The sequence below is a fragment of the Maylandia zebra genome, linkage group LG18 (genome assembly GCF_041146795.1).
Source record: "Maylandia zebra isolate NMK-2024a linkage group LG18, Mzebra_GT3a, whole genome shotgun sequence".
Lineage (NCBI taxonomy): Eukaryota > Metazoa > Chordata > Actinopteri > Cichliformes > Cichlidae > Maylandia > Maylandia zebra.
The window spans coordinates 26,543,485-26,687,663 of record NC_135184.1 but is presented as its reverse complement, the minus strand read 5'-3'; the positions used below and the strand labels follow the sequence as shown (position 1 = coordinate 26,687,663).

The 144,179-nt window shown below is 41.5% G+C and overlaps 5 protein-coding genes across 11 annotated transcripts; all 5 read right to left on the bottom strand.

The window, feature by feature from the left end:
- Positions 1-38,193: 38,193 nt before the first annotated feature.
- On the bottom strand, positions 38,194-95,468 carry tnk2b (tyrosine kinase, non-receptor, 2b). Of its 7 annotated transcripts, XM_076877203.1 has the most exons (19): positions 95,224-95,468; positions 83,756-83,996; positions 57,845-58,022; positions 56,522-56,592; positions 53,952-54,221; positions 53,527-53,679; positions 53,148-53,311; positions 52,100-52,219; positions 51,781-51,907; positions 51,524-51,670; positions 51,227-51,321; positions 49,299-49,493; positions 48,944-49,035; positions 48,540-48,584; positions 47,773-48,206; positions 46,424-47,659; positions 44,806-44,901; positions 41,832-41,962; positions 38,194-40,731 (listed from the first exon to the last, which is right to left on the bottom strand). In XM_076877203.1, the coding sequence occupies exons 3-19, from the start codon at positions 58,005-58,007 to the stop codon at positions 40,725-40,727; spliced, it is 3,546 nt and encodes a 1,181-aa protein (XP_076733318.1). In that variant the 5' UTR covers positions 58,008-58,022; positions 83,756-83,996; positions 95,224-95,468; the 3' UTR covers positions 38,194-40,724. The 7 variants fall into 7 exon arrangements, with proteins under 7 accessions (XP_076733318.1, XP_004567247.1, XP_076733316.1 ...); XM_004567190.5 differs by lacking the exons at positions 83,756-83,996; positions 95,224-95,468 and adding an exon at positions 70,854-72,218; XM_076877201.1 differs by lacking the exons at positions 83,756-83,996; positions 95,224-95,468 and adding an exon at positions 70,854-72,218 and having other exon boundaries at positions 53,955-54,221.
- A 1,645-nt stretch (positions 95,469-97,113) lies between these two features.
- Positions 97,114-109,525, bottom strand: LOC106674511 (transferrin receptor protein 1). The gene is made up of 18 exons (XM_014410892.4): positions 109,268-109,525; positions 107,568-107,617; positions 106,670-106,907; positions 106,138-106,309; positions 105,786-106,011; positions 105,584-105,706; positions 104,904-104,999; positions 104,463-104,602; positions 104,213-104,364; positions 104,005-104,124; positions 102,869-102,954; positions 102,505-102,568; positions 102,308-102,375; positions 102,142-102,206; positions 101,935-102,028; positions 101,609-101,830; positions 99,771-99,929; positions 97,114-99,335 (listed from the first exon to the last, which is right to left on the bottom strand). Exons 2-18 carry the CDS (start codon positions 107,598-107,600, stop codon positions 99,093-99,095), a joined length of 2,301 nt encoding a protein of 766 aa, XP_014266378.4. The 5' UTR covers positions 107,601-107,617; positions 109,268-109,525; the 3' UTR covers positions 97,114-99,092.
- Positions 109,526-110,356: 831 nt separating this feature from the next.
- LOC106675711 (transferrin receptor protein 1) lies at positions 110,357-115,714 on the bottom strand. Its single transcript, XM_014410894.3, has 16 exons — positions 115,519-115,714; positions 115,226-115,412; positions 114,910-115,135; positions 114,708-114,830; positions 114,182-114,277; positions 113,715-113,854; positions 113,465-113,616; positions 113,257-113,376; positions 113,030-113,115; positions 112,630-112,693; positions 112,110-112,177; positions 111,944-112,008; positions 111,737-111,830; positions 111,411-111,632; positions 110,996-111,154; positions 110,357-110,713 (listed from the first exon to the last, which is right to left on the bottom strand). Exons 1-16 carry the CDS (start codon positions 115,697-115,699, stop codon positions 110,471-110,473), a joined length of 2,226 nt encoding a protein of 741 aa, XP_014266380.3. The 5' UTR covers positions 115,700-115,714; the 3' UTR covers positions 110,357-110,470.
- Positions 115,715-119,489: 3,775 nt separating this feature from the next.
- LOC101482579 (transferrin receptor protein 1) lies at positions 119,490-131,915 on the bottom strand. Its single transcript, XM_014410893.3, has 18 exons — positions 131,779-131,915; positions 127,711-127,760; positions 126,968-127,205; positions 126,467-126,653; positions 126,151-126,376; positions 125,949-126,071; positions 125,400-125,495; positions 124,988-125,127; positions 124,738-124,889; positions 124,530-124,649; positions 124,303-124,388; positions 123,885-123,948; positions 123,366-123,433; positions 123,200-123,264; positions 122,993-123,086; positions 122,658-122,879; positions 122,241-122,399; positions 119,490-121,959 (listed from the first exon to the last, which is right to left on the bottom strand). The coding sequence occupies exons 2-18, from the start codon at positions 127,741-127,743 to the stop codon at positions 121,717-121,719; spliced, it is 2,316 nt and encodes a 771-aa protein (XP_014266379.3). The 5' UTR covers positions 127,744-127,760; positions 131,779-131,915; the 3' UTR covers positions 119,490-121,716.
- A 5,963-nt stretch (positions 131,916-137,878) lies between these two features.
- On the bottom strand, positions 137,879-142,045 carry ints15 (integrator complex subunit 15). Its single transcript, XM_004567187.2, has 8 exons — positions 141,909-142,045; positions 141,147-141,348; positions 140,817-141,038; positions 140,309-140,474; positions 139,922-140,199; positions 139,575-139,812; positions 138,719-138,758; positions 137,879-138,304 (listed from the first exon to the last, which is right to left on the bottom strand). The coding sequence occupies exons 2-8, from the start codon at positions 141,339-141,341 to the stop codon at positions 138,070-138,072; spliced, it is 1,374 nt and encodes a 457-aa protein (XP_004567244.1). The 5' UTR covers positions 141,342-141,348; positions 141,909-142,045; the 3' UTR covers positions 137,879-138,069.
- Positions 142,046-144,179: the final 2,134 nt, after the last annotated feature.

The window sequence follows — 144,179 nt, the reverse complement described above, 5'->3', positions numbered from 1 at the left end:
CTCCTGAGCCCCTGAGGTGGACGCGGAGCTTCGGGGCTTTGGGGTGGAGAGTCTGAGGGAGGGGAACGCAGCCCCGGTCGGGGGTCCCTCTGAGCAGGGTCACGGACACTCTGTACACGTCCCTCTGGAAAGGAGGGGAGGGACTGCCCTCTGTAGGGGGCCATCCGGTCTCTGTGCAGCGCTACTATCCTCCCCCTAGGAGGCAACTGCACCCTGTAAACAACCTCCCCTACTCGCTCTAGGACGCTGCAAGGCCCCACCCAGCTGCTATCCAGTTTAGGACACCGTCCCTTCTTCCTCTTTGGGCTGTAGACCCACACCAGCTCCCCAGCATGGAAGTGCCTCCCCTTAGTGGTGATGTCGTAATTCCTCTTTTGGCGCAGGCCTGCCTTCGCCAGCTGCTCTCGGGCGTAGGAATGTGCAGAATCCAGCCGGTCCTGCAGCTTCCTTGCGTAGTCCCGGCCCGGTGGTGCCTCTGGCACGTCCGGGGGCTTCCCAAAAGCCAACTCTGCAGGAGTTCTCAGCTCTCTCCCTAACATGAGCAGGACAGGCGTACATTGGGTGGAGTCCTGTACTGCCGACCTGTAGGCCATGAGGGTAAGGGGAAGATGATAATCCCAGTCCCGTTGGTGTTCTGAGGTAAGGATGGCTAGCTGCTGGGCCAGCGTCCTGTTAAACCTTTCCACCAGCCCATCGCTTTGGGGGTGAAGTGGGGTGGTGCGGGTCTTCTTAATCCCAAGGCGTCCACACATGGCAGCAAATACCTTGGACTCAAAGTTACGCCCCTGGTCACTGTGGAGGGTCTCTGCTGTTCCAAAGCGGCTGAACATCCCCTCCACTAATACATCAGCGACAGTCTCAGCCTCCTGATCTGGGATGGCGTATGCTTCCGGCCACTTGGTAAAATAGTCCATTGCCACAAGAACATAGCGGTTTCCTCTGTCTGTGCGAGGAAATGGGCCCATGACGTCCACAGCTACTCGCTCCATTGGGGCTCCTGCTGGTTGCTGTTGAAGCTGAGCCCGGGACTGGTCCTGTGGCCCTTTGTGTGAGGAACATGCATCACAGCTGCGGCAAAAGTCCTCCACGTCCCTCCGCTGTTGACCCCAGTAATAGCCCTGGCGGAGGCGGCGGAGAGTCTTGGAGACCCCAAAGTGGCCGGAGCATGGCAGGCTTCCAGCACAGCTGACCTCAGCGACCTTGGCACCACAACCTGCCACCTCTCCTCCCCCGTGGCAGGATCCTTCCAGGCACGCTCCAACACCCCCTCCTTCAGCCTGAGAGCTGCAAACTTGGCCCATAGCCCCCTGGTACAGATGGAAAACCCAGTGACCTCATCCCAAAGGGGTTGCTCCCCCTTCTCCAGCCACTGCAGGACCGACAGCAGGTCCGTGTCTTGTTCCTGCCGTGCCCTCCACTCCGCTGCATCCACCACCAGAAGAGCCCTGCAGGCGAGCTGTGCTGCTCCGTCTATTGTCGTGAGTTCCCGCTCTATTTCCTCTCGCTTCTCACAGTAACGGCAGCCAGCTGCAGCACATGGGCGGCGAGAGAGGGCGTCTGCGTTAGAATGGTGCGTCCCTGCTCTGTGCTCCACAGTGAAATTGAAGGCTTGGAGCTCCTCCAGCCAGCGAGCCACCTGTCCCTCTGGCTCCCTGAAAGACATCAGCCACTGAAGGGCAGCATGATCAGTTCTGATAACAAATGCTGTGCCGCACAGGTAGTACTTAAAGTGTCTGTAGTCCACACAGAAACGCATCCTAGGACTTTTTTTCTTAGGCACCATCACCACCGCGGAGGCCCACGGGCTATCAGATGGCTCTATGATGCCCGCCTTCATCATTTCACACAACTCTCTGTCCGCAGCCTCCTGATGAGCCAGGGGCAGGCGGCGTGGGCGCACTTTAATAGGCTGGGCATCCCCGGTCTCAATGACGTGCTCTACCAAGTGTGTCAAGCCAACATCACTTTCTTTCAGGGCAAAAATGTCACTAAACTCTTTTAGTACCTGCCATAGACTCTCTTGCTGCTGTGGATTCAGCCCCTCACAGTTCTTTGACCAGATACTCCTCACTGCTAAGAGCCTCTCCTCCTCCTCCGCTTGCTGTTCTGCTGGCGGGTCTGCAGGGGTCTCTGCGGTGGAGGTGGACGCCGCGGCAGATGCTGTGCAGACCGGGGGAGGAATAAGCGGCACCTTCTTCCCATCAGGGATTACGAGGAAGCCTTTGCCTAAGTCCAGTACACCGCCAATGGCTCGTAAAAAATCCAGCCCAAGGATGCAGGCGTCCTGCACGTCAGCCACCCAGGCAGCATAAGACACACCGAGGTCCCCCACCTTGAACTGGAACACTCCCCTCCCTCTCATTGGGGCCAGATCACCGGTCACAGTCTTAAGTTGCACATTAGTCGGTTGCACAGCAGCTCCGGTTGGGACAATATCGGGTCGGACCAGCGTTGCATTGGACCCCGTGTCCAGCAGGGCCGTACAGGACACCCCCGCGATCGTCACTGGAACATGGCAAAAGCCGCCAACCTGGGTCCATCCCACAGCGATGGCCGCACCGGGTGGAGGTGGTGGTGGCGTGGGGATGTCGTTCTTCCAGGCCCGTGTACTCCCGCCTACACGGGCCCGTGGGCGTTTCCCTGAACCGCTGCAAGCTTGGGGCACTGCCTGATGAGGTGTCCGGGTTGTCCACATCCCCAGGAGCTCTGTGGTCGGCGGTGTGGGCCAGCCCGAGGGGAAGGCGACTGCAGCGAAGCCGCCTGCACCAAGCTGCACAAGCCCGCTGGCGTCTCCATCTGTTCCACAGGTGCTGACACAGCCCTCACCACGTGTGCGTCATCAGCGCCCCCAGAGGATCCTGCAAGCATCTCCCTCTCCAACGCTAGCTCCAGGGCTGCACTGAGTGTGGCCGGCCGAGCAAGTTGAGTTTGCATACGGAGCTCTTTAGGGCTCAGGGCCTGCAGGAACTGGTCCCGAGCTAACTCCGCTTGCACTGATGGTGGCATGCTGTCATACGCTCTCTGGCAAAGGCACTCGATTTCATGGGCCAAAATGCGGAGGGGCTTGCCTGGCAATCTGCGTCTGTTGTGGAACTCCGACCTCAGCAGCACTGGTTGGTTATACTGCCCGAAGCGCCTCTGAAGTGCTCCGACCAGAGCATTATAATCTCCCCTCTGCTCCTCGGTCAGCAGCAGCAGGCATGCAGCTGCATCCTCACACAGGCACAAAGCCAATTGGAGAGCTTTATGTTCCTCAGACCAGCCAGCTGCAACAGCTAACAGCTCGAACTGTGCGATAAACACTTCCCATGGCGTCTTGCCGCTGAACTTAGGCGTTTTTATATTCGCTGCAGCTTGTTGGGCGCCGCCATGTTTGTTTACATCACGTGACGGCGCGCCAAGCGAGGTCGACTCCTTCCCGCCGGAATCGCGGCCGCTGTGCGAACAGTTCCCGAGCCTAGTCAAACCTGGAGAAAATCCAGCCTCGGCAGACAGCCGCAGCACCGTTTCCCTCACTCCATGGGCGGGCAAGCGCGGACGAACGTCCCTCTCCTCCGTCTCCTTCTTAATCTTGCCCGGCAACATCCTCGTCTCGTAACGGCAAGCGTCGCCAGCAACAGGGTGTCGGGCGTTCTGGGGTTCTTTTTTCTTTCTTCACTTCTGACACCAATGTAACATTCACAAGAACCAGACGGTTGGGTCTCAGTTTGTCCGTTTATTCGGCACATAAGCAAGCGGGTTTCTAACTCCGGGGAGAGCGCCCTCATACAACTCTTCTCTCCAGCCTGGCACACACACACCCAAAACAACCAGGTCCCCCCTCCCCTTCCTGTACCACAACCAAACATGAATCTTAAAGGAACAACAACAGTGTGCAGAGATCACATCGTTACAATATAAATATTGAAACACTGATCCGACATTATCCTTTATTGAGGGATCGTTTGATCTTACACTTTTACCTGAATGTGGCTCCTTTTTTTGAAAAAAAAAAAACTTCCTTATATCCATTATGAACCTGGCTGTCTCTCTGTACACAAACACACACACACACACAACAGGAGTTATAAGGTTAATGGGCATTCAGTCAGCATTCAGTTAGCTAGTTAGTATCCATTTCAAACAGGACAGTGGTAACAACAACAGACTGCGGACTCCTTTAAGTTTTAGATTTTAGATAGGCTGTATACATTTCAAAGGGAGCAACAGGACGGTCAAATGTCGCTGATTTTACTACAGAGCAGGATGGATTGTAGAGTAGCAAACATCGTTGGAAAACAAGTTTTCAACACTGCAGGTTACTTGGGTGTAATGTTTTTCGGCTAAAAAGAAACATGGTCTGACTCCTACCTAACAATATAAAGAGTAACTGCAGGTTAAATGCAGCTAACATGTCCTGTTTTCAGCCAGGCACTTATACCTCCGCTCTGCTGCGTCTCACAGAAGGGGAGAAGCGAGCTGGAACAAACCATTTTAGGGGGGGGGGGGTTATCTATACTTTTGCTGTTAAAATGTTACGTCTCAACCAAGTACTGTATGCTTTTTATATTTTTAGTAGTGTGTCACAAAAACAGCAAAAATTGTCAAAAAAGTAAGAAATCTTTGGGGGTGCTTTGATTCATTTTTGGGGGTGCTGAAGGGTAGAGAAGCACCCCCAAAAATGGGCTAAAATAGCCCCTGGCGTAAACACAAAGCGCTGACCCGCCGAAACATCAGAGTCAGCGAGCTGTCGGCTTTCAGCCCCGACCGTGTCCGTGCCGTCCGGTGAGAAAGGCGACATCTCACTGATTCTGATCCGGGGGTCCGCGCTTTGTGTTTACGTCTTTGTGCCGAAGCCGTGTACCTGCTCTCATTTACTGTTTTAAATGTTTGGTGGTTGTCAAAACTTTGTGACGTTTCACCTGTGATTCTGTAATTTTGGGCAAAATACATTTATATAAAAAAATCGATTCAGGATTTTAATGAATCGATATCACGTTATCCAAGCCAGATTTTAATCGATGAATCGATTATTAAAACCCAGCCCTAGATATGAGGACACATTCAGTGGCACAAGGAACTATGTGAAGCTTTATGACATGCTGGGCATGTTTTGGACCACTAGTTACATTACATTACATTAAGTTAAAAAATAATAATAACAATTGATAACAAGGTCGGCCTGCATGAAGAAGTAAAGCCGAGGGTAAAGGAGTCTTCGTGTATTGAATACAAAATGCAGTGGAGGAATATTAAACGTCCTTTAGTTGTATGCTTCAAACTTCTATCAAAGGAGTAAAAGGATAACTGTCTCCCTGCACAGCACTGTGGAGCTGCAGCTGTCATCTGACTATTAGAGAAACAATTAACATGCTGTATGTGTCATGTACGTTACGTATTTAAAATACAAAATATGAGTAACTATATTCCGTTACAGGTACCATTTAAAAAGGTGGTATTTAGAATACAGTTACTTTGTTGAAATAAATGGATTACACGGCAGTACTTTCCTGTTTTATATTGTGGCGGGTCAGGACTGTTTCGGTTTTGTTAGACAGCTACGTTCTGTAGTTCCAGGCGGCAGCGTTGCGGTTGCCATGGTTACAGGGTGATGCTCTCGCTCTGCGTGTTTCCTGGGTGAGAGAGGCCTTTTTGTTGTTGTTGTTGTGCTAAGCTAATAGGCAGAATGCAGAATGTAGCATCATGGGCAGTGTAGTCCGTCCTGGAGGGAGAATGGACTGCCATACTCGTTATGTGCCTGTGAGCGCGAGGTGGGAGAAAAAGGAGAGTCGAAAAGTACGAGTTGTCATTGAGCAAAAACGGGAGCTGGAAGCATGTAAATATAATAATAACCACTGCAGCCAAGAAGAGTGCCTGACGAGCCTAGTTGTAAGTAAGCTATTAAGACTCGACTGTACGCTTTGTTCGTGTTTTCCTCCGACACAATAAGTTCTGTTGGAGCAGTCTTTCAACGCCTCTCTCTGTCTCTCGCAAGCAGAGTTGACCCACACAACAAAGTAAAGCTATTTTTCGGCTACGAGCCCGACACGGAACCGTATTAGTCAGAGGTCCCTTTACTACGGTTCGGAGCCGCAGAGCTTCAGTAATAGTAATAAATCACACAGCAATAGTACATTCATGTAGTTGTAAAATGCATGATAATATGTTAAGTAATCCAAAGTATTCAGAATACGTTACTCTCATTGAGTAACGTAACGGAATACGTTACAGAATACATTTTAGGGCATGTAATCTGTATTCTGTAATGGAATACATTTTAAAAGTAACCTTCCCAACACTGGTCATTGCAGTTATCTTGTTTTACTTGAAACAAGGAAGTTCTGAAGAAGTTTGTAAGTTGTAAAGTTGACTTACTGGTTTGCAAAGGGAAGAGAAGCGTGTTACAGATGTGTCCAAATTTTAAAAATTTAGCCGTTCAAGTTTTTTGTCAGTTTTCGGCATTTAAATCATTAAGCTGACCTTGAAGTCCTTGGTGCATGTAAACTGGATTTTAATAGATTATTAGCATGACTCCAGTCTAATCCCCTACCACTTTTTTAATCAATTCATTCAACACTGTAGAGACAAAAACATAACCATACTGGTGGCACTTCTTGCCGTTTCAGATCAATGTTTTCTGTCTCATTTGTATTAAAGACGTCATTTAAAATACATATCGGTGCCAAATGCTATAAATATGTTGCCTTACATTATAACGATCAAAAAACCAAAAGGTTATTTCTTGATGCGTCTTGTTTTTGCCTTAAAAAAGGGGTGGCTGTAGCTCAGGTGGCAGAGCAGGTCAGCCACTAATCAGAAGGTCGGTGGTTCGATCCCTGGCTGCATGCCAAATATCCTTGGGCAAGATATTAACCCCGTGTTTGCCTACTGGTGGTGGTCAGAGGGCCCGGTGGCGCCTGTGTCTGGCAGCCTCGCCTCTGTCAGTGCGCCCCAGGGCAGCTGTGGCTACAATGTAGCTTGCCATCGCCTGTGTGTGAATGACTGAATGTAGTGTAAAGCGCTTTGGGGTCCTATGGACTAGAAAAGCGCTATACAAATGCAGGCCATTTACCATTTAAAAACGTCTGTGTTATGTTTTTAAAACTTAAAAAGGAAAGGTTGTAAAACTGTGATTTTCAGCCTGATATTAAGTTACTTGAGACTCTGTAGTATCTTTGCACAGCTACTGTAACACTTAAGGTTAATGTTTTGAGTCATTTAATGTTTTTGAGTGCTTTGAGTTGCTTATACCACACTCCTGCTGCATTATACTTTAGGAGAAATGGGCTGCAGAGTTCCTTTTTTTAGTAGTTATGATGATGTGAAGGGAAAAGATGTCAGAAACAATACTGGTTTTTAGACGAAAGCACAAATAGCGTTTCAGATGGAGTGAGCGAAAAGAGATAAAGAAGCAGAATAAGGATAAAGAAAAAGTCAAACACACACTGACAAAATTCTCTGACTCTGATCTAATTCCCAATATAAATTCAAAGATGCCAAAGACAGTTGTGTAAGATATAAGAAAGAAGAAAAAATAAAGAGGTCTAGGGTGAAAAAGCTGCAGAGAAAGTACATTCAGACCCCCAACATTTCCCAAAGAACTCCAACTTCTTATCTCCACCTATAGATTCAGTACATACTGTACCACGTGTTCATCCTGATGTGTTTCTCTACCAATGTCCTCATGGCAAGCATGGGCTTCCATCATGATTTTCTCTCTTCTCTATGCTCTCCTCACTCTACTACATTTTTTTTCTTGCCCTCTCCTCACTATCTCCTGTCAGCGCTGCTCACTGTTTTACCCAAGAGCCCTGGGCGTCCCTGGCAGCTGTTCACAGCACTAATGGGGCACTGAGAGAGAGAGGCACATGTAGAGGAAGAGAAAGAGGCCCCATGGGCAAAGCAGCACACTGGTCATACAGCAGGTAATACTATACTTGACCCAGCCATTCAGACCAGCCCATCAGCAGTGAATTCAAACAGTAACTCATTGTAGCATTGTAATGGAGTTTTCTCTCCTAGTGTGTACGACTGAAAAAATCTGCCTGTGACACTGATCCATACTCCGTGCATGCTTTACAGCACCCGCGGGTAGTTATAGAAAGTGAACAATATAAAAAGCCATAAATACAGAAAAGAATCAGACTTGGATTCCACCCATGTGTAGTAAAACGGCGATATCAAATTAAAAGTGGTGACATTGCTGCAGCCACTCAATATTTGTAGCCGGCTGTATGTACGCTGCAGGCAACCAAAAGTGAAATACCGATGCAACAATGTGATGTAAACTGTGATAAATTGTGCCGTACATAAACAAAAGTAACACTGCCGCATCAGTCCCTGAGGTGCTTTCTACACTCTAAACCGCTGTAGAAGTTTCCCAAAGTGTAATTGTTTGAGCAGGTTAAATGAAGATGAGAAAGTGCAGATATGGGCCTTGCAGTGAGTCACGTTGTATCTGTTCTGCTTTGTTTAACTGGGTTGGATAGGGAGTTGGTGAATTGGTGCATGGGATTTCATTTGTTGTTACTAAAAATCTAGTGTGCAATCTGCAGTATCTGACAAAGCAGTGTTCTTAACCACCACCATCTGCCTTACTTTGTAGACTCTCCAATATTCAGAAGAAAATATGTTCAACTTAACAAACACCAGATTTCACATGATAAGTTTTACCAAACAAATCCTGCCTGAAGCTGGTTTCAGCCAGGTATTGGAATTTTTGTTGCTTGGAATTGGAGTTGTTGTATTTCACTGTCATCAAAGTGCCAAGGCTGTGTTATCATTGAACAAGAATGCCTTTCCCTGTCCAGATAAGAGACAGGTAAAGAATTTAACTGGAATATTCATAGAGCACCAACATTGGGATCACCACAGCAAGCCAGAGCATGTGAGCCAGTGCTGAAGAGGGCAGGTCAGCTTCACACTGGGTTGTTACCAACTTCATGAGGCCCACTTAGCAGAACTTTAGGCAAACTAGCCTCACATCCACATCACCTGATAACTCTTTCCTGATGATATTGAGAGATTCACAGGCCAGGCGGGATATGTAATTCCCTTTCTCGAGTCTCTCTCCTATCCTCTGCATTGGACCTATAGGAATCAGGTTGTGATCATCACTGACATGATTTAAAACTGAATCCACAATTTTCTACTGAACACCATCACCCCACACTTAGAGTCAGATCACGAGAGTCGTCACACAGTGGCTGTATGTTAATATTCATTTTTAAAAAGTTACAAGGTGAATACGTCTCAAGGCACAATCTGGCTTGTGCCATATGGCGACAAAAAAAGTTCTTAACTTCCTGCCACAAATATTTATTCAATATTTATTCAGAGCAGTTCATAGAAGGACAAGTGTTACCTGCCCTATCGTCCAGCATTATCTTCCACAACATAGCCCAGGGCTTGTCCAAGTCCACAAAGCATATGTAGAGTGGAAGAGTCCCCCCAAGCTACCTTTAATGATGCTGCTCCTCCTAAGCCTTTAAGGTCAGTAGTTGGTCAAGGAGTCCTTTGCAGTGGTCATGCATAAGCTTTTCTAATAACGCTTAGCAGCGTGGCACCCCTTGTGGGACCTTTGGATGCCACAACCTGTCAAAGCATTTGGAGGTGACAACACGGTTGTTTGGAGATGATGCCACAATTTGCTTCAGCTATTTGTGATTATTTTGTGACCTCCTGAGCTGAGGTGTGGTGCTATAAAATACTGGAGCTCAAAATAACTTGCACCTACACATGCACATGCTTGGTGGAGCTGTGGCAACAGTGGAAGGACATACAACGTGGCAGGTTTATGTACATTAGTCATTTATGACTGAGCACGAAATTATATTTAAGACAAATTTTACCACACTGGCTCCTTCTCTCAGCCTCAGCTTCATCTCTACATCTCTAACAGTCAGTGTCAGACGCAAGTCTCAATCATTTTTCACCACTGAATGGTTATTCTCTCGTTCTTTCTCTCAGAAACACAAAATGATTCTGGATTGGTGGTAGAATAGTGTAAATTCTAACTAATTTACATTGGGGGAGAAATTATAATGTGCTTAATGTTTTATGCAATGCTTGTCATGATCCTGGGCCATGTTGGCCCGCCAGTCTTAGTATTCATGTCTTTTTGTGTATTGTTCCTTATTTGATTTCCCCTTGTGACTTTTATCCCCTGTGTGCCCCTCTATGTATCTGTGAGCCCTCGTCTCCCCTCCTTGTGTTTCATTCCATGTTTCCCCAGCCCACTATGCCCGTGCTCTCTCTCTCTTCCTGTCTGCACCTCTGTGTACTTCCTGTTTTACTTTGACAGTCTCCCGTCAGTGTTGTTTACTCCTGCCATGTCTTGTTATGTTTATCTGTGTCAGCTGTGCTCCCATGTGTGGCCACTTCCCCTGATCATCCCTCTTGTGTATTTAGTCTCTGTGTTTCATGTAGTCTGTGTCGCGTCGTCTGTGTTCCCACCCTCCGTGTTTCCATGCCCAGTCTTTTGTATCACCAGCCATAGCATAGTTTGTTCCCAGTTTAGGTTTGTTTAGTTACTGCTCTTGTGCTGCCCTCATTCTTGTTTGTTTCTTTCCTGATCACCAGCCACAACAAACGGCTCGCTTTTGTTTAAGTGCACCCCTGTATCCTCACTTGTGTTCGCACCTGGGTCCTCAACACACTCTCCACACGGTCTGCCACTGCGACCGTGACAATGCTTGATGTAATTTGCCAAAATCTATTTAAGAAATGAAGAACCTTTAATATGAAATGCAAACAGGAAATGTTCAGTCTGTATACCACAAATAAGGTGCAAGTACCATGTATTTATGTACAATTTGCAGGTAGCAAGTCAGCTTTTTGCAGGAAATAATGACACAATTAAGTACTCTCTGGGGTTATTATAACTTAATCTCGACTGTGACTTACAGGTATTTTTACAGGGAAGGAGACAAAAATTGTACTGTAAGTAATTTTAAGTATTGAATTATTCATTTTAAGTACAGCATAAGTAATTACTAAATAAGTGCTGGTTAAGCAATTTTGTGCATAATGGATGTTTTACTATTCAATTATCTTAATATATTAAATAACAAAATGATACGGTGATAAGTACTTTGTCCAAGCATACACTCATCTGAGCCTGTATTGGAGACAAGGTGAGTCATTTCCATTAAACTTTAAAAGTCATCCCAACTAGTAGAATAGCACACCAAGGCTTTCTCCTTCTCCAGTGATGCCTACCTGTATAGACAAAAATTGAGGTTTTCAATTCAATTCAATTTCATTTTATTTATATAGCGCCAAATCACAACAAAAGTCGCCTCAAGGCGCTTCATAGATACAGAGAAAAACCCAACAATCATATGACCCCCTATGAGCAAGCACTTTGGCGACAGTGGGAAGAAAAAAACTCCCTTTTAACAGGAAGAAACCTCCGGCAGAACCAGGCTCAGGGAGGGGTGGGGCCATCTGGTATGATTGGTTGGGGTGAGAGGTGAGTCAATGCAGAGAGGTCTATTAACACATAGTGAGTGAGAAAGGTGACTGGAAAGGAAAAACTCAATGCATCATGGGAATCCCCGGCAGCCTACGTCTATTGCAGCATAACTAAGGGAGGATTCAGGGTCACCTGGTCCAGCCCTAACTATATGCTTTAGCAAAAAGGAAAGTTTTAAGCCTAATCTTAAAAGTAGAGATGGTGTCTGTCTCCCGAATCCAAACTGGAAGCTGGTTCCACAGAAGAGGGGCCTGAAAACTGAAGGCTCTGCCTCCCATTCTACTTTTAAATACTCTGGGAACAACAAGTAGGGCTGCAGTGTGAGAGCAAAGTGCTCTAATAGGGTGATATGGTACTACAAGGTCATTAACCCTTTACAGCCGATCGGAGCGGGCACGCTCCATTTTGCGTAACTATTTTTAAATCCCGGTAGCACTGCAACCACGTAAGCTAGCGCAATAATTTTTTTTGCATATGAAACCGGAGGAGTTGTACTTACATCTTATGCCATCAGCTTGTCCTAGGTCACAGTTTCCTTCCACATATAGCTTTGCAAAAACTGCATAAAAATCACTTGCAGCAACAAAAACATGGGTCGTGTCCAAATTCATGGGCTGCATCCTCCTCAGGACCCGGCCTTCGCGGTCTACGTGGGCCGGGTCCTCAGAAGGTCGGGTAGGCCGGAAGTAAACAGCCGTGAAATTGGACGGTCTAGCCTTCTGATTAGCGTCACCGCTGTCTCGGTGGAGTTTAATAAACTCGGCCGTCTGCTTCTTGCTATCTAAAATATAACGGGACACTGGCGTAAATTCTCGACTGTCTCATACTTCTGTTTAATCAGTTTTCTGTTTGACGTTTAGTCAGCTGTGTAAAAACCAAGGAGGAACCCACCCGGGGGATTAATAAAGTTTTATTTTATCTAATCTAATCTACTAACTTTAATCTCAGCCAAACCGATTTACTCACGAACAAACAAAACACTGAAAAAAGCCCAACAATAACATTTTTAGGTTGTCTAAGTGACTTATATATTACGTTTAACCCGAGCAGCGAATGTCCGCGGTGATCTGAAAATGATGTGCCGGGAGTTGTGCCGTTCTCGGCCGCATCAGTAACCCTCGAGCTCCCGGCTAGCTATCGAGCTGGTGGGTAGCAGACGCCTCCGAAAACGTCGAAGCACTTTTGCAAATATGCGATATCTTGATAAACTGAGCAGATATTTGATGTTTACATAACTACTTTATCGCCTGAAAATATGTTAAAAGTTTATTTTGTGACCCAGAAAGATTAGTATGAGTAATTTTAAAACTTAGTAGCGGCCGCCATTGTTGGAAACTGGAGTTTGGCTGGGCCGCGCTATGAATTCTGGGATATGGTAGGCCACGAAGGACACACCCAACCCATCCTTCAAATTCGGGGAAAAGGAGGACGCATTTGTCGGCTGCATTCGGAGGAGTCTACGAATTTGGACAGCCTTCTGCGCGTCGCTGTGACGTAATCGGTCTACAAATGCGGCCTCAGGAGGATGCAGCCCATGAATTTGGACACGACAATGATATTCCAGAAACACGCTTCGCCGATCCGATCAGCTGTTTGTAACACTTCCTACGTCCATCAGCGCGAACTATCACATGACCGCATGACCTGCCCGAAACCGGAAGTGACGTCATTTTGCGGAAATGTAGTTTTTTTACGATCGGGGCCTTATGAGCCTATACTTGTGTTTTAAAAAGTTATGTTTGACTTTATGACTTTCTGTGTCATTTCTGGGATGCTTAGGACTCATATTGCACTGCTGGAAATAGTTTATTTTGATGCATATGCTGTTATTTTGCAAATTTGCACTCTAATATTTATTTTCGTTTTTCCTGCAGTATATAAAAATTGGTGTATTTCAAAAATAAAACTATGAAGACACTCAAAATAAATTTCCTGTGGTGGGAAACTAGTTTGTGCAACTTTTTTGCATTTACAGTTTTGAGGGATGAGCCTCTTAAATTTCTCTAACTAGAAATATATGTTAAAAAAACAAAAACGATTTTCAATTTTTTTGTAGTTTATTGCACTTTTTTGCAATTTATGTAATTACTATGCACCTAATGCAGACATATTATTAAAGTTTGGGCTATAATGGTTGTATTGATGTATAGCAACTTGAAATGCTCCCAAAAATGGCTACACAGCATGTAAAAATATAATATAAGCTCTGGCGGACTTGGTTCTATGGTAGGTCTTAAAGGGTTAAGATAAGATGGGGCCTGATTATTTAACACCTTGTATGTGAGGAGCAGGATTTTGAATTCAATTCTGGATTTAACAGGAAGCCAATGAAGGGAAGCCAAAACAGGAGAAATATGCTCTCTCTTTCTAGTCCCTGTCAGGACTCTTGCTGCAGCATTTTGGATTAGCTGAAGGCTTTTCAGCGAGTTTTTAGGACATCCTGATAATAATGAATTACAGTCGTCCAGCCTGGAAGTAATAAATGCATGAACTAGTTTTTCAGCGTCACTCTGAGACAAGATGTTTCTAACTTTAGAGATGAGATGGTACAATAACCTCAGTTTTATCTGAATTAAGAAGCAGAAAGTTAGCGGCCATCCAGGTCTTTATGTCTTTAAGACATTCCTGCAGTTTAACTAATTGGTGTTTGTTATCTGGCTTCATAGATAGAGCTGGGTGTCATCTGCATAGCAGTGAAAATTTATGCTATGTCTTCTAATGATGCTGCCTAAGGGAAGTATGTATAATGTAAACAGAATTGGTCCTAGCACTGAACCCTGTGGAACTCCATAATTAACCTCAGTGTGTGAAGAGGACTCTCCATTTACATGTACAAATTGGAGTCTATTAGATAGATATGATACAAACCACTGCAGCACAGTACCTGTGTGTACCTGTCAGCACTCTTTAATACATTTTTCCACTTTAGCATTAAAATCAAAATAAATTATTTGTCATATGACAGTTGGCATAAGATCCACTCTCCCACAACCATGAATTGGACAAGCAGTTATAAATGCAAAATGAATGTTTTTCATTATCATTTGGAGACCCAAGAAGTACAATGTACAATGTTGAAATCATGTATTGTATTTTTGGCATTTTTTACAACCAAACCATTACTACTACACGTACTGGCCACTTCATTAGGTTCGTCATGCAAGTAACTGGCTGGACCCCTTTTTCCTTTAGAACTGCCTTACTTATTTGTAGTACAGATTCAACAAGGAAACATTCTTCTGAGATTTCTCCACCATATTGACATGACATCCACATCCATGATGCAAATATCATATTTCACTGCATCAAAAAGATGCCGTATTGGATCAAGACTTGATGGGTGTCATTTAAGTACAGTGAACTGACTGTCATGTTCAAAGAACCGGTTTGAGATTATTTAAGATTTTAGATTTGGCAAGGCCTGCTCCTGCTAGAAACATCCACACCAACAAGGTATTTTGACACAGAGAAATAATGCTCACTGGATAGCTTCTCTTTTTTTGGACCATTCTCTGTAAACCTTAGAGGTGGTTGTGATTTCAAAACTCCAGTATTTCAGAGCAACCATGCAATGAGCAGAGTCAATTCAATTACTTTTCTAACAAGGGGCAAATGTGCAGCAATTTTAGAAGCTGTATTACAAAATTAATGTAAAACACCAGACCTAAATATAACACTGTCAGCCTTGTATTGCTTTGTTTCCTTAATGCCATAGCTTTAATCATCTGCGTTTACTTTGTCCCCATTAAAAACGAAAAAGTGTAGACATGTCAATGTTTGCATAATATTTTACAACACAGCAAGATAGTACCATAACTTTGCACATACTATAGCTAAACAGTTGTCTGTGACAGGGTTGTCTTGTTCACACTATCATAATTGGGTGTCTCTGCAGCAGACTCAGGGCTTTCTAGCTTGTACCTGTGGACCACATGGACCACAGGGATAGCCACTAAAAGAAGAAACTAAAAGAAAGAAAGATTCAGCCTATTTACTCATTTTGTTTATTTGAGCACAAATTTGATGCTGAATATACTGAACATAAATAATCATTTTGTCCATCTACAATGGTTCTGTAGATTGCCAATATCTTGATCGAAAAGGCTAGTTTTAGTGCAGCGCATAATATGAACCTAGTAAGCAGTTGTGAACTGGGACTACTTTGTGATGGTACAGCATAGTGCATTGCCCGTTACAGGGTCCTAGCACCTTAGTCGCTCCTTAACACAGCCTGTGCCCTGAAAAGTACAGGGTACTTACAGCGTAATTGTTTCATTGTTTCCTGCAAAAACCTGACTTGTTACCTGCAAAATTGCACATGATTACAGGGTATTTGCGCCTTATTCCAGGATCATATTATAAAGTGTTACTGTTTTATTGTGCTCTTTCATGTTATGGGGCACATTAGTTGATGCTGTAAAGCAGTCAACACACCTTAAATATGATAATAACACCTGACCATGTAATTTTTCTTTATATTATATCATATCAAATTTATTTGTATAGCACATTTAAAGACCAAGGTACACCACAGTGCTTTCCAGTAGAACCATGATACAGATAAAATCACAATATAAAATATAAAGCAATTACATAATATAAATGCAGAGCCAGATAAAAAACACATTAATTAGCCTTAAAAGCCAGGTTAAATAAGTACTTTTTTTAGACATGATTTAAAAGATTGAATAGAATCTGATGCGTGAATGTCAATAATTTATATCCCATATTAAAAAGATTATCGAAGTTTTAAAAACTGATTGAATCTCATTCAACTTGTCTGGCTAAATATAAATAACTGGGTGTCCAACAGGGGTGTCCAACTCCAGGCCTTAAGGGCCGGTGTCCTGCAGATTTTAGATGTGTCCTTGATCCAACACAGATGATTTAAATTGATAAATTTCCTCTTTACAAAAAAAAAAATTAAATCCTCTTTCTCCACTGAGCCACTCTTTCAGCTTCAGGTGACAACAATCTTTGAAAAAATAAAATGTCTTCACATGCTGAGTTAATCTTTGTTTCCTTCTGTCACTTTCTGGGAAGAGACCAGCTTAATAAAAACAGTTATTTGCTTCCTTGTCTACAGCTTCTTCTTTTGGTTTGTAATCATGTTAGTCCACTTCACAGTCAGTGTACTTGTTTGCTGGCTATGCTGCCCTATTGATGTACTTATAGTAGAGAGTCAATAAAATTGCTTTTTCTTTTGTTTTTGTCATGGGTCACAGGGGCAGACCAGCTTAAATGCACATTTACATGAAATACTTCTTTACAATGAACAGTGAAACTGGATACTATCATAATAGCTTTGAATCTCGTAATTCAAAGCTATTACGACAAATCAGCAAAGGCAACATATGCAGGCAATACAGCATATGTTGCTAGGAAACGGACATAATCACATGTCCATCATGAACACAAGGTAAACCCAGCGTAGGTAAGTCCAGGGTTGTTAAGTAAGAACCACTTTCAAGACTAAACTAAAAGTGGAATTTTGTCTTTGTCCTTAAAGACCTCATGGTGAAAATGCTTTATAGATATTGATCTGTGGGCAGTTTCTTGTAAACTTAATGGCATTTCTAACAGAAGTTTAATCATATATGAACAGACTGCAAGTGAGTGTTTGTTCATTTGCATCATTGTTAAACCACAATACTTCAAAGAAGAGATACAATTTAAATTAAAAATGAGGAGAGAATTATGGATAAATTAAGATTAAATCTGGGCTTTTTTGCATGTTAATCCAGAAGTTAATCCAGCCTCTCTAATGTGTAACTGATGCATATGCTCTATAAGCACACCAGTGCATGTAGGATGAATTACTTGTGACCAGTAATGTTAAAGTAATATTTTTAAGACATTTACAGGAAGAGTGTATAAGTAGTTTTAAAGTTGCCCTGATAAACAGTTCATTTGTTTGCTGAATCAATTTATCATTCTGTTTACATTCACACTAACCCTGATAAGTTCAGGTACCCAGACACAAATGTTTTCTTTTTCACTTATGTATTTACAGACTGTCTCCCACCTGTGCAGACAACTTCCCAATCTTTTGTCTTCCTTTCCTGCTGTGAGAGCTAAAAACTGCTTTGTCTGATACCTCTGGAGAAACATTGAGGATCTTAGTGCTTGTACATCAGAAACTAGGCCCAGGTCAGCCTGGGTCTGGCTGCTCTGCTCTGCTTTGTTCTGTACTCCTCTGTTCAAGACAGATATAAATGGACAGATGGCAGAGAAGAAGCAGGCCACAGTGGTGAGGCTAGATGTTTTATTAGCTTTGTTCTTTTTGATGGGGTTTATTCCCTGATAGAAAAGCCTCATTTTGTGTTATGAAGAATTTACATATCACATTAATAAAGCATATTAGGTCTAAAAATTCAACAGTTAAGGTCAGATGCAGAACAAATGAGTCATCTATATAATATTTATCCAAAAATGACACTGTTAAATTGCAATTATGCTAACTGACACTGTGTGAGAGGGGAGTGTGTCTTCTAAAAAGGCTTTCGGTTTGACTTGCTATATTCGAAAAATATTCAAGCCATGCTAAAATCATTAAAACACTTTTTTCTCCACATTTGTAATAAGGATTCTTTTTGCTTAATAAAAAATGACAAACTTCTTTTGCATCTGAAACTTATTTTACATTTAAGCAGTTCAGCCTTACCTTCAGATAACAGCATCAATGATTTGCAAACCACACATGGCCATATTTTATTCACTACAAAACATACGAAACATAACAAATATTTAAACTGAGACATTTTACTATTTCATGAAAAAAAAAACTCATTTTGAATTTAATGCCAGCAACATGGCTCAAATAAGTTGGAACAGGGGCAAGCAAAGGCTGGAAAAGTAAGTGGTTGTGGCGTGGGTGTGGTCTCTGGCCGGCTGCAGAGGAGGGGTGACGCAGTGAGCTCCCGGGGTGGCGCAGGGGCGGGGTGAACAGGTGTACTGGGATCTGAATGTGATTGTGACTCTTTACATAAATAAATAAAAGTATTGCTGTCATCACACTCGTGTCCAGTGTATGTACAACGGGTCAAACATTACAGTGGTTCTAAAAAAGAAACAGCTGGAGGAACATTTTGCAACTAATTAGAATAATTGGCAACAGATCAGTAACATGACCGGGTATAAAATGCACATCTTAGGCAGAGTTTCTCGGAAGTAAAGAGAGGTAGAGGTTCAAAAATGCAATGCAAAATTAAATGTTCTAGAACATATAACACTGTGAGTACTCTGAGTAATGGTAATGCCCGACCTGGTGTCTTTGGATGCTCAGATTAATTATTCAGTCAGAGATGACGCCCACCTTTCTAAACAGTCAGCTTTACCTTTAAGGCCCAGGTGTTGACTGAAACAATCACAGTCCACATATTTGGCCACATCCCTACTACATCTGTATCAAGGGTAGGCAACTCCAGGCCTCAAGGGCCGGCATCCTCAGGTTGTAGATGTGTCCTTGAACCAACAGAGCTGATTCAAATTGCTACGTTACCTCCTCAACATGTCTTCAAGTTCTCCAGAGGCCTGGTAACGAACTAATCATTTAATTCAGGTGTGTTGACCCAGGGTGAGATTTAAAACCTGCAGGACACCAGCACTCAAGGCCTGGAGTTGCCCACCCCTGATCTATATAGTGGTGGCTTATGACACCAGCTATCAACCACCTACAATCCAGTCTTGAGATCCCTTCCCATATGCTTCAACCCCACTCACACCTTTCCTCAGGGGACCCCTACTGATGGAGCGAGGCAAGAATCCTCTGGGCGAGAGCTGAAACATCTTCACGAACTCAAAGAAGTCCGGTCAATTGCCTTTTTTAAAGCTCTTGAGACTGCATCCTGGCCACTGTGCTCACCCAAGTCACGAGATACATTTGATGGTTAACCCAATGTGTGTCCTTGTGTAACAGACCTCTCCTGTATGTGTCTTTGATGTATGTTGTAGACAGTGCAGGCGAGTCTAAGAGTCTGACCATTAAGGAGCATATCTTGTATCACCTCTGTTTACGCTTTACCACTCGAGAAAACCACCATCAAAAAAGTTGCAGTACTCCTGACATGAAGTCAACAACAGACTAAGGACAATCATTTGTTGAAGATGCCAGTATGTGGGTGTTATACAGTATATGGAGGTCCTACTGCCTCCTTTCCATTCAAGAACAGCATTTTTTCTGCTGGCAGATTATGGTGGTGTCACCAGTCTAGTCTACAAGGACAATGCAGACCCACAAAAGGAAGAAGGAATGTCTTGGTACTCCAGGACAGTGTGATGTCTCTTCTGACAGCTTTATTTACTGTGATTTTTGCAGCTCAGGCAAAAACTAGAACTGTGTGTCAGCTTTCAGAAAGGAGAACTTACAAGGACTTTATTTTAACTGACTTTTAACTGAATTCAGCTCAACGTTTGGTCCACTTAGGTTAAACTAAGCAAAAGTTTGTGGACGAGGTGCAGAGATCCTGACTCTTGTTATGTTAGGGGCTTTCAGGAGCCATGACATTGAGCTGCTGACAGAGTTTGTGTATTGTTTCTTTTTCCCAGTGATAATAAGAATGAAAAGATGACAACTGCCAATGGAAAACTATTGCGTAAGGTGCTCGGTGCACATTAAGAAGAGTTTTACCTAGAGAGTGTCTGTGCAGGAGTGTGAACTACTTTGCAGTCTATGAGCTCTTCAGTTTGCTCTGGGGTCCACAGTAGTTTGGCGTGATTGAAATTCTGATGGTACAATCTGAATAACTGCCTGGTCAGAAGTGCTTCAGGCAAGATGTACCCTTAATATAGGAAAATACTGAAAAAAGTTAATATTTTGTCCTTACGGGTTGGAAAGGTAACCAGTTCCAGCTCAAATCAGCGAGAATGGAGATTGCAGACTTGGGATGTCTGGAGTCCAGTTGTGCAATGTGTTCCTCTGATAAGCATCCCATTTCATCATTTCTTGCCTGTGGGTGAGATGTAGATGCCAGCTGAAATTAAGAAGTGAAATTGTCTGACAGAGGAGACCGGTTCCCAGGATTAATGACAAGTAGTCGGGGGAGGGGGGGGGGAATCATAAGTCAGCATCAATTTGAGGCTCACAACAAACACACTGACTAAACCAGAAAAGCAGGAAACGTAAAACTATTTAAACCTGTTCAGTGATTTTTAGAACTACCAAAATTATTTTGTTGAGGATTCATTTTAATTACCAAACTTAAAAGAATCTACTATAAAACTCTTAAGCCCAAAGATGTCTGACTGACAGGTAAGAAAATAATATGAGCTTCAATCAGCAATGGTTTGACATTTTAGGACATACTTTATTGCCCAGAGCTAGATAAGATTGCTAATTCTCTCAGACATAGTATGAAGCTATAGCCAGAATGCAGCTCAGCATAATGATTGGAGGAAAAGTCAGCAAGCCTTACTCTGGTGAGTCACAGAGAAGAGACAGCATAAAACAACCTAGACACAGGACTGACGGCTTAAGGAGTTAAAGGTCCCAGCGACCCTGGACTCTGTTTAAAGTGTCTGTCAGTCAAACGGCCACAAACACGCTGAGAACAGTCAGAGAAACAAAATTAACAGGAAGTAACTGAAAATCAATCGCAAACACACTCAAGAAAAACACAAACAGACACAAAACAGCCCTTAAAAAGATCACGAATGGGCTAAATTAACAATAAAATGAATACAAATTACAAAGTTGTAAATACTGCAAAGATGTATAAGAGATTTGAGGCTTTCATAAGTCTCTCCCTTTAAGGGCCCATCGTCTCATAATGGATTGACGATTAAAGATAATGATTAGTGAGCTTTGGAGGTGCTGCTGCTCAGTCTGACAGCCTTTAGACCAGGGGTGGCTAATTTATTCCCCCACAGGGCCTTGTGAGAAACTGGGACTGTTGTGGAGGGCCTCAGCAATAAGCTGAACACATTCTGTTCAACATTGATTTAATCTCTTAGTAAACCACTACCAGTAAGAGAAGATGTTATAATTAGGCCCTAATTGTGGCCCCTTTGGGAAAATTAATTGCACATCCATACTTTGAAAGCAGGAACGAGATGATGATGATTTCTGTTTCTACATTACTGTGAACCAACCACTGGCTGTAGGTTCATGAGACTAGTACAATTAACGCTTCTAAACACATTTCCAACAACCTTTCCACAGTGTACTGACACTGTGTGTTACTGCATAAATATTAAACTGTGTTTATGACAGTCTAATACAACCACTGTGGGGAGTGAGGCAGACAAACTGATAATATAATGATCATGAAGATGGATTGTTTGCATGTGTATGTGTGTAAAATGGGAAAACTGACTGCAGCCAGCAAACACTGGAATACAAATAATGCTTAAACGCTTTAATGTCAGTGATTCGGCTTAATCGATGGCACAGGTGTCTGAACATTATTCTTTTGCTTTTAGGCTTGAGCTCATTAATAAAGTGGCAGGTGCACGGTGGCGTCAAAGTTCTACAAAAACATACACGATACATGAGCAGATGGGTCATTATAAAAGAGAAAACGTTGCAGTTTGATTGGTCCTTTAGTCAAGAACGACAAATATTTAAAGAACCTGTTTGCAGGGGATTTATATTAAAAAGTTTGTCACTGTCAGCTTTCATTAGAGCTGAGTAATTATTGTTGGTTTGATCGTGATAATCATAAACACGATCACTACCGAGAACTTCACATACTACATTAGAAGAAAACGCCCAGCCTCATGATCAGACCCGGGGAGTATCAGCTAACACTTGCTAGCTACTTAGCTTAGCAAGTTGCTAACAGTAGAAAGCTTTAATAAACAGTAAAGCAGTATATATTTTCCGGAAATAAACAATAGCAATCTTCTTTTTGCGTTCAAATAATCTTTTTTTATTTTAAAAAAAAAGAAAGTCATGTAAGTTTTCTACTTAAATGTTTTCTTTAACTGGGGTTAAACGTCACATTTAGCTGCTGATTAGCTCTGTGGACCACAGGCTTGTCCCATGATGATGTACCTGGATCATCTCACACTGGGAAAAAAGACGGTGGAGGGAGTAGAAGCTTCACACAGAGAGATTTCTAGCCAGAGGGAGAGATGAGAGACGCATCCCCTTCCTCTGGAGAAGCTCACACACAAGAAGCATTGGGTTTTTCTTCTCAGTCTTCCTCAAACCTGAAAGTTATTTTTGTGTTTGTGTCAATGTCGTGATTCACTTTAGGTCCCAACACCTATATGTAGTATTTCAAAATTTCCCTTAATCTTTTAAATGTTTAACATCTTTGTTTGGTGTCCATTTTAATAGTTTGGATTGCTTTTTTCTTATAAACTCATAGGAGCAGATTAATTCTTCCCCAAAAGAAGTTAAAATAAAAAATTAACTTTTTATCAACGTTATGTTTATTTTCCATATATTAGCTTTACAGTCCTTATACTAGCTTTTACAACTTCAGCTTTGTCTGAAGAAACAATACAGGAGGTTATTACTTCCTGCCGTTATCAAACTCTTGAACTCATCTACTTCGGTTTGAACCAGACGATACACAGCTCACTGTTCTCCGTCACGCCACGGTGTGTATTTGCATACCTACCAGCATCTTTTACCTGTTAATGTCTCAGAAGCATTAGTCTTAATACTAGTGTCCATTTACATTTGTATCTCTATTTCTACACTTCTTGCTTTGTTGTCTGTGGTATCTCTGCTGCTATGACAACTCGATTTCTCTTTAGGACTAATAAAGTTTCTCTGACAAGACAAGACTAAAAGTACGCGTCATACTATGATTTACTTATAAAACTAGCTTAATCTTGCATGGATGAATGGAAATCACAGTTGCTTCAGTTATACTTACGGTCTGGCAGAAAGAAAAGAAAAGCAGTAAGATCTCAGCCACCTTGCTAGGATGCACACTGCCTCTCGCTCAGTAACAGTAGAATGAGACTTCTTCTATGTCTTTTTCTTATTGGCGTATCTGACAAAAATCATGGGTGAGAATCTTTTCAAAGTAATGTCACCTTAGAAATGATTTTTCTTTTAAACACACATCAAATGTAACATTTCTGTCCTCTCCCCCACTGCACCTGTGAGGGAGAAATCTCAAATCAAATTTGAGTTTTTGTAGCCCTCTACAAGGTGAACAAGCTATCGACTCTTTTCCATCAAAAAATGTTTTAAGACTCTTCATTTCTGAAAGCAGCAAAACTCTCTCTCTTAATAAAATGTCATTTTCTCCTCTGCACTTGTTACTTCCTGCACCAGCGGTCTATAATGGCTAATTTTTGAAAGGCTTTTCTGTGCTAATGTACTGTAGCTTGGTTTGGACCACATTTCTAAATCACTGAAGGGTCAGTTTCTAAACCAGTGGCCTCGAGGGATCCGTTTCCCTCTTTTACTGAAGCATTTTCCCATTTCTCTCCCCACCATCCGAGTCCTCACATCTCCCCAATCAGCTGCTCCTCCTCATTTCTCCAGTTTTTAAAGGAAAAAAAGCTCCCATTTCTTCCTCTTACCCTTCACCACCTTCTCCTGCAAACAGTATATCCTCCCTCATCACGCTCACTCCTCCTCCATCTCCTCTCCTGTCATTTCTTTTTCTTTACCATGTGATCTTCTGTAAGGCTTTTCCCCCGTGCCTTGACAAAAATTGCAATGCATTTGATAAAGTTTTCTCTTTTTCTCCACTATTAATACACGTCTTAACTAATTACAGTCAAGAATTTGTCATTAAGGAATTCATTTTTCTCCATTTTGTAAATTAGTATGTAGAAATTGCTGTCAAAATGCTTGGCTGACAGAAAGTGTAATGACATATAAAGGAGCTTTGTGAGAGGTTTTTTTGGCACAGGAATGTCATTAAAGCAACTATGCAGGAAGACAGGATACGCATGAATGTCACTGCCTTCTTATATTATGGCACAATTGCTTTTGAAGAACATGGAGCCGCCCTGTTTAATTTACATGAACAGACAGCAGTCGCTGCGGCACAAAAAAAAAAAACTTAGACAGTGTGGTCTTTTTAACCTGCAGCTGTGTGACTGTAATAACATCACACCCCTTCGTCTTCCTTCCTTGAAGCCACCGCTCCTGCACATTTCACACGAGCACCTGCTCCATACAATATGCCTACAGAAATCCAATTACATCCATGACTGGAGGTCGGCAGTGGGAGCGTGCACGTAACGTACAAATGTTAGTCATTCATGCGCCCCATAACGGGTCCCTGAAAATTTCACAGCTGATGTTCCCATGTTTATGTCTCATTATGCCAAATGACAGGACATACCGCTCGACATAATGAACATCATGTGATGTTCAAAGCACTATTGGGATTAATTTCAGTGTGAGTCAATATTATGATTTAAAAGGTGAAGCTTTAAACAGCACATATTCAACTAAGCTAAAAGTTCATTAGTTGTAAAAGGTTAGATAATCATATAATGACCTACAAGGTCACAGAGACGTTGAACACAAGGCTACCTATGGCCATGATTAATTGCTCTTGTGGGCGTCGAGGTTCATTATTGTGTCCACACTCTCAATGGCAAAACACGCTCTGTGTTTTCACTCAGCCACCCAAGTAGACTTGGGAGTCAGTTTCATATACTCTCCCTAAGCTTTACTGATCGGTCCATCTAAGGACAGGACACAGTTTACTGTACTGTTACTGAAAATTCCAGAAAATAAATCTGTTTTTCGTTAAACACTGTCTTCAAGTGAATCCAAATTTTTATATTACCAAAACTCTAAATCTAGTTCTGCACTGCTCCTCATTGCTATTTGGCATTTTAGCCTCTTTCAGTCCAACTTTTTGTGCTGATTTGCCTGTATTCATGCTGTTATTTGTTTGACCTTACTGTTTTTGTATTTTATAGAGTGCCTAAAAAAATCAAAGTATAGCATCAAGTCAGTTAAACTTCTGGGATATTGATCTGGTCATTTGAGGCTGTTGTTAAACAGTTTCAGCTGCTTTGGTGTTAATGAAATTAATAACCGGTGCTCCAGTGGGGCAACAATGAGACAACTCCTCAAACAGAAATGGTTTTAAAGGTGGAGACATTTTCCCTCCTCATCTTTTCTGGGTGTTTTTCAATAGTTTTGCATTTGACTAGTGTAGGGTAATTTCCAATAAACCAAGTTCAAAAAAGGGGAGTCTATGGCTGACGCGTGTTCCTGATTTCCAAAAGAAATGCTTCCAGTTGCATTATGGTTTGAAGACTGTTTTATTTATTACAAACTGAGGGTGTAACAATGAACTCCTTCCAAAAAAAAAGGCATGAAAATTCCAAAAAATAGCAGTTATCCAATACTAGCTGTGTACACGGTCAGAAAACCGTGAGACTCCTAACCTCTCTGTCCATGCTCCTCCCCTTCCCTCTCACACAGGGTTTCATGCTACTACTGCACTTATGTAATGAATCTATGAATAATAAAACAAACATGAACTCAATCGTAAATAAAATATAAAGCAGACGTCTGGCGCTTACATTACCGGCCCCTAATTGTTCTAATAATGTATTGCCTTAGAACAATTACCACATTTTTTAACTTTACAAACTTAATATGAACCACGTTTAGACATATCCAATCTTTAAACACATGACAAAATATTATTTATAGACAAATGAATTGTCCAATACTTTGCCAATCAGCTTTGCAAAGTATATTAAGGCTGGTTTCTGTCCATTTCCAAAAGAACAGGTGAAAAAGAATAAGAAAGAAAAGAAGGAAAGAGAGAAAGAAGGAAAGAGCCAGAGGTTGCTAGCACATGGCTCATCGTAGGGGCTTAGTCTTTACCACTAGCCCATTCAGATTCCACAAGCAGACAAATCTTGGTGATGGGTCTGTCCAAAACATTAGTCTTTGTCTTTATCCGTACTCGGCGAACGAGACCCTTCTTGTCTGGAACTGTTTTGATGATCTTTCCCATAATCCATGAATTTCGTGGTGCACAGTCGTCCACAAGAAGAACAACATCTCCTTCTGCAAAGTTTCTTGATGCTGTGGCCCACCGCTGACGTTCCTGAAGTTGAGGTAGGTATTCTTTAGTCCATCTCTTCCAAAATAGATTGGACATATATTGCACCTGTTTCCATCTACGTCGTGAGTAGAGGTCATTCTGGTCAAACAATCCTGGAGGCAATGAAGATTTTGTTTTCAACAACAAAAGATGATTAGGTGTCAGAGCCTCCAAATCATTTGGGTCGCTTGATGCCCTGGTGATTGGTCGGCTGTTGATGATCGACTCTGCCTCGCATAAGACTGTATGAAGGCATTCTTCTTCCAGAACTTGTTCTCTCACAGTAGAATTCAGCACTTTTCGTATTGATCTTATCAACCTCTCCCATGCTCCGCCATGATGTGAAGCAGTGGGAGGGTTAAATGTCCACTTAATTCCATGCTGTTGAAATAGATGCTGAAACGGTGAAGTGTTCCAGTCAGCGATTGCTTCCTTCAGCTCACGATTGGCAGCAACAAAATTTGTCCCATTATCTGAGCGAATCGCCTTCACTTGTCCTCTCCGTGCTATGAAGCGCCGGATTGCATTTATGCATGAATCTGTGTCTAATGATGAGGCCAGCTCTATGTGTACTGCACGAACCGCTAAACAAGTGAATATAACACCGTATCTTTTTAAGATGGTTCTTCCACGTCTTACTTCGAATGGGCCAAAGTAGTCTACACCAACCCGGGTGAAGGGTGGATCATCTGGCAACACTCGCTCTTGTGGAAGATCAGCCATCAGTTGTTTCCCAACTCTCCCATGCAGGCGACGACATGTCACACACTTTGCGATGATCTTTCTAATGGCTGTGTTGGCACTTGGGATCCAAAACTTCTGTCGCAATTCAGAGAGCATGTGATTGCGCCCTCCATGCCCAGTTTCTTCATGTATCTGTTGGAGGACTAAGTCAGAAATGTGAAAGTCTCTAGACAGGATAATAGGCTGCTTAGCGATTTCCGGCATAGCTGCCCAGCTCAATCTTCCACCAACTCTCAACAGATCTTCCTGTAGTACAGGGTTCAGTTTGTATAAATGGCTGTTGTGCTTCACACTTTGTCCCTTGTGAAGAGCTGAAACCTCTTCCGAGAATTTCTCCTTTTGGCAAAATCTGATTATATCGAGCTCTGCTTGATTCAGGTCTTCCACTGAAATTTGTGTAGGCTTAAAGCTTGTCCTGAAACTGTCAATCTGACTTTGCCTCAGCTGTCGATCATTGTCAAAGCTATTCTCCACGCTGGTTACGCATAGCTCTTTACGTTTTTGACAGAGACTCCAAAGTAAGGCTTTAAGTTTCAGGAACCACGCCACCGCTCTTTTCAACTTTGTCCATGATGAGAAGTAATTTATCAGTCTCTTGAATGGAGCAACATTTTCTTCCACCTCTATTTTGTTTACTGTGGCCTTCTTGATCTCAGGATCACCAGAAGTGATTTCCGGACAATTCAATGGAGTGTTAGGCCAAAACTCTACTGGACTGCGAAGAAAATCTGGCCCAGACACCCACGTTCTGTTCTTCATAAATTCATCTACTCTTTGCCCTCTTGAGGCGCAGTCAGCAGGATTCTTGTCTGTGCTGATGTGTTTCCACTGTTCCACATCAGAGCCTTTCAGAATAGCTGCAACTCTGTTTGCCACAAACGTACGAAAACGCGTGGTCTCATTCCGGAGATACTGGAGCACCACCGTACTGTCTGTCCAAAAAACTGATTCTGCAAGGTTCAGTTGTAGCTCTCTTCTCAGGACACTATCCATCCTAATGGCTACTGTAGCAGCAGTCAATTCCAGACGGGGTATGGTAGGAGGCCTGAGAGGCGCCACTCTGGACTTGCCCATCATAAATGCACATTGTGTCTCATTGCTCGTGTTACGCATGAGTAGGTAGCTGACTGAGCCATATGCATCCTCACTTGCATCTGCAAAGTGATGTAGTTGTGCAAATACATCATTTCCAAAATCTTTGGGCTTGAAACATCTTGCAACTGAGAAGTGTTCCAAAGCAGGAAGGCTGGTTAACCAGTCAGTCCACCGCCTCTTTATGTGCTCAGGTAAGTCGTCATCCCACCCGATCTTCAATCTGCACAATTCCTGCAGGATAATCTTTGCTGGCAAGACTGCTGGCGCCAAAATGCCTAATGGGTCATACACTGATCCAATGACAGAAAGAAGTCCTCTTCTTGTGAATGGGCGATCTTTGATGTTGATCTTAAATCTGAATGTGTCTGACTCAACACACCAATTGAGACCAAGGGCCCTCTCAAGTGGAAGTTTGCCATGATCCAGGTCCAGGCTTTTCATTTCTGCTGCCAGTTCAGACTTTGGGATGGAGTCAAGCACCTTCCTTCGGTTGCTCACCCATTTGTTGAGACGGAAGCCTCCGTTGGCACAGATTTTCATTAGATCTTGACACATTGATATAGCTGCCTCCTCCGTAGCGACAGACTTGAGACAGTCATCAACGTAAAAGTTCTGCAATACTGTTTGAACAACTTCAGCTCTGAACTGCCTACTCTGGTCTTCAGCACACTTCCTCAAAGCGAAATTGGCACAACTGGGTGAGGATGTGGCCCCAAACAAATGCACAGTCATCTTGTGCTCAGTCAAAGCTTGATTGCAGTCGCCACCTGTCCACCAGAGGAACCTAAGTAAGTCAGAGTCACCGTCAGGCACCTTCACCTGGTGAAACATTGCTTCAACGTCTGCCATAATTGCAACAGGTTCCTGTCTAAATCGTATGACAACACCAATGAGACTGCTGGTCAAATCTGGACCCTGAAGAAGTTGATCATTCAGGGATGTGCCCTGATAGGATGCTGCACAGTCGAACACAACTCTTAATTTCTGCTTCACAGGGTGGTACACGGCGTGATGGGGTATATACCACACTTTTCCTTCTTTGTGCGCCAGTTCATCATTTGACAGTTGTACTGCATAGCCCTTTTTAAGAAGGTCTTCCATGAAGTCTGTGTACTCTTGTCGGAAGCAGTCATTCCTGAGAAATTTAAGCCTCAAGTTACGTGCTCGTTGTTCAGCGACTGAGCGATTATTTGGCATGTTGACCAATCTGTTCTTCAGAGGTAGACATATTGTATAGTGGCCATCCATCAGTTTTGCAGATTCCATGGCCATGTCCATAAACTGATGGTCCTCTCTTGACATTTCCACTTCATCATGTTTTCTTCCCTCTGGAAAATCCACCATGAACTGTTGAAGCCACAGGTTCTCTAAACGGCTCACTGATATGCGGTTTGCATTAGCCTTGGCTGGGTTTCTCTTGTCTGCATGACAGCCAGTTTCTCTCAAAGGTCCATTCACAGTCCAACCTAGCTTGGTTCTTACAGCATACGGTCCATTACCTACACTGCTTACAACCTCCCATGGCTCCATTGCTTTAGGTACATTTGCTCCTATAAGCAATCCAATGTCAGTCTCAATTCGAGGCAGTTTTACTTCTTTAAGGTAAGGCCACTTTTCGAGATCTTTCTGTAGGGGTATGTTTTCTTTTCCTACAGGTATTGTCCTTTGTGTGAAGACATCTGGCAGATCAATAAAGTCGTCACCAGATAAACTACTGACCTCCAAGCCTGACACTACATGAGTACAGACAGGTTTCTCTTCATTCATAGTTTTCAGTAGTATGTCAGTTTTCCTTCCAGTGATCTTCAATTTGTCCATTAATGTCTCTGTACAGAATGTGGCAGAGCTTCCTGGGTCCAAGAAGGCGTAAGTCTGCACTACTACACTTCCCTTTTTGGCCTTGACCTGTACAGGAACTATTGCAAGTGTGCAGTCATCTTCCCCGGCCCCAGTTGGCCCACAATCCTCAGACTCTGCACAGACAAAGGCACTTAAGATTGTTTGACTTTCACTGTTCTTAGTTTTCTTCTCTGTGTCAGCGTCTGTGTCCCTTTTCTTGATATGCAACAATGTATGATGAGCAAGAGAACATACCTCACAGCTCACCTTTCTCTTACAAAGTTTGCTCATGTGACCTTGCTTCAAACAGCTAAAACACAGTCCTTTGCCTTTCAAAAATTCCAACTTTTCGTTGTGTGGCTTGCCCTTAAACTTACCACACAGGTCTATGATGTGCCCACCGTTACAGAACAGACATGCCTGTGGAGTGGGTTTCACATAATTTGTGTTTTCCATTGTCTTTGTGTCTTTCTCCTGAATGTCCAATGGTATGGCACTGGTGGTGAATGACTTCTTCATTACAACCCTTTTCTGATCCTTGTTACTGTTTTGTTTAATGGTGAATGGTTTAGCAGTGGTGCTATCCTTTATGTCACCAAAAACAGGGTGAAGTGCAATTTTGGCTTGTTTATTAATAAACTCCACCAAATCATTGAACTTGACTCGTCTGTCGCCTCGCTCTTGCATACCACACACAACAGATCTCCACCTTTCACGTAACTTGTATGGAAGTTTTGCTACAATGGCTTTCAGGCTTGCGACGTTATCAAGTTCCTCCATGTAACTCACTTCAGCCATGGTGTTACAGCAAGCTGTCAGAAAGAGTGAAAACGCATTTAAAGCTTCTGCATCTTCTGGCTTGATAGGTGCCCAGTTTGAGACCTTGTTCATGTAGGCTACAGCAACTTTGTAGTCATTTCCGAAATGCTCTTTGAGGAGCTGTTTAGCCTTGTGATAGCCTACATCTGGCTTCATATGAAGGCAGCTCTTTATTAGCTCTTTCGGCTGTCCATTAGTGAACTGCTCTAAGAAGTAGAGGCGATCCTTAGGACTTTCAGTGCGAGACTCTACTCCGTGCTCAAAGGCGCTTACAAATGTATTGTAATCTAGAGGATCACCACTGAAGGTAGGGATGTCTAAAGGTGGCAATGTCATCATTTTTTGTTGTTTCACCATCAGCTCTGTTATATTATTCTGACGTGTCATAACAGTACAGAGTGTTTCAACTGCTTGTTCATCTGCTGCAAAATCCACTCTAGACTGCTGCGTACCAATAGGGTGATTTTGTAAAGGCATGAATTCCCCATATCCATTTTCTGTGTTGGTGACTGGAGTTTGACTTACAGGTAATGGTATGAATCCAGAATCAATAGTCGTTGGGTATGCAGGACTCACATGTGACGAGCGCTCATTTTCAAAATTCTCTAATACCTTTATTTTAGCATCAGAGGCGGCAATAGCAGTTTGCAGATCTAGCTGCTCTCTTTTTGCTTTCAACTCAGTTTCCTGTCGTTCAAGCTCTTGTTTTTGTTTGAGAGCAGTTGCTTGTGCAAGCAATGTGGCTCTCTCCATTTCAGCTTTGAGGCGTACTGAGGAAGCAGTGGACACTTGGCTCCCAACGGCTGACCTGCGCCTCCTGCTTTTACTGCTTAATGCAGCGGACATCACAGAAACACTGTCGGAAGGCTGGATGTCTGCATCACACTGTCTAGCTTGTTCTGTGCGCTCCTCAGCTGCTTTAACCCACGTTTCCACATGTTGCATAAATCCACGAATACGACTAGCATTAGGTTCATACCAAGAACTTTGGTCCTTTTCAAATTCTTCCTCATGCATTAATACTCTCAAACTATCATTCATCTTACACAGTTCTCCAAATGAATCTTGGTAGTCTAAACGCAATTTCTGCTTAACAGCATTCACGTTAGCATCATCTTCCATTAGCCGTTCGAGCTGATTAGCTTGGCTAGTTAGGTGGCCTAGCTTAGCCTTTCTAGACTGGGTCAACCTGTGCAGCTTTTCCTCGACAGCCTTTTCTGTCATTTTTGGTTCTCTTTTTCCACACACTAGTTCTTCATCACTCTCATGCATTATGACAAATTTCCACAGTAGCAAAGCTTGTTTTCACTGCTTACCGTGATTCTTCCTCCAAGTAGGCTATTGCCTTCAATCCACAGTGCACGGCGTTGCTAAACATGATCCTTTTCAGTATTCCTTTTCCCAAAAAAGGAGCAAGAAGGTTTTCTGACTAAATGTAGGGTAATTTCCAATAAACCAAGTTCAAAAAAGGGGAGTCTATGGCTGACGCGTGTTCCTGATTTCCAAAAGAAATGCTTCCAGTTGCATTATGGTTTGAAGACTGTTTTATTTATTACAAACTGAGGGTGTAACAATGAACTCCTTCCAAAAAAAAAGGCATGAAAATTCCAAAAAATAGCAGTTATCCAATACTAGCTGTGTACACGGTCAGAAAACCGTGAGACTCCTAACCTCTCTGTCCATGCTCCTCCCCTTCCCTCTCACACAGGGTTTCATGCTACTACTGCACTTATGTAATGAATCTATGAATAATAAAACAAACATGAACTCAATCGTAAATAAAATATAAAGCAGACGTCTGGCGCTTACAACTAGAGTCAGTGTCACTGCTGGTAGTTTGAGGCGTTACCTGGACCCTAAAGAGCTTGCACCAGTTGTTCAACATGTGCCTCCAAGATGTCACATTAATACATACCATTGCCAGAAGGTTTGCTGTGTCTCCCTTCACAGCCTCAAGAACATTGAGGAGACTCCAGGAGACAGGCAGTTACTCTAGGAGAGCTGAACAGGGCCGTAGAAGGTCCTTAACCCATCAGCAGGATTAGTAACTGCTTCTTTGTGCGGGGAGGAACAGGAACAGCACTGCCAGAACCACAAAATGATCTCCAGCAGGACAGTGCTGTTAATGTGTCTGACCAAACCAACAGAAACAGACTTCATGGGGGTGGTTTCAGGGTCCAATGTCCTCTGGTGGGGCCTGTGCTCACTGCTCGGGTCCAAGAAGACTGACTGGTATTTGTCATAGAATACCAGAATTGGATGGTCCACCACTGGCACCCTGTGCTTTTCACAGACGAGAGCAGGTGTGTGGTGGGAGTATGTAGGCAGTTCCTAATGAATTGATACTATTGACCGCATCCACGCTCACCTGACCTTAATCCAGCAGAACACCTCTGGGACCTTATGTTACACCACTAGGTTGCACCTCAGACTATCCAGGAGCTCAGTGATGCCTGATGTGTTTTTGCAAAGTGTTCTTTAATTTTTTTGAGAAGTACAATTTCCAGTGAGCAACTTTTTTTAACTGCAGAAGAAGACCTAAAAATATTCACAACTGAAGTGTTAATTACAAACCAGTTTGCATTTGTCCATTGCTGTTTCACACTTCTTGGTCTAGAGCAAGCCAGGAGTCAATTTACAAACTGCAGAAGTGACAACTTATTATTGTCACCATGAGTTTCTCTATCTTCCAATAAGAGTTTAAAAAAGACAGCACTCACATGTCGTAATTATAGGAAAATGACCTCATCATTAAGATATAACGTACTACATGGGGAGAGGAATAAAGAGGCAAGAACTCTTCATAATGTGGCTGAGAAACGTGAGGTTTTTAAAGACATCCTCACCATCAAAGTAATTCAGTAAGTGTCGTCAGTATCATTTGTAGAATTTGTCTCCAGTCAGGACCCATTAGTTTTTCTTAGTATCCTCGTGATAGCAAAACTAGGTATCAGTAAGCAAATGACAAGTCTGTAGCTCAGTCCAACAACAGTTACATACATGGAGAAATTATTTATACATAATATATATTGAAGTGAAGAGCTTTACTTAAAGAAGCAGAAGCAAATGTGTGTTTGTGTGTCAGAGACACAAATAGGAAGGAAAGAAAAGAAATAGAGGAATCCATGTAGGTAGTGCACCTCCATTTCTCCCTCAGTCCAGTCTCCAGTCCCTCCATCTTTTGTGATGTTTTTCTTCCCTGCTCCAGCTTCTCGAGCATCTCTCCTGTGCATCTCTCTTTACCCTGTCATCCTGTCACTACTCTGTCTCTCGCTGCTCCACAGCCAGCCGATCCATCGCGCACTCAAGGTTTGTTCCTGTGTTACAGTGTGTGTGCTCAGCTCCGAGCTAAAGTTTCAACTCCGAACTACAAAGGAGATGGCGAGGAGAGAAAACGACAGGTTTCAAGGAGAAAAATATACCTTTTCTTAAGAAAGAAAAAAGAAAAGGGGGGGAAGAAAGCAAAGGCAGATACCGGAATCATATTCTCTAAAGCAAACGGTACACAAACACACACTGACACATATATAAATGCACATTCCTGAGGATTGTTTTTTCCTTTGGCAAAAGTTACATTCTTTATCTGCTCTTTTGGAGGCTTCCCAGCTGGGTTTACTTTGTCTCTCTTCCCTCTTTATTTACCCTCTTCAATTGAGACAATTTCTCAGGGGACTCCTCTCTGAACCCTCTGCTACTGTGACCAACACAACTGGAACACCAGACATAGAGACTGAGAAACAATAATGTACACGCACACACAAACACACCGCCAAGATGAATAGAGGGCGTACAGGGCCAGCTCTCATTAGCAAGCGGGACTTCTCTGTGTGCAGCAGTAAAGCAGAGCGTCTAAACATGACAGTGAATGATGTAGAAGGAAAAAAGATCAAATATGCTTTTTTTTAAATTTGTGACAGTGTATCCTATAGGCAGCTTTGTTCCATTATATTCTGTAGTCCAGTTTCATTGCCCATGAGACAGCCACAACATCAATAAACAAACGAGCCAGTTATATGCACTTTTAAACCCTAACGCACTGGAAACAGATTGTAAACCCTCAGTCACTAACTGCTCTGCGCTGCAGCTCCTGACACGAATATACAAGATGAAGGTGAATTGATAGGTTTGTGTGATGGATCAATACGGTCAACACATCCAACGCCTGGGATTTCTTTTCTCGCCTGCGTTGCATTGTCAGAACATCTTTAATCAACATGGCCTCATTGACTCGGATCGATCCGCCACATGTAACAGCGCAAGGCTGAGGGAAGAGAATATTAATCCACAGCACAGCTGATTAACTTAGATTTACATTGTCTTTATTGATTGGAACCTATATTTAGTTATTTTAGCCCCCAAAACGTTGATAACTACTAATCCTGGAGATCAATTCAACAATGGCAGCTCGTGTCCACCAACTATTTAACTGTGGTTCAGAAATGTGAAGACTGAAGAGTGGCTCAAACCAGCTCTTTGGCATTGCAATCACACCTCTATTGGCTCAATAACCCCTGACCTTTTCTTTTAGCATGCTGATGTTTTTGTGTAAAGTTTCTCTGCACCTATTGGCCGATTTTTCTTTGGTGATCTCATTTGTTTTCTTCATAGAAATAATTTCATAATTAGAAATAATAAAAAGAAAAGAAATAATTAGGTTCAGGGTTTTTAACACTTATTAAGTAATATACCAAAAAATATTGGGCTTACAACCAAATATAGCTTTTAAAATTTGATGATTCAAAGTAACTAGATACAGTGCATAAAGTACAAAAAAAAGTCATCATAAGACATCTTGTGGAAAATGCTTTGCAGTCTGTGACGCTCTGAGTTCTTTGACTCACGGTTATCAGCGGAGGCTTTGTGTCTTTTCCCTGGTGAGGCTTTCCTGTTCACTTCACACAGCCTTGGCTCTTGTTTGATGTGGCGTCTCTGCCACTGATCTGCAGTCGATCAGTGGCAGAGAAGTGAAGCAATTGACCGTGCTTCACTTCTTCAACATTAAAAGCTCTTTGTTTGCACTGGGTTTACAAGTAAGACAGTAAGGTGGTCGACGAAATGTTGTAAAATAAGTTTTGGGTTTTCGACTTACATACTGTCCTAGTGAAGTTTTTTTCATCCCCTCTCTCTGTCTCCTACACACACACACACACACACACACACACACACGCACACAAAGCTGTTTCCTTCATAGACATTACCTGCTCAAAGGGCGCAATTTTAAGCAATTTAACACCTTTCTCTACTGCCATCAGACCGGATGTTGTGCTTCATTTGAAACACTCCCCTCATCCCTTGAAGTGTTTGCTGGGATGTGGTTTCACCTTGCCTGCTCAGTGTAGTGATTTCTTCCATTTCCACTGGCTTTGTCCAACCTCTCATGGAAAAGATTATCCTTAATCGTGCTGTTTACAATAAACACAACTCAGGTTTCAAACTACTGTTTACACTCAAAACCTCAGAAAAAGGCAGCGTCTGAAATGTCTCTCACATAAACATAGTTTGTCTGTGAAATATGTAATCAGTTTTTATATGTCTGTGTATGTTAGGTGGGGATGACATTTTATTATGTATACCGTACTAGTACTTGGTTAAACCCTGGTTTGCCCTCAGAACTGCCATAATTTCTTGGTGGCAAAGATTCAAAAAGGTGGTGGAAGCTTTCCTCTGAGGTTTTGGTCCATATCGAAATGACAGCATCATGCAGTTGCTGCAGATTTCTTATCTTCAGCTCTGTGATGTGAATTTCCTGTTCCACCACATCCCAGAGGTGCTGTATTGGATTGGTGACAACTTGGTAGATGCCATTTAAATACAGTGGACTGACCGTCACGTTGAGCAAATCGGTTTGATTTTAGTTTGTTTTTTTTTGGTATATGAATTGTAGTCTCAGCTTCCTGTTCTAAGCTGACACGAGTGGCACCCAGCGTGGTGAGCTACTGCTTCATGGCTTGATGTGTTGTGTCTTCAGAGACACTCTTCTGCATACCTTGGTGGCATATGAGTTGTTGGTTATAGGAGTTACTGTTCCTATCAGCTCAAAGTAGTTTGGCCATTCTCCTCTGACATTAACGAGGCATTTGCACTTACAGAACTGCAAGTCAATAGACGCCTTGACCATGTTGGCATGGATTTTCTTAATGAACTGAGTAGGTGCCGTGGGATTCACTTGAATTAGATTAACAAGCAGATGAATAGATGCACCCAATGAAATTGCCAGTGTATATATACCAACAGGGTGCAAGAGGTAACTGAATGGTTTGATGAAAATAAAATGAAAGAATTTATTATGGCTTTGCAGTCTCCAGATCTCAAATGGAACACATATGGGAAATTGTTTTTCCTGGTGTAACATCAAATGTATAAATATCTTTTGGTAGAGCCACAGAAATCCCACCTACAGCAGAAGCATCACTGCAACCTTTCTCCAATCCAGCTCTTCCTTACAGCTGTGTCTGACTTAATGTCATATCTGTTGTCATGAATGCCTGCTCTGTTCTCTTCAAAGACAGTATAAAATATGGGCGTAACCACAAAAAATCCATTGCTGACTTCTTATTATTAAGTCTTGAGCCATCCTGGTGTTTAGATGAAGTGGTGGTCCAACTGCAATATCACATGCTCTTTGGCTACCAACTTGTGATTTATGAGTCATTAGTCAACAAGTACATCCTGGATAATCTTCCGTGAAGAGTGAATGACTAATTCACCAGACTAATTGTTCTGATCAATATACCGAACCCATAAAATAAGTTATGTTCATCTGTTGTACCTTCTGTTGTTCTATGCTTTAAGCTTGCTGTCACTTTAGCTATTACGAGTTCATCATTGTGACGATTTTAGTAAACACATAGTTTATAGTTTGGGCAAGATTAGGTGACCCTGAATCCTGCAATAGGCCAAGGCTGCTGGGGGCTTCCCGCATGTCTTTTTCATTCACCTTTTGTCACTCTCTCTGTTTATATACCACTCTGCATTTCACATTATGCCTTTTGTACCATCTTCCTCGCCTCACCCCCAGACGGTCACAGCAGATGACCGTCCCCTCTCTGACCCTGGTCCTGCCTGAGGTTTCATCTTGTTAAAAAGTCGTTTTTCCCTTCCCACTGTCACCAAATGTTTTCTCATAGTGGGTTCTCTGATTGTTGGGGCTTTCTCTGTATTATTGTAGGGTCTCTACCGTACATTACAATGTGCCTTCAGGTGTGAGCTCACTATATGGATTCCAGTAAAAACAATGAACAAAACAAGTTAAAAAATAGTTAATTCTTTAGTAAAAAATACATTTATAAATTCCGCAGCATGATCTTCATTTCCATCCATGACAACAACAACCAACTGTACAGTAGGCATTTACAATGAAACACATTCTGGGAAGGCAAATACATCAAAATGAGGAAAAAAATATGGCAATTTGAAGCAGAAACAGCAAAACCAATAAAAAATAAAGATTTTTAAATGAACACAGATTCAGGAAAAAAACCAAAACAGATCTGACTGTTTAACAGAAACAGAACATCAGAGTTTCAACACCCCAACAGGAGAACTTTGCTTTGGGTTCACCAAAACACCACAAGGTTAACTTCAGTCCTTCTAATACAACTACAGCAGCTCGGTATGAAGACGAACAACACGTGAACAGACTAAGGAGGCAGCACTCGCATGCAGCTGTCCTTATGCACTGCTTTCACAGTCAGCTTCACCGCGTGACTTTAAAGGGAAAATGGCAAAACTGGCCCCGAATCAGTGCTTAAGGACAACTTTATCTCACTTTGGGTCAGAAAAACAGTCAACAAACATTTTACACTGAAAAAAACAGCTTTTCTTTTGATTTTTCTTATTCAATTAGCAGGATAGATTATAACAGATAAAATCTCTGCTTTTGCTACTGGATGGTACTGATGGACAGGCTGGGAGGTTAGAGGATTGACAGCAGCCCTATTGCACATGGGAGAAAGCTTTTACTGGAAGTTTCTACAATCAGTCCTGTACATCCTTTAAAAAATATATTTCAAAACTTATTTCAAAGCCTCTTAATTTTTCAGGTTGTTATGACTCTATGTTAGCTTTTTTATTCTTTTTTTTTTTCTTTCAGTCGCATCCTTGGAGATTTGTAGACATATTGAGCTCTGGTTTGGACCAAAGCCAGAGCATATGTGCAGTCTCACACATGAACACACATATTATGTGTTTTATATGTAATATAATGTAATTCAGAAAGAAAAATAGATATTTTGGCAAAGACAGTTTAAAGAGGAGCACCACAGAGATCACGGGAGTTAACTAAAAACTATGTAAAGCACTGCTTTCCAGCATTGGTTACTTTTGTAACCAATACTTTTATGTGGCCAACCACACAAAAGTATTCAGTCCACCTTACTGTAGATTTTCCTTCCTTTCACTGGTGTCATCCCCACATACTAAGAATAAATATCAGGAGGAGCCCAACTGTTCCCTGTTAACTGGCTCTGCTGCAGTGACAATACAGTCCAAAAAAAAAAAAAAAAGAGAGTACCATGTCATCGAGCAGTCAGTTCACCCAGAGCAGACGCGTCCTCTCAGTATTAAATTATTACCCCTAAAGCTGCTGACCAAAATATCACAGTTGTGGTCTTAAGTGATGATTATGGGATGGGATCTGTGCCTTGGGGTAAATTTCACTACACCGCTGATATTAGCTGCCGGTGTATTCTGGGTGCACGGAGAAAACCGCACGCTGGCAGGACTTTGCCTACACAGAATCCTGCGCATCAACCGAAAAGTGCTTAGAGGGAAGAAATGAGGAAAGACTAAACCTGCAGTGAAGAAAGTTTCCACTGGATGGGTTTGTTTTTTTTAGCCACATGTGGCAATAGAGACAGAAGAGAATGAAATATTTTTAAAAAGATGGTGTCACAAGTAATAGAAATAACAGTCTTCTCTCATCTCTGAGGACTATGTTCAAGATATATTGAACAATATCATACACACATGCATGCCTCCTCATAAAGAGCATATTGTATATACCCTCGAATGTAGGTGTACAAGTGTACAAACTTCTTCTGCCGTCCATGAATTGTCTTGATTCGATGCTTATCTCCATATTTTCACCTTCCTTTTATGGCAGAATAATCTCCTGTACAATACAGAGTTGTCAGCCAATTAAGTGGCTTATTTTATTGTGCTTGGACGTTTCAGAGGTACTGTGCGAGCTTTCACAAATTATTTTCCAAGTGATGCAATAGCTGCTAATACAGGAGGTTTAGCTTTAAAGAACTGTACGCACACGGTACAGTTCTTAGGTTCAGTGCTGATATTGTACATCGTGTGAGCTCTCCAGTAAACTGTGCATTGCTTTGAGACAACACAAAGACTTTTTTTGTTTTTGAAAGTGCTCCTATGTATATTGCGCTAGCCATCTCATTTTGGCCTCTTTACATTTCCTTTCAAACCATTTCTTATTCTATGCAAGTAGCTCACAAGACGATGTCTGAGTGTGGCAGCACCCAGAATCTGTGAGACGTTTCAGGCTAACCCGCTGGTCCTGAAAATACAAGTACAGTCATTTCTTGCCCTTGGGTGGGCACACCAAAGTAAAAGTATGACCCTACACATCCATGTTAAGTACAAACACAGCCATAATGAAGTTTGGTATTTTGTGCTTAATTTCTGAGTCTCTAATACAGTCTTGATTGGAAGTGTGACTGAACCAACAGACAAAAAAGGTCAGGAGATGATTCATCTCTGATGATGTTTTACTGCGGATGAAGTTCCAATCAGAGCTCAGCAGCTTGAGATTTCTGTCACCGTCTGCAAACAGAAAGAAGCTTTAGAGGTGGGGAAAAATGATGAATCATGAAATGTTAAGTGCTAATCGTCTTGGACAAGACTTCACCTTTTTTGGGGCTTTTAAGTGAGATAAACACTGTGCTGGCATTAAGGAAGAGTTACAAGCAGGCGGGAGATTCATCTAAATAATGCAACACAAAGAGCTATTGCCAGTTGGCTCCCACTTCTTTCACAAACACCCCCCCCCCCCAAATACTACATATTTGAAGCAAATGTAGACAAATATAGAGCACCATTTGAAATCATGTAAACAAATCATTTCAGTTTGTCTCGTCCTATCTATTAGATGTGTTTAAATCAGCATAAAAAAAATTATAAATCAATGTTTGAACAGCGAGCATCAGTATATCAGTCTGATTGATCTCAAAAAGCACTTCAGTGCCTGTTGCACACAGCTCCTTTATCAGGCATGAAATGCTTCCCTGCTGAGGGAAACGGAGCACACATGCTGATAAACCTGCGGGACGTGCAAATGTCCGCCACAATTATCTTTATCAAATCACATTCAAATGGTGAACGGACTGCTACAAAATAGCTCCCTCTGCTGTTTGAAGTCATGTTATTGCAGCTCAACTCGTGCGTTGTTATTTTTTTTAAGGGCTTACACCCCCTCGCCCTCCCCCCTTCCAACACCTCCTAAATCTAGAAGCCACATATGAGCCTCTATCTCATTAACGGCACATCAGCATTGCATCACAATACTGCCTGCTTACATTTTCCATATATATACTAAATAAATGTGCAGTAACAATCTCAGCAGCTCCACTAGGAAGCAGATTTTAATTATATGTTTTACAAAGAGATACGAAAAATAGCATTATGTCAGCATAAAGTTCCTATTAAAATTCTAGTAACAATCTCTAGAAACTATTAAATGAGCATCAATGTCAAATTGAATGAAGGGAACTTTTTTTCCCCCTCCAGTGTAGACTCTTGCTCCTAGATAGGGTCAAGGAAGATGAATAGTAATTGCTGGGCAGTAATATAAGAGTACGGTCCATTCAAAGTAATATATGCATTCTGGGAAGTCACAATCATTGCAAAATCATAGGAAACACTACCTTTGCCTTGTTGTAGATCCATAGTTATCCAGCATGTGAGTGCTGGCCACCTCCAGGTTCCAGTCACACATCTCCAGCAGCTTTAGACACTCTGATCTGCTCCTCAGGCCCAAACAGAACAACTGTTCTACCTGTAGAGAGGCAGGTCACAAGACATTGTTCAAGTGACCAAAGAGTTATCAAGAGGGAAAAAGATGGGACTGTTAAAGAGAGTTCAAGGTGAAGAACTTTCATCTTTTTTACTGAATGGAGTGCCAGTGAGTGTAAAATTATTTCTGTCTTTGTACAAGCTCAGCTTGTTCAAACACATTCCTGTAGCTTAGCAGAATCTGAACCACGTGGATGAGTTTTTTCTGTGTCTCACAGACGTTTCCACCACCATCAAGGAACACTCAAGTGTTCCCTTGTGTCTACTGAAGTCCTAACAAATTGTCCATCCTGCCACGTTGGGCAAAACCACAGCCAGTTAAAACGGTGTTAAAACCCACCCTAAACATATCAGAGTGTCTACATGCTTTTTCATTTGTAGCTGCTCACTGCAACTTTTCCTCAAGGATGAATAAAGTTCTCTTATCACATCTCGATATGAGCCTATAGGGTAAAAGTGTAACTGACTGTGTCCATTTGCAGATACACCCTGTTATTACACAAACGACTGACCTGAGACTTGATGAACCCGATCTGGTAAGCACTGAAGTGTTTACCGCTGAGGTAACGGATTTTCATGCAATCTTTGTTTTGATGGCCTGAGCAATAAAATGTTTTGTTCCTTTTACAGTGGGGCAAAAAAGTATTTAGTCAGCCACCGATTGTGCAAGTTCCCCCACTTAAAATGATGACAGAGGTCAGTAATTTGCACCAGAGGTACACTTCAACTGTGAGAGACAGAATGTGAAAAAAAAATCCATGAATTCACATGGTAGGATTTGTAAAGAATTTATTCGTAAATTAGGGTGGAAAATAAGTATTTGGTCACCTCAAACAAGGAAAATCTCTGGCTCTCACAGACCTGTAACGTCTTCTGTAAGAAGCTTTTCTGTCCCCCACTCGTTACCTGTATGAATGGCACCTGTTTGAACTCATCATCTGTATAAAAGACACCTGTCCACAGCCTCAAACAGTCAGACTCCAAACTCCGCCATGGCCAAGACCAAAGAGCTTTCGAAGGACACCAGGAAAAGTATTGTAGACCTGCACCAGACTGGGAAGAGTGAATCTACAATAGGCAAGCAGCTTGGTGTGAAAAAATCAACTGTGGGAGCAATCATCAGAAAATGGAAGACATACAAGACCACTGATAATCTCCCTCGATCTGGGGCTCCACGCAAGATCTCATCCCGTGGGGTCAAAATGATCATGAGAACGGTGAGCAAAGATCCCAGAACCACACGGGGGGACCTGGTGAATGACCTGCAGAGAGCTGGGACCAAAGTAACAAAGGTCACCATCAGTAACACACTACAACGGCAGGGAATCAAATCCCGCAGTGCCAGACGTGTTCCGCTGCTGAAGCCAGTGCATGTCCAGGCCCGTCTGAAGTTTGCCAGAGAGCACATGGATGATACAGCAGAGGATTGGGAGAATGTCATGTGGTCAGATGAAACCAAAGTAGAACTTTTTGGTATAAACTCAACTCGTCGTGTTTGGAGGAAGAAGAATACTGAGTTGCATCCCAAGAACACCATACCTACTGTGAAGCATGGGGGTGGAAACATCATGCTATGGGGCTGTTTTTCTGCCAAGGGGACAGGACGACTGATCCGTGTTAAGGACAGAATGAATGGGGCCATGTATCGTGAGATTTTGAGCCAAAACCTCCTTCCATCAGTGAGAACTTTGAAGATGAAACGAGGCTGGGTCTTCCAACATGACAATGATCCAAAACACACCGCCCGGGCAACAAAGGAGTGGCTCCGTAAGAAGCATTTGAAAGTCCTGGAGTGGCCTAGCCAGTCTCCAGACCTCAACCCCATAGAAAATCTGTGGCGGGAGTTGAAAGTCCGTGTTGCTCGGCGACAGCCCCAAAACATCACTGCTCTCGAGAAGATCTGCATGGAGGAATGGGCCAAAATACCAGCTACTGTGTGTGCAAACCTGGTAAAGACCTATAGTAAACGTTTGACCTCTGTTATTGCCAACAAAGGTTATGTTACAAAGTATTGAGTTGTATTTTTGTTATTGACCAAATACTTATTTTCCACCCTGATTTACGAATAAATTCTTTACAAATCCTACCATGTGGATTCATGGATTTTTTTTCACATTCTGTCTCTCACAGTTGAAGTTTACCTCTGGTGCAAATTACTGACCTCTGTCATCATTTTAGGTGGGGGAACTTGCACAATCGGTGGCTGACTAAATACTTTTTTGCCCCACTGTATTTGTACAGTTTTATTTTATAAAGGTGTTTCTGCCAGTTGTGTGTATGCAGTACTTTAAGACTATGGAACCTGACCTTAAAAACAAACTACATCCCTTTTGCTATTGAGCTTTTTTACTTTTGTTATTTAAAATGAATTAGTTTGAAACTTTACACGGACTTTTTTTCATCTTATGACAAAGTAAAGATTTAAATAAACACCATTAAAAATAAACACCGAACAGAATTTTCCATTTAGGGTTTGTAGCCATACTTATTACTAATGATCCATATATGCAGTTATTACACTTTACATGCATATAGTCATGTGCAAATTGGAAATAACGCCTTTCAAAAATAACATTTCAATATGCAACAACACTAGAAAAGGGGAATAAACAAAAATTAATAAAAAGTCAGTAAAAGTATCTCAAAAAACTAAAAAAATGACTGAAGCTTAAAGGAACATTTTTCCTTCTCACTTTTTACCATTTTCAGGCCTCCATACAACACTACTATGAGTTAACCAGTAACATATAATTTCTGAAACAACTCAACAGTCATAGTGTGCCAACTATGGCAGGAAATGCATTAGCTTTCAGTAAATGCACAAACCTTTAGATAATGCACAGCTTGCTGGACATTCCAGTTGTGGTTCTGGAGGGCGGCCTGGCACTCCTCCATCGTCACACCGTGAACCGCCTCCTGCACCTGAGACACACAACAACACTGAAGTTTAAACCCCCGATTCCTCACTTCTTGTTTTTTTGGGGTCTCAGTAATCTTTTGGTATCTTTTTCTGATGAAGAAATCATCTAAGATTAAAGCTCCATGTACATCCTTTAGGTGAACAGTGGATTTACTGCTAAACATGATAAGAATCTCAGCTGGATTTAAGCATCGCTGCACAGATCAAGTTTTAAACGTTCACATCTCTTTTCAAAAACCACCTTAAGCCTGCTCAAATTTCAAGAAGATAAGTCTGACACAGTGTTCCTGTGTGTACCGAGACTGTGGCAGCATAATCACCAGTTTTTTTTTGTCAGTACTTCTCTTCGCATGAACTTGATTGAAACCCATGTTAACAATTTCATGTTACCAATCACTGCAGTTTTACGCAGATATTACTAGTAAACTCATAAGGCGCTATATACATTATATTCTTATAATACTCTGTCTTGCACTGAACTCCCCTGCAATGCAGCTGAGATAGCTCACATTCTTGCTGCACTACTTTTTGCAGCTGTATCAACTACAAAATGCCAAGTGCCTGAAAGCCTTCAGAGTTCACAGCGCTTCTGACTCCAGCCAAACTCGAACAGCGCGAGAATCAATTGACCAACCTAAAGAAACAAATGAAACTTTGAAGTTTCTTCTTTGAAATCTGATTCTCACCAAATATTTATATGGCCTTTGTCTCATAACGAATGCTAGTGTATTTTTAACAAGTTATGAGAAAATATTTGAGAATGCAAAAGAAAAAGCTTAAACATGTATGCTAACAATTTTTCTACTAAAAGGCATATAAAACATTCAATTTCCAATTTAATTAGTTACATTTGATGCATAACACATTAATAAAGATTGCCTCCAGTTGTAAAATTACACCGTTTCTTAATTTGGTTGTCACGATGATTTGAAGGCGAAATAGAAAGTTGATCTTTTCAGAATCCTGCCATTAAAAGCTGCTGTATCACCTTTAATTCCTCACTCTTGCTGTCAGTGCAACAGGAAAGGAAACACACCGCCGTACACCCACCATGCTCTTCCTTACAGAAAGCATTTAAACAATGAATATGGAGCTCCAGAAAACAGCATTACAACTGAGAGGAATCAAGCAAGCCAGTCATGAAATATGCACTGCAGACTATTTAAAGCCTGCTTCTTAGACCGATGCTAATGAATTACACCGAACAATGGGCTCATATTTTAGTTCTTTGATGTGTGATAAGGGATTTAGGATAAGGATTGCCTTAACAACAGTGATACTGAACTACAAACAGATGACTATCTGCTTAATATTTCTTACCAAATGACAAAAAGTAGCATTAAGAAGAACAAGGACAAGTATATGTAGCAAGCAGCACATCTTCCTGCAGGGGTTTCATATCCATCATGGCCAACCTCTGCACTTTCAATACAGATGTAAATCATTAATAACTTTCAGTGTTTTAAGTACTTTGCAGTTCAAATAACATTTTCTTAGAGGCACTTCATCCATCTTAGACCTTACCATCTTGACCCTATCAGCTGAGTTCCCTCCTCCGTCTGTCCTGGTACAGAAAGCAGTGACTGCTGGTGCTGTCAGCCCGTCTGAAGAGACGCGAGGAAGACTAACTGAACTCTTCATCCCTGACCGTGGCCAACCCAGATTGCTGTTATTATTGGAGGAGAAATTGGCTTTCAGGTCCCCACCCGGCTGGACCAGCCCCTGCACCTGGGTGTGCCCCTGCAGTGTGTGACTGCTGACCACCATTGGTCTGACCGTGGCTGTGTTGGCTTGCCGTACATGCTTTTCTTCCACATCGTTGGCAGGAAGGCTTTCAGCCTCCCTGAAGAAGCGATCGAATCGATCGAGATACGGTGGCCTCTCTGGCAGAAGGTAATAGTGGGTGTTACTGACTTTACGCCCGTCACGGACAATAGGCAGGATACAGGGGCCCTTGCTAGCAGCGTCCTTCCCCTGCACCTGGGCCTGGATCACTTTGGGTGCAGCATATTTGGGGTCCGAAGCAAAGCTGTGTGTAGTAGGCATGAGTTTACCCGGAGAGGTAGAGAGGTAGGAGCTGTAGGTGTGTGTGGGTGGGCAGGTTGTAATGGCAGCCTGCATTGTGTTGGGGCTGACAGAGTAAAGCCTCTGCTGGGGGGAACCCACTACCAGACCCATTGGGCTTGGAGTTCTTGATCCAGGCTGAGACAAAGGGTCTCTGGGAGGGATTTGAGGTGGTCGTTCCTGTCCTGCACCTGAAACGTTTTCCGTGGTTTCAGTCGGCACTGGAGAAAGGGAGAGGTCCCTTGACCAGCGGCCAGAGGTGTAGTCACCCTTCTTTATGGGGCGAGGGGGGATGGGAACTCGTGGGGGGATCTGGGGTCGGTCCTCGTTACAGGAAAGGACACTCTGCTGTTGTCCCTCATGGGTTTGGAGACTTTGAGGAGTCTGGGGACACGAGACTGAGCTCTGCAATGGCGAGCACGAACGAGGAGCACTTGCTGCCGGTACATTGAGCCTCCTCATGCACTCTTGTTGAAGTTCTTGAAAGATCTCTGCAGACTGTGAAAAAGAGGTGGACAGGCTCTGGCTGTGCTTGCTGGGGAGAAACAGGTTGTCTTCCAGACCTTGTCTGTCTGAACCTCTGGAGACTAGAGCCTCATCATTGACCTTCTGCCCAGAGGACAGAGTTTCTTCTGGATTGCGGCCATCACTATGCTCTGCCTCATTCTGCTGCTCCGAGCTGTTGATGGAGCTCACCTTTCGGAGAAAGAAACAAGCTCACTGTAATATTACTTCAGGCAACACAAAGACAAAATAATTCCACTTTTATAAAATTTTGACACAGTGTTAAATGTATTGTGTAGCCCTACCTCCATATCATCCTCATCTTGTGCTACATCGTCATAAGCTGGGGGTGGGGGTAATGGCCGTGCATCCCAGTCCACTACTGGCGTAGGGTGAAGGGGGCGGGGCAATGATTTGGATGGGCTTTGAGGTGGAGTCCTGTCCAGGAGATTTTCTGCTTCCAAAGCCAACTTGGCCAATAGAGGAATCGGAATTTCAACCACGGGAGAGGGGGACGGTGTGGATATTGGGTACTCTTCCCCAAAGTCAATGAGGGACACTTCACTGTTAGTGTTCTGGCCTGAGCCTAAAGTCCTGCAACCTCCCTGTTTGGAAGCAGAGACCCACACGGCCGGTTTAAGTTTGAGGCCTTTCACAGAACCCGTTTTGCGAAGTGATAATCTCTTTAGTCCCGCAGAGGTCAGATCCTCCTCCTCATTTACTGGGTCATAGGAAGGTTCTGGAGATGAAAACACAACATATTCTTGATGCAGTTTAGAGATCATTGACACCAAGGTTGTTTAAGATCACTTAATACCACTAAATGCAAGACACACAGCTCCAAAAAAACTCGCCAGGTGTGACTGGAGAATACAATGCACAGCAAGGACACTGCACACCTTTTAGAGGGACAAAGGTGTAGAAAAGACCGGGGGTGGGGGGGGGGTACACTGCAAAGACAGGCAAAGAAAAGATGAAAAACTCTGAGATGTACCTTTGAGGAGTGGAACTAGGAGGGAACAGAGGGGGCAGGAGCAATGGGTGAAGAGCTGCTGAGAGAAACCAGACTTACTCTTGATTAACACTGCTGGTTGAGGAGGGCGGGGAGGAGGCTCCTCTGGGGAAAATAATAACAGATGCCACCAGCGCAAAGGAGAAACAAAGAGGGGAAGAAATGACAGCAGTAAAAGATATTAAGATAAGAATAAAAACAGCAAGCGCCATTACATCTGAAAGCTTTATTAGGATAAAAGCAAAGCGAGCTCTTCAGTGTCTTTTTGCAGCAGCAGCAGATCTTGAAATTTCAACCAGCAATGCATAATGGAAATAAGAAGAAGAAAGAAGCACTCTTTAAAAATTAGGAATATGATCATCTGCTCAGTCTGTCACTGAACTGAAGAGGTATTGAGGCAAGCTTTTTGGTAACAGTTATACATCATACAGGTATACATTTCTATAAAGAGCTCTTTCACTCACTTTTAGCTCGTCCTGCTAGCTGTGTGGGCTGTGCAGCACTGAGGTCCAAGCCCAGAACGTCAGGAGGATCCATGGGATTCCCGAGGTACAAACTGTCGGCAAGAATGAGACATGTTAATGCAGGAAACATCAGTGGACTGCATATAACTAACCCACAGCAGGTGCTGTACAATCACGTTGCAAAAGCAGCTTAAGCAGCCCGCTAGTGCCATCTATTGGTGAGTGCTTACTATCACTGCAGCCCAACCGAAAGACCATTTAAAACATTTCTAGATGCATGATATGAATGCCATTTCACGTTCATTAAATAATCAAACTCAGCTTGAAAAATTAATAAACAAAAGCTGTCTCTTACTCATCGATCCTATCAGGGAAGCCCCAGCAGCGATGGGGATTGGTGTCTCCATGTCCTGTGTGGATGAAGCTGTTCTTGAGTGGACGACTGATGTCGTGTGCAGACAACCCTGCTACAGAAGTCACCACATTCCTGGGGAACTGCCTGACCTTAAGGGTGCGTTTATTTTGACCTCGCCACCAATAATTCTCTGCCCTGAAACGTATTAGGACAGATAATTATATTGGGTATGAAAGCAGACTGCCACTTTTTGACATTGAGAGTCAAGGATGTGTTTTTTTCCAGCCCATACTCCATCCTTGCATTAGCTACAGGCCCATCTGTTGGAGGTGAATGTGGGGGTTGCAGCTGGTACCAGCTGACACTGAGTGGCAGATGGGGGAAAACCTTGAATTCACGCTCACATTCACACCCGCGAGCAATGTAGACTTGCTGATAAACAAACACATCTTTGGACTGTGGGAGGACTCTGAAGTGCAGCCTTGCACACTTCTCTGCACTGCACTGTGTTTGCATTCAAGACAATATTTATCAGTAGTGGGGTTGGTATGTTGCAGAGGAGAGTTTAGACCCATTTGGGGGGTGCTCACTCATACCCGAATGTAATCAGAGCACCCCTAAAAATATTAATAGTACTAATAATAGGGTGTTTTAGTATTGTTTTCTGGAAATATCTTCAAATGTCTATCTGTCTATTTATAACACTACAGGATAAAATAAAAACAGTAGTCTGCTGGTATATCAGGAGCTGCCAACCAAGGGGCTGCTGTACTTTATTATTTGACTTTGATAAATATTTATTTTCCTATTCTAGTCAAATTGGGCTCCAGTGTTTGTTTACAGTACAGCATCAGATCCAGGTGACAGCAAGTCAAAAGGTGAATGCCTGTCTATGTCCAGCAGCAGCCTGTATTCACTTTGAATATTGCTATAAACTGATATGGATCATGTAGATCAGTTTGTCTTTTATTCACAGTAACGTTTAACTTTTGGGTGACGGCACAAAGACTGAGAGAGGATAGAGAGGGAGAGACGAAGACAGCAAAGAGAGCAAAAAGAAACAGGTAAGAGTGGACATGTAGTCAAATTCACCAGAAATGATAACGCTGTAGCTTCTCTTTTACCCACATTCATTAATGATGAGTTCACATAACTAAGCAGTGTGTTTTCCTGTTTTCTGTGCCTGATGTAATAATTATTATTATAAGATTATATTTTTGTTATTTTCTAGTTTCTAGTCGAGTGAGGAGGCTGGAGAGAGAAAAGACAGAGCTTGTAGAAGAACCGCAAGAATGAGGGAGCAATATCAAATGCCATTATTCACAAAGTCTAACTTAAAAAATGCCAGTGGACATTCTAAAGAGAGCATATTGATATATGATGCTGAGTCTGCTTAATAAATGAGGGTTTGTATTAATATAAAATAGCTATTAGCAGTTTGCTTCGTTTGCAGGTCTATGGACTAGCAGTGTGATTTTCCAGTGTCTGTACTGAGTGAGTGCTTGATGAGCTGGTGGACTGCCTCTATGTTGTTAAGAGGCTGAAATTTTTTTTTTTGCACGTTTTTCATCTTTTCTGCTTTGCCACAAATGGTTCTTTAACGACTGAGCCTTTGTATCGAGTTTGATAACTAAAGGCTCCACCCTAAAACGTGTGGAAAAGATTGAAAACTCTGATTGTTGACACTGAATTATCGTCACACATAACAACTAATTAGGTTGCCTTTGAAGATCCCATTGTAATGTTTATCCAATTGAAGGTCTGCACATGCGAAAAGGGTTGATTAAATTTGCAAACAGCATATTGCGTCATTATTAATTACAAAGCAATCCATTAGGATTGGGAGCTGAGCCCCCCCACAAGTCTGAACCTAGAATCGCCCCTGATGTGTCGGTTTAATTACTATTTTAAGACCTTTTATCACCCACCTCCCCTCTATGATGGTGATAATGTCATCGACCTGGATCTGGAGTTTGTCAGGCTCATCAAAGTCCTGGAGAGCACACATGTCTGTAGGCATAGACTGAAAAAAGAGACAAAGACAGAAAAAATATAACAGATTTAATAAGCAGCCTGTTCACTTTTTTCTTTGAAATGGCACCACTAGGTGGAGCTAATGGTAAATTTATATAATAACAACATGATGTCAACAGAGAAGTTAAATGAATGTAGAAAACATGCATGTTTAAATCCTAGAGCGATGGTTAAATGACTGCTAACGCCACCTCGAGCAGGAACTCGCGTAGAGCAACAAAAGTTGGTCTGTCATCAGGTTTCTGAGCCCAGCACTGCAGCATGACGTTATAGATATCCTGTGGACAATCCTCTGGCTTAGGGAGGCGCTCACCCTCTTTATCAATTTTATGGAGAATCTAAAGACAAAAGAGTACAGCTACGGTATATGAATCACTGTCTATATGAGCAAATTTATGTATTTTGGCTTCAGAAGTTTGGTTTTTGTTGATCCTTTTTGTGCGTTTACCTGACTACCATTAAGACCCAGCCAAGGCTCCTGACCGTGTGTGAACATCTCCCAGAGGGTGACTCCAAACATCCAAGTGTCTGTTGCATGGGAGAAGGTTCTGGTCTTTAAACTCTCTGGAGCACACCTGTAACATGAAAAACAATACACTACAGTCTATAAACCAGCTGTGCACAGTCTGAGCATAAGTGTGGAGCAGGGATTTAAATGGGGTGTTTCCCTGGTGTAAGGATTTGTTTTGAAAAAACGATTTCTAAATTTTGCCTTGGCTGATAGTTTTAACAACAAAGCAACAATGAAATGAGTTCATTCCACCCACCACGCAAAGGGGACCTTGCGATGCTCCTGCATGACATAGTGCTCGTGGTTGTTAGGCAGCGCCCTCATCAGGCCAAAGTCACCAATCTTCACTCTGTGAGCCGAGGCCAGCAGGATGTTCCTGCAGACAGGGTGGTGATGTTAACAATTAGCTGGAAATCCTAAAATGAACCTTCAAGCTGGAAAACATTAAATGAACGAACTCTTCTACATGTAGAACTAATGTTCTTAATAATAACTATTTCAATAATAATTGTAGAGGAGACTTGGTCCGTATGCATTTTACTGATAGGCCAAGCACAAGACTGCAGATGTAGGATCTATTGAAACTGAGCATGACTAAAAAGATTAAACTCATTTACAAGTAAATAAATATTTTAGTTCGATCTACTAATATGTAAAGAGAACTATTATTTCTAGTAGTTTGGGTCTGTTCAGTTCCCTGTCTTTCCATGTGCAGACATGAAAGCCAGAGGCAGGAAGAGAAACAGCAAGACGTTAGTGACAGATATGACAAGTCACTGATTAGGTCTTGTGGACATGCTAAAGCAGCTTAAATGGTGTGCCATAACAGATAAAGAGATTTATCTGTTATGAACTTTTTGGTGTGTTAGAAAGTCAGCAGATCTTTATCTCAGAACGCTTCCAGCCTACAGGATACAGTGCGTGCCCAGAGAGCTCAGCAAACCTTAACGCAGCAGCTGTGTGTAGTCATTACCCTTTTATTACAGCTTTAACTGGTAAAGTGACTCATTTGTACCGGCCATTAAGGTTTTTCCCCAGACCTCTACATAGTGTCAGCACTTAAGTGAAAGTGTCTAATTTTGGCAAGACCAAGAACTTGGACCACCCAGTGCTTCCAGCCAGTGACTCATTGTGCTTATGGGCCAAGTCTCCTGTTAATGGCCTGTAAATTTCTGGGTGGAGGAATAGGAGAGGCAATATAAATAATTCACCACAGCAGAAAAATTATTCCTGAATGTGAGCAATGTATGTTTTTCAGTAGTTTTTTACCTTTTTTTTGCCTCTACCAAAGCTCTGCACCCTACCTCGCTGCCAGGTCCCTGTGGATGAACCTCCTCTGCTCCAGATAAGCCATGCCACAAGCCACCTGCACAGCATACTGACACAGAGTGTGGATCAACACTGGGCCTTGAGGACGAACGCAGCGCAAACGCTCCAGCAGAGAACCGAGAGGTGCCAGTTCAGTCACCTACAGCATGCAGGTGAAAAAGAGAAATAGAGCATGGGTGAAAAGAACGGACAAACTCAAAGCATCTTTTGTCCTTTTGCATTTGCATATGTGGCAAGTATACACAGAGAATATCGGCCCCGAGTTAAAGCAGCTACTGTAAACGGTTATGTGCACTCGCATTTATCTGTCTGTATATTTTTCCCTGTGCGTGTGCATTTCTGTGTGTCCACTACCATCTTCATTGGGTGTGTGAGCACCACACCGTAGAGGCGGATCAGGTTTTGATGGTCCAGCGAGTGCATGACGTTGACCTCACAGATGAAATCCTCCAGAGCGTCGGGCTGACTGAGCACATCTGTCTTCAGACACTTCACAGCCACGTTCAGCTAAAAAAAATGATGAGTTCAAACATCAGATTCTGCTTCTCCTCATACTCAAAGTGTCTAAAAATTTCCCATGAAAATCCCATTAAAAAACAAAAGAAAAAAAACAAACATTCATGCGCCTGCTTTTATCTGTTCCTAGACAAGATGCAAACAAGCAACATGTTTCATGCAAAAGAACTGTGTGAGCACACTCCAGTTATTTCATATTTCCAACATGTTTTTGTTTTGTTTTTTAAATTGTGGATAAATGGTATAACAATATGCCTCCTCACCACCTTCCCCGCAGGTGTCAACCACTCTCCCCTCTTCACGACGCCAAATGAGCCGTCGCCCAGCTTCTCAAACAGCGTCAAGTCCTTCTCTGGGATGAGGCAGGTCAGACCCTGCTGCTGCCCGTCGAGGAGAGTGCCACCACTGGGCTGCGTGGCTAGGACTCCCTCCCCGACGCCCAGAGGTGGTGTGGGAGACAGCTTACGAAACGAGGAAGCCGGTTGACCCTGCTGGGGTATGTCTCCTCCATCTGGACGTTTACCACTAAAAACCTGGAGAGAAACAGACAAAAATGAAGACGTGTGAAAGCAGAGAGAGGGGCACTAGAACATAAAAATATGAGCATAATTTAACATTTTGCATAAACAGCAACATTCTACATCCTGGTTCCCCCTTTTTCAATTTATGTATAATAGCAGGTGGTTGAAAAGCACACTCGTGCCATGGTGAGAGTCTGACAAGCAGTCTCAAAACCATTACTGCAAGTTCTTGTGTGTGCAGCGAGGTCTTTTAATGGCTTAAATTTTTAAAATGAAGCTTACACATAAAGAAAACATCATGAAGTTTGTGGAAAAAGTAAATAAAATTCCATGCACATGTACTAACATGAGCACACATGTTTTTGCACACACACAAAATACTTAGAAATTTCCTGCCTCTTGGCTTAAGTACTAACAACACAGCAGGAATAACTTAGCTGTTAGGAAGTACTCATTAAGAAGCCCTATTAGATTAAGTGACCTGAATGGCTCTGTGTGCTTATGTTTGTATGCCTGCATTTGTGTGTGTGTGTCCATGTGTGTTAATGATTCATTGCCAGTCTCCTAAATCCGAACCCATAAAAATATGTGTGCCGTTTGGCGCCACCAAGGGAAGCCTTTGTTTAGAGGACTTGAATTAGACTGTTTACCAAAATAGGAGTTCACAGAAACTGGTGGTGATATTAGCTAGCAGGGATGAAATCAAGCCGATAACAGGTCAGATAAAACACTAGAAGAGCCTCTCCTACGGTGGTAACACAAATACTACATTACGTATCAAATCAGTGATGTCGGATTCACTTAAAAACATCTCTTATTGGCTCATGAACATAAGGTCAGTACTCAGAAATTATGTCATCAGTAAAAAAGAGGTGTCAATGAATATCTAGTGCCAAACATATTTGACTGGCTGGATATAAACAGTAGCAAGCGGTATGTGGTTTCACATTCACACTGGACCAGACATGACATAATGCTGCAGACCTTTTTTGAAAGACACCACCTCTGTGTGGTCACGGTGTGGTTAGTTCGTTTCAAATAGAGGGCTGGATATTTAAATAATTCTGACTATGGCGCGCACACACACACACACACACACACACACACACACACACACACACACACACACACACACACACACACACACACACACACACACACGAGTGGAGTCATAAGGGTCGGTGACACACAGATGCGGCTCAAGCTGCATTCACAAAATGCTGTCTTATTAAATTCCCCTTAAAGAGACAGAGCTTTTTTTGCTTTAAGTTACTTCTTCACTTTCCTTTAATAAAAGACTCAAAGGGTAATTAAAAGACAAAAACTGCGAGGTATGTAATACACATGCTGACGCAAATACTCAAAGGAATTAACCATCGAGAAGGATACTGAGGAGAAGCCGTCAGAGTTGTGTGGGTGCGCATGTGTTGGATGAGTGTAGCCGTGGTTCTCACAGGACGGTGTTTGCCATCTAAAATTACACCTGTCTGCTTCCGCCTCTGGCACTATCCTCAGATAGAGTAATCTGCTTCCTCAGCTGGCTGTGACAGGGTGTGTGTGTGTGTGTGTGTGTGTGTGTGTGTGTGTGTGTGTGTGTGTGTGTGTGTGTGTGTGTGTGTTTCCAACTATCTTTATGAGAACTACTTTGAGTTTGGGAGCCTTACACTGAGGACATTTTGGAAAATGAGGTCTTTTTAGCTTGGTCCTTGCTTAAAAGGCCCTTTTTATGGGCCAGCACTTAAGTTAGGATTAGGTTAGGCTAAGGCAGTTAAGATGGCATGGTTCAGTTTAGGATTAGGAACTAGGGAATGCAATGTCAATGAATGTCCTAGCAAAAATAGCCTTGTAAGTGTGTGTATGTTTATATCTGAATATGGACTCACTGGCCCTCCTCGTGTGTCCTCAGGAGAAAAATTACTCTTTATATAAAAAATACAAAACTCTCCTATAATCATCACAGGTCTAAAAAAAATGTGCTAATTGAAAGGAAAGTTTCTCTTAGCGACACCTCACCACAATCACGAATGTTTGTGGTTGATTTAAAACCTCTGCACTACTAACAGCCAGTATTAAGTTAAAGGCTGCTTTTAAGCACATACGACTATGTTAACATCTTTCCCTCAGATTACAACGTACTGATGCCAGAATTCATTCAGGGGGTGCTGATCATATCTGCGCGGAGGGCGCAGGTTACTGTGGTCATGTATCCACACTGTTACACCCAGACGGATTCCACAGTGGCGACATCCTGCCAAATATACCGTGCACCATACTGAGTTCTGATGTGCGCTGTGCTCGTCTATGTCTGTCACCTTGCTCATCCAGGACTTGCGCTTGCACATGGCTTTCCTCCTTTTCACGGCCTCCCACAGCCTTCTCTGCCCTGCGGTCAAGAAGAAACAAAAAGAGGCAATAGGTCAGTGGCAAGGCATTCAAATGAGGACTGCAACTGCTCAAGGATCCATCAGGAGGAATCTGAGTGAAAGAAGGGTATACCATAATGAATTTCAACACATTTACCACAACAGGAAGAAAACCAAACACCCAGCTTTGATATGAAATGAGACAAAGAGCAAAAAGCAAAGGGAAGGAGGAAGAAGAAAAGATAATAAAACGCCAGAGAGCAGTGAGCTGTGCAGTGGAGAGACATGTGAGGGAATATATGAGCATGCGAAGTGGGTGTAATTAGTCTTAAGCGGCTGTGAAGCACAGGCCCTGAGGGCTTCAGTAACTGGATTTAGAACAATTCTGCTGTGATCCACTTTATACACACCGCAGACAAAAGATCTGACAGTTTAATATCCACTCTCACTGTACCTAATTACAAATTGTGACTTTGTAATGACATTAAATGCATTAGTGATGCAGGATTTGTTCAAGCAACATCAAGGATGAGCCAAATGACACAGTGCCATTACTGAACACAAGAGTCATACTTAAGGCTATGTATAGATGCATACAGAGAACAAAAGTAATCATAAATATAAAAATTGCTCATTAAGCTATGAAAGGCCAGTACTGCTTTATTAGGAAATAAAACACATGAGCAGAGAAGACAGTAAATGATGATTTTATGAAGTTGTAGTTTGGAATCAGAAATTCTGTGTCTTGCGCTCATTTCCAGTCTTGAAAGAGTTGATAAAAACAAGCCACTAAACAACAGCCATGCTTTCAGATATCTAGCTACACTAAACCACCGCTCTGAGCTAAAAGCTAATATCTACTTCTACAGTCTACAGCCTGGTAACAAAGGCAGTGCCAACATCAATATTTTAAGACTTATAATGTATGTTAAATATATTCAGCATCTGAATTTAGCACGAAAGAGTTACAACATTTGCTAATTAGCACTAAAACTACAGGACAAACTGAAGCTGATGGGGATGTAGTTCATTTTTAGATCACAAATTATGGACAAAGAGTACAGGAGATAAACCGTAGGATTTTTCCTTTGAATAAGGAACATTTATACTAAGTATCTAACACTGGAAGCCACTAGCAGGAATACAAATTTAAGCACAAGAGAGACATGCCAAATGAACATCTGGATGAGCTTCTTTGGCACAACAACACTGCGGTTCTTTCATTCACTCACTGACAAAAACACACACATACACGCAGGTACTGTGTCTCACCGGGTCGACCCATGCCGATTTTCTCCAGGTCTTCATTCTTTACGTAGTCAAAGTGCGACAGCCGTGTGACGTTAAGGTCATCTCGGATCCGTAAGAAGTACTGCTGCAGCTGCACTTCCATCAGCAGTTCCAGCAACCATTCCGTCCCTTCCTCACATTGCATGCTGCTGCCCAGTTTCTGATAAAAATACAAAGACACACACAGAGTTAAGCCCATTCAATAGTCATTCAACACCTCTCCCAATGCATGCTCCAAAATCCGTAAAATACACTCAAAAAGGAAGTCAGCCATCAACAAACAGAGAAAGAAAGGAAACTGAGCTTGGAGCCAGCTCCCTCTTAACTAAATCATTAACAGCCTATTGCTTATAAAAATCAAGTCACAAACTCAAGATCAAGGGGGCTAAAGCGGCAAACATACTGTAGCATAAGCTACTTATCAAAGGATAAAAACAATGAAAACAGTCATTTTCACTGCAATTTGATGTCACTGTGGTGTCAACAAACCACTTAGTCTTCAATTAAGTTAAGCTCAAAACAAAGAAAGTTGTTTTTGGCTGACTTGCTGTAGACTGCTCAGACATGAATGTGCCAAAAAAAACAAAAAACAAGAAGAGCAATACAAGAAATATATTATGCAAAACTGATGTCCAAACGTCCAAAAACCAGACGTGGCCCCGAAACGGTTTCACCGCAATTCCTCACAACACCGAGTCAGCCCATCAATCTTTAACGTAAAAACAAAAAACATCCATTTAACGTAACCAGAAACCTAAACCTAGATGGGCTTCTTCACAAGGCTATCGTCTCAAACTGATGCAAGTTCAATTCAAGACAGTAAACAGCTTTGCTGGAGAACAGCTACACCTGCTCAGAACTTTAAGGAAGTAAACTTGTAAACCAAGCTTAACAACACATGGAAAAGAGAAACATTCCTAATCCACACATAAAGGCAGACAAAACTTTACGATGGGTGCTCTGGCTGAAGGGGTCACTCCACTGATCAGTATTTAGACTCGGCGAATGAGGAACTTCCTGTGCTGGCAAAGGCGAGGTTACGAGGTCCAGAGAACAGTGTCACAAAGGTCACTGCTTCCTTGCTCGCTGCCATTTAAACTTCCTGAGGGACTTGCTTAGAGGCCATTTCCTATTATTTAATGACTCTGGCCTTAGAAGCTCAAGATCACACACACACACACACACACACACACACACACACACACACACACACACTTCTAATGGTGGGCCATAAAATAAAGCCCGTATGTGACCAATCCCTAAATCTACTATGTCTTTTCAGAAATAGCTGTTCTGTATTTTACAGGAATTTTAGATGTGAGGTCTGACTGAGGTCAACTTATTGGGAGGGCTCAGTCCCCAATGGTTATGGCAGATGTTTGTATCCTGATACAGATTCATTCCTATAACCATAAAAATGGGTCAGCTGTCTTTTTGAAATCACAGGAGTCCTCTTATTTTGGTAAAAAAGTCCCACTGTCAGAACATTCTTTGAAGCTATCTTTGAAATCCTCCTGTTAGTTGAAAACAAGAAGTAAAACGGTACACTGGTAAGCCAGGAAACATTCTCGCGTGATCCGGTGACAGTAGTGCCTGTGGTTTTAGGATTAACTAGAGCTGCTGTCATTTGAATCCATCTCCATATTTTGCATTTTGCTACATCATGCCTGACTCTTATCCTGAGAAAGACGATCCAACGGCCCTTTTGGCTGGTCCACTACGGGTTAAGCTGTGCCAGTGGCAGACATGCTATTAAGAGTTTGACGCAAAAGTTTTCCCAAACAAGAAACAAATGATTTTTCATTTTCATTTAATCCTTTCATTTTTCCATGAAAACATGCCCAACTCATCCTTTACAATCTTCCCCAGCAGCAGTCAACACTGAAGAAAGAATGCTATTTCTCTGGACGGTGCCAAAGACGCAAGTCAGCTTTCTCTTGGGCCTCATTTCATGGCAGTGTCATTTGAGGCATGAGGGGTCAAAATCAAGGAGATGAAGCGCTTCTACTTCTTGGCCCACTAGCAAACAAATTATTAACCCATTAAGGCATGTTGGGTTTGTTTTTTCCTGAGACACGTTCATAGAAATAAGCTTTGATACAATTAATTTAGGTGGCTAAGAAAGAGCTTTATACAGGGTGTATCAAAAAGAAACATCTGACTTTAAAGTGCTTTAAATCCGCAGCTGTTTACTGGTAACAGTCGAAACATGTACTGGTAGAAAGCGAGGATTTAAAAGATTCATGTGGTGGTTGGGACGAGTTATCGTATTGATGTGTGCCATGTATCTGGTTGGGGACACACTGAGCACGTGTAAACGATGCAAGTTTTGTATGTAAAACTTTACATGCAAGCGTCTATGCCCATTACTTTGAAACATATAGCCTTTTGAATTCTTTTTGATACACCATGAATCTTCACCAGCTGAGATCATCAAATTATACTTTCTCCAAACAAAACAGGGTCCTTCCTTTATTTAGTTTATGTAAAACGTCATCAGGAGCTTAACTTCTCCTAAAGTAGGAAGTAGAAAATGTACATTTTGAAGATGTGAGGTTAAACTTGAAAGAAATGCTGCATCCCAACTGTTAGAAATGACTTCCGTTAAGACTCTGAAGAATCCAACCAGGGCTAGAAATCCAGAACTAACTAGTGATCTATATACTTTCCTTCATTTCACCATATTTTAAAGAAGCATCATGAAATGCTGACAGATTAAGAAGCTAAGCCTGTTTGCACTAAACTTGTCCAAGCTTAGCGTTTACTTCAAAAAAATATTGAAAACGACCAAACAGGGAGGAAAACAAAGAGAAATAAATGAGGGATGCAGGAATTTAGATGCAGAGAAACAACATGGTGTCATTGCTGAGAAATGCTTTTGGCCTGAACGAATTCCTCAAGGTGGTGCTGATATTCACACAGGCGCATGTACACGTACACAGACACACAAACCTACACCTTCTGGCCAAAATCATGTCCTGTGTTAAATCGGTTCTGCTCTCACATCCTGCTGCAATAACAACCATCCCTGGGGAGAGCCTCAGACCAGCTGGAGAGTCCACACACACACACACACACACACACACACACACACACACACACACACACACACACACACACACACACACACACACACACACACACACACACACACACACACACACACACACACACAGTTAGAGACAACTGACCTCCACCATACCATATTCATGATTCATGTATTCTAACAACTAATTAAACCACATGACTCTGACTATAGTTACAAGCATCCATGTCATGCTAAAGAAGATATCCCCTCAATGGAATATGGAGAGTAGACAATCCAGCAGAGCAGACTTACTCGATATACGTGAAAGCGTGCCAGGAAGGGGAATGTCTTTTTCAGCTTGTCAAAGCGTCGCATCCTGAATTCCTTCGTCTGGGATGAATGTAGGTGCAAATAAAGTGCATACACGTTTAAATGGCCCGTGGTTGTTGCTTGTCCTTTAAATCATTACCAGAGCCACAGCACCCTTGGTTTGAGTCTCTGAGGGAATTCTAAGAAGCGCACACAGTTTTTGGATCCGGACCCAAACCTATGAACCCGAGAAGGGGAAGAAAAACTTCCTGAAACCCTGCACGCAAATCTACAGCATTCCATGGCGGGGTCAATCCTCCTCTAAGCCCCTTCTACTGCTTCAGCTCCCCACAAGAAGTCAAAGAGGCATTTATGTAGCACTTGAGAATGCAGAAGAGAACTCAAACTGGCTTGTAATATTAGGAAAGAAGGCTGGAGAGCGAATGGAAGCTGCTGCTTCTAGCAGAGAAAGCCTCCCAGCTCTGCCCTCTGCCCAAGTCCAGCCATGTGCCCTCCTCAGACAGCAATGAGCCAGTCATCCAAACTTGCAGAACTTCACAAATAAGTCACTCCTTCTTCCTCCCTTCCTTTCACTGCCTCTGTCTCTCTCTCCCTCTCTCTCCCTCTCCGTCTCGCTCTCTCTGCTTTGCCTGTGCATATACTGTCTGTTTGCTTTTCGATCCCTCCATCGCGCATGGGACTAAAAATAGGAGCGTCTTCTGCCCGATTCAATCCCCTCGGCAGCACAAACAGACGAGCCAGAGTCGGCGTCTCCGGCTCCACTTTTTAGGCTTTAAAAACATGCATGTCTGCCAGCGGGGGGAGGGAGGGGGGCCAGTCTGCATTTGTTTACAGGTAGCATATGTGCTTGAGCTTCATGTTGACTGCTTATAATTCTCACTTCTGCATCAGCCAAATTTTCTCTACCCCTTTATCCTGCCCCCTCCTGCAACTCCACTCCTCACCCTATCTGTCCTGACCCCCGAACCCCCCACCCACCCTCCTCCTGCCGTCCGTGCAGTGCAGAGCAGAGCGTGGTGCAGAGGACAGAGGCTTCATGGTATTCAGCCCGGAGGAGCATTTGATCCAGGGCCAAAGGGTCACATTCAACTGCAGGAGGGGGAGCTTGTTTCCTGTGATGCAACCTCCCAAAGACACACACACACACACACACACACACACACACACACACACACACACACACACACCCCAAGCGCTCTTCCAGCTTCTCCCTCTGTTGCCTTGCAGAATTTCCCAACCTGCTTAGTGTAATATTTTCTCTACTGAAATGTATTGTTGAATGGCAATCATTATCTCTATGATTTACGAGTAGATTTTCCTACTATATATTTTTTCCAAGTTTCATTTTAAATCTATTTGTTATGATCTTTAATCACTTATAACCAACGCATTGTGTAAGAGTATCTGCTTAACAAACCCAGAAGCATACTCGAAGCACCAATCATTAACCACCAGGATCATTCGGACAATGAAATAGTGTATGAATAATTTCTGAGGTATGAACCACACGATGTGCAAAACAGATTTACAGATATCTGTTAGTGGATGACTAATAGTTTACAGTAATAGTGAAGAAAAAACCCACATGAATATAATTATGATTACATAAGACCTGCTCAGGTCACTTAACCGCGGTAAACTCGCACACTCCTTTTCTGTCACTGTGACGTCTTTTTTGCGCTGACTAAAACTCCTGCCATCTCCCTTCTCCTCCCTATTCTTCACTCCTTCATTAATCCCTTCTCTTTCACTCCCATGCCTCCTTCTGTCCCTCCTCTTTATCCCTGAGGATCTGGCCAAACTCTTGCATTTTCTTCTTTATTTGGTGCTGCCTTTTATTTCCTGCCTCTAATCCTCTAAAAATGTTATCTCTCTTCCACTACGCTGACTATAAACAAACCCGTAGCGGCTGTTTTTCAGACCAGTGGTGGCAATAAGCCACGTCTGCCTCCGTGGGCAGATATTATTAAACTTTTGCCTTTCTGATTTCACCACTCCTCCTCCCCCTTCTTTCGCTCGCTGTGCTGTTTTTCATAAGTCTAGCCCATCAATCCACACTTTGACTTAGCTGTTCCCTTTTCACTAGATTTAGTTTTTTATAACGCTCCCTCTGTCTTACTCTCTCTTCCATTTACTTCCACACACTTCTGCTTTGAATTAGGAAGTTTTGTGTTTACTAGTCTAAGGGTGGACAGAAGGCGAGCAGGCAGAGGTGTTATGGGATGGAAATAAAAACTACAAATGGTGTTTGATCATGAAGTATTGGAGTTTAATCAGAGACGGGAAAACAGGCCTTTGTCAGAGGCGGGTGATGCTGTGCAGCGTGAGTTTGCATACCAATTTATTTGTGTAGTTTGTGTACTTTAATCAGCTGTCTAAATGACTTTATTTGAATGTTTTGATTTATAAAAATTATTATTTTTAACTGTAATGTGTAAGTGAACAAATTGTCTCACTTTAGAGTGACGTTATAATAGATTCAACGAAGTCAGCCAGGCAAAGGCAGGCGGCCATACTGTCATCAACACAGGGAACAGTGTGCTAGCTGATGATATCCACATTGGAGTCTCTTTACTGTGCCCCTTGCCCACATGGAGAGGGATCAGAATGACATCAGCCAAAACTTTAAGAGAACATGGCCTACTGTATCCTACATCCATACTGTATAAATCCACAAGGCCCTCACACAGGTGGAAAGTCGCAGCTCATGGTCATCACCTTAACACAAGCCAACTAAGGATACCAAACTTTTTATATAAGTAGAACAGCCTAAAAATCCCCATGCCTTCCGTTTGGATTTCTTAGTTTACAGAGTCTCTATTGCTTTTGTTTGACAGCATTGCATTAAAGTATATTATAGTTACTATATGAGTCAAGCATCCAGAATCATAAGGATCACGTAGACCAATTAATATCATAACTACCTCCCTAGACTATTCAGATTTTTGCATCAGCCGTATTTTAATAGATGCCAATATAGAATTTGTCACAGTAAAGTTAGCTTCAGTGATATGATAAATAAGGAAGTAATGTTTGCTTTGGAGCACTTATGTAACTCACAAGACTGTGAAACAGATGCTATGAAATAGCCCACATTCCTGAAAATCAGCAGCAGGACAAAGAAGGACATTACTAACATAACTGGATTTTTACAAAATGTTGTCCATTAATTCATCAAAAGAAACAACACTGAACAATTATCAGTTGTCAGTGTCAGTTGGATTGATTAATCAACATGATTCAACAGTAATGAAGGTGAAAAAAGCAATAGCTTTAAACCACTTCAAACAGAACTCATTATTAATTACCTTTTGTTAAATTAAAGAAATAAAAAACAAATAAAGAGATAGGCTGGGATAAAAAGAAGAGGAAATATGGCGACACCAGTGTGGCAGTTTAGTGAAACGGGAAGCTGTGTGTGTGATAATGCACCGTTTGTGTAGAGTACCATCAAATATCCAATTTCATCTGATGTTTTGTTAGAAATCAGTGGAAGGAATGTGTGAGAGAGCCATCAGCTGCCCCCTGACTAAGGAGATTAGAGCAATACGATTAACATAAGTCAATATGTATTGTTGCCATATGAACACTAGGGGGCACCAAATCTTAATATGAGGGGTTTTCATTGCTCTGTGTGTGACAAGCATTTGTTTTTCCACTCTAAAAAGACTTTGGGATTACACAGGTCACTCAAACTTTTATCAGTTGCCTTTCTGGTTATGTGGGGCCAGTTTATGACCAGTGGCAACAAAATCCAATTAAGGAAAAACAGCCCATTTTACCATGCCTCGAGGTGTCTTTTTTTTTTTTTTTTTTTTTGCCTGTCCCGCTTGGCTCTTTTGCCATCAGATTTGTTGTCTAAAGGCAAAGAAAGATGCCCAACGGATTTACTTTACCAAATTGACCATCCCAGCCTTGCCGTAATGGTCCATTTGATTCACCTTTTATTGTTTCTTTTATTTTCACTTACTGAATACGGGACAGACTTGACTGGGGGAAAGAAGGGGAGAAAGAAAGAGGGAAAGAGAAACAGCTGAGAAGAGGGATGGGGGAGAAGGGCAAAAGACAAAAACCAACAGAACGGGCAGAGAAGAAAAAAATGCATATATCAATCACCTGGGTCACCTGCTGAGAAAGAAAAAAGAAAACAAGCAGAAGAGAACAAGAGCAACAGAACAAACAACACCACAATGATACATGGGAATACGACAGCAAATACCAAACACTAAACACCACTGTGCAGCACACAAGACCAACAGAACACAGTGTGCCCTGAGGTAGGAGCCAAAAAGGGTGCAGTTTGTGGGTGTGATCACCCGTGTGTACACCTGTGAGCATGGACGCGCTTGTTTTTTGTTTTTTAAAAGGTTCCTTCATGTAATAATCTGCTAGAGGGTGTGGGGGGGCCACAGCCCCGAGGTGTCTTGACAACTAGTGGCTGGTGATTAAGACAAAAAATTATTATCAATTTTTTTATTGCTTGCCGAAATAACGAGAAAAGTCTCGTCCTAATAAGTTCAAGAGTTAATTAGGATTCAAATGCTGAAAGTGAAGAAAATTTTGATTCAAAATTGTAAATATCTTGAAATTTAAAGTTAACAAACTGAAATCTCAGTTTGGATGAATTGGATGAAAACTATGGTCATTTTTTAAATCAGAACCAGATAGCATTTAAAACCAGGGCTCTATCTGGCATTACCATGTAGTTACAGTAAGTCACAATATGACTGTAGTGATGGCATTTGTGTCAAACAATATCAATATTTAGTGACTTAAACATGTGATATTTTGATATATTGGCCAGTATTTTTTTCCTTTATAAAATCAAACAGATTTCCATAACACCTATTTTGTGTAGTTGCTTACTCATTTACACTACTCAGATCAGCTGGTTGGTTGGGCGTCCATACATGCGTGGTGCCCTAGCGAAGTTGCATAGTGCCCTCTGGTGAACAAGCTATGCAACATCAACACATGGTTTTTCTCCCATCTCTTCTTTATCTTTTTTAATTTTCATTCATCCGTTGATATAAAAGCAGTTGCTGATAGTTTAGTAAACACCTAATTTCAGTTGCTAATTGGTCGATTTTCTTGATTTTTTTTTTTCTTTCCAGTTTTCACTGTCTGTTTGGTTTGACTGAGGTTTGGTTTACGCCCTAGTTTGGGTCAAAATACACCTCTGTGCAATGTTCATGGTAATAAAGCTAAAGTAGAAAGCTAAAGTAAGCTAAATAAACTTTTACATGCCGTCTTTTTCCACACAAGTTCTACATATATCACATCACAATAACCTGATCACCTGTGGTGACGACCCTGGAGGAAGCTAAATGTGACCAGTTTATCAAGATCAATGAAATTTATTCAATTAGATAAAACTGTTTGGATTTTTTTTTTACAGATTTACTGCAACTAGCTTTACATTAAGACTGCTGTCTGACCTCGCACGCATGCACAAAGTAGTCTGACCGACGGCTTTACAAAAGGACACTAATACTATAAAGCCCAAGTTAAATGTTTGACCGTGAAGATTACATTATCATGACCAGACATCAGATTAGGACCTTTCTAGCTAATAAGATTATGAAGAACAACATGCTGTGAGCTCTATTATGTTACAGTACTGAAACACACATGCACATACACGCACACACACACATTCTCGTGTTGATATCTTAGTGAGGACATCTAGTTGACATAATGTTTCTCTAGCTGCTTACCCTAACCATCAAAAATGTTTGCCTAACACTAGCCTCCATCCAACCATAACCTAATTGTAACTCTGACACTAAAACTACATTTTGAGTCTTAAAAATGCCATCAAACTTGTGAGGACAGGCACTTTAGTGCTGACTAGTGGCTGTTGGTCCCCACACAGATGTGTAAACAGGTATACACACACACACACACACACACTTCTAGATTCTGTAATATGATGCTCACTGTATACAGGAAGGCATGCAAAGGCATGCACACCGACTAGATTCATCCTGAGGCACTATGTTGGGAATTAAGTTAGCTTACTGGGCACCGGTGTATTTCTAAACTAAGTTCCAACATTTTGGTAACAAAACATCAAACTGCGTTTTGGGTGCCGGGTGCCAAAAATGCAGAGTGAAGAAGAAGGAGTAGTAGAACTACATTAATCACTTTAGAAACTGTGCTAGAACAATATCTACACAAACACACAAAAACCTCTGACAGAGGACAGCATGCACAGACATACAGAGATCCATCATTCCTAATGTCACAGATAGCAACTATCTCCCAAGGTCTGGCTTTTACGTTTTCCTTAAATCCCTTTACCGTCCACAGGAACTCATTACTCACAAAGCCAGGAGGGGAGAGGCGGTGTGAGGCTGTGAGCGTTAATGTGCCCATGAACAGATTATGAGAAAGATGAGAGCTCTGGATGCCAGTGGCCTGCTTCCAGGTCATCACTTCCAGTTTTCAGGAACATATGTGCTGTGTTTTGTCAACAAATGTTGTTTTGGTAGCTTGACCTAATATGCATAATGCCAGACTGTAAAAAACAACCCCCACAAAACAATGAAATACACCCGTACTGAGCAATCCTTTCTTTGATCCCTTAAAGCAGGTTAAGAGGGAGAAGGAGGAGCCATTAAAATAAATATCAAATATCATGAATAAAATGATTGAACTCAAAATCTATCACAGCAGGTAGCTCAATCAAAAGAAATTACTTATTACATTCATATTATTCCAAACACAGTGGATGCCCAGCCATACTCACGGCCGACACAAATTCATCATTTTCAGATAAGGCTTGCCCGCTAATCCCTTCATCCTCCACAGGGGGAAAAACATCCATAAGATATCTGTGTGGAGAATAAAATGGTCACTCTAATAACACAATAAGTATTTTCCATACACCTACATTTTCCGTACATCTACCCTTAAGTGTTTTTCACTCAGTTTCAGAATAAGATGAGGCAGCTGCAGGCTGTGGCGCTGAAAGCTAACCCTAGAAAAACCGCTGTACTCAGCACAAAGCTGCAGCTGTGGAAGGAGACTGATCTGATTCAGCCCCAAACAGAGCACAACAGCTGCAGCGTCCATCGGTTCAACTCTGCTCAACTAGCACACAGATCCTCAACACACACAGGACAGTATCACATTTAAACTGCCGCACACATCTACACATTCATTTATCTTCTCCCTATATTTGCTTATCAACAGCAGGTCCCGAAGGGCTGAAACCCAGTACATGTCAGGGAAGACCAGCGCAGGGCATTGCTTGAAGTAGCAGCGGTAGTGAGTCAAATTTGAACCCAATTCCATTTAAACACAAGTCACCATAAAATGTTTAAACAAACATAATAAGTAAATTAGTAAAAAATAAATAAATAAATAATAACATCCATTTTGAAAAAGTTCAAATTGTAATTCTCACCATACTGAAATCAGGCAATTTTTTTTTTTTTTTACATATTTTCAGTTTGTGTTTAGTTTTTTGTTTAAATTTAGATTTTTTGTTTTTAAATTTTGAATTAATTTCTTATTTTCTTGTTTCATTTTTACATTTAATGGTAGAAATTACACATTTCAGTTAAGCTTTCATTCGTTTTTGATATTTATTTTGTTTACTTTGTTACAGGATAACTTTAAGAAGTTTAGGATACACATTACAGTAAAAATTGTATAAAAAGAAATACAAAAAGAAACATTGTGCAGGCAGCTTACATATCACAATTTCAAATATTTGACCAAATGAACAAAGACTTAACATTTCCCGTGTGTTTTAGACCTAAGTTTAGACTGAAGAGCAGAGGCGATCGTGCCTTTGCCTCAGCTGCACCCAATCTCCCTGCTTCTATTCGTGCCTCGGACTCTGTCCAATCCTTTAAATCAAGATTGAAAGCATACTTATTTAACCTGGCTTTCCTGACCAGTTAATACCCTTTTTAAACTTTTTATCTAATGTATTATTTTATTATTAATTTTACTGCTGTTTTTATCTTCTTAGTAGATATTTTTGTATTCACGATCTGACCTTCCTCCTGTATTGAGGTTTGATACCCATTTTACTTAACTCTTAAGGTCTATTAGTGCCTCCATTCTGTCTGTGCTAGTGCCTGATCTGTACTTATGTTGTTTTTCCGTATTACTGTGAAGCACTTTGGCGTGCCTTCAGGTTTTTAAATGTGCTATATAAATAAAACTGTATTTTTTTGTTTATTTATTATTATTCACAATACGTTTCAAGTCCAATTTTTACCTTTATTGTACTTTCATCTGTTCTTTCAAAATTAGTTTTAGTTACCAGTAATAACTGCTTTAGCCACATTTTAATCACATTGAAAATACAGTAAAGACCAAACTATCAACACTGTATACCAGACAGTTTTTTCTTGTTTCTTTAAGCCAACTCCTAATTTTAAATAATCTATTCCAGCCTAAACATGACAGCAACACACACCCCTGACATGTAATGCCCTTGCAGACTGTTGAAACTATTCAGTTTACAACATCTCTACAAAAAAGGGTAAAACGGTGAATTACCGACCTGGTGAACTTATTTATCTAGCTCTGAGTTCAGTGATTCTACACATTTTCTTCTGATGTTGAAAACATTAAAAAAGGCAACAGAGATGTTTCACAATGGTTTGATGTGGAAATTAAACGGCCAGCCTAAAAGCCAAACAAACAAAAAAAAGAGTCGGGCCTTCACAGTATTTGTGAAATAGTGTGTGTGTGTGTGTGTGTGTGTGTGTGTGTGTTTGTGTGTGGCTTTGCAGAATAGGTGGGAGGGTATAAAATGTCATAGTTTGCCTCTCACCAACCTCATTCTGCAGCACTTCATCAGTGACCTCATGGCTCTGCATGCAATAACTCGGCCTCGTGTGTGGGCGAGAAGCGCCGTGTGTTGTGCGTGGGTACGTGGTGGCTGAGCAGGGCGCTACTGACATACATGGGTAAAAGAGCTAGTACTGTCTGACAGATGAATGAGCACTTTGGGAGATCTATGAAGTGGAGTTATGTTCGCACAATCCAACCAGACTTTTTTCCCCTCAGCAGACGTATGTCTTGCCACAGGTGTTACTAAGAACAATGGCCGTTGTAATATTGTGTTTCAGCAAGCCGGGATAGTGTGACAATGAACACGCAATGCCACTGAAACTAAAGTAAACTTAGTGGCATCCAGTAGTTACACCTGTCTTTGTTTACCCCTTATGCTCTGACGTGTCAAAGAGTCTGTTTGGGGGAAGGAAAAAAAAGCTTATAAATTTTCCACATTATTTAACACTAAAAATGATGGACCACCTTGATCACCTGATTAGGTGCTAAACCATCAGTACGCAAACTGACACGAAGGGAAAAAGGATGCTGAAATGTCGGGAAACCCGGCCCGACACTGACTGAGGAATGAAAGCCATGTCACAGGAAAACAGCTGTGTACATTCACCAAAGTGTTTTGGACATGACACGGCCAGTGTGACACTGAACAAGACAAGATAAATGCTCACAATGGCAATGATTTGAAATACAGAGACACCTACGAAAGCATAAATCATCATTTCATTTCCCTTTGACAGGTTCATACTGCTGGCTGAAATTAGTCCATTACCTACTATTACCTACTACTGTAAAATAAAGGGAACTGCACAGGTCTACCTCTTCATCATCGCTAGGCAGCCTTTGGTAATCCGACTCTGTTGTCTCCTGCAGTCTCTGGTATTCTGCCGTCTCCCCCATGGTGGAGTTCTGAGACCCAGCCGGTACCTGTTCGGGTGCTACGTGTCCTCAAATAGCTGCTGCTCCAGCCCAGTGAGCAACCCACACACTCAGTCGGTCAGTCAGCTCGCGTCGACATCCATGCAGGAAGACAAGTGCGATATTCTGGGCGTCGTTCACGGAGCGGCGTTGCATTATTCCGCAACGCCTGGCACAATACGTCTTATTACTCTGCTAACTCTGCTGTCACTCCTGCATCCAGTAATACCACCTTCATTGTCTTCATCGTTTAGGTTGAGTCAGCATTCGTTTAAAATGGCTGGACAATGAGTTCTTCATTTTCACACCTTTGTGACAGGAACTGACTAGTCTCTGAAAACAAAGCTGCTGATCCTCATGGAAACAGTTTTCAGAAGTGTAATTGTGCTGATAATCTGCAAACAATACTTCTTAATACAGAATGAATAACTCAATTCAGTTCGTGCAGGCAGGAGTAGCTCCGCTTTTGAGAAGATATACAGAATGCAATCCTCTTGAACGGTCTGTCCTTTTCATATGTCAGCAGCATTAAGAAGCTTCTGGGGTGTGAAAATGATCATTCAGAAGTCATTCAGCAAGGATTATTGTCCCTCAGACAATGAAATTCCAGCCTGGGTCCTTGGAGTTGCTGCAGTCAAGAGGTGGGAGTGTTAGGAGGATGAAGCCAAGGTGTGGCACAGAAGGTGAAAAGTCTAACAGGCTCCGCTTGTATCCTCACATCAGCTTCTAACCTCAATCTCTCTCTTGTGCTCAGTTGTGCTCATCTCTGCTGTCACTGCCTGCCTCTCTCTCTCTCTCTCTCTCTCTCTCTCTGACTCTTGTTCACCCTTCCTTAATGCTGACGCATGCTCCTCATATCCAGCGACGGCTCTCTCCGTTTCCATTTCCATGCCCCAGGCACTACCATGACCAGCTTACCTCCTCTTACTCATCGGCAGTGAAAAATCACAGCAAGCAGTGGCAGCGGTCGTCCGGGTGACGTCTTTCATATTTCACCTGAATTAGCTCCTTCCTTCTTTGTGTGGTTTTTTATTCATTCCAGCGGCTCGGCTCTAACGATGCCGACTGAAGTCTGGGAGCATTTTGGACTCTGCTTTGTCCTAAATGGACTTCCTGATTGCTCGGTCGATGCCTAATCCCTCGCCTGTTGTTATTGTTTTTCCCCCCCTCCTCTCCTTTCGAGCCCTAACCCTCTAACCCGCTTTCCACACGCTTCCACTTTTTTTTCCCCACTCGATGATTTGGCGAGTGGTCGCCTCTTCTATTACCGTGGCAACATCAACCCATCCCACCTCCTCCCCGCTCCAGTGTTCTGTAGCCACGGTGATCCACTCAGCTGTGGTCCTGATAAAAGCAGCCAATGAGAATAAGTCAAGCCAACAGGAAAGGGAGGGGGAGGAGAGTGTCAGGCGAGAGGTGGAGAGGCGGAGGGAGCCCTAATGAGGAGAGTTAATCTTCCCTCTGAGAGGGAGAAAAACATGGCCATGCTGCTTTGTCTGTGTTTGTGTGTGTAAAGCTCTCCAGTATAGAGGACATCCAAGCCATCTGGACCTTGCTGTGTGGACATCTGGGTGAAGAGGAAAATAGAATAAAAGAACAACGCATGTGCATCTGCGTACGCACACACGACACTTCCCCATCGCTCCAACTGATGCCATTGAGGAAAAAAAAAAAATCTTTAAAGCACTCTGGGACAGCACAGAGTATTTGTTTACGCATGCATGATCTCCTCCTCCCCTCAGTCCATGTCACTCTTTATTCCTTCCACTTTCATATCCTTAAAACTCGCCCCTCTTTTGTTTTGCCTCCTCTCGCTCTCTTCTCCATCTCCGACTCCACTCCAGTCCTGCTGATGTCCTTAGGCCAGTTATTTATGGCCCACTGCACAACATTCATTTTTTGCTCTCATTCCTCCACCTCTTCCTCTTTTCTGTGATCTGGTCCTCCGGAAGCAGACTTCTGCAAATTTGAGAGGCACGCAACACAACACAGCAGTGGAACAAAAGCAGCAAGACTGCGTAATTGAAGTTAAAAAATTATTATTTTGGTCAATATTGACGTCACCATGACGTCACCACTTTTTAAAGTTAGAATTTGTCAATTTTCTTTTCTTTTCTTGTTTCTCGCTCAAAATCTAAATCCAAAATGTCGTGGTTTACCTTACTTGCATTAGAAAAAAAAATTGCAGAATAAACCTTTTATCTCGATTATGTCATTTCCATTATTGCTGGAAGAGTAGAACTGAATATAAAATCAATTATCAGCCGTGATATGCGTACGCCTCCAAAGAAACACATGGTTTGCGCATAATTATTTCTGCAAATGTAAGTGATACGATTTGGATGCACACATAATACACAGTTACACACACTGTAGGTCAGCGATTCTGCATTTATTATAAATCAGGTCCTCAGACACCTACTGTGTCCAAGTTTTTAGTGTATTTATAGGGCAGTAATATCAACTCATACTCTAGCAGTACATGCTGACCTCTCCTCTTTTACCCCTGCTATGGATTCGTGTTTCGTGTTTTATTATTCCATCCCTCTTACAGCTCAATCTTAAATGAAACCTCTTTATATGAATTTACTTTTTTAGTGGAGTAAAAAATCTCAAGAGCTTTCAACCTTAATGGCCAACAACATTTCTTAAAAATAGTCATGACGGGTGGGATTTCAGTGTTGCATTGCCTATGATCTTAACAACATTCTGCACGTATTTGAGAACTGAGGTTACCAGCTGCTGTAGTTTTGAAAGTCAGGATTTTGACTGCTTAGCAGTTCAGAGCCTGGGAATTGGTCTGGAATGGATGGAGGTTAATTCAGCATCCAGATGCCAACTCCTGCAATACATGCGGGTATGTTTGTTTTCCTAAAGTAAGGAAAGTCTGCCCTGAAAGAAAGATGTATGACAGCACAGGCTTCTCTAAAACTGTGCTTCAATGGTGTTTTCATAGAAGTTAAACTAAGCAACGCAGTATCCACTGATTAATACCCACTCTGGGTATTGGATTTTCAAACTGTGGGTTGATAACAAGCAGGCATCCATACTTTCCACAAGAAACTCAGACTGCAGGTACCATTTAGTTATGAATGTGATTTTTTAAGCATGTTTTACTTTGATACACATTTTTCTAAAATTCCTAAACAATTTTTCCATGCAGACTTTCACAGAGCGCTGAAGCGCACATTTTGAAATGGGGTCATACAGCGAGCCCTCCATCAGTGTATTTCTCTCTTTAAAGTGTCTAATGATACATTTGTCCATTCAGTTTCTAACTTTCTTGAATCATGTCAAACGTGTAGGCATACAGAACGAAATGAAAAAACCTCTACAGTGCAGTATAAACAACACAGCACTGCTGAGTAACAGCAGATACCTTTCCTGTTTATCTGAAATGTTTAACTGCATAAACTGTCCAAAGTAAGAGGCAGTGAAAGAAAAGTTGAGCCGCAGGAGAGACGAGAAAACAGAAGGGATCTGCGGTGAATTGAGGCCATGATAAATGAAGCGGTGCTGAGCTGCGGTGTTACGCCAGGTCACTGCTGCCCACCAGCTGCCCCCTGATGAAGTTAACACACTCAGTTATAGGCTGCTCCACAGACTGATAAGAGTGAAGGGCAACGATGAAGGACGCTGTGAAAATATTTTTCCGCACCAACCTGAATTTTAAAAAAATCGGTTTGTAGCTGATGATAAGCACCCGTCAACCTTAAAAGTAGAGCTTTTGTTTTGCAGGAAAAGATTGCATTTTTTCTGGACATGTGGATAATACAAAGTGCATTGCTCATTCACCAGCATCATCAGAATACACTCATCTTGTGTGTGTGTGTGTGTGTGTGTGTGTGTGTGTGTGTGTGTGTGTGTGTGTGTGTGCGTGTGCGCGCGCGCGCGCGTCAAGGGGGGACAGGGCTGAGCCTGTTAAAACATGTAAACGCCTTCTCTGTCCCCGTGATGGAGAGCACAGCAGACAAGCTGTGGGTGTAATGATAAAGTGTTCCCAGCCCAGGCGTCGCAGCCTGTTTAAACCTACCTTTAAGAGACTGTTAAGCATCCTGAAAGACTAAAAGGACTGCAAATCCTGGGTCCCTCCTCTCTTTATGACTGTTGGTGGGTAGGCTTCAGGCTCTGGGGGCAACACTAAGCTTTTCAACAGGAGCTGGATGAAATCCCCAATGTCTACTCCCGATTGTGGGGCTTGTATGGTGGAAACATAATCAGGGTAGTAACTGACAGTATAGCTCTGGTGCACTGTATGAGTGTGTGAGTAATATAGTGGAAAGTATTACATTTCTTTTGAATTTGTATTATATTTATTATTTGCATGAACAGATGTCCAATGATAGTACCTATCCAAGTCATAGATAAGCTAATCTGCAGAATAGTTTCTGAATTAGTTACAGATTCTAAAAAGAATGACAGGTCATCAGCTATCAAAACTAAATGTATGGCTTCAGTGTGTCTGCATCTTATCATTAAAAAAAGTCCATGTGACTCATAAAACCACTTTTACTGTCAGACTAAGATTTCTCAATTATCCGGCAGCCTTCACCTGAAATGTATCTACCTGCGGTTCAATGAAAGGGATACCTCTACTTCTACCTCTGTCTCAGCCTATTGCTAGCATCCTCCTCAGCTTGTCCTCCTTCACTACAACAACAGCTTCTCTCTGTGGTCTTCCTCTTTCCCTTCTGTCTGGCAGCTCATTCTTCAACATATTTAAATGTTCACACTATCTTGGTTTGGATGACCCCAGGTATTTAAACTGACCTACCTTCACCACCTCTGCTGCTTCCATCTTCACCTTCCCATCCACCTCACTCTCATTCACACACATGTATTCTATCTTGCTTCTATTAACTTTCATTCCTCTTCTCACCATAGCATAACTCCACCTCTCCAGGCTCTCTTTTACTTCAGCCCATCACCATCGCAAACAAGAAGGTGCCCAGAGCTCATTCCTGATGTAATCGCACCCCCACCTTCAACTCATCCGTCACATCTACTGCACACCTCACCACTGTCTCGCTATTCACACGTTCTGCACCAGTTTCATATACTTTCTCTGCCACTCTTGACTTCCTCTTTCAATAACACAGTTGCTTTTTCTACGACAGTGCAGCGCCTTCACATTACCTCTCTTTTTGTCTTTTCAGAATCACCGGCAAACAGCTCAGACAAAACATGACCCCTTATTTCTATTCCTCACGATTAATTAACTGCCAGTTCTTGCCGGTTAAAAACAATCAATGCAAGACAAATAAATGAATGATCACATGCAGCAAAAATTTATTAATTAATTTAAAAAAATTAAAAGAACACAGGCTAACAAGATCTTCTTTGCTGGCTTAGTTCCCTAATATCAGTATATTTTTCCACCAACAGACCTATTGTCTGTCAAATGGTCAGTGTGATTTCTATTCTCCACAATAAAACACTGAGTCCTGACAAAGAAGGCTTTTACCTGTAAAGGAATACTAATATTCTAATAATGAATTACCATTTCAAAGTTAATTCTATAGACATGCAACGTGGGTTAGTGTTACATTGTATTACAGACCTGTTTCTTCTTAAGGTCCCAGATAAATTCTACTTACAGCTAATTTGGGATCCCAGCAGTAAGAAGCACCCATGTAAGAAGACATTTCTCCTTACAGTAAATGGCAGCGACGTCCACCCACCCACAACTTCTCATCAGAGACCAAATCTTTTCCCCTTAAAAGATGACTTCAGCTCACTGACTGTGAAAACCACTGTAAATCCTATGGTATGATTCACTACTCCACGATACTAAAGAAGAACTTTGACTGCTGGCTCTGCTGCTGCAATGCTGAGTTCACTGCTGCTTGGAAAATGTTGATTCAGCAAGGACCAGAGAGGAAGCTGATGAAGCTATGGCCTGGGGTGCCGACAGTGGATATGTGGCACAGTGGCTCCGTTAGCATTTTTATTGTTTTATAGTACAATCTTTACCTGTAACACTGGTTTAGATCCACCTGGTTATTAGGGGTGGAAAAAAAAAAGAAGTTTGAAAGCATAATTTGCTAAATTGCAATACATGTTATCACAATACTCAGCATATTGCAAAATATTAAAACCTGCAACAATATCATATTGTCAGTGAAGTGTCGTGATAACATCATATTATGGTGCGTCTAGTGATTCCCACTTGTTTTCTCCCATCTATGAACAAAAGCATCTCTTCTCTCTCAGTAAGCCGTCACCACCGGCCGCTAACTTGAGTTTCGAGCAGTAAAAGTCTAAAAGTGGAAACTTAATGAAAATGGTGTTCTTGAAATATGGCCTGTCCCATGGCCTTGACACAGCAAACTCACTGTTAGGATCAATCGCAGCTGGGCACTGATTCAAGCCCTTTAATGATTTCCATTCACTCACAATATTTCATAGCTGTCATGAGAAATATTATCCTCAACAAATCCTTTCTAATCACCCCTTTCGTAGAAAGATTTCCATTTCACATGGATCACGGGCGAGCAGGCATGCTCAGTAAATCCACTGCGGACAGAGGTGTGTGCATGTGGGAGAGCGATGAGGAGACAAAGACTGAACGTGTGTGTGTGAGTGTGACTGAGACTAAGAGACAGATAGACCTCCAAGCTTTATAATCCTCAGCTCTCATGTTGTCTTTCTAGGAAGTGTTAAAGGGGCACACGAGTGCGCGTGGTGTTTGCTTTCCACTGTCCCATCAGCCCAAACAGCTGGGATTTAAGAGGGTCATTTAAAACGTGCAGAACAACACTGAAGGCCAGATAAACCATGTGCATCCTGTTCTCTACTTCATGCATACTTCTGACCAGGCATACACACATGTTTAGAGTAACTCAAGCTGATAAGGATGCTAGGTTAGGACGATAAATAAGTTGTGATAGAATTTAACATGAAGCAAATACATATTGCTTTCACAGAGCCTCCAATTCTTTTGAAAAAACAAAGATAATTTTTACTCCCACAAACACACATGTTATATTTTGCCTTGTGAACATTTGACATGGTACTGAAACTCATAACTTTAACCTCCTTCAATAGTTTTTCCCCTTCCTCTTTTCCCCCCAATTCCATGTCGCATGTCTTAGTTTCACATTGGGTAAATCTGAGCTTCCTCTTCCTCTTCACTGCTGTTTTTCAAAAGTAATGTTACTACCAATATTACAATCAGCATTTTTAATCAAATAAAAATGCTGCTGCAAATAATCATTTAAGGAAACGTCTATAACATATTCACAACTTAAGATCAGAATTCAGGTTTGTGAATGTAAGTAAAAATTCATGATGACTGAGATTTAGCTGTAAATCTTCATGGGTGTGACTGGGACACACAAAAATAAAAAGGAAATAAAAAGGAGGACAGGATCAGAGGGAGCAGAGAATGGGTCGAGGTTCTCGGGTCTCACTTAATCTGCATGTGCGCATTTGTGCCAAGGTCATAGGTGAGGAAGTATGCATACCACCAGAGGCTAAAGCGCTCAGTGCCATCTGGATGCCTGGCCATACATCATGCCAGGGGCTTTGACTGTGTGTGTGTGTGTGTGTGTGTGTGTGTGTGTGTGTGACATTGAAATGACACCAAACATACCAGCTCATTCACAGCCTCAGCTCACATGCCAGACAAGGCGTTCACAGAATGCAGATCCTAAGTTTTAGTTTAAGCTGAGCCGTAACGTTAGACAACATGGAAGATGATTAAATCGATCTTTCTGTTACGGAAACTACAGTACAAAGTACAGAGTTTCAAAATTTACTGCTTCATTGAATGCACTTGACACACTGTAACAATTATCCTTGGCTAATAATTAAGTGACAATTTATTATTACTTAATCCATTTGTTTTTGTTTTCATGAAAATGTTATCGTTTCCAATAAACAAAGGTTTTAAATGTATTTAAAATATGCATTTTATGGTCAGCAGTTCAGAAGAATTAATAAATTCTCACTTAATGAGAGCCTGAAGTCAACAAATGTCATCTTAAAAGAAAAACATTTAATTAGCTGCATATCCACTGACTATTCATCTATCAATTCTTTAATAAATGTCCTACAACATTTAAAAATGCATTAATCCAAACTAAATGTCCTCTTTTTAAGCACGACATGCTGGCGCTGACGTCACTTTTCTACTTCTAACGTGTAACAAAGTGCTTGGATGAAGCCATTCGGTTAACTGAAACCATACGGTCTGCTTATCATTTCTTCCTCAGGCCACAGGGGGGCAGTGTGAGACAGTGACGGAAGTCACTCTCAAAGCATTTTTGTTTGTTTTGTTTTTGAGTTGTTGTACCTGAAAGTTCTTCTTTTAAAGACAGTGTGAGGAAGAAAAACAATACTGACATGACTTAATTCATATTTAGCCATCCATATATTTCAAATGCTGCTTAAGTACAGACAAAACTCACTAACATTAACACAGTGTGTTCACGTGTGCGTGTCAGAAACACATACAATAAAAATTACATATACAGTTTTCATCGAGATGATGATTTTCGGGATATTTCTGACGACAGCACAGATAATAACTAAACTACAGCAGTAGAAACAACAATAGATGACAGATTATTGCTCAAACTCAGATGTTAATCATTCTTAGCAATGTCTGTCTGCAGCTGTGAAGGATGCAATGTCTTCTATTTTTAGAAAAACAAAACCACCCAGCCTAGAACGGATGTCATGCTTATCCTTTAAGTTGGTAAAGATCACAGGTAAAATACCAGCTTAATGATTTCAACTGATACACTCACCAAGGCCTCACAAACAAGCTCACACTAAGGACTGCAACATTACCACAACATTACACCTCTAACATTAAAATAAATATATAAAGATTTTTTACAAAATATCAAAAGTTTCAAACTGTCATCTCTGTAAAAATACTTAACAAGACATATTTAAGCAGTGTGAGATGTAGGCTTTGTCAAGGACCTGTCAGAAGAATTGCATTATCATGTGCAATGAGTGTGGGTGTGTATGGTCAATATGTAAGCTACTCTTCCAGTCCCTCTGATCAGGAGAGTGAAAGATAAGGAACACAACACACTCTATACACTGCAGCCATGTGTGCGTTTCTGTGTGTGACGACAATGTGAATTCTTCAGTTCATATTATCACATGCAGACTAAACTATGTATGCCTCAGTTGAAACTAATACAAACCCAGTAACAGAAAAGTTTGGATCCTGTGTAAAATGTAAATAAAACCTAAATAAAAACTTGCAAATCTCATAAACTCATATTTTATTCCACGCAGAACAAGTCAAATGTTTAAGCTTAAAAAATTTACTATCACTTTGAATTTGATGGCAGCATCACATTCCAACTTTTTTGAGACAGGGCCATGTTTACCCCTGTGTAGCATCCTGTCTTCTTTTACCAGGAGTCTGTAAACCGAGGAGACCATCTGCTGGACTTTTGGGAGACGAATGTTTCCCATTCTTGTCTGCTCAACAGTCCTGTGTCTTCTTTGTCATATTTTAGATGATAATACTTTTTTGGATTTTCTTTTAAATGTTTCCATTTTGTGAAAGCTCTTGGCTGCACTTCGGCACCCAGACTCTTCTACCAGCTGCAGTATATGAGGGTCGGGATTGTCTTGCTGAAACATGCGAGACCTTCCTCGCAAAATACATTGATTGGATGGGAGCTTTGTTGTTTTAAAACCTGTATATAGCTTTCAATACTGATGGTGTCTTCCCAGATTTTCAAGCTGCCAGTTCAATGGGCACTGATTCACCTCCAAACCATCATATCCATGTTCCACAGACGGTGATTCCTGGAAGTCATCCTGAGTCCCTGCGCTGATTTCCACAACTAAATCGTGCCCGTTTTTAATGCAGTGTTTTATAAAAAATCTCCAGATTCTCTGAATTTCTTTGTGACATCATATACTGTAGATGATGAGATATTCAAAGTCTTCATAATTTTTTGTTGAGGAACTTTATTGTGAAAATGTTCTACAATTTCACGTTTTGGAGGGTTTTTTCAGATTTTCCTTTGCTCATATTTACATAAGAGAAACTCCAAACATGCTATTTATACCCAATTATGTTACTGCTTTGTTCACAAATAAACTAATTAGTTCTAAAATGTTCTTTTGTTTCTTTTTAGTACCAATTCCTTTTCCAGCTTTTTGGAGACCTGTTGCTGCCATCAAATGAAAAACACTCAAAATCTTCTTAAAAAGGTACATTTTTTGTTTTTTATGTTCTATTGTGAAATTTGGACTTCAGATTTACAAATGATTGCAATTTGCTTTTATTTACATTTTACACATCATCCAAATATTTTCGGAATTGGGGTTGTAGGTTTTTCCACAGTCGTGCATACACTGTTAAAATGCTAAAATACACATGACCACAGATTCAAATAAACATATGTGAAAGCCCACAGTTCCTGCTGTGAGCATAGCATCCCCCAACCACTAACTGAGGACAACCAATCAGCAGAAAGATGGCTTCAAGGGAGCAGAAACGGCTTGTCTCAGACGGTGGATGAACAGAGGGGCTGGTGGATAGAGTGGCAACCCTTCCACTGATGCTAGTGCATAAACTCCTGATCAATGGACCAAACAAAAGAAACTGGCAATGCTAAAACTTTCCTTCCTTGTTACTTTCCATTGGCAAGATGTGAAAGGTTATATGATATGCAACAAGCCACCAGTTAGTCACTCCATAAACATTTCTAAGCTATTATCCTATAGAAGTCGACTTCCTGGTTCCTGGATGCCCTGAAACTTCAGTGATTAATCCTGTCACAGGTATGAAGAAGACGAATCAAATGAAGATGAAGGTCAGCACCCTGACGTTTATCTTTTAGAGACTGATTTCAGATTATAAGAGGCTCAAGTCTTCTACCCCAGAGCTGTGCGACTGTGTTACCAGTGTCACAAGGTGATCTATTACAGGGACACTTAGTCAGGAAACCCGACGCACTGACAACAGGCCGGACATACAATACACCAGGAAGTCACAGACAGCACGCCAGTCCTCAGGGGGTCTGGTAATGTAATACTTGTAGATCAGGAGAAGAGAAGGGATTATTAAAAGAGCGAATGGTGAAAGGAAAAGGAAAAGCCAGAGGAGGAATGAAACCAACAGCGGGTCATGTGACAACTCGCCTGCAGGTAGTTGGACTGAGAAGTGGAGCGGGGGTGGGAGTGTATGGAGTGCCAGCCGGATGTAAGTTCATGGTTAGAATAACACTGTCTCACACCCACAGGCGCACACTCTTTGACTCCCAGAGGCTCCCTTTCCTCCAAGTTCTTCTCTGTCAGTCTGGGCCCCAAAAGCCCCTTCAAGCATTCAGAGACACTCCACAAAAAGCACACTCACTGATCACTGCTACTATTCTGGGAGCTTCCGCTTTACCTCTCTGCTCCAGAATAGAGTAGAATATCCATTTCTAGACGTCCACATGCTTACTCCATCTCTGTCCACGTCTCCTCTGTCCTTCTGTTGAGTTTGTTAATCAAATCAGGGCCACAGAATCACTTTTTTGTCAGGAACTATAGGATACTTTCTTAAGAGCATCACAAGCTATCTCTCCTCCACCTCTCATTCTCTTTAAACAGATATGGGATCAAAAACCTCATTAACTTCAGGCCTCTTTGTTGTTCCATTAGACATTTTACTATGTAAAGGAAACCTAAGGCAGGTGATGGTTTGTTACACAGAAACATCTGGAACACGACAAAAAGATCCGTTGTGGAATCTTTTTTTCCTTGTAGGTGATGGTATCTATTTACTGTCACACTAAAACGCATCCTAAGCTGCCACCGGCTGGTCCAAACTGACCAGTAGGCCTGGCCAGACGGATTCTTTCATGACATGAACTCGCGAATCTCAGCAGAACCCAAGTGACTCGCAAAATAAGGCACCAAGTGGAGTTTCAGACAAGGAAATGTGATGTTTTCAATCAGTTTTACAATCAGAATTCATCTTCTCTCCTTATCCATGAACAGGACTCGAAACAGTGCAGTGCTGTTCTACACGCACGAGCCAAGAACACTCCAGTCCCGAATCAAGAGAGTGTGAATGCACACGTGTCATCTTAATTGTGCGTACAGTCTGCATTGCTTATAGTCTGCCTCTGATAAAGAAACACCAAACCTGACAGCAACATCCAGTTGTTTGGCTTGTTTTCATTAAAGCAAAGAACAACTCAACCATAAGAAGTATTATTATTTCTCTTTTTGCTGAGTTCTGCAGACACCTGCTTGGGAGTGTCTGGCAGGCATCCTGTGCGTGGGTCTGTGTTTGTGGCAGTGGAATACAAGGGTTTCTATTAAAGCCACCAGTGTGACTCTCACTTCCTCCTAACTCTACCTCATCAGCTAAGAATTCTTATTCAATGGCTGCGACCAGAAAAACAAACTAAGCTGGGACGTGACCGATCCCTTTTGGTTACACAAACAAAAGCATTATGAAACAGGAAATGGTCAGCCACATCTATCTTCAACTAAAACACACACGCACACTTAAAATCAACATTATGACCACTGATGACATTATCTGAGGAATTTGATCCTTTTCAAAAGGTGAATAGGTGAATAGACCTCCATGAGTTGGTGACCAAAGCAGAGTCAATGTTTGACATGACCTCATGTTTGCATAGTGAGCACATACACACAGACACAGTGTGTCAAAAAGACACAAACATGTGAAGTCCTGAAGCAATGTACACTATGATGAAAACTAGGCATAAAAACAGTCACACCCAAATGCAATGGGCACTGCAATAGTGCTATAGTCTAAGATACTGGAGGTACGAGCAAATACGTGCACTGAAGTTTCTTACCTGCACTATTTGACCCACAGAAACACTGTTTTCTTTCCAGTGTTGGCTCTGTCGTTGTAGATCCTTCTCTCAAGTTGACGAAAGAAGGTCAAACGCATACAGACGAGGGCCCCAATCCATTGAGGTGAGATTATGCTGAGCTACAACTCTGTGGCACTGCAGGGTTAGTGCGTCCCTATATGATTTCATCTCCATCCATTGACGAAACCAGACCTTGGAGTTTTTTCCTTGCTGAAGTAGCCTAAAAAAATATATAAACAAACAAAAAAAGGGATATGCTTCAACAAGTTTTGACTTCATTAAGCATTACAAAGAGTCTGAATGTTGCTTAAATGCAGATGTGCTGTATTTGCATGAAATGTTACTAGCACTAGCACCGTGGATGTTTGTGTACCCTCAGAGCTCCCTAATGTAGCGATGCCAGAAAGAGTTGTTAGCCGAGTTGTGAAAACTCAGGAAATTACTTAATTACTTACTTAAAATTTTCTAGGTATACGGTATGAAACAAAGGTTCTTTCATAACTAACAAATAATTTATTTCAGGACGAGTTCGTTTTTGCATCATTACGCTGCCCTGTGTCCACTCTAGAGCTGGTTCCACAGTTCTTCTTTTGGCTGCTCCCTTTAGTGGTCGTCACAGCGGATCATTTGGCTCCATCTCACCCTACTCCTAGTACTCTCCAGGCAGCTTCATATTTAACATCCTTTGGCCAATATCCCCTGTCCCTCCTCTGCACATGTCCAGACCATCTCAGCCTTAACTGTTTAACTTTGTCTCCAACCTAAGCCGTCCCTTTGACGTGGTCACTTCTGATCTTTCCACACATTTCTACCTTCCAAGGATCCAAACCTTGACACCAGCATCAACCTAGCTCTCTCTCTAGCTCACTCTCTCTCTCTCTCTCTCTCTCCACAGTAATTCATCACTATAGCTATGACGAGGAATTATATGTGGGCCAAGACTTTACATTTGTGGGTAATAATAAACCTTTACATTAGGAATTTTCCTTCCCAGGAGCATTATGTTTTAATTTTGAAAACATAATACTTAATGACAACTTTGTGGTTGACTTGATTTATGTAATGGCAAATTTAAAACACATTTATTACCACTCAGCACAAACTTTAAGAAAATGAAAGCCTATTTCACTGAAAATGAAACATCTTCTAAGGTGAAGCTGAAGTCAAACTCTTTCCAACAAATCCACCCACACACATACATGACCAAACAGAGTGCTGGCACCAACCTGAACTGAGTTAACATTCCCTGATTGCAAAACACCGCACGCGGTCAGACGAATTAGATCTTTTTTTAATGACTCTGCAAAAATACTAATGAGCACAATTCTGGATCTATCAGAAATGATTTAATGGAACTCCAAAACAGAAGCATGAGCTTCTTCCCCGCTGAATCAATACCTAGAGCAGTCTACTACCGGAAGCAACTTCCAATGTTGGACATGACTTGGCATTTTTCCAGACCAGGTCTGGGGGCTGGGGTAGGAATGCCAGAGGGGCCCTCTGCAGGAGAAGGCAGTATGAATGAATAAAATGCGATTCACACAGACACATGAGGACACAGTCCACCCACCACCTAGTAAAGTAGCTGACTGGAGCCTACAGTGTCAGAGGAGGAACACCAGGCTATTCTTTTTGCCTGCATGCGCCCGACAAGCAACTCCTTTGTCTCTGAGAAAACAGACCCCGTATGTAACTGTGGACACTGCAACAGAAAAGTAACACACACTAACCACATACAAGCTCATAGGCGTGAATTGTAAACAAATACGCACACTCAACAGTCTGGCAGCTTTTAAGTGATAAATAGCCACGGGAAGGTCAATTATTTATCTTTGGTGTCAGGGGCTTGAAACAATTAGCCACTCATTTTTCTATTGACAAAAAAAAATTGTAAAGTGCCAGAGGGCAACATCGCACCACCCCAGGGGACTTTACATTTTTGTTACGCAACAGGGAGAAGCTAGTTTATGGCTGTGGCCCTCACCCTGGCATATAAAGTCACACAACCACCACCCAGTCTCTAGAGGGTGCGGGAACGGCCAGAAATAAACTGCGCACACACAGCCGAGCACAGAGGCCACTTATAACATCACAAATGCACAAGAGCAGCAGTTCTTGTGCCTAAGTGAGGTGAGAGGACCAACTACGGAAGCTTCTAGTATAAACAAAAGAGGTTTTCTGTTCACTACTTAATGACAGTCAATTTAAGTTGATTTGAAGGTACAGTTAGAATTTTTTGAGATTATTCGAAAGAAAAACTGGATATTGTACCTATAAATATACTTTGTTTAGTGTGTAATTACATCTTTCAACAAATTGATGCATTGTTATGAACTTGGAATTAATCCATTAAAAATGCATAGGAGCGGCCGCTGGTTTGTGGAAGCTGCCATGTTGCACCACCATCTTGAATACACTGGTCCCTGCTGTACCAATAGCGTTTTATTTATGTATCTAGAGACTGGGTACATACGTAGTACGCCGTATAAAGAGCTAACAACAAGCCAGTTAAAAACAGCAGCAACTGGTTATAAGCTAACATTATACCAGCTAAGCTAATATCAGGCTTAAGTATCCTAAAAATCACATTTCTATTTTTTTGTCCTACAGCGGCCACCGTAACTAGGACAACACACTCTAATTAGGAGCAGTAAGAAAACAGAACTGAAGCTGAACTGTGATTTTTTTACACACTGTACCTTCAAGTTACCAAATTAATGACTGCCTGAAACAGAAACCCTTGTAACTTTTACAGCTGACAGAAATTTGTCTTTTTAAAATCACTAGGTCAGATATTTTAACTTACATTGTAACCAAATACATGAAAAAGTAACACACTCAAATTAGCTGTTAGCAAATGTTAGCATGTCAACACAAAACTAGGACGTTACACAACAAAATCATTCCTGCTAGCCTGGACATTTTCCACAGTGATTTATTAGCACAGTGATGACAGCGTCTGGTTCAAAGTAGCTCTACTGCTAACCCTATTAAAATCTTCTTAGAAATGCTAGAATGGCTAAATACTCTTAATCATTTATAAAAATTTGACTTATGACCCGAGAACGATCACTCAAACATTCTGAGATAGTGACTAACTGGTGAGTTGAACATGTGATTGACCACAAGTTAAGGCAGCTATCATTTTTGGGTAGTGTTTTGAAAAAGGTTTATTTTTTATTTTATGTAATGGAAGTTAGCATTGTGGATGAAATTGTATATCAAGTTAATACTTCTGACTCCATTGAAACAAATCTTTTGATCCATTTAGGCACAAACAATTGTTCTACGAGCTTAGTTATAGTTAAGCACTAAATAGCAGAATGTAAAAGTAAGCAGAAAAAATGAGCTAAAATGTTGTCGTAGCACTTAACTTTAGTACATAAATCTTCCCATTTAATAACTCTGTGTTTTTACATAAGCTCATAATTAACTGGGATTCGACAGGCTGAATAGAAACGCTGCTTCTCCTGTCCTTTTAAAGCAGAGTCAGTGCTGATTCATGCTTTATACTGTCAACAGTAAAGCCTTTCTTTCATGCAGACTCCCCCGACTGATGAAGTCAAAATGTCACCACTCACCAAACAAGTGTTTTGAGCTGCATCATTTATACAGACTCTGACACACTGACAATAGAAGCCTTTAGTTTTTATATACACACACAACCTAAAAATGTAATTATACTCCTGATACAAGCTTCATGTAAACTACATTAAAATGTAATTTAATTTAAATGAAATTAAGCTATTCATTTCATTAAGCTTCAGGAAAGCTCACACACTTGGACATATATACTCCCCTCTGGACAGAGCTAAGCTGCAGTTGGGGGTCATGTGATACAACACGGGAGGGCAACACTTTCTCTGGCAGACAGTGAGGAAGAGGAAACACTATGAGGGGTTTGGAGTATTGAAACCATTCTATCTTTGCTATAGGAGACACTACAGGAAACCCAATACTCTCTATTGCTGTCACACGCACATACATATCTTTAGTGGGTTTTGGAACATATGCTATAGTAAATCAGTCTCCTCCCTATGAATAGAACTGATTAAAGCATGTTCATGTTTAATATTTCTGTTATTTATGGGCTGAATTAATAGTCAGTCATTTGGATTTGGATTTTCTTTTAGATTATAAAGACTTTTAAAATTTTTAAATAAATGGAATTTTTCCAAAGAGTCAGTGTTTACAGTGTTGACCCTTCTTCATAACCTGTGCAACTCTGGCATGCTGAATATCAGCTTCTGGGCCAAACCCTGATTGATAGCAATCATTTCCCTACAGCGCTCCAAGTTGATCACAAATTGTGGGCTTCTGGTTCTCCATCGACTTTTCAAGGACTGACCACAGATTCTCAATCAGATTAACATCTGAGGACTTTCCTGGCCATGAACCTAAAAATGTCAATTAACATTAATTAGATTCCGGGTCTTTTGACATAGCCCTCCACCATGTTGGAAAATGTGCAGATTGTCACCATACTGGTCCTGGATCGTCAAAGGTGTTTTCTGCATGGTCAGTCCTTAAAAAGTGGACAAGGAAAAGCTGATGTACTTCAAGTGCTAAAGCAGCAAAGTGTAGTGAAAGTGAAACACAATTTGTGCTACTGTCCAAACTTTTGCAGGACACTTACCAACTTAGACAACCACAGTGACTGCTACCTTTGCTGACTAACATCTTGTACATTGGCATTAGTACTTTGTTACTAACAAGCATAATAAAGAGCCCAAATTCAACTCACTTTCAACATCCCTCACACCTACCCCTGTCTAATGCTAACATTAATCTAGTAACAGTGGAGTACGTTACAGCACCAGGACAGTATATGAGAACCAGACTAACAACAAACTGCATACCCCATGATTACTGAAGAAAAAAAAAAAAACGCATTTCAGTTTTCATGTGTTCCTCATTTCTGGCATATTAGACTAAGATGTGACGCACTTTTGCTACTAAATACTTTCACACCAATTCTGCTTTTTCTGTTTGCGATGACAGTGTTACCCTTTAGCAGCAGTCACTATAAAAGTCATATGATTGAAAAAAGAAATGGAACAATTCAAATTCAACAAGCTTTGTTGTCTGTGAGCTGAGAAACTGCTGAACAATCAAGCTGACTTGAAACACCTCCCTGCAGAAAACTTCTGGCTCACTGCCTTCAGTATCTTATCCCCATCTGCCATTCTTAATTACCGACTCGGACATGCAGTCTAAACTACACCTTGCGCTACTCTGAGTCATCAAGTATTTACTGAGATTTTTTATTCCTCATGCAGGAAGGTGGCACAACACCCATGTAGACTCCAACATCCTGTTAGGGAGCTGGCACTGAACACATTTGGCACCGTTCCTGCACTAACTGCTCGCTCGGCATCGAGCCAGTACTGACAACAGCTTCCTCTTAATCTGTTTTACCCATCCAGTCCTCCATAGCCATGCCGTCTCTGAGCAGCGATGACCGATTCAATGCAAACATCATTAGTTTAAACACGTCGACAAGACCCCGTGTAGAGATTTCAGTCCAAGCAGTGAATTTGTTACGTCATTAAGCAGGCGTTTCTTTGACACATACACACAGATGTTCAGTGACAAAGCGTGGGACTGGATGCTGCCAAGATCAGTTACAGCTTAATTACGTCTACAATCGTTGCATAATTAAATATTAAACTAAATTTATTATTTTTTTATACTTGAATGTCATCCTGGAACTAGCAATTAAGATAAACACTTACTTCTGACCTGGCAAATTAAAAGTTAAACAGGACCCATTATGCTTATTTTTAATCACATAATTCTAGTCTTGAGGTCTATTACAGTACCTTTGCATGATTCATAGGGGTTGGAAAAAAACATACATATATCCATACAGCATAGTGTTTTGTGTGGCGATATTGTATCATTACAGAGACACCAAATGTTGATATCAAATTTTTTTTAAATAAATTATTCTGTGCATACTATGAACGCAAAGGCTCACCACATGCTCAGATCCTTAAACAACATTAGCCAAACAACACTGGCCACACTTAGCGTGACAAAATGATCTCCTTATTCAGAGCAAGGTAATGACTCAGTCACACAAGTGAAAATAGGACAGCAACCCTTGGACTCTCAGAGAGATTATCAAAGGTTTGCAAATAATTGCCATCTAATTTATAAATACAGACTAATGCCAACATCAACATGTTGGCATTAGTCTGAATGAGTCTTAAAGCACAACTTTAGGGGACTCGGATCAACTGGTTGCCATCTGGTTGTATTCCAGTTATACTCCTATAGAACAGGAAGGTTGCTAAGTGTAATTGTAACTGTGAAATGTGAATTTCTGTCTATGTAGACACCAGCAAACGTGATTGTCGGCCAATTATCAAACTTAATTGCTTTATTATCAGAAACAGATTGCATGTAATTGCCAACTTGACTTAGTTCAATCAAAGACTGATCGCAGACCTATAGCAGACTTTGTCTTATGGCAACATTTATGGCAGGTTTCAGCGACAGTGTCGGTAGGTTTCACGATCTCATTTTGCAACAAAGCATTATTTTATTAGATAAAATCGATATTGACAAAGTTCAACTTTGAGGACATAATTTGCAGTTGATAAGAGGCGATAAATTGCAATATATGTTATACTTAGCATATCATAAAATATCACAAATTGCAATAATATCGTATTGTGACAATATTGAACAATGAGGTGTGTAGTGTTTCCCACCACAATACATTTTCTTATACTTGATGTAGATGCAGCTCGTCAGCGCTTCCAAAGCCTGAAACTAGCCGTTTTGGCTCCTCTGCTGTTAAGCAACTATATTCTGATTAGCTACCCTGAAAAATAGTAACTTACAACATCTCATCAAATGCCCATATATAACCAAATATAAGTAAGTGTTGTTTATTTATAAAACACCTTTCACAAACAAGGGGTCACAAAATGCTGTGGACTAATTAGAGTAAGGAGAATTAAATGCGATAAAAATAACATAAAACAAGTTGACATACAGAATACATTAAAATCAGTTAGTACCAACAAAAAACGGATTAAACAAATAAGGTAAATGGCATCAAAACCTCACATTTGAGAGACCAGCCACGTTAATTTTAGTTCTTTCAATTTCTACGCCCAGGCAGCTGTACAAATGTGTCCTGTCTGTTACTAGATCAGCCCCGAGGGAGAAGAGCATGACTGATTTTGTGTCAGTTAAAGGTATTCATGTCATATGACTGCCATCCACGTCCTACTAGTTTAGTAACTAACAGAACATCCTCAAAGTAATTAGATGAGAAACTTAACAAATAACAACACAACACGATACAAAAGCAAACTAAAAGGAAAAAAGTATTTAAGTTTATCAGCTGCTGAGAGCATGTGGATCTGCAAAGCACAAGGACTTTCTCATCAGCAGAGCATAAAACAATATCAACTTACGTGACAGCACGTACATATGTGACACCATAGAGTAAAAAGGTACACTCAGTGGGAGCCAGGGTTTGATAATATCTTCTTCAAACAGTGTGTGATGCTACAGAGTTGCCTGCAAGTTTGAGCATGTTAAAAGTGAAAGCAGCTGTAGCCAAATTTAAGCCAGAGGAGTGAGGAGGTCAAGGTGCAGGCAGGAGATACGAGGAATCATAATCTTCTCTACGCAAATTATAGTGTTAAAGCATAACTGTTTTTTTAAACTTAGTTTTTGGAGTTAATGTGGTTTTGCTTCATGCAAATGTAACTGAATATGTTATAGTACGTGTACTGTAATCAACTGCACTTATAATTGCAAATAGCAACCACTGAGCAGTGCTATGGAAAATGTGCAAGCCATACTGTTAACACCAGTCATGGTGTATTAATGGAAAGGCTTTACAGAACTAGCTGGAGTTGGATTTTTATACCCAATCAGCTGTGCATCTCCTTCAGAAAAACCTCAACTTTCACATCAACACGAATCAAACAGGTGCTATGTGCAGTAACAGACTCAGTGTGTTGTAAAGCTACACATATGCGGTCGGTAAAAAAGAGAGCCCCAGCTTGTTCCATCCATCCATCCGCTTATCCTTTTCAGGTCATAGGGCGAGAGGCGGGGTACACCCTGGACAGGTCGCCAGTCTGTCGCAGGGCCAACACACAGGGACAGACAACCATTCGCACTCACATTCAACCTAGTGGCAATTTGGATTATCCAATTAACCTGTCCCCACAAGTTGCATGTCTTTGGACGGTGGGAGGAAGCCGGAGTACCCGGAGTGAACCCACGCAAATACGGGGAGAACATGCAAACTTCACACAGAAAGACCCCGGCCTGATGGTAGAATTGAACTCAGGACCTTCTTGCTGTGCGGCAACAGTGCTAACCACCCTGCCACCGTGCTGCCCCAGCTTGTTGTATAATAATAATAATAATGTGTGAAGGCCACAGTTATACTGATCAAGCAACAGTTGTACCACAGGAAGTCTGACTGAAACTGCAAGGGTGACTCTAATCTTCTCCGTGTTGAACAAATGCATCTACGATCTAAAAGAAGCAGTTTTCGCACCATCGCCGCTCCTTTTGAGTCACCTTTATTCTGACTGGCTGCCTGCCGCAAACAGGATGTAGTCACAGCCAAAGCATCCAGGCCAGTCTGAAGTCTAGCTTCTTGGCTCACTGGAAACTGAACATTTTAATGGTTTTTTTTCCTGGTAAATTTTCATTTACCAGCGAATGAATGAAAATTTTAAAAGCAAAAAATGAAACACCCTTCAACCATGTTATTAGTGGTTTGTCCACCAGAGGGAACTTTTCCCTGTTGGCAGCAGGTTTAGAACAAGAAGTTAGACCGTGCATAAACAAGTAATACGTGACAACAGGACAAGTTGATTTTTTAACCTAAATTGTGTTACATTATTTCAGTAAGGACTAAATCCCTAACAAATTTTAGCAAAACTGTTTCATGTGTCTGAAAGAAAAAGAAAAATCCCCAGATATTGCTATCAGTCTTATGTATCACTCACATATCGCCTGTGAGAAAATAAGAAAAACCATAAAAAGGATAATGCGTTTTTATAGTCAGATGTATATTAAATAAGAGTTCACACTCATGATTGATGTGACATCCAATGACAACAATAACAGATGTCAAAACCTGACCTGGACTTTGTCAGCAGACAGAGGCTCATTTTGATTTTACTGTCAAACCATTAAAATCAATTGGCCACTAAAAAAAAAAAATAAAAAAATCACTTATGTGCAAATGCCTTGCATAATGCTAAGCATAAAGCTATAAACCCTCCTCACAGGCTACAAAGATAATGACAGCTATTACAGCAGAATGTGTGCGATGTGACAGGCGTGTGTGAGCAGTGCAGACATGAAGCCTACAGAGTGCATCTGCAGTGAAAGGACACATAATGGAGGTATCGCGTGTATGTGTTTTGTGGTATGCAGAGGCCGGGTCAGCTGAGGTTAGATTTACAGTGCAGAGGGTAGCGAGCTTTGTTCCGCTGCCCTCAGGCCTCCTATCCGACACCGGGGTTCATCATGTGTGCACGCATGTGGGTGAGAGAAAGAAGCGGAAGACGGGAAGATAATGTACAGCAAGTGGGAACAAGAGCTGAGGCTGAGCTGCATAGTTTCACTCTGTGAAGTTCAATGCATTTTTTCTTTTTTACTCTTAAGGGTTGGTTTGATTGACGAGACGAGAGAAGCCGTTTCAACATCCCATAATGAAACTGTTCTGTCTTGATGGGATGACAAGACAACCATCCGTATGGTATGAGGTGGCAATGAATGATTTTAGGCAGGGGTGTCAAACCTAAGGCCCGGAGGCCAGAATTGGCCCAACAAAGAAGACACGAATCTGGCCCACTGGATAGCTTTCGGTAATGTGAAGGAGGGCATAAAATTGTAACTGTATTTTCATGGGTTTTACAGCTTTTCCTACTAAAGATAAGGATAAAGACATCCCCGGTGACGTCCATATGACACCAAAGTAATTAAATAAATGATAAATAATGACAGAAGTGTTATTGTTTTTTCACTATGTACCAGCAAAGGCACATACAGCCCACTTTGATCTTAAGTGGGCCAGACTAGTGAAAGCCTCCTTTACCTCATATCTTAATATAGGAAAAAGAATTACAAGTTCAAACATGCATCTCACTTTTTCTACACATTTAATCCCCGAGTTTAAACGTGTAGAAAACAAGTACTGCTGTAATAAATCAAGGAAATGTGTCAGCACAGCTCCTCACACTTAAATCATAAGAAATAAATGTGCAAAATTCAAGAAAAAGTTCTGGCAGCTCTGTATACCTATTACTTCATTACTTTATTTTAGTAAGAATGGCTATGAGAGATGTATTTATCAGCAGGAAAAGTGATGAAAATACAGTTAAAAGTCAAAAATGTATGCTCTGCTGTTGAAATTGCACTTCTTTGTCTTATATTTAAATATCTCAGGGATTAAATGTGTAATCAAAGGTCTTTACACTGACTGAAAGGGGTGTATCAGTGGTTCGGCCCACTTAAGATCAAAGTGAGCTGTATGTGACCATCAATGTAAAACGATTTAAGGACCTATGGATGTCATGAAAACACTAAATTATGGAACATCTTTTGGAAGAATTGTGTTTCACTTCTTAGGAGCATCAATGCCAATGTGCATCAAAGCTGAAACAACTTACTAAAGACACTTTATCACGGTTTTTCCTTTCATTTGCCGCGCGCCTTATATACAAGCAAAGGGCTGGAGGATGTTTGCGGATCTTATTTAACTATTTGAATGCACTGGCTGAAATCCCTACACAGACTCCTCATTCTAGACTGTGTAATTATACATTTGCAGTGAGTGTAGGCTTTGATATCATGTGTTGCGTGACTCCTTCACTGGTCAGGTGTGCTGTATTTATCCAAGTCAGAGCCTAAACAGAAATGTTTGTATCGCTGTGTAAGCAAGTTAAAGAGGCAGAAACAGGTCAAGTGCGCGTATAGAAACACACTACCTTTAAGAAAAATAGACATTTTATAGACACTTGACATCACCTTTTGCCTTTTTCATACTTCCATGTGACTTGCTTCAGTAAAGAGGACCTGTTAGGCTAACTAAGCACACCTGGGTGCCCTCCTCGCCTGAGCCTCTGCCCGGACCCTGAGACAGCTATCCGCATATAAAACTCACGTACATGTACAAGATGGTCAGGTTGGCCCCCTCTGTGACCTGCGTTGTTGCAACTAAAGTGCTCCGGGCTTTCACAACAGAGACTCACAGCAGCTCTCACCTGCTGCCTCCTTCCCGCCACCAAGCCTATTTAACCGGCTCGCGTTGCATTTGAGGACCTGGACAAGTGGCCGTCTGACAACTAAGTACTTGAACTTTAACTGCGACGCTAACATTTCCACAACTAAATGAAGACTGCAAGTAAAGTTTACTACTCTGTTAGTCACTTCTGTTTAATGAGTGCACCTACCTGTCAGTCTCGGTTCCTGTCACCTTACGCTCCTGTAGCCCTCTCTTTAATGTTACTATTATTTCATTGATTTGGCCTCCAAAAAACTTTCTACAAATGAAGAGGTGCTGGCATCCCCGAGAGCTCCTTGTCCTGTGGAGTGGATGAAGCTGATGAAAGTTTGCTGAATGCTTACACAGCAGCAGTATCCGAAATACTGCCCGGGTATGAATGCAGAGGCTGCTGGCGTCGGTTCTGCGCTGTCCTTGTACAACACAAAGATCTTCTATACGTTTACCGATGGATAACTCCATTCAAGAGCAGTCATTGTTTCATTTATCTGAATTTATGTGTATTTATTTATTTTATTTATTTGTATTTGCATAAGGAGGCATTTAAAATATATATTAAAATGAAAAAAACATGCAAAAATACGGAAGGCTTTATTAAAAATAAATAAGGTCCAATTAGTCAACTGATTGTCTCATTCATGATATTTTAATTATAGAACTGAGGAAATAGTCACCTTGCTTGCTCACTCATTAATTAGCTGATAAGTATCGCTTCATAACACAGTCATGCTTTACATTATTATGACATACAATTAAAAATGGCAGAGCCACTAAAGGCACAGTGAGGAGTGCCTGATCTATCTATCTATCTATCTATCTATCTATCTATCTATCTATCAAGTTATGTTTCAAGCGATCTGCCAGTCATTTCCCTTTTTTACTAAAGCACTACATAGTGTTTCATTTTTGTAGGTTGGTTTGTTTCACCGCAGGAATAAGTAGCGAAGTGAGACGTCTTTTATTTTCTCATATCTCTGTTGCGCATTCACTTTGTCATCCCACTCTTAAAGAAATATTCTCCCATTTAGATTTTTCATGCTACCACCTTGCTGACAGTTGTCTCTGCAAACTGAAATGAAGCCTCTGTGGACGTGTTCAGATATTTCACTTACAGAGATTCCTACAAAGAACAACTGGGTGTATTTAAAGAGAACAACAGGGATAGGGAATGAGGTAGGACCTCTAGCTCCTGTTCCCCTTGATTTTATACCTGATACAATTAAAAGCTGCCCAAGTCATTAGAAGAATGCGCTATGATTTGGTGGTGGTGAACGCACTCTGTGAACTAACATAGATGATAGGTTTTTATGACAAATCAGCTCATTTATAACAAAAAAATCTTTTTCGGACGTACGTTATTCCGAAAGTCATTGAGAATAAAACGTTTACGAGCCGCTGACGGTCCGATTTGAATTAGATTCACCTGCCTGAACACGCTGGAAAAAGCACAAATGCCAAATCATGCACTAACGATTTCTTTACTTTGTGTCCATCTTCCGGTCAAATTGTGTCACAGCAGCTTTTTGTGTTTACGGGATCATTTTGAAAAAGGACACTAAATGAATGGGCTTTAATACAGACAAAAAAGAAACGAAAAACTAATTAATCATTGACATGAATACTTATTAACTATTAAGTTGCATAAAGTCAGACTTTGCAAATTTACATTTAAATGGAACATATTCAGCCAATTTCCAGCTTTACTTTATCTTTCTACGCCATCGAGGATCTTTTACATGCTTCAGTTTAAAATATATAATTTTTTTATTTTAAAACTTTGTTTTTCGACTTCGGTCATTTAAATATTCCATAGGCTATAAATAAAATAGGCATTTTTTACATTGCACATTTGAGGTTAATTTTTATTTTAAATCATTTAACACACTTCAGTGGGCTACATACTTAGTGTTACTATCAGTCCAATACCAATAACAGTGTTGGTATCGATACTAGTGATATTTGGATGAGTCCACTCACCTCTACTACACCTCAATGTGAATAATTAAGCAAAACTCAAATAGTTGTGTTTATTGAAGAAGAAAACTGTAAGGCCAAGAAAATGTGTTCACAGTTTATTTGTTTTTTTAGCTGAATATTTTAACAATTTGCAAGCACAAAGGAATTTTACATTTTTTTTCCAAGTTCACCAACTTTTGATCTTAACAGAAATCAAGAAAATTATCTGAACCTCTTTCAGCATACAGAAGCTCGGCTCTCCATTGGAGACATGAAACAAAAAAAAAGGAACAAAGGAAATCTCAACAAATTCATCAAAAGGTAAAATGTAGTTTTATTCATTCAAACTAAATCCACAGTGTAGAGTGGTGATTAGTTATGGAAATAATACTGGACCACAATGCTGTGGCCATGGTAAGTGTTTGTAACACTCCTTTCTTTAAAGCCAAAATTCCTTCAATAGTAGACCTTGAAGATGGAACAGATCAGCTGGGCCGGATGAAATGGGCTCTTAAACCGTACACCTTGAAACCATGTACCCAAATAAGTGCATTTTTTGTCGTAAAATCGTATCTTTGGTAGAATACAGTAGCCATTACTTCACGTGCCCTACTCCCCTACACTGTTGAGGCTAGTGGTCTCTTCCAATTTTAGCTAAAATTGCAGTACTTTAAGGTGAAACAAGCAGAAGCAGGTTTAACAAATGCAATAAAAAGAGAAGAGTGAGGTTCCACCTTTATTTTTTTTTTCAAACAAATCAGGATGAAACCACTGCAGTTAGCTTAAAGTTTTCCAGACAATATTGGACAAGAAGACATCCCAGCTAATCCAGACATTAGCAACAGCTGGTAATGATAGTGAATTATCATGACCTGAAACGATGGTTCAGAAACTGTGCTTCTTTAGATGATCCATCACATGAAAAAGCTCTGGCCTCTGATTTTAATATCAGGTACTCTGAGATGCTTTTGCTAAAGTGATACTGTGATGGTTATTTTTCATTTTTATTTCATCCAGCCAAAGGACTGATGTTCTCCATGGTATAGGACAAAGGATGAGCTTAAGCCAGAGGTATACATTGTCCGGCCATCTTTTCATAATCAATAATCGCTACTCCTCCTACAGTATTTGTCATTTTTTAGCTAAATATGCACACAATGAGATCCTAATTAGTCCTTACCCAAAAAGGTCAAAGTCATAGGCACATTTGCTGTTTTCTGTGCTTGAAGACAAGTCAGGATAGTACTTAATCAGGGAGATGCTCTTTACCCTCGTGGCCCACACTGAGGCTATCCTCCAGAGACTGACAAGCATCCTCTAATCTTTGTGTAAGTAGTTTGGGCTCACTGTCAGCCAGAAAAAAGATGAACATCTGTGCATAAGATGGCCTCACCCCTCCCTCCATCACTATGAATATCTGCACCCGTGCAGTTAAAATAACTTTCCTGGGTTCTACCATCAACACTACCCTCTCACTTAATATGGAACTCAGTTGATGACTCAGGAAGGTAAACACTATTGTGGCCTTTTTGTCCTGCAGGGTGTGTAAAAATAAAGTGCTGACTGACCACACAAAGATCAAAGTGTAGCAGCCCTGTGTCAACAGCCCCTTACTGTATGGACGTGAAACCTGGATCACCTAAATGAGACCACTCAACTCGTTCAACACGCGGTGCCTCAGAAGCGTCTTTGGATTCAGATGGCAGGACCGCTTTCCAACCACTGGCACACCAACCATCTGTGCTCGGTAGCTTGTAGCTATGATATTGGTGTGACATGATGAGGGCCAAAGTATTGAAGATCGTGATATTTAAAATACCACAGGTTCAAATTCAAGATTTGTTTTTTTCTTTGTGCAAGTTTTTTTTAGCGGAAGGCTCACATATTTTCTATCATGACATATCATATATTGGTTTTATGGAAAATTTTAGTAAAAGGAAAATGAACACTGTGGAACAGATGTGATGACTTTGTGGAAATCCATTAAAAAACTGTCTGTTAATCACACCATCATACTGGCTGTCACACCGCCAGTTGTAATAAGAGGGCCAAGCCATGAACAAGGGAGGGCAAAGGACTTTTCTAGAATTCATTATCCAGAGACCAGATGTCCCCTGCTAGGGAGTTGGCACAGGCCTGAATGGTCCAGGTCGCCTGGGCAAGCTTGTTGCGGAACAGCTCAGCGTTGGCCTCTGGGCTGGCAGACTTCAGAGCGTCGAGGTGGCTGGACAGAGGTTTGAGGGTGTGGGGGCCGGAGCCCAGCAGGATGTGGCGAAAGGGGCTGTCTATCGGAGAAACGTAGGGTGACAGGAAGTTCCTTTCCACCTATAGTAACAGGAGGAGGAACATGGAGGAGTTTGTTAAAAGTGTTCTGGGTCACCAGACTTTTCTGTCATATAAAAGGAGGCAATTAGCAGCTAAAAAGAAAACTACCTTGAATACTATTGCGCTTTACAGTAGATAAAAAGTAATGCAGTAAAATAAAATATGACGTATTCCATTTTAAATATGACACAAAAGTAGCTAAACCACACTAAAATATATGAAATCCTTTGGCCAAAAGCTCAGATAGCAGCTTAGCTTTAGCTTTATTGTTGTCTCCACTTTATAAGCCCATTAGCTGTGTTGATTCACCAGTTGAATTAATAATTATCAGTTCAAAAGAAGGAAATATTTACAATAACAGCAACAATTGCTAAGATATATCCATATTTTCCACAGAATTTCTCAGGAAGAATTACTGAGTGTTGGAAGCCTTACCGTCATGATGCGGTCATTGATCATGCGGCACATCTCCACGTTTTCCAGGTCGCTGTTTTGGATGTCAGCTGTCAATATGTTAGAGACACGGTTGTAGGAGCCAGAGGCCATGACCAACCACTGCCCAGTCAGGGTCTTGGGCAACAGCTGGGGCTGCAACTGGAAGCAGACAAATATGCAGGAGTGATTTAGTTTTCACAATAAACTCAATTTGGTAACTGGACGTGCAAGATCTGACCAGAGTCTGGGCAAAAGAGTAAGAGAGGTGACGTTACTCTACATCTCTTCAACTTGCTTTCAACTAGATAAATAGATTTCATTTAACTAAATATAACATTTCTTTTTTATGTAGTTGTTAATGAGTCCTTAATTAATAAAATAAAAATGTAGTTTCAAAATAATCTTCTTTTACTCTAATTAAGTCTTGGATTAATCGTTTACGCTTTGCCCGATTCTGCTCAGAGCCCAAAGCGAACTCAGCATATCCAGGCTGTGTGACTTAGACCTAATATCTCAACTCTTAACCTCTCAGACTCACTATCACATCTCTATCATCCAACCTTCCTTTATCTCATAAGTTCTTGAAAGAGTAAAACAGCTAAGTGATCATCTCAGAGGAATTGTTTATTTGAAGAGTTTCAGTCAGGTTTCAGAATTCACAGCACAGAAACAGCTTTAGTGAAGGGTACGAATGATCTTCTTATGCCCTCTGTGCTTGTCCTGCTAGACCTCAGTGCAGCGTTCAATACTGTTGACCATAATATTTTATTTCAGCCATTAGAGCATGCTGTAAGTGTGCTGCATTGATTTGAATCATATCCATCTAATACAGTACAATTTGTTCATGTAAATGGGAAGTCTTATTTCACACACCAAGGTTAATTATGGAGTTCCACAGGTTTCTGTGTTAGGACCAATTCTGTTTACATAACACATGCTTACACAAGCCCTGCAACAGACTGTGGACCTGGTCAAGGTATACTTCCCCATGGTAGCTGGGATATGCCATTAGGATAGATGGCTTAACTTGTCCTCCAGTAACACTGTGAGGAATCTTGAAGTCATTTTTGACCAGCAAATGTCCTGCAGTGTGTATATTGAACAAAATGCTTTCTTGCATTTGTGCAATATCTCTAAAATTAGAAACATCGTTCTCAAAGTAATGTTGATACTAGTTCATACATTTAGTACTTCTAGGTTGGACTACTGGAATTAAGCCTTCAGTTGATCCAAAATGCTGCAGCCAGAGTACTGACAGGGATTAGAAAGAGAAAGCATATTTCTGATCATGGTTATGCAAGAGGTTTCTATTGTTAAAAGGGAGTTCTTCCTTCCCACTGTCGCCAAGTGCTATCTAATAGGTGGTCGTCTAACTGTTGGGGTTTTCTCTGCAATATTGTAAGGTTTTTACCTTACAATATAAATTGTCTTGAGGCGACTGTTGTGATTTGACGCTATATAAATAAAAATGAAGAAGTAGTGAAACTTCTTTGTAATACAGAAACCTTTGAGTTACCTGGATAGGACGAATTCCAGCTTTGAAGTACAGGCTTGTAATCAGATAGTTGTTGTGTTTCTAGCATTCCAATTACATGTTGTCAACAGCGAAGTCTCAGAATGACCTCTGGTGGACCAACTATGTAACATCAACACTCATAACATGGTCGAAGTGTGTTTCTCTCTTCTCTGTTTCCTTTGTTAAAAACTTTTATTGGCATCATTGTATCAATGTCAATACTGATATATCAGCAATGGTCAAGTTGCTCCTGATTTCTGCAGCCCTGCTCTCAACAAGGTAAATACTATCTTCTTTTACAAGGACACTGGTGAACACTCACCCTCTGAACAGCCTTGACCTTCCCATTAATCTGAACCACGTGGCTGCGTATGAGCTGGTTGTACTTCTTCAGGTCCATCTGCAGCAGGTGGTCATGGACCAGCCTCAGTGCTATGTGACCTGCAAACTGGCCCGCTCTCACAGCCAGCTGAGGAACCTGGCTGGCTGTGACAGAGTTCAGGTTTTCTCGGGTGTCCAGGTTTGTGCCAAAGTGCGGGTAGTCCTGAGGAGGCACACAGGATGTTTTAAGAACTACTCTCAGATCTACAAAGTTGGCATTAGTTAAGAAACTATTTAAGAACTTGTAGTACAGAAGAATTCACTTACTGAACTTCCAGAGTGGAATCTGAAAGCGACTGAGGGAATGCCGGAGAAGGCGAGGAAAGGATACGCAGCACTGTCCATCCTCAGAGGCTCCAGACTTCAAAATCAAACACAAAAAAGAAGAGTGAGAATGACAGCCTACTTTCAAACAAGAAGGCTGTGATAATCATCACTGGCTATACTTTGTTATCTTTAATTAGACGGACTCACATAGCAGACTCCCAGTTGTTCTTTCCAAACTGAGAAAGAAGAGACTTGTCCTTGTCATAGTTCACCTAAGAAGAAAACAAATACTTTGATTAAACTCTTGTTTTATTTTACAAATAAAACTGACCAACAGAATTATTTCTGCAGAAGAGATCAGCTGTGGAGTTACCTCTTTCAGAGCGTTTTGGACCAGGCTGTGCAGCAACGGGCTGGCTGCTACTTTAAACCCATTCTGACCTAGAATAACAAGACCACTAATATTTAGTTATCCTCAAACATAAGTGATGCTTTTTGCATGTGTTTGTAAAAGTTTGACATTAAACAGCTTCAGGGGTACAAGAAGTCTGCATCCATGGCAGCAAATACCTGTCACAATGCCGTCCAGGTTGATGTAGGCGACTGCTTTCATGCTCAGAGAGGACAGATAACCCTGGAACAAAGAAATAGCCAAAATAAATTTATACTCAGCCACTTTGTTAGGTACATCTTTTCAAATGTTTGCTCTCTAATAAGCCAATTTATGCATGTAGACATGAACCAGATGTGAGATGAAACTGAACAATTGTGCAGCAAATGCTTGATGCTATTGTGTCAATATGAACCAAAATCTCTGAGAAATTTTTCCATCACTTTGTTGAATATATGACATGAAAAATTAAGCTATTATAGCGTGTATTTACATGAACAGAGTACACTCATTATTAATGCAGTTTTGCCTTGCATTTCTCACCTCCAACCACTCGGTGGCGCCAACACTCCCATACTCTCCTGCACTCCAACTGGCAAACACCATGCTCCTCCTGGGTTTGAATCCATCTGACAAAGTGGAAACACATTTAATAAAACTAATGAAGCCGGCGCGTTTTTTAGCTGCTCAGTGACAAACTTTAGCGTCTGATGTGAAGTTTACATCAATTTCATTACTGTTACGTATTCATTTGGTTTTTTTCCCCAATTCAGTTTTATCTATATACAGCCAAATTGCAAGCTAAAGAGGTAAAACAGAGAACACGCCAACAATCAGACTTGAAGCACTTGGTGACAGTGGAAAATAAAAACTCCCTCTTAACAGCAAGAAAAATTAGGAAGAAAAAGAGGTGGGTAAAGAAGCACTCAGTGCATCATGGGAGGCCCACAGCACCATAACTAAGGGAGGATTCAGGATCACCTGATCCAGCCATAACTATAAGCTGTAGCAAAAAGGAAAGTTTAAAGCCTAATCTTAAAAGTAGAAACGGTGTCAGTCTCCCAAATCCACCTGGGAGTTGGTTCCAAAGAAGAGCGCCCTGAAAGCTAAAGGCTCTGCCCCCCCATTCTCCTTTTAAATATTGTGAGAACCACAAGTAGGCCTTCAGACTGAGAGTCAAGTACTCAGCCTGGGTAATTACAAACTGTGAGGTCTTTAAGATAAGATGGGGCCTGATTATTCAAGACCTTTTTTGAGAATGTTAAGGTTTTTGAATAAGATTCAGGATTTAACATGAAGCCTGTGAAGCAAAGACAGTATCGGAGAAATGTTTTCTCTTTCTAGTCCCTGTCAGTATTCTCAGTCCAGCACTTTGAAACAACTGAAGACACATCCTGGTCAAAAACAACCCCAAGATATCTAAAAGTTTTATTTCATTCCAAGACAATGCAATTGTTAGGGCCAAGTATGATAGCCTTGGTTTTCATTTAGAAGCAGGAAGTTAGAGCCAGGTCTTTATGGCTTTAAGACATTCCTGTCGTTCAACTAATTGGTGCGTGCCATCTGGCTTCACTGATACATTAAACTGGGTATCCTTTGCATAGCAATGAAAATGAATGATATGCTTTCCCATGATAGTGCCTAAGAGAAGCATGTATAAAGTATCAACAGGTGCTCACCGTTCTCCACCATGTCAGAGATGGAACGCACCAGCTCTACGAGGATGCTGGTGCCCACGGTTGATGCTGCAAAGCCCGGGCCCCACGCATCCCTCTGGGCCCCAATGACCACGTATCGATCTGCAGACGGTCACAGGACATTCATCACTCGCATCGTTTCCATATTTCCTGATCACAGGATCTCTCTCATTACTCATCTTTGCTGTACCTGCATCCACAAAGCCTTTGATGACCCCAAAGACATTATTTATCCTTTTCTCAGTAAGGACATTGTTGACTTCCACAGTAATAACATCGCTCTCATCTCCGAGTCTATTGATGCCCTCCCAACCATTTGGCTGAGTTCTACCCCCGAGCTGCCTGTTGGATGCAGACAAACATCAACTCTTTATTGATGCCCTGTTTATTACAAGCTTCGACAATCTTTCTGATACCAGTATGATGTTTGTGAGCCTTACCTCAGAATTTTGGTTCCCATGCCTGTTGTGATAGTCTGAGCCAAAATATGTGGCAGGCCTGAAGACTGCACAGGTGGAAACTGGGTGTGGTTGAAGGAGGGGAAGCCTGGGGTGTAGGGATCCCCAGAGCCCATGTGGACCTGTGGGAATCAGAAGAAAAACACAATGCAGTGCAATTGCTTCCTCTTAGCAACAGTATTAGGTTTACAGACTTTAGAGTTTGTAATACATGTCAAATCAGTCTTCATATTCCCTGTCTGTCTTTTTGTCTATGCTTCTACAGAACCTACCAGCAATGGTAGCACCCTCACTTGCTCAAAACTCCAGAAAAGCTCCCACTGCATTCCAATTCTTTGAATCTTGAGAACATCAAACAAACTAAGCACGTAGAGCACTTCAGTGGGTTTTATTCCAAGACATTTTAAAACTGCCCTCACTCACATGTCCAAAGAGTGAAGTATCATTTCCAATAGGGTAATCAGCAGGGTCTGGGTAGATCAGCACAGCAGAAGCGTTCACTTTGGCTGCATTGGCTACCTATAAGCAGAGAAACAAGGCAATGGAAAATTAAGTTCACCAACAGTAAAGATTTTTGCATGAATCCATCCATCTTTTTGCAGTGTTTCATGCAAAAAGAAGTAAACTTAAGTCCCACAATCACTAAACTGGTATCACTAGTATGACCTCAGATTTACAAAGTACCCTATTGCCTACCCTGTCACATCAGCTGCCACATATTAAGCCTGTTCATCTGATAGATTTAAACATGTCACTTCTATGTGTGAATCTGTGCCATTTAGCAAAACAGTCTCTCCTGAATTTATGCACAAAATGTTCTCCGAGCTTTATTTCATCACAGCCTCATGCAGGAAAGAGGATGAAGAAAAGTGTAGAGAAGTGAAAGCTTTTTACACACACACAAAAAACAAAACCAAAACCAGATTTAAACTGGACTAAAACTTCTGTTTGATATTTTGACATTTTCAAATTGCAATTTAGGGACATGACAGATTTGCAAGGAATTACAACACGCACAGATATTACCCAAGTCACCCCAGGAAAGATAATTCCTGTTTGAATAGTTTACTAATACAACTTTTGCATCTTTTTAAGCATCCCACCTTCTCAGCAAAGCTGATCCTTCCAGCTCTGACCAGCATCACCCTGTTATTCATGTTGATGTTCATGTTCTTCAGCTGTTTGAAGTCATCTTCCTGTCCATAATGGGCATACAGCACTGCACCCTGGAGCCATCAGAAACAGAAATGTCACTGCAAGTGTCACTGTACATTTTTCCTACTCATAATTTAGCCTTCTGATTACCCTTGCTGTTCCACTGGCGCTGTAGGACAGGAAACCCGTTGGACGTTCCTCTGATCCGTTCTTGAAAACTATTCTGTTGTATCCAGATGCTGGGGGGTCCTGAACCTTGACAAAGTACTCATCAGTCCAGGTCTTCATGCCGTACTCCTTAAACTTTTTTATCACCTTGTTCCCCAGATCTTCATCACCAGGAGAACCAGCCCGGTGGTTGCTACTGGTCAGCTGACTGTGAACGAACACAGGGAAAACAAATGGAGGCAAGAAAACAGGGCCCAGTTATTCTCATTTAAAACTGCAATGCACATAAAATTTGTACAGCACTGTACATGCAATGTGTGGGGTTTCTATTCACCTTAGTGCAATCTCTAAGTTGGATGTATTTAGTTTATCACCAAGCAGTTTTCTCACATCATCCCAGTCCATGAAAGGGACAGCACCAGTCTTATGGGTAATATCATCTTCAGAAGGTGCACAGGAGCAGTTCAGATCCTTATTCTTATGAACCAGGTAGCCAGTCAAATAGCCTGAACGTGGTAGTCATTTAAAATGAGGAAACAATTACTAATAAGGAAAGGGAACACACCCAAGACCAGACCATAGCACAGAGTCAGCATTTTGAAATACCAGTGAGGGACCAAGAGACCTAAAGTTTGTACACTATCAGCGCTTACACCTCCAGACTAAATTCATGGCTATAAACTGTCAAATTGTTGCTCAGATGAATGCAAGGTCAAAGCTGGGCTATGTTTTTCAGATGATAAAATTATACTTTGTAAGTTTTCACACACACATGGAAAATGTTTAAAAAAAATGTAACTTTCTAGGCATATGCATCTCCTCAGACAAACAGAAATATGCCAACTATGCCTTTCTCCCTCTCTTACCAATGACAAATGTGAAGACGATGGTAGCTGCCATGAAGCAGAGGCTCTTGGTTGTACATTCAAAGTTTTGAGCCACGTGTGGTTGGCGGTTTGACTTGTGACTAAGGTGGCCTTCGTCGCCATTCTCCCCAACCTCCTCATTCATGTCAGACGACTGTATCATCTCCACCTGGCTGGTGTCACCTTCCATATTATCAGGCAAGTTGAATCGTGTGTAGGAGTGTGGTTCATTGTTAAACTAACAAAACAGAAACAGAAAAGGTCAGGGTAAGCAAAACATATTATTTCAGTAACTACCAAAGAATATAGAACCTGGGTGGGAATCATAGACAGCATGCCCACTGATCCAGTTCTGTTTTCTTAATATATGTTACCACGAGTCTTCGATTAAACAGTTTCAAAGGTATTTATACCACTGCTATGCTGACGATACACTGTTTTACTTTTCTGTTAATCCAAAAGCCTCAACAGTCCCTCCTGCCTCAGTGAATGTTTCACTGTCATTACTGATTGAAAGTCTTCAAATTTCCTCCATCTCAGTGCCAAAAACTGAAGTTCTTGTGTTCGGCCTCGACAGTTCCTCTAAGCAGGTCAGTCATTACACCAGAGCAGTTTCAGTGCAGCGCACTAGCAGGCTAGTGATTCGCTACATGCGGTAGGTGGTAAGTTAGATTCAGATTTTCCATTTGGATTTAGTTTGTATTATCCCCCAAGAGAAAAGTGTCTTGGTTTGTGAATTGGATTTTGGTAGAGTGTCCCTGTGCCAAAGGAAATACTGCACAGTGAAATGTATATTTGAAGTAACCTTTCAGTTAAGAGGTGGAAATGGAAAAATAAATAAATAAAGGGGGGGATTCAAGCTTAATACTAAGCTTGTTAACACTCACTGAATACTTACAATTTGGGATATCGCTGATCTTGCTTGGTCCATGGCTGCTTCAGAGGATTCTGAGAAGATAAACCAAAAAGTTAGACTACTCCAGCCAAGTTTAAGTCTTTAAATGACAGGCATTTTATCCTCCAAAGAGACTTAAAGTCAGGTGGTGCGTGAATGTAACTTTTTATTCAACTTAAATCCCTCACAGTGCGAGCAGTGGGTTGCTGCTTTTTACTTGCAGGAACATCCAAAGAATATATCCCATGTCTTGTCATTGGTCCGATTCTTCTTATCCTAAAGGCAGAGCTGGCAGGGGAGCAAAAGGCCAGTGTCCTGCACAGGTCGACACACAATGACACCACCGACTCTTTGGTCTCGCCCATCGTGGTAGCGAGGTAGGAATGGATAAACTGTTTCTGTGGGCTGGGTCGATTTATACTCATAAAGAGTTGCGATCAGGAGTGCTTGTAATTGATTGATTGTTTGATTGAAATCTGTGGGAGCCAGAATTCTGGATGTTTGTAGGGGATCAACTACTTCCTTCACTCAATGACAAATGCAAATAAATTTATAACTTTTATGCAATGTGTTTTTTTGTGGATTTGTGGTTGTGTCTCTTTTCATTAAAATGAAAATACCATAACAAGTACAGACTGTTCTTCTCTTTGGAAGTGGGTAACCTTACAGATTCATCACAAATCAAATAATAATTCCTCCACTGTTAAGAAGTCAAAGGCAAGTTGTATAAGGAGCTTAAGCTATGGGACAGAATCTATACAAGCTAATCATAAGAATCTCTTTAGCCCATAAGAAACCTCTTTACACGTTGAGGAAAGTTTCTGTTAAAGTTTTAACACTGACTCTCCCATAGTTTTCTTGAAAGTAAAAATGGGTCTGGGGTCTTATGTAGTAATGCTTCCCTGTACAGTTCTTATCATATCTACAGGTACGTGCATTATCAGAAGAAATATTATTTCTGTTAAACGTGCACATAATGTCAAACACATAAACACTACACCCGCGACAAGATTACAGAAGAGAGTTTCTGATCACTCAGGATTGTTTTTCATTAACTCATATGTGATACTGCAGAGCCACTTAGAGGCTTTCCACTGCTGGCTGAGGACTGTCATAGAGGACGCACATGCAGAATTCTGCTGTGGATTCAAAGTTATCAGACAACGCATGTGACTAAAGTGGACAATGAGTCTAAACTGGAGGGCGTAAAATGCACCTCTTGTCGTTAAAATACAGATGGAAGCTGAAAAAAACCCTGCAACATTCATACTGCAGTGACATGTGGGCCATTTAAGGGGAAATTACGAAAGGAATTGCACAACAACAACAAAAATAATAATAAATAAAACTTTTTCTGCTCAGCAAACAGTAGTTGAAACCTCGACCTCGGCTCCCAGGTCAAAACAATTCGCGCTATGACTGCAGAAACTGTGCAGCACACGGACGGGTGTTGATGTTGTTTCCACGTAGAGTCGTTGTAGTCACTCAGACCGTGTCTTACACAGTGAGAAATATAGATCTGAAAACTAATCTGATTAGTACATAGTCGTGATCAAACAGCCACATAATGCTCTTTCCACGGCACAGACTACACTACACCAGAGTGTGTTTTCCCAAATTAATGAGCAAATGAAACAAATGCACAACACTTTTACGCTTATCCTTATCTAAATTCTCTCTGATGTGTTACATGGCGAACTTACTGTGTCAGACTGTTGCCTCTCTGTGACCGATGTCAGCATCATAAATCGGGGGACACAGTTCTCTGAGCAGGAAGATCTTTAGCGCAGTTGGGAAAGAAATGGGCGTGAAAGGGCGAGATCACGAGTTTGGAGTCACCGCTCAGTGGTAACATACTTCCTCTAATCTTTTCTAACGACAATATTTTTATTTACATTGTTTATTCTAACCCTTGAGTAGGCAATGGGCGGATCGCGGTCCGGATCTGGACCCAGATGACGTTCTGTGTGGAACCAGATCGTTTATATTTTACTCTGCGCAGCTTTCCACGAACTTACGGTAAGGTTATTTTTAATGTGCGCAGCTTTTTCTTTTGTGTTTACGGTACTCGACGTACACAGGAAGCAAACGGGTTAAACGCGTACGTTATAAGCCATCCCACGTGACATTACTCAACCAATCAAATAATTTCTTCAGTTGAACAGGCGCATTGCGCGTGTGCGAAAACAAAGTTTTGTACTGAATGTACACATTATGGGAAACAGTATCACCATAATATTAAAAAAACTACCTACTGTTATTAACATTTTGGAAATTACTGCTCCTGATAATTATACTTTTATATGAAAGGTGATTAAAAACTATTTATAGTGACCCCTGCCACTGATAAATAAATAACTCAATAAATAAACACGTGGGTTCTGTTTCAGTGCCACATGGTTGAGGACCTTCTCCCCTGCTTTGACAGGTCTGCACAGATTAGCTCCAATGCCAGGAAATGTGTTTCGTATTTGATTCAGATCACTTTATTAAATTCATGCATATAATCAGGGCTTTGCGTTGTTTTGTTGTTGTTGTTGTTGTTTTTATTTTTAATGCCGCTGATTATTGCAAATCTTTATACACTGGTGCTTCTGTAAAAATCAATCGGAAATTTCTGTATCTATCACAGTATGAGATATTTTAGCTAGTGATAAAAAAAAATAAAGCTCAGGTTTGAACACCGCAGCAGCAATAGTAGAACAAAAAAAAACAGTTTTCCTCATGGTAAACTATAGAAAGTCATTGACTTATTGTCATCATACGGCGCTTTTAACAAATGAACATTGTGAAAACAATATGATGACTTAGTAGATATCCACTGAAAACGTGGTGATTAATCACAACAGCACTGCCTGTTGTAATAAGAGGGCCAAACCATGAACAAGGGAGGGAAAAGGACTTTTCTAGATTTCATTATCCAGAGACCAGATGTCCCCTGCTAGGGAGTTGGCACAGGTCTGAATGGTCCAGGTCGCCTGGGCAAACTGGTTGCGGAACAGCTCGGCGTCTGCGTCGGGGTCGGCAGTCGTCAAAGAGTCGAGGTGGTTGGTCAGAGCTTTGAGGGTGTGGGGACCGGAGCCCAGCAGGATGTGACGGAAGGGGCTGTCTCTGGGAGAAACGTAGGGTGACAGGAAGTTCCTTTCCACCTATAGCAAGAAGACGGACATCATGAAAGAGCTGGATAAAAACCAACGTTATCAACAAATTTATTGGACAGTCCCGTCCTTTGAAAAGCAGAAAGCAGACACTGAAGACTACCTACATCAACTATTACACTTGACTGTGATTAAAATGTGATGTATCCCACTTAATATACGATCCAAAGGTAGCTAAACCATCACTAAAGTTGTAATTTCAGCTCATCAAAAGCAGAGGTGGCAGCTTGTGAAATCAACTAAACTTGATAGACTGAGTTTTTTCCCCCTTACCGTCATGATGCGGTCATTGATCACGCGGCACATCTCGATGTCCTCCAGGTCGCTGTTCTGGATGTCGGCTGCCAGCGCGCTAGAGGCACGGCTGTAGGAGCCAGAGGCCATGATCAACCACTTCACTGTCAGAGCTTTGGGCAACAGCTGGGGCTGCATCTGCAAGCACACAAACATGCAGGGATGACTTTTCTCCCACAAACTCAAGTTAGTAAGCTGGACATTCAAGACCTGACCACAGCTTTGTCTTCTATGATGAGAGGAGTAACCAGGCAAAACAAACTGATTCAAAACTGATCATTTAAGTTGAGTGATGAAAAACACGACAACAGTCAAGTTGCTCCTGATTTCTGCAGCCCTGCTCTCAACAAGGTAAATACTATCTTCTTTTACAAGGACACTGGTGAACACTCACCCTCTGAACAGCCTTGACCTTCCCATTAATCTGAACCACGTGGCTGCGTATGAGCTGGTTGTACTTCTTCAGGTCCATCTGCAGCAGGTGGTCATGGACCAGCCTCAGTGCTATGTGACCTGCAAACTGGCCCGCTCTCACAGCCAGCTGAGGAACCTGGCTGGCTGTGACAGAGTTCAGGTTTTCTCGGGTGTCCAGGATTGTGCCAAATTGCGGGTAGTCCTGAGGAGGCACACAGGATGTTTTAAGAACTACTCTCAGATCTACAAAGTTGGCATTAGTTAAGAAACTATTTAAGAACTTGTAGTACAGAAGAATTCACTTACTGAACTTCCAGAGTGGAATCTGAAAGCGACTGAGGGAATGCCGGAGAAGGCGAGGAAAGGATACGCAGCACTGTCCATCCTCAGAGGCTCCAGACTTCAAAATCAAACGTAAAAAAGAAGAGTGAGAATGACAGCCTACTTTCAAACAAGAAGGCTGTGATAATCATCACTGGCTATACTTTGTTATCTTTAATTAGACGGACTCACATAGCAGACTCCCAGTTGTTCTTTCCAAACTGAGAAAGAAGAGACTTGTCCTTGTCATAGTTCACCTAAGAAGAAAACAAATACTTTGATTAAACTCTTGTTTTATTTTACAAATAAAACTGACCAACAGAATTATTTCTGCAGAAGAGATCAGCTGTGGAGTTACCTCTTTCAGAGCGTTTTGGACCAGGCTGTGCAGCAACGGGCTGGCTGCTACTTTAAACCCATTCTGACCTAGAATAACAAGACCACTAATATTTAGTTATCCTCAAACATAAGCAGTGTTGGTCAAGTTACTTGAAAAAAGTAATCAGTAACTAATTACTGATTACTTCCCCAAAAAAATAATCCCGTTACTTTACTGATTACTTATTTTCAAAAGTAATTAATTACTTAGTTACTTTTTAAAAACACGATTTACAACCTGAATAGGTGATAAAGCAATAGATCTTTCAGCCCAATTCTACTTTTTCTGCATAATTCATCATACAAAATGTAATCAAATGGAAAAGTCTCTTTTTAAAACTTGTTTTATTAGTTTTAATCTTTTAACTTTATGCATCAAGCAAAAATTTAATTATATGCACCATTCTCTGACTGGAAGAAATTTCTTTAATATTTAAACCTATTTTCTGCACATTCCAGCTTCATGAGTACAAGAAGTCTGCATCCATGGAAGTAAATACCTGTCACAATGCCATCCAGGTTGATGTAGGTGAATGCTTTCATGCTCAGAGAGGACAGATAACCCTGGAACAAAGAAATATCCAATATATGAATGAGACTGAGCACAATCACTAATAATTATCCTCCTCAGAATAAGTCTATTCATTTACGTCTTCTTTAATGGGCATTTGTTTTTGGTCTACATCTTTTGACTTATTTGAGCTATCCTAAAAAGAAATCCTGATGTACGAAGTAGAAAACATCCTGGGCTTTCCATTGATATCTCATGCATTTTGGGGGGGGGGTCTCTTTTAGCACCAAAGATGAAGGAAATCGCAAAAAAAGTACAATGAGAAGATTTATTTTTGTTGAGTAAAAGAAAAATGCAGCTAATCTGAAACTTTGCCATGCACTTCTTACCTCCAACCACTCGGTGGCGCCAACACTCCCATACTCTCCCGCACTCCAGCTCGCAAACACAATACTCCTCCTCGGTTTGAATCCATCTATCAAAGTGGAAACACAATTAATCAAACTCATGAAGCCAGCATGTTCTTTAGCTGCTCAGTATCTGACGTGAAGTGTACATCCAGGATCATTTTATTTGGAAATTAAAAACCAAACATCAGCTGCCGACAGGTGCTCACCGTTCTCCACCATGTCAGAGATGGAACGCGCCAGCTCGACGAGGACGCTGGTGCCCACGCTTGATGCTGCAAAGCCCGGGCCCCACGCATCCCTCTGGGCCCCAATGACCACGTATCGATCTGCAGACGGTCACAGGACATTCATCACTCGCATCGTTTCCATATTTCCTGATCACAGGATCTCTCTCATTATTCATCTTTGCTGTACCTGCATCCACAAAGCCTTTGATGACCCCAAAGAAATTATTTATCCTTTTCTCAGTAAGGACATTGTTGACTTCCACAGTAATAACATCGCTCTCATCTCCGAGTCTATTGATGCTCCCCCAACCATTTGGCTGAGTTCTACCCCCGAGCTGCCTGTGGGATGCAGACAAACATCAACCCTTTATTGATGCCCTGTTTATTACAAGCTTCAACCATCTTTCTGATACCAGTATGATGTTTGTGAGTCTTACCTCAGAATGTTCATTCCCATGCCTGTTGTGATAGTCTGAGCCAAAATATTTGGCAGGCCTGAAGACTGCACAGGTGGAAACTGGGTGTGGTTGAAGGAGGGGAAGCCTGGGGTGTAGGGATCCCCAGAGCCCATGTGGACCTGTGGGAATCAGACAGATGAAAAGATGATCTTAGAGTGGATCATGACATCTTTTCAAAGGTAGCTTTAATCAAACTAAACACATGAACCCCATTATTATTGTGGTTATCATTTAGATTATTGCACTGGTAGAGGAAGCGCAACTACTTCCTCTTATGAACAGTGCTAGGTTTAAATGCACTTCACAACATGTGTATTGTCGACATGTCAAACATCTGTCCTCTCATTTCATATTTAAACAACAGTCTTCACCTTTCCTTCAGTGTACTCATCTGAGTATTTTCCCAGGTGATTTACACCTGAGGAGTAAAAACTGTCTTCACTCACATGTCCAAAGAGTGGAGTGCTCTCGCCGATCGAGTAATCAGCAGGGTCTGGGTAGATCAGCACAGCAGAGGCGTTCACTTTGGCTGCATTGGCTACCTATAAGCAGAGAAACAAGGCAATGGGAAGCTAAGTTCACCAACAGTAAAATTATTCGAATGAATCACATAATATAAAACGAAGTTTCATGGTAAAAACATAATTTCTTCTGCGATGAATAAAGTATGATTCTGATTCAGTTGGGGAGAAAGAGGATGAGATGGAGATGACAAAGGAGAATGCAGTGATGGAGGAGGCAGATGAAGGAAAGGAGGAGAAAGATTATGAGAAAAGTATGAAAATATAAATCTGCAGATCTTAAAAGGTCATATAGTTCGGAAGGTCTCGCCTGTACAGAAACACACACACGAAAATTCTAATGGAATTCTACTGAAGGTTAAGAACAGAGGACATCTACAAATATTGACAAGTACCACAGGGAATAAAGTCTCGTTCAAATGATGTTCCATCTTATTTTGAAACCACCCACCTTCTCAGCAAAGCTGATCCTTCCAGCTCTGACCAGCATCACCCTGTTATTCATGTCGATGTTCATGTCCTTTAACTGCCTCAGGTCATCTTCCTGTCCATAATGGGCATACAGCACTGCACCCTGGAGCCATCAGAAACAGAAATGTCACTGCAAGTGTCACTGTACATTTCTCCTACTCATAATTTAGCCTTCTGATTACCCTTGCTGTTCCACTGGCGCTGTAGGACAGGAAACCCGTTGGACGTTCCTCTGATCCGTTCTTGAAAACTATTCTGTTGTATCCAGATGCTGGGGGGTCCTGAACCTTGACAAAGTGCTCATCAGTCCAGGTCTTCATGCCGTACTCCTTAAACTTTGTTATCACCTTGTTTCCCAGATCTTCATCACCAGGAGAACCAGCCCGGTGGTTGCTACTGGTCAGCTGACTGTGACAGGGAAAACAAAAACGGGTTACTTACTGTTAAAACTACAACACACATAACAAAATGTGTGCAGTGCATGGAGCTTCTATTCACCCAAGGACAGCGTCCATACTGGATGTAGTCAGTTTTTCAGCAAGAAGCTTTTTCACATCATCCCAGTCCATGAGGGGAGCAGCACCGGTCTCATGGGCGACAGAAACGTCTTCATAACGGAGAGCAGAGGTTGCACAGGTGGGAGCCAAATCCTTATTCCGATGGACCAGGTAGCCAATCAAATAGCCTGAAAGTGGCAGTGATTCCAGATAAGGGATGGGAACAGATCAACTGAATTAAGTGACTCAACTGACTACAAAACCACAGCTTCCTCTTTTAACTTGCTTTCTTACCGAAGATGAAGACGAGGATGATAGCAGCTGCTATGAAGCAGAGGACTTTGGGTGTACATCTACATTTTTGAGGGACGTATTGTTTGCGGCTTGACTTGTGATTGAGGTGATCTCCAACCTCAAACGGCTCATTTATGCCAGATGACTCTATAATCTCCACATGCCTGGTGTCATCTTCCATATTCTGGGTAGGTCGAATCATGTGTAGAAGTGTGGTTTACTGTTAAACTGACAAAAACAAAAAATCATGGTAATCAGAATATATCACTTCTGTATTTTCCAAACGACATCATAAGTCATAAGGCCAGCTTATGATTTCCCACGCTGTCAAAAAAGTAATTTTCCTTCTTCATAAACATGCCTCTAACAAATAACTCATCATTTAAATGCATTTTTGCTGTGTTAAAATCAGATGACAGGCTCTCAAAAACTATGAACACAGGAAAGCTGTCTCCTTTCACTTTCACAATCATCTACTCTTTCTAGCCCTACTTTCACCTTCCCAGTCTTTTTCTTGAGGTAACTTGTCTCTTAACCTGCATATATTTCCTGTGTGCTCAAAACACATCACAGATAATGATGTATGAGAAAACCATCCAAACAAATATTTGCTTGAATAGTGAAAATAAAGCAGAAAGATTATTCAATTCAATTTGATATAAAACAGCATCATATCAACAATTTGTCAAACAGTCTCGTCAAGAGTTAATAAACTGAACTTACTATTTGAGATTCCCGAGAGCCTAAAAAAGGTGGATGGTCACCGTCTTTGGTGGCAAAAAGAAAGTGGGGATCTGCTTCCTGATTTGTTGTATATTAAAAGAGGAGGTGGTGGGCAGGGAAGGACCTTTTTACTCTTTCTGTTCTCCAGAATTGCAAAAAGCTCCATTTCAGTTTTTACCGAAATGAAACTTGTCTTTCAGGTTTTTAATCTCCTTAGTCAAGTTTAACTGTAGATTAATAGTTATCAGACACTGCGTGTGACTAGAATTGGCCAGGAATCTAAACAAGACGGGCTAAAATACACATTCAGGGGAAATTACCCAGCAAACAACAGAACTACCAGTAAAGTGTTTTTGTTCATTTGTAGACTTTGTCTCAGTGAACTTCACTGAAACCCTGACATTGTCTCCCTGCTCACAATGATTTGCGGTATGACTGCAAAAGGTGAACCATAGAGGGAAGAATGCTGGTGTCGTTTCCATGTAGAATAAGGATCTAGCGAGAGCGTAACAAAGTAAGAAATATAAATCAGATAACTGCTGTGGGGGGATTAAATTTCCATATAATGGCATTCAGAATTTCAGGTAAAAAAAAAAAAAAGGTCAGATTTCAAACTGCTATTATTTTTGAAATAATTTGATATTAATTGAGTAACACTGTGAAGGTGTATACTTTTCACTTAAAGTAAAATTAAAAACCAGATTGACCTAATATTGAATGAGTAAGACGGTGAGAGTGTGTGCTGTTGATCTAAAGTGAAATGAGTCCGTGGAAACACGAGGTTTCCTTATAATGGCATTCTGAATGTGAAGAAAAAACTGCACTTATGACATTTCAGCAGACTTTTAATTTGAAATTCAACAACAAAGTGATGTGATACTGACTGGGTAACACTGTAATGGTGTAAACTTGACCTAAAGTGAAATTAGTCTGTATGCTTGTAATGGCTGTACATGCATTTTAAAAGACGGACCATTTTCTTCTACTTATCCAATTCAGGGTCGCAGGGGGCTGGAGCCTATCGCCGCTGTCATGGGGTGAGAGGCAGGTTACACCCTGGAAAGGTCAAGGATTAGGGCCACTCACTTTTTTTCTCAGTGAATTCTGAAAAACCTCAGAAATGCCAAGAAATGTCAGAATTGTGAGATTAGTGTGAGAATTCTGACTTTTTGTTTTCAGAATAGTGAAAAGAAAAAACAAAGTTTTCTTCAGCTCTAACCGTCTTCAATGGTACTGGGTACATTCTCAAATGCTTATTTTTTCTCAGGACATTTGAGGCCACCAAACACTCGTTGATAATCTCCTAATCAGAGAATGGGCTGCAGTTTTTGGTCATTTTATCCAGCTCTATCCTGGGACATAGACTTGAGTAAATTAATGCATAAAGTCTGTTTTTTGTTCAAACTCTGCTTTCTGCATCTCTGTTGTTTTTCATGCAAGTTGTGCATTGGCTGGCACACAAGTAGGTAGGTCAATCACCAAAAGCAGTGGCCTTAAAAAACAGAGCTACAAAGTTTTTCTGGAATTTCCCTTAAAAAAGTAAATAAACAAAAATAAAATGGAAAATAGAATTTTACAAAAAAAACCAAACAGTGAGTTGGTACACTTCTTTAATAAAAAGGTAAGGAACAACCAAAGTGTCGCACATGGCCTGGGGTCAGCACAACGCACAGGCAGGCTTTTTCCAACTGATTGGCTGCTGCTTACAGACAAAAAGGTTTAACAGCAGGTGGTGGGGCTGCTGTGTAGCTAAGCTGCTGCTCTCAGTGACATCATACAGAGCCAAAAGTAGAGCCTCTGCTGACAATCAGAGGTGGGTAGAGCAGCCAAAAATTGTACTCCAGTAAAAGTAGCACTACCTTAACATAGTTTTATTCAAGTAAAAAGCAGCCATCCAAGAAATTACTCATGTAAGAGTAAAACGGTATTTATTTAAAAAAAGGCTACTTGAATATTGAGTAACTAATCATAACATCTGATTTAATATTAAAATGGTTCTGTAAAAGCGCTATATAAATACAGGCCATTTACCATTTAAAAAAAAATTAGATAATCAGACAAGAACAACGTTTAAAATACCAAAATTTGCACTAAAGACAGAAAAAGAAATATATATATATATAAATAACATGATTACAAAACAATAAATCTAAGAAGAAACACTTTTCCAAATCATTATTAAACGAATATTTACAGAAGGTAATATAAATATATTGTCAGGATGAGGTCGTGGACGAAAGGAGGAGGACCCAAACGCTGGACTCACAGGTAGGTGAAGATTGGTGTTTTATTGTCAACGGAGTGAACAAACAGAACAGAAGTAGGAAACGGCTGGCCGGCTGGACGACTGACTGAATGGATGAATGAAAGACTGACTGACAACTGACCGGCTGACCTGACGGAACTGAACAGAGGACAACCTAACAGCGGCGAGAACAACATCACAATAACATCAATGACACGACATTGGACTGGTTGAACTGAGGGACATAAATACACAGGCTGAGTGATGAGAGATTAGAACCTGGTGAGTACACAGCTGAACATAATGACCTAATGATAAACGGGAAGAGGACGGAACATAATGCACATGGACCAAGGCTAACACAATAAAACAGGAGGTGAAGCAGACAGAATATAAACAGTGAACATGAACTAAGAATACTGGGTCAAAGACCCAGAAACCCTGACATATATGGTGTTGCTTTGCCTCTCCAAATGGCACAACAGGCTCAGCAGATAGAATAACATTAAAACAACAAACCTTATGTACAAACAAGAAGTCTCATTTCAACATAAACTGTAGGTTTGTGTCTGTGTCTCATGCATTTTTGGTTAAAACATGTTTATTATTCCTTTACTGAAGTTATTCACACTGAGTAGAATGGCCAGAATTATTTCTCAAGAGTAGTGATACTTCATAATAATATTACTCAAGTAAAACTACTCAAAAAGTTACTTTTTGGAAAAGAGTAAATGTAATTGGTTACTACCCACCTCTGATAAGACAAGAGAAACCCTCATTGGGGGAGTTAGAGACTGAAGAGGACGCCAGATGACCACGAGAACCATGATCACCAGCACCATTAAGCAAGGCACCGAATAATGAAAAAGGTCACTGGTAGTTTTGTTTTAAGAACTAAAGCAATAAGCTAATGTACAATACAGTGCCAAATTTTATTAGTAGCCTAACAAACAAGACAAAGTGTCCATGTTATTGAGAATGAATAATGAAACTAAGACTCCAATAGCTGTGATTGTTTATTGCAGCAATGAAACAAAACAACTGAAATAAAGCAAAGCAAATGTGCGCACAGTTTGAGAGAAAGGAAAAAGAACAAAGAAAAGAAAACCACGCACAATAATAATCGAGCATTTTCAAACATTCTTTAACAAGGGTTACATTTTCCCCCTTTGATCCAAAACTCATCTGCTAATTCTTACAAGCCAGTGCTGAAAATGGAGTTGCAATTTCCAGAACCTGCCTCATTATAAACCAACAGGATTAAGGTAAAAATCCCTCAAATGACGAATGGTTAATGCATCATGTTAACAAGTTTGATGAACTACAATCAGTCAGATGGGTTTTGGACAGAATCCTGCTTTCAGTCATTTGAAATGGACTCGCATCCATTTGTTTTCTGTCTAGCAACTCTGTTTTAACACCAGTTTGACTCTTAGAGAAACAGGAAAAAAAATTAAACTGAACCCTGATACATGAAAACGAAACAATCCAAGTATTCGTCAGCTCAGAAACAAAAGAAGAGGCACAAGGAAATCTCAGTGAATTCATCAAAGGAGAAGGTACAATGAACTTTAATTCATTAGACTAAATCCATAACACAGAGTGGGGGCTGATTATGGAGACACGCTGTTGTAACCACATTACACATTTGTGCTTTCCTTAAAGCAAAGACACCTTCCATATGCAAAGAAAAGACCAGAGCAGACCAGCGTTCGCTTCAAAACAGACCGTCTCGCTAAAAACAAGCACATCAGCTGCTTGGCCTCACTAATGACACAGACACTGATCTGTGATCAGGTGCTCTGGGCGCTAACCTGCCTGTCTAGAGAGGAACGCTGAAGAAGTCAGCTTGGAACGCCAGATGGGATTGCAAAGATGCAAACGTGTGCGATGTGTAGCTTTGTACTATATATACACACATTATGGGAAACACTGTCCCCGATAATAAAAAACATCCACCCCTACAGTGAAATATGGAGGGCACTGCCTCCGATACGGCACACACTGGTAGGCAAAAACTACCTTCTGTTTTTCACATTATGGAAATCACTGCTCCCGATAATGCCATCAAGATGAGAAGTGTACATGCACCAAAGGACAGGTACGGGTAAATATTGTCAGGTGTGATGTGTGAGCTGGCATTGCTCAGAGACCAGTTCAGTGTCAGTTGACAGAGGGGAAAGAAAAACTGTTGTGTACCAGCTGTCGGTGCACATGTACACTTCTTTTAGCAGATGCTGCTTTTGTCATTTCGACAGTATAACTGTCATAATTATGGAAGACACTGCCCCCGATAATTATACTTTTTTTATATAAAACGTGAATAAAAACTATTTATAGTGAACCCTGCCACTGATAAATAAATAACACAATAAATAAACATACGGTTTCTGTTTCAGTGCCACATGGTTGAGGACCTTTTCCCCTGCTTTGACAGGGCTGCACAGATTAGCTCCAAAGCCAAAAAATGTGTTTCGTATTTGATTCAGACCACTTTGTTTTTTTTTTTGTTTTAATTCAATTCTTGCATATAATTAGGACTTTTTTCCCCCATTTAAAGTAGACGATTATTCCAAATCTGTGCGCACTGTTGCTGCTGCATGCTGTAAATCAATCTGCACTTCTTTCAGCAGCTGCATCTATTTTCTGACTTGAGTTGTGTAGCAGAATCAGCACAGTATGGGATATTTTAGCTACCAATAGAAACCAGCTCAGGTTTGAACACCAAGCCGCAGCAGCAGTAGCAGAAATACCAGCAGTTTGCCTCGTGGTAAACAAATACAAAGTCATTAGCTTATTGTTATCATACTGCGGTCTAAAGATCTGAGCTGGCAAACACAGTCTTTACTGTGATTCTGACCTGATACTGTTCTGGAATTAAAGAAAAAAAAATCCAACTCATTCAGAGGTAACACCAATTTAAAGTAGTACTTCCACATAACATTTGTTGACATTACTAGCACCATGTGATTTAAGACTGTGATAACTAAATACCACATGTTCAAATTCAAGATTCTTAGAGGGTTAAGTCCTTTTAAGGCAGAAGGCTTACAAACCACTTTGCAACATGTTTGGCTTTAAGAGAATTTTAGATAAAAGGAAAATGAACATCGTGGAAATGATATGATGACTTTGTAGATATCTGCTGAAAACGTGGTGATTAATCACAACAGCACTGCCAGTTGTAATAAGAGGGCCAAACCATGAACAAGGGAGGGAAAAGGACTTTTCTAGATTTCATTATCCAGAGACCAGATGTCCCCTGCTAGGGAGTTGGCACAGGTCTGAATGGTCCAGGTCGCCTGGGCAAACTGGTTGCGGAACAGCTTGGCGTCTGCGTCGGGGTCGGCAGTCGTCAAAGAGTCGAGGTGGTTGGTCAGAGCTTTGAGGGTGTGGGGACCAGAGCCCAGCAGGATGTGACGGAAGGGGCTGTCTCTGGGAGAAACGTAGGGTGACAGGAAGTTCCTTTCCACCTATAGCAAGAAGACAGACATCATGAAAGAGCTGGATAAAAACCAACGTTATCAAAAAATTTATTGGACAGTCCCGTCCTTTGAAAAGCAGAAAGCAGACACTGAACACTACCTACATCAACTATTACACTTGACTGTGATTAAAATGTGATGTATCCCATTTAATATACGATCCAAAGGTAGCTAAACCAACACTAAAGTTGTAATTTCAGCTCATCAAAAGCAGAGGTGGCAGCTTGTGAAATCAACTAAACTTGATAGACTGAGTTTTTTCCCCTTACCGTCATGATGCGGTCATTGATCACGCGGCACATCTCGATGTCCTCCAGGTCGCTGTTCTGGATGTCGGCTGCCAGCGCGCTAGAGGCACGGCTGTAGGAGCCAGAGGCCATGATCAACCACCGCACTGTCAGAGCTTTGGGCAACAGCTGGGGCTGCATCTGCAAGCACACAAACATGCAGGGATGACTTTTCTCCCACAAACTCAAGTTAGTAAGCTGGACATTCAAGACCTGACCACAGCTTTGTCTTCTATGATGAGAGGAGTAACCAGGCAAAACAAACTGATTCAAAACTGATCATTTTTAAGTTGAGTGATGAAAAACACGACAACAGTCAAGTTGCTCCTGATTTCTGCAGCCCTGCTCTCAACAAGGTAAATACTATCTTCATTTACAAGGACACTGGTGAACACTCACCCTCTGAACAGCCTTGACCTTCCCATTAATCTGAACCACGTGGCTGCGTATGAGCTGGTTGTACTTCTTCAGGTCCATCTGCAGCAGGTGGTCATGGACCAGCCTCAGTGCTATGTGACCTGCAAACTGGCCCGCTCTCACAGCCAGCTGAGGAACCTGGCTGGCTGTGACAGAGTTCAGGTTTTCTCGGGTGTCCAGGTTTGTGCTAAAGTGCGGGTAGTCCTGAGGAGGCACACAGGATGTTTTAAGAACTACTCTCAGATCTACAAAGTTGGCATTAGTTAAAAGAGTTCAGAAACTATTTAAGAACTTGTAGTACAGAAGAATTCACTTACTGAACTTCCAGAGTGGAATCTGAAAGCGACTGAGGGAATGCCGGAGAAGGCGAGGAAAGGATACGCAGCACTGTCCATCCTCAGAGGCTCCAGACTTCAAAATCAAACGCAAAAAAGAAGAGTGAGAATGACAGCCTACTTTCAAACAAGAAGGCTGTGATAATCATCACTGGCTATACTTTGTTATCTTTAATTAGACGGACTCACATAGCAGACTCCCAGTTGTTCTTTCCAAACTGAGAAAGAAGAGACTTGTCCTTGTCATAGTTCACCTAAGAAGAAAACAAATACTTTGATTAAACTCTTGTTTTATTTTACAAATAAAACTGACCAACAGAATTATTTCTGCAGAAGAGATCAGCTGTGGAGTTACCTCTTTCAGAGCGTTTTGGACCAGGCTGTGCAGCAACGGGCTGGCTGCTACTTTAAACCCATTCTGACCTAGAATAACAAGACCACTAATATTTAGTTATCCTCAAACATAAGTGATGCTTTTTGCATGTGTATGTAAAAGTTTGACATTAAACAGCTTCATGGGTAAATGGTAAATGGCCTGTATTTGTATAGCACTTTACTAGTCCCCAAGGACCCCAAAGGGCTTCACATATCCAGTCATCCACCCATTCACACACTGGTGATGGCAAGCTACATTGTAGCCACAGCCACCCTGGGGCGCACTGACAGAGGCGAGGCTGCCAGACACTGGCGCCACCGGGCCCTCTGACCACCACCAGTAGGCAACGGGTGAAGTGTCTTGCCCAAGAACACAACGACAGAGACTGTCCAAGCCAGGGCTCAAACCGGCAACCTTCCAATTACAAGGCAAACTCCCAACTCTTGAGCCACAATCGCCCCAGGGGTACAAGAAGTCTGCATCCATGGAAGTAAATACCTGTCACAATGCCGTCCAGGTTGATGTAGGTGAATGCTTTCATGCTCAGAGAGGACAGATAACCCTGGAACAAAGAAATATCCAATATATGAATGAGACTGAGCACAATCACTAATAATTATCCTCCTCAGAATAAGTCTATTCATTTACGTCTTCTTTAATGGGCATTTGTTTTTGGTCTACATCTTTTGACTTATCTGAGCTATCCTAAAAAGAAATCCTGATGTACGAAGTAGAAAACATCCTGGGCTTTCCATTGATATCTCATGCATTTGGGGGGGGGGGGGGGGGGGGGGGGGGGTGTCTCTTTTAGCACCAAAGATGAAGGAAATCGCAAAAAAAGTACAATGAGAAGATTTATTTTTGTTGAGTAAAAGAAAAATGCAGCTAATCTGAAACTTTGCCATGCACTTCTTACCTCCAACCACTCGGTGGCGCCAACACTCCCATACTCTCCCGCACTCCAGCTCGCAAACACAATACTCCTCCTCGGTTTGAATCCATCTATCAAAGTGGAAACACAATTAATCAAACTCATGAAGCCAGCATGTTCTTTAGCTGCTCAGTATCTGACGTGAAGTGTACATCCAGGATCATTTTATTTGGAAATTAAAAACCAAACATCAGCTGCCGACAGGTGCTCACCGTTCTCCACCATGTCAGAGATGGAACGCGCCAGCTCGACGAGGACGCTGGTGCCCACGCTTGATGCTGCAAAGCCCGGGCCCCACGCATCCCTCTGGGCCCCAATGACCACGTATCGATCTGCAGACGGTCACAGGACATTCATCACTCGCATCGTTTCCATATTTCCTGATCACAGGATCTCTCTCATTACTCATCTTTGCTGTACCTGCATCCACAAAGCCTTTGATGACCCCAAAGACATTATTTATCCTTTTCTCAGTAAGGACATTGTTGACTTCCACAGTAATAACATCGCTCTCATCTCCGAGTCTATTGATGCTCCCCCAACCATTTGGCTGAGTTCTACCCCCGAGCTGCCTGTGGGATGCAGACAAACATCAACCCTTTATTGATGCCCTGTTTATTACAAGCTTCAACCATCTTTCTGATACCAGTATGATGTTTGTGAGTCTTACCTCAGAATGTTCATTCCCATGCCTGTTGTGATAGTCTGAGCCAAAATATTTGGCAGGCCTGAAGACTGCACAGGTGGAAACTGGGTGTGGTTGAAGGAGGGGAAGCCTGGGGTGTAGGGATCCCCAGAGCCCATGTGGACCTGTGGGAATCAGACAGATGAAAAGATGATCTTTGAGTGGATCATGACATCTTTTCAAAGGTAGCTTTAATCAAACTAAACACATGAACCCCATTATTATTGTGGTTATCATTTAGATTATTGCACTGGTAGAGGAAGCACAACTACTTCCTCTTATGAACAGTGCTAGGTTTAAATGCACTTCACAACATGTGTATTGTCAACATGTCGAAAATCTGAGTGTTTTTTTCCAGGTGATTTACACCTGAGGAGTAAAAACTGTCTTCACTCACATGTCCAAAGAGTGGAGTGCTCTCGCCGATCGAGTAATCAGCAGGGTCTGGGTAGATCAGCACAGCAGAGGCGTTCACTTTGGCTGCATTGGCTACCTATAAGCAGAGAAACAAGGCAATGGGAAGCTAAGATCACCAACAGTAAAATTATTCGAATGAATCACATAATATAAAACGAAGTTTCATGGTAAAAAGGGGAAACGCGAGTCTTTGTTTACATAATTTCTTCTGCAATTAATAAAGTATGATTCTGATTCAGTTGGGGAGAAAGAGGATGAGATGGAGATGACAAAGGAGAATGCAGTGATGGAGGAGGCAGATGAAGGAAAGGAGGAGAAAGATTATGAGAAAAGTATGAAAATATAAATCTGCAGATCTTAAAAGGTCATATAGTTCGGAAGGTCTCGCCTGTACAGAAACACACACACGAAAATTCTAATGGAATTCTACTGAAGGTTAAGAACAGAGGACATCTACAAATATTGACAAGTACCACAGGGAATAAAGTCTCGTTCAAATGATGTTCCACCTTATTTTGAAACCACCCACCTTCTCAGCAAAGCTGATTTTTCCAGCTCTGACCAGCATCACCCTGTTATTCATGTCGATGTTCATGTCCTTTAACTGCCTCAAGTCATCTTCCTGTCCATAATGGGCATACAGCACTGCACCCTGGAGCCATCAGAAACAGAAATGTCACTGCAAGTGTCACTGTACATTTGTCCTACTCATAATTTAGCCTTCTGATTACCCTTGCTGTTCCATTGGCGCTGTAGGACAGGAAACCCGTTGGACGTTCCTCTGATCCGTTCTTGAAAACTATTCTGTTGTATCCAGATGCTGGGGGGTCCTGAACCTTGACAAAGTGCTCATCAGTCCAGGTCTTCATGCCGTACTCCTTAAACTTTGTTATCACCTTGTTCCCCAGATCTTCATCACCAGGAGAACCAGCCCGGTGGTTGCTACTGGTCAGCTGACTGTGACAGGGAAAACAAAAACTGGTTACTTACTGTTAAAAATACAACACACATAACAAAATGTGTGCAGTGCATGGAGCCTCTATTCACCCAAGGACAGCGTCCATACTGGATGTAGTCAGTTTTTCAGCAAGAAGCTTTTTTACATCATCCCAGTCCATGAGGGGAGCAGCACCGGTCTCATGGGCGACAGAAACGTCTTCATAGCGGAGAGCAGAGGTTGCACAGGTGGGAGCCAAATCCTTATTCCGATGGACCAGGTAGCCAATCAAATAGCCTGAAAGTGGCAGTGATTCCAGATAAGGGATGGGAACAGATCAACTGAATTAAGTGGTGCAAGCCAAACCCTGACTGAAGTGTCTCACTCAGATGACAACTCAAAGCTAAGCCATGTTTTTCCAGATAAAATGACACATGGTAAGTCCCCTCACCACACCCACACACGGGAAAATTATGTTAAAATAGCTGTCGGACAGTGAACTTCCACTTTTTCACAAGTAACACACAATCCAACGGGACAGATCCCCAAAGAACCACTCAAGTTATTGTGCACTAAATTAAAGAGAGTTTCTTCCTTCCTCCCTCTCTTACCGATGATGAAGATGAGGAAGATTGTAGCTGCCATAAAGCAGAGGTTCTTGGGTGTACGTCCAAACTTTTGAGCCACATAGGGTGTGCAATTTGAGTTGTGATTCAGGTGGCCGCCAACGCCATTTCCCCCAGTCTCCTCATCTATTTCAGATGACAGCTTCATCTCCACCTGACTGTTGTCACCCTCCATATTCTGGGTCAAGTTGAATCGTGTGTAGGAGTGGGGCTCCCCATTAAACTATCACAAATAGAAAAAGGGTAAGCAGATTAAATTATTTCAGTAACTCCCAAAGAACAGCAGTGGTTTGATTTCAGGATCTTTGCTTGGACTTACAAGAGGTAAAAGGTTTTTGCTTTTTTATGACCGAACAGAGATTTGACTGAAGAATAATTCTAGATCTCAATTTATAATAAGTGCTTTACAAACCCAAAGATCAGCTAACTGGTGGACTTTCCAGTTTCAGTGTGGCTAGCCAAACAAGAGGAACCACTCACTAATTAAAACAAAACTTAATTATGCAATTTAACAGTTTAACATTTCAATGCATTTCTGAATATGAAACAATTGCATTTATCAAGTTCTTCCTGTGTTTGTTCCCAAAATAGAATAAAAATTAAATTCTGGTCATGCAAGTTCTCATTTTTGCAATAACAGTCATTTCAGGTGTGGAAATGATGATGTCCCGTTTAGGATGAAAGCTTAAAGCAAAGCCTGTTATTGTTGGGTTTACACTTATACTTACAATCTTGGATATTGTTGACCTTGCTTGGTCCATTGTTGCTTCTCAGAATTCTAAAAAGATAAGGAAGAAGAAAATAAGTTAAACATTGCAGAGTTGGTGAATGCAGCCACAACTGAATCTATAAAGGGTAATGAACCAACACTCTTCTTCACGTAGTGTGCGGCTTGAATTCTTTGTGCTTCAATTTCAGTTCCCTTACAGTGCGAGCAGTGTGTTACAGTTTTACTTGTGATGTCCAAACAATACATCCCCACCTCTTGTCTAAACATCCACAGGGCTTCCTATCTTACTAACTAGAAAAACAGTGCCGTTTCCAGGCACAAAAGGCCAGTGTCCGTCAAAAAACACCATCTGAGACCCCTGCAAACTCCAACTGAATGCAAGACCACTGATTTCCCACAAAATCGTATGCCAAACAAAGCAAGGTGTCAATTTAACAAAGCCAACAAGGTTCAAAATACAAGTTCTCTACATACAATCTTAAATACTGGAATTCTCAGCATGATAAAGAAGGACCTAAAAGCATAGCTTTTTGTCTTGCTATGCTTTACAAGGTAAAAAAAAAAAAAAAAAAAAACTGACCAAAATGTAACTGAACAGCTTTAAAATCCAAGAAGTGGAGTTCCTCTTCATAGGAACCACATGCAGACAATGTGAAACAATGCTGCAACAGTCATACTGCAATCACAATTTCAGGGGAAGTTTCCCAACCATCAGCACACAAAGGATATTTGTTGATAAGCTATGGCCACATTACAGAAACATTTTGAATACACACATTTTGATTGCTTAACATTAACATTTTTTCCTGTATCAGAACAGGCCTTTGTGGGATTTGCTTATTTAAAAAATATATTTAAACAAATAAATAAATAAATAAAAATTGATGGCTCAACGTCTCTTCCATTAGCTGTGCCCTCAAGAACAAAAAGACCAAGCCATCTCAAATCTTGTCTCATCAAGAGTGGATCATTTTACTGTGTGAAAAGTTTAGAATCACAGGGTTAAATCACTATCACGGTCACTGAACTTTGGCCTGATTAAAAACACTGAAAACATTGTTTTGTTGACGCCGACTTGAAATCCACATGGTCCGAGAGTTGGCATACAAATAAATTGTGCAGTCGCGGGTTGATGCATTCTGTAATGGTATGGAAGTGTTTAATAATATAATGTGTGCTGTTCACACAAATCAGGAGAAATCCTATAATTATCCTTAGGACCGATTTGCAGCTACAGATGGGAGCTCGAGATGTCTAACTGGACAGTGCGTGTGGAAGGTCTGTGTGGGCAAATGCCAAGGGGACAAACAGGCGGGCGGGCAGGCTCGGTCTAATTTGCAGCAGAAGAACACGACCTTAATAGACTTCGATGGCAAGCTTCCAAGACAGAATAGATAAAAAGCTTAATATTTCCACAAAGCAAATGAAAGCACAGACAAGTTGGAACCTGCCCTCGGTCAAGTTGTTCAGGAAACACTTTTTTTGTCTATTCTCAGCACTATGAGGTAACTTTAGAGCATGGCTTGGCAGGACTACCTAGACAACCTTCAGGGTAATAAACCAGAACCACACTGAAAAGCAGTAAAATCAGCTCTAAAAAGGACAACAAATGAGCAGCCTTATATTTTTCTTGCTCACAACTTTAAGTGTGACTGATGTGAGCTTTAGAAAGTAGAACTAGGCAAGGATTAGTCACCGTGTAAAGCTAATTGATCTCTAAGGTGGGTAGAGCCGTGTCTACAGCCGTACATACCAAGCATACCGGTTCTGAGCTAAGCCGATCCTTTAATCAGATTAGCTACTCTTTGAGACTTGGAAACATATGGATATTAATATTAAATAGAAATCAAGAATTCATATGTTCAATTTCAACAGCACTTTACTAAAAACAAGCGTTTTCACATCACAGGAGAAGCCCACTTCTGTACATCAGTTGCTGAACCATAACTATAGCCAAAAGGCACAAGCTGCATCACCGTTGAAGAGGTTTTTGAACATGTGTGTGTGCCCAAGAGATAGTGTGTGTGTGTCCCACCCTTCTGAGAAGGATACTGGCAGGCATGGTCCTCCACCCCCCCCACACACACACACCAAGCTGTAACAGGAGATATTTGCCCCCTGTGAGCCCATGATCAAGGTTATTAAAACAAGATCTGGAACAGCGAGCCACTCTCACCAGTTATTTTGTGTTTTTCCACAAAATACAACACAGCATTTTGTCTCTTTTTACAAGTTTATCTTCCCAAAAAACATTCAAGCTGTCAGACACAGCTCCTTATCGAGTATGCCTCAAGTTCAACCTTCAAGGACTGCACAGTCCTGCAAAAAATTGAAATGTCACTGTCAGGGTCAGAGAGGTGGAGTACAGTCTGGCTCTACAAATGCAACTTCCTCGTACAGAGTTCAGAACTGAACAAAACCCTTTGTCTGAAAAAAAAAAAAGGGCTAACTGTTGCTTCATCATGAGGCACAATCTGGCAACAAGAACAGAGCTGTTGTAAAGATGAGGGTGATTGAGAAGGACAAAAAGCTTGGAACACACCAATGTTTTACACAATAACTGAACCAGTCACTCTCATTCACCAGATTAACCGACCATTTTAAAATTACTAGCCACTGCCACCTAAAATCTGACATAAGCATAACAACAGTCATTATGGGAATTAAAGCCCTCCTCCTGTGTGTCAAGGGATCTTTATGCAACTTGTCTGTTTATGTGTATTCAGCTTCCAAAAGAAAAGAAAAAAAATCCCAATAGTTATCTATTACTGGATCATTACTTAAAGCACAATTAGTTCATAAAATAATGTAATTACCACAATGCACTTGCACTACACCCCCTATGTTAATTACACATCCAAATACCACACAATTAGGTGGAAACCTCACCCAAGCACAGAGTTAACCATAGCTGAAATAAAACCAGCATGTGAGAAACTTACCTGACCATTCACCAATGTACAGGAAATGACGCGCTTTATAGTTTAGACTGTATATATTGAAATATAGCTAAATGTTGCTTCCTAAGAGGAAAAGAACAACATGTGAGGTAAGCGGTGTATAGGAGTTATTGTAGAGTAGCAGATCATGTGATAGTCACACTGGGGGAAAAGCAGGGCAAGCAAATCCTTTTTTTAAGAAGTATTTTTAAACAGCAGGAAATTCTGAATTCAAACCATCAGAAGCGACACTGGATGACCTTGAATTTACTAAACAGAGATTTCAGGAGAGTTTTGTTTCCTGTTCACTTTCACTATTGTGGGTTCTACTCTAATACCGCAGCGTGTGTCTCTTCGGCACAATTTAGCCCTCTATACCTATATAACAGTACTACAGAGTACTGTCGGCAGTATTATATTAAAACTGCACCCACTAAGACAATGACAGCTCGCAGTTTACAGGGCTGTCAAGTTCACCCACTGCTGCTCCGAGAACTCATCCACAGCGAGAGCCAGCTTCACGTGTTTTATGTGAGACAATTTGTCACCTTTATTTAGACCAGCGAGTTAGATTATCTGAGAAGTTCCTGAAAATCTCCCAACCATGTGCATCTTCATTATCCTATATTTAGCCGCCAGTAGCTTGTGTGACAAGGTCAATGAGAAGGCTCGACACTGGCCCGGTTACCGCCACGTTACAGGAACGGGTCGTTACGAGGACCTGGCGTTAGCTTACACCGGAACAATACTCCGCAATGCTGGCTGAACGTGACAACCGGCCTGCTTCATTATGGCGCCCTGCAAGCAGCAGCGTGTAGCTCGCGAGACAAAGTGACAGGTGACGTTCGCGAAGACACCGGCTACCTACGTGCACGTGCTCGGATACGGAGCTAGCAAATTTGCTCAAAGTTTGACACATCAGTAAACTGAATATGAGATATATAAACATTTTAATACATCGCACTCTGAGGAAAGCGAAAGATGGCCATGTGCCATCTGCATCGAGTCTTATTTATTTTAACTACAATAAGCTTTAACACTTCCCCAGCTCGACTTGAAATAGTGTAGCTAGGCCTTCTTTTTTTTTTTTTTTTTACTGTTATCGTTTCTTTTCTTTCAAAGCTCACCTTCTCCCCAGCACAACCCAACCTGAGTGACCTTCTGCTGTGTAACACGCGGTTCCTTCTTCGGTCGGCGCTCTTCCACCCTCCAGCCAGGAATTACGCTGCACTCACCAACTACCCCGCTTATTATTGGCCGTGCAGGATCTACGCACGCGTGACGTCAACACAGCGGAAACGTCAAAGCGCCCATTTTTCTTTTTTGCAGCCTTTATTACCGTCAAATCGAACTATGAGCCAGTATAAAGCAAGGTATGGACATCAAAGAGGCAGTAGGTGTTGTGAAACAGAGAAGGAAAGGGGGCAATAAAGAACGACAGGACGGCAATAAGCTCGCTTTTTCCTTAATTTGTGACGAAATCTTCATCGTAAAGTATTGCTCTATTTCTTTCACAAAAAGTAGACGTTTTTTTCTGACAAATGTACATTTGTGCATGTGGTACTTGGAAGCGTCTTTGTCACAACAATCAATGCAGCCAAATTAAACATTTTTACTATAAAGCAACAAAATGACATAAAATAGTATCAACTATTAAAAAAGAAGGGGAAAAACAACAATATGTAAATGACAAGACCAAAATAGAGGGACAAGGAGATTATTCGCAGAACATGAAATTTGCTGTTCTGCTTCAATTTGCTTTTGTTTACACAAAAAGTATTTGGATAAAATCTATGGATCAGCTTAACTAAAATTTCAATGTGTGTTCATTGTTTTTATTAAGGTCAAAAATGCCACAAATGTGAGGATGGAATATACAGCATGTTTCTTCCTAAAAGAAAGGTAAAAGGAAAGAGAGGAGGATTTGCACTGCATGGCATATGAATAATGCCAGATTCTTTCTGCAAATACCAGCTGGTTCTGAAGGTATTCATCATGCAGTTGTGTTTATATATTTATAAGTATGAGGAGGCACTAACAAAGAATAACCTATTGTAGATGAGGGATTATGTGGTATAATAAAGCAACCAATCTTTAACTTAAACTAAAATGTTCCAAATCACACAAAACAGAAATGCATACAGATGGAAGAAGGCCTCTGTCAGTGATGGAGACTACTTATTTGATAAAATATTTCTAGAAGCTAATGAACATAACCAAGTATGTGTGTATGTGTGTTTGATAACTCACAATATTAAAGTTGTCAAAGAAGACTAATAATATTCTTCCAAGCTTCTCCATCTTTACTTGTATGTTTAAAGTGCAAATTATGGAAGATGCAAACTTTTACTGAAATCCAATCCTGAATTCTGCTGGATAAGCTTTTTTTATAATAGCTTCAGCTTTTTTTTTTTTTAAGAATCATAGTGTGCTGCGCTGTGGCCTTGTACCATATCTACCCTTCAAAATTATAGTTTATAAAGTCTAGAATGAATATTATAACCAGAAAACTAGAAATTACCATTTATATCTATGTAAGTAAATATACTTTTAAAATGTCCTAATAAAATATTATAACTGTACTTTTTTCCCTCTGATATTTTTAGTATTTTGGTTGTGTTTAAAACCACAGTCTACCTTGAATGACCTTTCCAGATAAATCGTGGCTTTTCTTCCATCAACTGAAACCTTGAAATGAGGAACAGCAGACATGATAGCGGTCAGGACTGTTTTTTTTGTGTTTTTTTTTATCTGTGTGTGTGTGTGTTTGGGGGGGGGGGGGGGGGGGGGTCATACACCCACAGTCCAAAAACAGTGTTGTCTTTGTGCTGCAGCTGTGAAAATGTCTAGAAGAAGACAAGACGTGAAGGTCCATTGACTGTGGTCAGTGTCTGAAGTTTTCCCATTTCTGCTTTTCATTCCCACACAGCACAGAAGTATAGACAATGCTTTATATTCAGAATTAATACAGAGCAGTATTCTACCACTAAGCCTAGGAGTGCAAAGTTTGGAAATTTCCACTGGAGCCAAAGTTGGTAAATAATTCAGTGCAAAGACTGATGCTGTCTGGCCTTTAGTAGCCAAAAAAGGAGACGACATTGATAATTTGGTTATTATACTACTCACTGTCATGTTCATTCAGACAGGGTTGACCAATCAATAACCTCTGGGATTGGGCATTGGGGTGGGCAGCAGCGAAGCAGTCGCCACTGATGGTAAATTATTAGTAAATCTTTGTAAACAGGTCTTTGTAAACTTTTTTTGATGGCTGGTTTTGCAATCTCGTTTATTTGCCATCACTTTTAATTATTGATTATTGAACCAAAACAAGCGCGATTGTGAAATTGTCCCTGTAATTGCTCTTTTGGGTTGACTTAAGTAATTGCATGTTTATGCCCAACATCAGGCTGCTTACATGTATTTTGCAGAAAGCAGTCATTGAGTGACGAGAGCGCCGGCTTTAATAATGTTCCCACACCATCATTTCCCCACATTTTTGTGTCACACCTGCTTTGGAAGTCCACTTGTTTGAGAACATTCAATGCTAGGACTCAGAAGCACACTACTGTGTATATATCTCTCTCTATACAAAACAGTGGACATGGGAAACAGTGCTTTCACGTTTAAGGATTTAGAGTTCTGAAAGTTCAAGAGCATTTATTACAGCAAGACGTCGTTGTAGTTCCATGTTGGTGTAAGCCAAGAATGTAAAGTTGTCGTAAGAATTGTTTTCAGGCCGGCCTTTGTTGTCTCTTTTAATCATTACTTGGCACACTGATCCAAAGTGAGGCATCAGGTAATAATGTGTGGTGTCTGTAACAATAGTCCAACTGTGCAAGAAGAGAGGAAGAAATGTTTTCTCAGAAAAAAAGACAAGACAAAAACAAGATGTCTGGAATTTAAAAAACGAAACATTTAATAAGGCACACGTGTTCAGTGTGCACACGGAGAGAGGCTGTAAGACTCAACCGCTTTTCTGAAATCATTAAGAAATACCTCATGCAACTCCTTCCTTCCTTTCTTTCAAATAAGACTCCTGAATAGGTTTAATAGAGAGATCTCAGCAACTAGGCGTTGGGCTGCCATGAAAATTTGTGCAGACACGACATTCCTCGGAGAACGAATCCTGTAGACTGTTGAATTTTACTGTAACTGCACAAGGCTGACATTTGTTTCTCTGAATAAAATACACTCCTGTTTTCATGCACACCTGTACAATCAAATGGAATCCAAATCCAACCTGAGAGATCAGTTCTGTGTTTCTTATGAAGCTCATAATACTCCGATTTTGATGAAGCCGTCAGGAATGTTTGGCTTTAATAATGTGGTCACAGATAAAAATGGTGCTGTGCTGGCCTGTTTGCAGCTCAGAAACACCTCTGAATATTATGTTACCCCATCATAAAAGTGCACTATGGTACAATAAATTTCTTTACCGCCATTTGTTCAGTAAACTAATTTGATATCTAGTGATATGGATCAATGCCCATGTTTGTTCACACATCATTGGCTCCAAGAAGATCTTAATGCATCTTATGATCCACTAACAGTTTCACCTGCAGAGGTTTGATTTCGTTTCAGAGTTTGAATGAATGAATGAAGAGTTTGTTTTTTGGTGCATCACCGTGGCAAAATCGAGGTTTTGCCTCATACATTATGTTTTTTTCCAAGGGCTGTTTGGGAAATGCTAGCATGCAGGTGATTCAGGTAAATGCTACAAGCCACTAATATTTAGGATGTGCAGGTAGCAGGGACTTTCCTCCTCTAACATGCATCACTGTGCACACATTAATACAGACTTAATAAATTAGCCAGTAAGCAGAACAGTGAATGAGAGAAGATAATATCCTTTCTAGGTGTATTTTTTCCAAACTGAAAAGCAGCACGGCTTTTTTTTTTTTTTTTTCAAACTTACACACTGCTGCTAATGAAACCTTCATCTCAGGAGCTTCTTGGAAGCTTTCAGGACGATATGGGAAAGAATCATCCTGAGTTTCCCATATCACCGTTAAATCCCCAGAAAATAACTGCTTTGTGTCCTCTTTGTGCTTGTTTCTGTCTTAAAGTGAATTATAAGATCAAGCTTTGCAGGATGTACAGTCAGCAGTATTGATCCTTGTCTTTGAGAAAAGCAAATGAGGGTGGTCCCACAGCAGCTACAGCCCGACTTACAGCTCTTTATTCAGAGACGCTTGTGTTGTTGGATATGACAGAGCAAACCTGTTAATGACAGCTTTGATGCCATGTACTGTACATATTCACTCAGAGAATAGAATCAGTTACACGAGTCCCCCCACAAAAACTAGGTGAAAGATACTTGTTTTTATTCTTTGAGTCCTCCAGTGACAGTTTGATTTTTATTACTTTATACCTTCAGATCGACAGGTGCCGAAACTGCCGGTGACTTCCAGACTTGTTGCTGTATTTGTAAGAGAGGAAGTGTAAGCAGAACCACTGAACACCTGCACTCTGTGCAAAGCAAAGTGAAGAAGGGGAAGAGGTCGTTTTGTGCCATGATTTATTTTGCTGATATGTTGTTTCAAGCATGAATGAACTTTACGAGTTCACAGTTAAAGATTGAAAACCTAGTGTAACATTTAGTCCAGGCACTGCAGACGTTCACCACTTAAGTAGTTCACCACATAAACTAGTCCAGCCATCTAGTTTATGGTTAGCTTGCAGTTCTGAGGGAATCAGCCCCAATGTAGGTGGTGGTGCATCTGTGTGACTGAGGCGGTGTTCCTGCAGAAACCTTGCTTCTGCAGCTGTTAACACACAGTCCAGCCCAACCATACAGTCACACCTCTGGCAAGGGTGAACTGAACCAACACAAACCAAAATATCCTCTGAAACCCCGACGGAAAAATCTGTTACAGTAAGAGCACAGATGAAACTAGCTATGGTCAGCATGTGTGGCAACATGGTGCAGCATAATTTTCTAATGTTAATTAGTACAAGAACGTATCAAATGTTGAAACTGAAATTTAATGGCAGTAACACATAAAAAAAGCTGGTAGAGTCAGTTACCTACGAAATGTTGGAACATCTAATATCTGATGAGGTTAAATAGTTGCATGATCGGAAATAGAAAAGCTATATAATGTTGGCCATACACTCCTTTCTTATTTCATCAGGACAAAGAAGACAGAGTGTTGCTAAAAGGAGAAACTACATATCTTGATGATATGCGACATATCGCATTCTGCTCTAATTTACATTTTCACCAAACCACACACTAGAATGCAAAATCTGAGTCCGCCCGGCCGGTTTCATTATCATTTGTAGAAACAAAGCTCACACGCTCTTTCTCATCGATCCCGCCTTTTTAACTTTAATACTATCTCCGTGTGTCACCTTTGAAGGCCCAACAGTAAAGCATCATTTTCTAGGAAGAGATTATCCTTATCACTGCCTCCGCCCATGAGATGTGTGTGTGTGGGGGGGCAAACAGTCAGCACATGCATGAACATACTACAATCAGCCTTAAGCTGTGGCGAAATGCATTTGTGAACTGGATTCCATTTTGCCGCCACATGCTGACACTCTGTTGGAGCGGATTCAAGACTTAATATATCCTCGCACCTGTTCCAGGATGGAATGAAGGAAATCTACGTGCACCTCTGTTAGCGCAATTCCAGTAAGAACAGAAAAGGAAGCACAAGGGCTAACAATGGCAACAATACTGATCAAAATAACATGAATAGATTGAAAACTATTCACTTCGTTCTAAGCACGTTATAAGGAAGTGAAGCAAAAATATTCAACCCTATCCTAACCTTTTGTTCTGTTAAAGGCACCCATTGCTTCTGCTATAGAGAAAATATCGCAGATGATGCAATTCTCATCCTACATGAAGGCAGCTGGGGTCTCTGAAAAGGGTGAGGTGCTGCAGTTCAATGATATGCTATCTGCCCCGCAACAGGGCGAACTTATGCACACAGGGCAGGGGTCCAAAAACTCTTGACATCTCCAAGTTATGTAATGAAGCACATTGAGTTTGGGACACGCCGAACAGTCTACCTTTACTCATTTGTCCACACTCTGAGTCAAGTTGCCTCTATGCCTGTACTTGCACATGTCACGTCATGTTTTAACAGGTGGTTTGGTTAATTCCTGTAATGATGATTCAGTTTCTAACTGTCCACCTGGAAATACAAGCTCAGCGTTTCCTGCTGGAAACAGGACAACAGTGACCACAAATAGTTGGTAAAAAGAACACCACCATGATGGAGGTAAAAAAATATTTATTGGACAAACATGTAAGCCTCACAGACTTTCTCAGAAGCAAAGGTGCTAATAACATCAGACAATAAACCCTAGTTACACAAACACACATATTAATCCACGCACACAAACACTCACTTCATACTACCAAATGTCCACATGAACATCTGCCAGTGGTTTGAGGGATTTTTCTCTCAGTGGCTGGGTCGGAAGGGGAACGGCATCCCTGTCATAAAGGGCTGAGCTGGGTACTGAGGGTGAGAGGAAGGGTGTGGGGCAAGTGGCGCATGCGGGGTGTGTGCGCGGTGTGTGGGGAGTGCAGGGAGCGGGGCGATGGGTGAATGAGCGGCGTGCGGACTATAGGCCAGCGGAGATGTGTGGATGTTGTTGTAGTACATCACCGGGCCAAACAGCACCAACTGGAGCAGACTGGAAACACAAATACACAAAAAGATGAGACTGAGATGAGAAGCCAAAAGAAAACCAAAATCACAGGAATTAAATCTGTAATCAAATTGACCCTCGGACGGTTTAAGTCAAAAAAGGGACTTAAACCGTCCGAGGGTTAAAGGCACAGATACTGCATTGTTTAAATAGAATGGCTTTAGCGGTAAAATTTCTTCCAATGGGGAAGTTTGTTCGATTTCACTTCAACACCTAAACTTCAGTCCTTAACCAGCTTCCTATATAGTCTAGGGTGCTGGTTATAACATGGTACATTTATGTAATTTTGTTAAAAACAAACAAACCCTGAAGCTGAAGCACAGTGTAGGCGACAACACTGTGGAAATATCACATTGTGAAGGGAAATGATGTACTAAACAACAAATTCTTGGATCTTACTTGTTGTGGGGGAGTCGGGAACAGATGGCCCTCAGGTCCTCTGTGAAGACAACATTATGTTTGAAAAGACAGTGTGCTAAGACAAAGTACAGCTGGTTACCTAGCTACTAAATTCTTTTCTAAAAGCTCCTTCATATATAACATTTGTTAAAGTTCCTTCAAAGTGACATTTTAAAAATCAGTTTGCCTTTAAATACTAATGCACTCAATCTTTTTAGGTCTTTAACTTAAAAGATAAGAGAAAAAATAAAGCAGTAATTGCAACACGTGGGACAAGTTTATGTACCCATCTACTAGGAAGGAGAAAGATTTCACAGGACTCTACTCAGTAGTGAAAAACTAAGTACAAGACGTGATCCAACAGCTTTTGGAGACACATTCAGCAGCAATAACTCAAAGTAATAATTTTCTGTATGACTTCAACAGTTTCTCACATTGTTGTGGAGGAACTTTGGCTCATTCTTCACTCAGACTGACATTTGGACTCTGACTGAGATGTTGTAACAGTCTAATTTTTTTTGTTTTTCAGTCACTCTGTTGTAGATTTGCTGCTTTATTTGGGATCATTATCACATGACATGATGACATGACCCAGTTTGGACCAAGCTTTAGCTGTCAGACAGGTGGCCACATATTTGACTCTAGAATACTTGCTTAGAATAATATACAGATGAGTTCATGGCAGACTTAACTGTAACTACAGCTGTGTTTTTTTGTTGTCATTTTGTTTCTTTTAGAAAATGAACTTAGAAGCCATACATGGAGCTGGATTTGAATAGCTGAATATTACATTAATTTCCAGTCTCAGGCACAACAATGTACAGGCACTCACGACACCATTTTTCCACACTGTTACCTCTTGAGCAGAGCAGGGCTCCGCTGGCCATGGCCACCTGCAGGGCTTGGGCCAGCCGGTCGAGGGCCAGCTGGGACAGTGCAAGTGTATCAGCGGAGGACGTGTGCGTGTGTTTGTCAGCCTGGTCCAAAAGTCGGGAAAGATCGGACGTCAGAGCAGCCAAGGACTCCATCTGAAGCAGTGCCAGGCGACCAAAAAGCCCCTTCTCGTTGAGTATGTTGGGCAAAAGCATTAAGACCTAAATAAGGAAGAAGGAGGAGATGGCTAATGACCTTCTCTGTGGACGTTACAAGGGTTTACGTGTACAATGTGTCTTTTACTGAATGGATCTGAACACAAACACAAACCTGTAGGACACTTAAATGGAGTGCAGAGAAGAGAGGCCCTACTTCTGGCTCATTCTCAGAGCTTCCATTGGTCAGCGCCTGCTTCTTGTCTCTGCTATAGACCAGCGGTGCTTTTATGCACCAGCGCACCAAACCCCCTAACGGTGTGACATCGAGCGAGGTGATCGGTTGGCTGCCGGAAATGGGCGAGTTCAGGAAGGTGATCAGGACTAGATGAGGGTCATCTTGAATCCACGATACTATCATCTGGAGGAGTTCGAGTGGGGGGGTGAGCTCCTCTGAAAACACACACAAAAATGTTAAATATCAGATGTTCCTCCAACGAACACAGGCGTGTCAGTCTTTTTTCAAACAGTTTCCATGTTTTTACATGCATTTTTTTTTTACCTGAAGTGAAGTCATAGAGAGTGGTGACAGCAGTGATGAACTGGCAGCAGAAGCGTGGGCTTGCACTGTGGATATTCTGCAGGGTGGGCACAGAGCCTGGGACCATACTGCAGTAATCATCTACCAGCACCTGCGCCAAGCGTACGCAGTACACACGATGGGTTCTCTGCACAGCACAAACATAATCAGAAGCCTACGATTAGTACATCCAAAGTACAGGGACACATACATGCAGTCTTTTCTTGACACATCAGGTCCAGACAGTGTCAGGAGAAAAACATAGACCTTAAAGCATCAAAGTTCCAACTGTGATAAGGGCTGGTGAAACTGGTCAAATTACACATGGCACCATCACTGAAGCAATACATCGTCCAGATGCAACGATGTCTGCTGTCACATATCAAAGTCTAGTGTAAGAACAGTTGTTGTGGTTGTGTTTTTTTGTCATTTCTCCCTGACCTCATGATTTCACTACTAACAACACAGGGCTGTGTGATTGAGTCCTCACCTGCAACCAGGTAGCAGCACATTCCAGGATAGGAACCCTGCCCACAGCGATAGCCATGGAGACCAATTTGCCCAGCAGTGCCATGCGGCTTTCATCTGCCTGGTTGCCTTGGAGATTAAAAAGGGCAGCAAACATAAGTTGACGGACAGCATCACGACTCTGCTCCTGAAAACAGCTGCACATGATCTCCAACAGCTGGAGCTCCTGAAGAGCACTCATTCTCTGAAATAAAGAACAAAACAAAAAAACACACTTGAGTTATTGACTGATTTCTTTTGTGTGTTTACATATTATACATTGGTGCTTAAGCATTCTGGGGTCCCAGTTTACCCTGGCTGTGGTGTTTCTATCTTTGGGTGCATGTAGAATGAACTCCTCAACCAGCTCCAGAGTTTTTGAGTCAACCTGAGGAGGCTGCCTCCCAGACTGCACCAGGTTACAGATGTAAATGTCCAGGTGGTACAGCAGCTCCTTGGCTGCACTCAGCACATCCCGAGGCAGCAATGACTGACGGATGTCACCCATCTGTAACCTGACAGAGGCACATAAACAATGTGAAAGACGTTAAATATGATGATCAGAAGTGAAGTGTATTAATGAAAAGTCCATGGTAACAAGGCTGTATCTCTTCCATCTGTGAAAGTATTAAACAGTTTTAATTCATGAAGTAACAGTGGTTCTGAAGGCTTTAAACAACACTGCATGGTGGGCTGTTAAGATGTTGCAGACTTTTTTTTTTTTAATCTTGACACACTGTGACATGTGCCACAGAAAGAAAACAACACAACAAACAAAGCACATTAGATGTAACAAAAACATTAGCTTGTTTTATCATCCAAAATGACGGAACAGTGGACAGTGATTTTCTTTAAACTCTGGTTTCAAGTTAAATTATGCCTATGACTTTTGCCGTGTCTATAGTGTCAATACTTTTGGAGTGGACCAGCTCCACACTGAGTCTCCTCAATGGTCTGCTCCATCCTGCTACAGCTAGTGTTAGCTGGCAGCTAACACTAGCTGTTTCCTTCGCTACAGAGCTTACGCGTTACAGTTAACCCGGCAGTATTCAAAAAGCAGGAGTTAAGCACTTACCTCAGCAAAAGCTCTTATTTCCTTTCAAAAAATTAGCTGAAAACAGGACCACGAAAGGTCTTAAAAGACGACGGAACTGCTTCCTGCTTCTACGGAAGCCTGTGTGGCACAAAAATGACAGCCATTGACGTTCAATCATTGTCTTTAATCATGTGTATGTAAACTGGCAACGCATTAAATTAAATTAAATTAAATTAAATTAAATTAAATTAAATTAAATTAAATTAAATTAAATTAAATTAAATTATTTTTGTTTAAATTATTTTACCAATCAAAAACCAAAAATATTTCACTCTCATAATTTTATCTTTAATTCCACATAATGACACATCATACATTGGGATAGGGCATTGTTTGATTGACTGATCTATTTTATTAGAATACACACACACACATCTCTCTCTCTCTCTCTCTCTCTATATATATATATATATATACATATATATCAGAATCAGAATCAGAATCAGAATACTTTATTGATCCCTGGGGGAAATTATTTTTTGTTACAGTGCTCCATTTTAAACCAACATTAAGACAAGACAGACAATACGCTAACTAAGAATAGTACAATATATACATATATATACATACATACATACATACATAAATAAGTCACTTATAAATAAATAGTTGGAAAAGAAACATGTGTAGCTGTTGCAGTAAACAGTGTGTTAAGTGGATGCGTTGTACAGGGAGATGGCCACAGGCAGGAATGATTTCCTGTGTCGTTCAGTGGTGCTTTTCGGTAATCTCAGTCTCTCACTGAACGAGCTCCTGTGACTGACCAACATGTCATGGAGTGGGTGGGAGGTGTTATCCAACATTGTCTTTATCTTGGACAGCATCCGCCTCTCCGACACCACCTTGAGGGAGTCCAGCTCCATCCCCACAACATTGCTGGCCTTACGGATCAGTTTATTAAGTCTGTTGGCATCTGCGACCCTCAGCCTGCTCCCCCAGCATGCAACAGCATAGAGGATCGCACTGGCCACAACAGACTCATAGAAAATCCTCAGCATTTTCTGGCAGATGTTGAAGGACCTCAGCTGCCTCAAAAAATAGAGACGACTCTGGCCCTTCCTGTAAAGTGCTGTGGTGTTTTTAGCCCAGTCCAGTTTATTGTCAATGTGTACTCCAAGGTATTTATAGTCCTCCACAATGTCAACACTGACCCCCTGGATTGAAACAGGGGTCAAGTGTTTCCTGGTCTTCCTGAAGTCCACGATCAGTTCCTTGGTCTTTGCCACGTTGAGCTGCAGATGATTCTGCTCACACCACGTGACAAAGGAGTCGACCACAGCCCGGTACTCTGTCTCATCATCCCTGCTGATGCATCCAACCACCGCAGAGTCATCAGAAAACTTCTGAAGATGGCAGGTCTCTGTGCAGTGGCTGAAGTCTGTGGTGTAGAGGGTGAAGAGGAAGGGGGAGAGGACAGTCCCCTGTGGCGCCCCTGTGTTGCTAATCACCTTGTCAGACACACACTGTGGGAGACGTACATATTGTGGTCTTCCTGTCAGGTAATCAACAATCCAGGACACCAGAGAAGCATCCACCTGCATCGCTGCTAACTTATCACCCAGGAGGGTCGGCCTGATGGTGTTGAAAGCACTGGAAAAGTCAAAAAACATGACCCTCACAGTGCTCGCCGGCTGGTCCAGATGGGTGTAGACACGATTGAGCAGGTAGATGATGGCGTCCTCTGTTCCGAGACGAGGCTGATAAGCGAACTGAAGGGGATCCAGATGTGGTCTTACTATGGGTCGCAGCTGGTCCAGGATGAGCCTTTCCAGGGTCTTCATGATGTGGGAGGTCAGTGCCACGGGCCTGTAATCCTGGGGGCCACTGGGACGAGGCGTCTTTGGTACAGGGACGAGGCATGATGTCTTCCACATCACCGGGACCCTCTGCAGACTCAGACTCAGCATAAACAGTTTATGAAAGACTCCACACAGCTGGGGGGCACAGGCCTTGAGGACAAGGGGACTCACTCCGTCTGGTCCAGCAGACTTGCCTGAGTGAAGTCTCCTCATTTGCATCTCAACCTGGTATTGAGTGAAGGTGATGGGTGGGGGAGGGGTGTCAGGAATCTCACAGGAGGCAACATGTGAAGAGGGAGGCTGGCACAGTGGTGTGGCTCTGGATTCCAGGCTGACTGCAGGTGAGGTTGTGGGGGTGGGAGCAGACACTGTGGTGTCGAATCTATTGAAAAACAGATTCAACTCGTCGGCTCTATTCTCACCTCCCTCAGCTCCCCTGCTGTTGGTTGGC

Excerpts from the sequence above, each read along its gene's own strand:
- LOC106674511 (XM_014410892.4), bottom strand. The coding sequence starts at position 107,600 with ATGGACCAAGCAAGATCAGCGATATCCCAAATT. Across the intron at positions 102,207-102,307 it reads TCCAAAACGCTCTGAAAGAG|GTGAACTATGACAAGGACAA; the intron begins GTAACTCCACAG and ends TTTTCTTCTTAG. Across the intron at positions 99,336-99,770 it reads TCAATGACCGCATCATGACG|GTGGAAAGGAACTTCCTGTC; the intron begins GTAAGGCTTCCA and ends CTGTTACTATAG.
- tnk2b (XM_004567190.5), bottom strand. The coding sequence starts at position 70,934 with ATGGGGGAGACGGCAGAATACCAGAGACTGCAGGAGACAACAGAGTCG. Across the intron at positions 53,312-53,526 it reads TCACACACCCAATGAAGATG|GTGACTGAACTGGCACCTCT; the intron begins GTAGTGGACACA and ends TGCATGCTGTAG. Across the intron at positions 48,207-48,539 it reads ACCAGCAGTGTTAATCAAGA|AACCTTCCTATGACCCAGTA; the intron begins GTAAGTCTGGTT and ends TTTCATCTCCAG.
- ints15 (XM_004567187.2), bottom strand. The coding sequence starts at position 141,341 with ATGGGTGACATCCGTCAGTCATTGCTGCCTCGGGATGTGCTGAGTGCA. Across the intron at positions 140,200-140,308 it reads TCTCTATGACTTCACTTCAG|AGGAGCTCACCCCCCCACTC; the intron begins GTAAAAAAAAAA and ends GTGTGTTTTCAG. Across the intron at positions 139,813-139,921 it reads TCCATTTAAGTGTCCTACAG|GTCTTAATGCTTTTGCCCAA; the intron begins GTTTGTGTTTGT and ends TTCCTTATTTAG.
- LOC101482579 (XM_014410893.3), bottom strand. The coding sequence starts at position 127,743 with ATGGACCAAGCAAGGTCAACAATATCCAAGATT. Across the intron at positions 125,496-125,948 it reads AAATCAGCTTTGCTGAGAAG|GTAGCCAATGCAGCCAAAGT; the intron begins GTGGGTGGTTTC and ends CTCTGCTTATAG. Across the intron at positions 123,949-124,302 it reads GCGCCACCGAGTGGTTGGAG|GGTTATCTGTCCTCTCTGAG; the intron begins GTAAGAAGTGCA and ends TCTTTGTTCCAG.
- LOC106675711 (XM_014410894.3), bottom strand. The coding sequence starts at position 115,699 with ATGGAAGATGACACCAGGCATGTGGAGATTATAGAGTCATCTGGCATA. Across the intron at positions 114,831-114,909 it reads GCGCCAGTGGAACAGCAAGG|GGTGCAGTGCTGTATGCCCA; the intron begins GTAATCAGAAGG and ends TGATGGCTCCAG. Across the intron at positions 112,694-113,029 it reads GCGCCACCGAGTGGTTGGAG|GGTTATCTGTCCTCTCTGAG; the intron begins GTAAGAAGTGCA and ends TCTTTGTTCCAG.